At 43.0% G+C, this 144,179-nt stretch overlaps 1 protein-coding gene across 1 annotated transcript; it reads left to right on the top strand.

Moving 5' to 3' along the window:
* Positions 1–27,076: 27,076 nt before the first annotated feature.
* LOC126458366 (uncharacterized) lies at positions 27,077–140,725 on the top strand. Its single transcript, XM_050095746.1, has 5 exons — positions 27,077–27,099; positions 78,029–78,134; positions 86,922–87,074; positions 102,409–103,416; positions 140,633–140,725. Exons 1-5 carry the CDS (start codon positions 27,077–27,079, stop codon positions 140,723–140,725), a joined length of 1,383 nt encoding a protein of 460 aa, XP_049951703.1.
* Positions 140,726–144,179: the final 3,454 nt, after the last annotated feature.

The following is a 144,179-nucleotide window of genomic DNA, read 5'->3' as shown; positions in this document are numbered from 1 at the left end:
AGGAGGAATCCACATTCTGCATAGAAATTCGAGGTGTATTGACGAAAAAACGTCCGCTTTTCAGATTTCTCTTTTTAAACTGAGGAGTCTATGTCATGGCTGTGGCTGCAGTTAGCTCGAGTTGGGCGCATTGTAACATGGCTGTTGGGGGGAGGGGGGAGGGGGGAGGAGGGGGGGAGGGAGTTGTCAGGGCGGTCGAAAGTAAAGTAGTATCAGGGCCTTAGGCGAGTGGCAGCTGCCCAGCTGGCCGCCTCTTTAGCTGGTAGATGGCGCTGGACTAAACTGGAGGTGACCGGAGGTGACCCTGAGCTGTCTGGTTAGTTTTCTTTTCCAGGAGACACCGTCTTCAGGTAAGATAACGGGCACTACATTCATTAAAATTATCGTACAATAAATTTTCCATGTATTTGTTGGTTAAAATGCAGCTTGCGACTCGTAAAAAGTAGAAATATCTCAAATGATGTTGCTACAGGAGTTCTGTATGTAATGCAGGCTGTTAGAATACAGATGCAGAAGAACAGTGGGTCTCTAAAACTATATTTACATATCGTTATGTTTCTTCCACCAGCAGCTGTCCACTTGTAGATTGGCAGGAGCCTACTACCATGCACTTCAGTGATTGCTTGCTGTCCTATTATAATTCCTCATATAGGGCTATTGGCGAGATTGGCTGCAGCAACTCTCCAGTGCTAGACTAATAGCGAAAATACCCACCAGTTGTTGTTGAAACTGGATTGAGCTACTGTTTAGTACTGAATCATTTGAAGCTAACATTGTTTATTTTGTACACAGCGCAGTATACTGTTTAATTAAAGACTTGCATCTGTCCTTCCAGTCCAGCAGCTAGACTCAGATTGAGTCTTTTTCCCACCTTTTTTCCCCAGACTGCCATCTTGTATTAAATCACAGGAGAGGAGATGGGGAGGGGCGACAGCACCCTCTCGTGGCATTGTTGTAAACTAGGTCAGTTGGACACTGGACCTCGTGGGGAATACACTGGATAAAATAGAGTTACGTCCATCTTATCGAGCCGCCCAGCACAGACTGAGTACTTTTCCTGCCAATATGCAGATGGGTGACGAAAGTTAGGTTAGTGGAGGTAGTCCAATTGACCTATTTCCCGAAAAAATAGGAACCGCCGACAATGAAGTCACTGTGACGTTGCCACATCTATGACAGCCATTTTGTACCCACCATCTTGAATAAATTTGGCAACAATGCACAGTCGGGTGGCACCAGCGTTGCTCTACTACTGATGACATCTTCAGTAGCAGTAGGTTCTTGCTGGAGTTTTGATTCCAGCTGCAACTGCTAAACAAGTTAAGTTTTCCAGATATTCTGTTTCGTGTGTGATTTTAAGTGACTGCCTTTTGTAGCTTGCCCTGCCTTGTCATCTAACGTAATGAACCCAAGACTATTTCCATACAGTAGTTTGCGAACACTAACCATACTTCAGTTTCTGAACGTTTAAATTGCATCTGTAATTCACTACTCTTGATAGTCAGCTTGACCTCGCGTGGTTGCGCACTTCTTGTAACTCATTGGAAGATTACTAGACGTAAGGTTGGAAATTTTCCCTCTTTATTGCGTGGGGCGGCGAGTAACGTTTACTCTACTGGTTTTAAGTTTTGATGCCGTCTTTATGGCTGACCACCAAATTAGTTGCCAGGCTCACGTGATTAAAGCTAAGGGAAACATACTGACCTTAGTTTCCGGTCTGCACGACCACATTCCGGTCCAACCCACTGAAAGAAAAATGTCTATTTCCCATTTCTTTGCGAGATCAGCACTACGAATTGTTTTCAAACTTTTACTTAAGTCTTTCTAATCTAACAGCACCTTTAGCAGTTCAGAGGTCACCTCTACGGTAACTTCTTACCAGATTGCTTTTCGCCCTCACTAACATCACTCAATTGAAAGTTCGCAATAAATGTTCAAAAATTAATGCTAGCCATAAAAGTGGAAATAAATTCACCACTTGCCACGCGGAACTGAATTTCTCACGGACGGCACACTGACAGTTATTTTACCGAATTCTAAATGATCCAGGACGGTGTACAGTCCTCGCGAGTTCACTATCCGTTTTCATTGCCAAATACGCGCTTGTCCCAGCTTGCCTGTGACGTCATCCGAGGCACAGCGCGACCAGACGTTTAACTGGGGTGGACCTCACAGTGTCTGAGAGCGAAGTGAAACCTTCCTACTGCTTCATGGGCTGTATTTCTAAGGTTCCGGTGCGGACTGCCGAGAAAACATCTGTTGTCTCTGTCTATTTGCATACGGCGGCAGTCTACAAGCGACCGCTATCTCGGGCATATAATCTTTAATAATATAGTTACCAATTACTACACAAACTTCTTAATTTTTGCTGGTATGCAGGTAAACAGTTTGAAAGCGCGTAGAAAGTATCAGCTTGCTAGAATGAAAACTTTGCTTAATAGAATTTATTTAGTGGAACTAACGGTAGATTGTTACCTCTGAACCATACCTTTGCTAAGACTCATCAGTTGCTATTTATGTTAAAAGTCTTAAACTCTGTGTAGCTCTATTATTTGATATATTCGATCATCTGGTTTAACAAAAATCCTCTAACATTAAAATTTCAAGTACTTATGCTACAACATTTAGGTTAGAAAATTAGTTTATATTTAATTACTCAAAAACTATAAGCGGTAGATTAACGTGGACACTTATTTTTGGCGTGTACTGAAAAACAAAACAAATTTTCAAATTTCTATGTTCATTATTTAGCGCCTCTGATTTTTCCGAAAAACGTAGATTCTGGCGATAATGTTTGTTCTACGATTTGGAAACCAGCATCACTTATTTATAACTTCTAACTGCACCTTATGACCAAATTCTGGCTTCCTAGCGTCATTATTTAGCGCCTCTGATTTTTCTCTTAAAACGGCACTTTTCCGTATACTATTAAGTTAAAAACATCAAGACTTGGTATTTGGAACATTGTTAAATTATAGTTTAGTGTAATAAAGTTTTAAACATTAATTTTGATTTTTAATTTTATACTAAATTGTGGTCCAATACTTGTGCGCTACATTCAGACGCGTTAAGGTGACGTGGCGCTACTAGCAGTGAACTGCGGTAAGTCACGACGCACTCGCTCGCCTCTGTATCTCACACGTGATAGACCGCATGGTTTGCTTCACTTGGACTGATTTTTGTTCTTGGTTGTTGTGTAACTTAAATAAGACCCATTCGAATTAAGTAAAGATTCGTCATTTAAGGGCCTTACGGCTGCTTAAAATGTGTGGTTACTCTAACTTGTCTACTCAGTTTTAACAGTGGTCCCTGCAGGGGTAAGAGTGGCTTAGACCTACTTATTGTGATAAACAGTAATTATATCAGTTATTGTTCCGTTTTTAAATTTGCTTGTATAAGTGAAGGTGGTTGTTGAAACCGATATTTCTCCTGTGTTAAAGACTGTTTATGTAAGAGAAACTTACTGTTCATTATTATATATCAGGTGCAAGAGAAGATTACCAATTTCAATCACCAACATCTGTTCTGATTGTCGAAACATTATTTCGTCGGGAACTTACATCTTTGCTCACGAGCCCTGAATTACATTATTATTAAGGTCATTTCTTCCCGTGTAAGTGGTCCTTTTCCCGCACGCTGTTAATGAGTGGGCCGGTAGAGAAATAGTCCGAAGGTAGTTCGATGAACCCTCCGCCAGGAACGTAAGTCAGGATTGCAAAGAAATCCTGTAGATGTAGTCATGTAGATGTAACAACGGAATTATGCTGTAATTGCGACATGTGAGTGACATTTGATTTGAGTATCAAAGCTGTTTGCTGTGGCTGAAAATAATGAACAAAAAATATACACCTAGGTGCGTCAAATTGATACTGAAATAAAGAGTCATGCATGGACCAATAACAATAAATTCTTAACTACTTGTTATGGCACTGCAGTATGCGCCAGCGTCTTCAGAAGTGGATATCGCATACGACTTTCCTAGGGTGTTTATAAGTGGATATTGCAGACGACATCGAACAAAATTTGAATGTAGCTTCGTAAAAGTTCCGTGATTAAACGATCTCAGTTGCTGGCGAATATAGTTTATCCTCACAAGACAGTGTATACTATCATTATACATGAGGTGAAAAGGGTTTCGCCGGGTGCGGTGGCCGAACGGTTCTTGTCGCTTCAGTCGCTGGTTGGAATCCTACCTCGGGCACCGTGTGTGTGTGATGTCCTTAGGTTATGTAGGTTTAAGTAGTTCTAGGTCTATGGGACTTACGCGAAAGGTCAAAAAATCGCTCTACGAACTATGCGACTTCGGTAGTAAGTTTTCTTTACATAAACGGCCCTATCTTCAGACTACGTTGACATAGTTCACGTTTTTACACCACCAAGGGACCGTATACCGCAAGAAGTGCGATACATTTCCGCTTATTATGTCTACCCATACTCGAGGTAAACGGATTTTAAGAGTTGGGTAGACAGATAGATGGTCAAGAAAGTGAGACTAGTAGGGTTCCATTTGTACCGATTTATGTGACGAAATCCTAACAACGAAAATAGCTACGACTGTTACTGAAGAAATGTTCTAGTTGCAGTCGATACATCAGCATATTAATCGTAGCTACGACTTCCATCCAAATCACGTTTACAGGAATGCAAATAAAATCCATTTGCCTATACCCGTGGTAATTCAGATCCCAGTATTAATGCCACCGAGCATTCTCATTGCTAGATAGCTTAAGGAACACTTCGGCTAATGAACGTTTTCTGGATGTGGCGAGTCTAGCTGGTAAACGTATTCTACAATGTTTAGAATTCTCCATTATTTAGCCGTTTATTTCCTGCGGTTGTGCAGAACTAGCCTACTACATTTACTCGCTAACAACAGTGTTCTGTTATTTCGATAAAGATCCCGAATGATTGTTACATAAGCGATGACATTGAGGTAGGAAATTCATGTTTTTTAGTCCAGAAAGCTCTATGCAATAGAAACTGCAGATCATTTTGCCATTTTCATTGCGAAATTGCCGGCTTTTTCATCTCTAGGGTAATAATAGAGGGCTGTTTGCCTGGGTTGTCAGCAAGCGTGGTGAAAGGTGTTTGCTACTGGAAGGGAGCTCTGGTTTGTTTTCGGTTCTAATCTCGATGGAGGCAGATAGAGGCACGATAATTTCTTAAAATTGCTTTACTGATGGTCTAATACGTTTTATTGCTACATTTGTTCTGTAACGGCGCCCTGTGGATGTCAATATGAAACTCTTGTAGAATTTCATACTTGTTACTGCCTCCTTTTTCCGCTTCTGTAAATAAATGAATCAACTTTAGTATGGCACTGAATGATTTTTAACTGAATTTCGTTGTGAATCTTCACGCATTGCTAAATTTGCACACTTTCATGGTAGGTCAGCAGCGGTAATCCAGTATAACTGGTCTGAACGTTGACACACACACACACCGTTTCGCGGCAGAATGCGCATATTATTTTGCTAATTCGTAACGATCTAGGGTACTTTGTCTTACTAAAACGGTTATGTTATCTCGACAAGCTGAAATTCATTTTTATTAGTACAATTCATTTTAATTCTTCTTTCATTGGTATCTTATATTTACTTGTGTTTAACATTGTGATCAGCATTAATGTAGCCTTACAAATGATTGAAAACAGTTTGACTACGTTCGGAGAGTTTTTCAATTTCACACCTGTGCATAGTATGTTGGTAACACTTCGTCGCCTTGCCTGTTATGCTGTGTAGCAGACTTTAAAGCTGTGTGGATCAGCATAACGAAAAGGCGTGGGGCCTCGCTCGTTTTGTCCACGACTTTACGTTTGGAGCGTCACGCTGATGCATCACAAGTTTGTAATTGTGTTATTCTTTCTGTGGTGTCACCGCAAGACACCACACTTGCTAGGTGGTAGCTTTAAATCGGCCGCGGTCCATTTAGTACATGTCGGACCCGCGGGTCGCCACTGTGTGATCGCAGACCGAGCGCCACCACAAGGCAGGTCTCGAGATACGGACTAGCACTCGCCCCAGTTGTACGACGACTTTGCTAGCGACTACACTGCCGAAGCCTTTCTCTCATTTGCCGAGAGACAGACAGAATAGCCTTCAGCTAAGTCAATGGCTACGACCTAGCAAGGCGCCATTAGCCTTACATAGTTTGATAGTTATCGTATGAAATGTCTCATCAAGAACGATGTATACAACAAGGATTAAAAGTTAAGTAATAGCAGCTACGTACTTTTCTTGCTACCATTCATTATGTATCCTGTTTCAGACCTCTATCTAGCCTAAGTGAGATTACGTGTGCCTTTCGGCTACTTCAGTGTGGCGTAGCTGTCTTGTTACGCTACAAAAGTTCGCAACGAGTCAACGGAAAGGGTTTTGTTCTTTCTAATTGCTTACATTTCCTTGTGTCATGGCTTCGCCAGATGTACTGTGCGACTTTTATCGCTTGCAGAATCAGCAGACGCAGGCGTTATTGGATGCCCTTGGACAGCTCGTCCAGAGTCAACGTGCACTGCAACACGATGCGGCAGCCGCCGCTTCACCGCTACCGCAGCCACAACATGCAGTTGCATCGCCGTTTCGCAGTTTTGATGCAGCGCAAGAGACATGGACTGAGTGGTCACGCCAGTTTGGATTTCATCTCGCCGCCTACGGCATTCAAGGTAACGAGCGGCGGCCTCATTTATTGGCGTGTGTAGGAGTGTCCATCTACCGTGTGATAGTGAAATTATTTCCCCGACGCGATGTAGCGACTCTGTCCTACGAAGAAATTTTGTCTGCTTTAGATGCCTTTTTCAAGGAAACAGTTAATGTAGTTGCAAAACGGTATACTTTCTTTCGTACAAAACGTACGGCTGGTCAAACTAATCGGGATTAGGTTGCAACATTGCAAGGCGATACAATGGTACGTGATGCAATTGCACAGAACGTTTCTGATGTACGCATACGGGAGCAGATTTTGAAATTAGTTAATCCCACCCTTCAACAAGTGATAGACATATTGGATAGACAAGACACACTTGACTTTGCACAGGAATCATTTGCAACTTCGCCAGCCATATGTAACATTAACAGGCCCGCCGGACGCACTGCACGGCCCGGTAAACTGCCCTCGCGCACGTCCGCGCAGCTGCCGCCACGCTCTAAACCAGGTGTGCCGCGCCGGCACGCAAATGCAGTGAAATCATGCCCGCGGCGTGCTACTAGACATTCGCGTGAAAATTGCCCGTCACGCCAAGCTATTTGCTTTTTCTGTAATAAGAAAGGACATGTTCCAAGTGTTTGCCAAAAAAAGCTCAGATCAGACAATCACAATCATTCCAGGCCCTTTGCTTCGCGCCGGAATCGAACCAAGGACACTCAGGCTCGTGGACCTTCACCCATGGACATTCATGTAGTTAATTCCACTTCGTCCAGTGACACTGTCTCTAACAGTGACTGTGTTCGTCCCACAAAAAGTGTGCGTCGACGTCGCCGGAAATCACGTCAAGTCGCAAATGCTTCTGTACCTGTATCAGTTCAAATTGCACGAGACAGTCGCTCTTGTCGTCAGCAGGACAATAAACTTTTTGTAGATTTGGACTTTAATGGCACGGTCATACCATTCCAGCTCGATACCGGAGCTGCAGTTTCTTTGCTCAATAATGACATGTACAAACAACTGGGCAAACCTCCGTTGCGTTCCGCAAATGTTAAGCTAACTACATATTCAGGACAAAATATCCCTGTGTTAGGACAGTGCAGTCTTCTTGCAACATACAAGGGACAAACAAAACTTGTGTCATTTTACGTTCTTCGTTCTTCTACCGCAGTGAACTTGTTTGGTTTAGATTTATTTCAGTTGTTAAACTTGTCTATTGTAAATCAGGTCCTATCAGTGAATCAGACTGTGCCTTCAGACAGTGTTTCTCGTCTGTGTGAAGAATTTGCAGACATTTTTGCACCGGGCCTTGGTTGCGCTAAGAACTATGAAGCACATTTGCAACTGAAAGTAAACGTGCAACCGAAATTTTTCCGAGCGCGCAATGTTCCCCACGCATTGCGTGATGAGGTCGCAAGAACATTAAACGATTTAGAATCACAAGGTGTAATTGAACGTGTGCAAGCTTCTCTCTGGGCCTCACCCTTAGTAATTTTGCCAAAACCTTCCAGAACACTGAGACTTTGTGTGGACTACAAGGCAACAGTGAATCCACAACTCGTGATTGCAACTTTTCCCTTACCCCGTCCGGAAGATCTTTTTGATAAACTGTGCCCGGGTAAATACTTTTCCAAGTTGGACCTAGCAGATGCGTACTTGCAAATCCCAGTGGACGCCGAATCCCAGCGCGTCTTGGTGGTTAACACGCATCTTTGTTCGTACCGCTTCAAAAGACTGCCATTCGGGTGTGCATCCGCCCCTGCATTGTTTCAGCAATATTTACAAACTGTTAGTTCGCAGCAGTAGGGACCGACGCACAATCTGGACGATATTGTGATCTCCGGAAAGACAGCCGACGAGCATTTAGCGCACCTACGAACATTATTTCAGGTATTGCGACAAAATGGTCTTCGCTTGCGGAAGGACAAATGTGTGTTTTTTGCTCGTGACTTACCATACCTGGGACATGTCATCAATGCCCAAGGCATACATCCGACTCCACAGCACCTCCGTGCCATACAAGATTTGCCTTCGCCACAGAATGTGAAGCAGCTACAGAGTGTGTTGGGTAAAATTAACTATTATCATCGCTTTCTGCGCAATGCCTCTTCCATATCAGCTCCGCTTCATAGCTTACGCCGTAAGGGTGTTCCGTTCGTCTGGACGACGGAATGTGAACGCGCCTTTCGCCAGTTGAAATCGGCGTTGCTTTCTAATACTTGCCTTACGCCATTCGATCCCCAGAAACCCCTTTTGTTGATGGTAGATGCATCGGATTTCGGGATCGGTGCTGTGCTTGCGCACAAAGATGGGTCGCATGATCGCCCTATTGCCTTTGCGTCCAAATTGCTCTCGTCTGCGCAGAGAAATTATTCACAGATAGAGAAAGAAGCTTTGGCTCCCGTGTTTGGTGCTACTAAGTTCCATGATTTCTTGTATGGTCGTCACTTTAGCATCCTCACAGACCGCAAACCTTTGACATCGCTTTTTCATCCGAACAAGCCTGTACCTCCACGTACAGCGCAGAAATTCATTCGCTGGTCTATTTTCCTCTCGCAGTACCGCTACGATATCTTATATCGGTCCACTGCTAAGCACGGAAACGCCAATGCGTTGTCCCGTTTGCCTGTTGTTGAGGATAAAGCATTCGATTCTTCCAAACTTGCTTGCATGTTCATTGATTCGGAAACCGATGGAGTGGTCGAATCGTTTCCGATTGATTTTCGTCGTGTAGCTTCAGCCACAGCTGCTGACCCTGTCCTTCCTACCGTTCTGCGTTTTGTTGCTATGCAATGGCCCTTGTCAAAGTCACGGATCGAGGATCTGTTGGTTCGTCGATTTTTTTCTCACAAGGAGAGACTTTTTGTTCAACGTGGTGTTTTGTTGTTGCGTTCTGATAATGACCAGTCCAGAGTCGTGGTCCCACGTTCGTTACAGTCCTCTGTTTTACGGCTTCTTCACCAAGGACATTGGGGTATAGTGCGAACGAAACAACTTGCTCGTCAGCACTGTACTTGGTTCGGAATCGATGCTGCGATTACGAATATGTGTTCTTCTTGCGTGGCGTGTGCCGAACAACAATCCGCACCGCCGCGGAAAGTCTTTGCATGGCCAAAAGCCACTTCCCCTTGGCAACGCTTGCACATAGATTTTGCTGGTTCATTCTGGAATGCTCGATGGTTGGTTCTGGTAGATGCCTTCAGTAGTTTTCTTTTTGTTGTCCGGATGTCTTCCACGACGTCCTCTGCCACCATCCAAGCGTTGTCTGCTATCTTTTGCATTGAAGGTCTTCCCCAGACTATTGTTTCCGACAATGGCCCACAATTCATGTCCGCAGAATTTCAATCATTCTGCCAGGCCAATGGTATTCAACATCTGACATCCGCGCCGTTTTCGCCTCAGTCAAACGGTGCCGCTGAACGATTGGTCAGGACTTTCAAGTCACAGATGTTGAAGTTGAAAGAGTCGCATTCTCGGGAGGACGCGTTGTTGCTCTTTTTGTCATCGTATCGCTCTCAGCCCCGAGATGGTCGCTCGCCGGCTGAGTTGCTCCATGATCGTCCTCATCGAACCTTGATGTCATTGCTCCACCCGCCACATCAGGTTCCTGTGCAGCGGCAGACTCCTGCTTTTGCTCCAGGCGACGTTGTATTCTATCGCAACTATCGCGGTTCACGGCGTTGGCTCGCAGGGCGCATTCTTCTTTGCCTCGGCCGCGCGATATATTTGGTTTTGGGGGCCTCTGGTGAGGTGCGTCGGCATCTCAATCAGCTGCGCCTCTGTCGTCGCACGGGTTCTGCCGCTCCCCGTCTGCTTTCAGCGACGGTGAGTTCCGGTCAGCGCTCTGGGGACCCATCTACTGGCTCGCCTCATCCCCAGGTGTTACCGACGATGCCTTCCATTTTGTCCCATGGCGACGCGCCGCCGCAGCCGCCGCCGCCGCCTGTTCTCCCGCCGGCGCCGCCCGCATTCGACGCTTCGCTGCAGCCGCCAAGCGCCTCCCTGGGTCACGCGCCGCCGATTTCTTCCCGTGACCAGCCGTCCTCCGCCATGGACCTCTTGCCCGCTCCGGCCCACATGGCGTCTTCGCGCGTCGGATACCCCGACGCAATGGAGGTCGACCCTTCGGCCCCTCCTGTCCCTTTACAGGCGCATACACCGCATGTTGATGTGCACCCTGGACTAGGTTTTCAGGCGTTTCCTAGCTCCCCTCGGACCGAATGGCCGGGTGCGGGTGGCACAGCCTCGCCTGTTGTTAGGCTCCCCAACTCATGGCATACGTCAACATGGGGTCCTCCCCACGGCGGGCGGAAGCCTTATAACACGACCGTTCGCCGATTTGCGGGGGAGGAATGTGGTGTCACCGCCAGACACCACACTTGCTAGGTGGTAGCTTTAAATCGGCCGCGGTCCATTTAGTACATGTCGGACCCGCGTGTCGCCACTGTGTGATCGCAGATCGAGCGCCACCACAAGGCAGGTCTCGAGATACGAACTAGCACTCGCCCCAGTTGTACGACGACTTTGCTAGCGACTACACTGACGAAGCCTTTCTCTCATTTGCCAAGAGACAGTTAGAATAGCCTTCAGCTAAGTCACAGGCTACGACCTAGCAAGGCACCATTAGCCTTACATAGTATGAAATGTCTCATCAAGAACGATGTATACAATAAGGATTAAAAGTTAAGTAATAGCAGCTACGTACTTTTCTTGCTACCATTCATTACGTATCCTGTTTCAGACCTCTATCTAGCCTAAGTGAAATTACGCGTGCCTTTCGGCTACTTCTGTGTGGCGAAGCTGTCTTGCTACGCTACAAAACTTTCCTTGCGGTATCCTTTGTCTTGAGGTTTGTAGAGAACGTATTGTGTAGTGTCCTTGTAAATCAGTGCTTCTTGAGTCAACTTAGGGGTCTAATAGATAGAGAACGAGGTACCGACGGGTATTGACTAAAAACTCGAGCGTCTTTATTATTCCCAAGTTCAAGGTTTTAATGAGGTGGGGATACAATATACTGAGCATGTTCACGTGGCTGTTGCTGTCTCATATATGAATATTAGTGAATAGCATAGTGTCTCTAATATTTTGGAAGGCATCAGGCCGGAAGATGGGTTGCGTTTGCAATTCGCTAATAAATCGGTAACCTTTGCCGAGTTTAATCGGGTACTTGCAAGTAGTGAGGGCTTCAGGTTTGCTGACGAGCAGTGCGAGCAGAATAAGAGTTCTCAATCTGCGTCCGTGGTTTCTAGAAGTGATGGTCTTCGTTCATCTCGTGGATTGCCAAGTGAAAGAGTTCTTTTCGTTGTGGAGCCCGAAATCACTTGGTGTGTGGGTGTGTTATTAGGTGGGGGCTAAGGGCCTAGCAGTTGACGCCATGAGGTGCGGGCCGGAATTTCTCTGGGTGAATCTTCTGCCCGCTGTGTCCGTATTTATAGTGTCCGTGACTGTTGGTGTCAGGTAGTTCTGTCTCACTGCTTGATTCCGAGTGGTAGCTCGAGTTCCGCAATTTCTGTGAATCCACCCCCATGAAAGCTACCTCCCAGGGATCTCACGTGGCAAATGGCTAAGAGTTGCCCCTGGTTGGACACATGCATGGGAGTTTGTCAGTCAGCGTTTTTTCTTGGCCGGTTCGATTATTTGTGCTAAGGAATCAGGTTGAAGACTGACTCTTGGGTTGGGTTGTTTGGTGGAGGAGACCAGACAGCGAGGTCATCGGTCTCATCGGATTAGGGAAGGACGGGGAAGGAAGTCGGCCATGTCCTTTGAAAGGAACCATCCCGGCATTTGTCTTGAGCGATATAGGGAAATCATAGAAAACGTAAATCAGGATGGCAGGACGCGGGATTGAACCGTGGTCCTCCCGAATGCGAGTCCAGTGTGCTAACCGCTGCACCACCTCGTTCGGTTCTCACTATTGGGATGTGACTGGTTTAGTGTTACATATTGCCAGCAATACCTTTTATTTTAAAATCCGTTCGTCTTGTTACATAGCACTCTGATGTTCTGAAATTTGCAAGAACAATTCTTTAAGTACAGAACGTCTGATTTTCAGATAAATAATTTTGATGATAAGCAAGCTACCCAATTAAGGACCGGCCGTGGTGGCCAAGCGGTTCTAGGCGCTTCAGTCTGGAACCGCGCGGCTGCTACGGTCGCAGGTTCGAATCCTGCCTCGGGCATGGATGTGTCTGATGTCCTTAGGTTAGTTAGGTAGTTCTAAGTTCTAGGGGACTGATGACCTCAGATGTTAAGTCCCATAGTGCTCAGAGCCATTTGAACCATTTGAACCCAATTAAGGGTATTCTAAGATAAATTTCCTGCTGTGCTAACAGAGCGTTTGGCGCTGACTGGTAAAATCCAATACGAGATTCGTCTCACCGTCACCATTCAGTGCACCATGCCCCTTACCGTCCTTCGCCTCCCAAAATGAAGATATTGAGGCGGAAGGTCGATGATATGTTGCGCTACGAGGTTCTTAGATCGTCCACTTCCCCGTGTGCTTCGCCTATATTTTTAGTGCCTACACGACGGTGTCGTGTCTGTTGTTGACTATAGAGTTCTCAATGAGAAGATAATTGTAGAGGTCAGGCAAGGGCTTCATACAAAACCTGTTTTATTTGGTTTGCCAGCGCCTGTGTTTTATAGGTGCTTGACTCGAATCAAGCGTACTACCAATTACCACTGAGTAATGAATTTAAACAGGTTACTGCCTTTTGCACAGACTGGAACATGTACGAATTTCACCAGGTTCCATTTGGCTTCGCCACTGGCGCTGCTTTCCTTCCACCCCTTCTGAACGATATCCTGGGGGATCTTAAGTTCGTGTGTGTTTACAATTATTTAGATGATGTCAATTATAGTCGCTCTTTTGAGGGCCACGTTTTTTATCTTGAGCAAGTGTTAATTAAGACTTCGTTCACCCGGTTTGACCTTTAAACCATTCAAATGTCATCCTTGCTAGGGAGCAGATTTAGTTCTTAGGTAATCTTGTTTCCTGGGACGCTATTAAGATACCGCCTTTATTTTGGAGGGGGGGGTTTAAGGGCGCTCAACTGCTGAGGTCATCAGCGCTTGTTAGAGCACATAGAATCTAGTAAAACTCAAGGGGGTGGGGGGACACTAGAAAGTTCTTACAGAGATGCAGATAAAATAAGTGAAAGAGTTAGATGTCGTTGGACAAGCCAGTCAGAGTAATGAAACGAAGAACACGAGCAGCTGCTCGAGCGGCATCAGCTAAAATATCCTGCAAAGTAGATGGCAGAGACAGGACAACACGAGATTGACTAAAGCGGGGACACGACAATAAAACATGGCGCACTGTTAATGCATGGCCACAAGGGCACTGCGGGGCTGGGTCACCTGAGAGCAGGTAGCGGTGGCTAAACCGGCAATGCCCAATCCGCAACCTGGTCAGAAGGACCTCTTCTCGCCGAGATGGTCGGGAGGAGGTTGTCTAAGCAGTTGGGAACGGTTTTACTGCCCGGAGCTTGTCACCTTGAAGTGATGACCAAGTATCCCACCTCAACGACACAAGTCTCTTAAAAACAACCCCACTAACGTCAGATGTCGGAACACAATGGGAGGCTGGCCGAGGCAGGAGGACTGCAGCCTTGGCTGCAGCATCAGCAGCCTCATTCCCAGGCACTCCTACATGGCCGGGAACCCACAGAAAGCTGACAGGAGAGCCATCAGCAGCAGAAGAAAGGAGGGACTGCTGGATCCGTTGCACCAAGGGATGGACCGGATATGGAGCTCCAAGGCTCTGAAGAGCACTGAGTGAATCAGAGCAGAGTACATACGATGAATGGCGGTGGCGGCAGGCATACAGAACGGCCTGATGGAGATCAAAAAGCTCGGCCGTAAAGCTGGAACATTGGTCGAGGAGCCGGTATTTAAAGGCGACGGCCCCAACGACAAAGGCACAGCCGACATCATCGTCAGTTTTGGAGCCATCAGTGTAAATAAAGGTGTGACTGGCAAGTTGTGCACGAAGTTTGACAAATCGTGAGCAATACACTGCAGCCGGAGTACCCTCTTTCCGGAGTGAGCTGAGGTCGAGATAAATATGAACCGGACCCTAGAGCCATGGTGGTGTCGGGCTCTCATCCTCTCTGAAGGTGGTAGGGAGGGCAAAATCCAATTGTCAAAGCAGGCGACTAAAGCGGACTCCAGGGGGCAGCAGGGCAGACACATATAACCCTTACTGACGGTCGAGAGAATCAGCAAAGAAGGACTGATAAGAGGGGTGGTCTGGCATTGACAACAGCTGGCAGGCATTCCAACAAAGCAGTATGTCGGGCCGGTAGGTCAATTGTAATTCGGCAGCTTCAGCATAAAGACTCTCGACGGGACTAGTGTAGAATGCTCCGGTCGCAAGACGTAACCCCCAATGGTAGATGGAGTCGAGACGGCATAAGAGGGATGGCCGAGCAGACGAGTAGACGAGGCTCCCATAATCCAGCTTTGATTGGACTATGGACCGATACAAGCGAAGCAGGACAGTGCGAACCGCTCCCCAAGATGAACCACTAAGAACTCTGAGGACATTAAGGGAATGAGTACAACGGGCGGCCAAATAAGAGTCGTGTGGAGACCAACAAAGTTTCCTGTCCAATTTGAGCCCTAGAAACTTAGTTGTTTCCACGAATGGGAGAACAACGGGACCGAGATGTAAGGATGGCGGAAGGAACGCTTTATATCGCCAAAAGTTGATACAAACCGTTTTCTCTTCAGAGAACCGGAAGCCATTTGCCACGCTCCATGAGTATAGGCTGTCTAGACAACGCTGAAGGCAACGCTCCAGGAGGCATATTCTCTGGGCACTGCAGTAGATCGCGAAGTCATCGACAAAAAGAGGGCCCGAGACATTGGGTGGAATACAATCCATAATTGGATTGAACGTGATGGCAAAAAGGGCTACACTCAAGACGGAGCCCTGAGGCACTCCGTTCTCCTGGAGGAAGACGTCAGACAATACGGAACCCACACGTACCCTCCTCTCCAACAGGTATCATAAGCCTTCTCCAAATCGAAGAACACGGCGACCGTTTGGCGCTTCCACAAAAAGTTGTTCATGATGAATGTCGACAAGGTCACAAGGTGGTCAACAGCGGAGCGGCGGTGACGAAAGCCGCATTGAACATTGGTAAGTAGCCGTCGAGATTCAAGAATCCAAACTAACCGAGCGTTAACCATGCGCTCCATCACCTCACAGACACAGCTTGTAAGAGAAATGGGGCGGTAACGAGAAGGAAGGTGTCTATCCTTCCCAGGTTTGGGTATAGGAACAACGACGGCGTCACGCCAACGCATGGGGACTTGACCTTCGGTCCAGACGCAATTGTAGGTACGAAGAAGGAAGCTTTTGCCTGCTGGAGAAAGGTGGGCCAGCATCTGAACGTGAATGGCATCTGAACGTGAAAGGCATCTGGCCCCGGAGCAGAGGACCGGGACAGTGCAAGTGCACATTCGAGTTCCCGCATAGTAAAGGGAGCATTATAATTTTCCAGATTCAGCGAGTGGAAGGAAGGTCGCCGAGCCTCTTCTGCCTCTTTCCTGGGAAGGAAGGCAGGCAGGGTGGTAATGGGCGGAGCTTGAAACCTCCACAAAAAAGCGGGCAAAGGCGTTGGAGACATCCACAGGATCAGCAAGGACCTCATTACCTGAAGTCAGGCCAGGTACTGAGGAGTGGGCCTTAATGCCCGACAGCCGGCACAGGCCACCCCAGACGACAGAAGAGGGAGTAAAACTGTTAAAGGAGCTGGTGAAAGAGGCCCAACAAGCTCTTTGCTGTCTTTGATGACTCTACGGCATTGCGCTCGGAGTCGTTTGTATCCAATACAATTCACCAAGGTGCGTAAAGCACGTCGTCGAGCATGGATAGCGTCTCTACAAACCTCATTCCACCAGGGGACGGAAACACGATGTGAAGAAGAGGTAGTACGAGGAATGGAACGTTCGGCAACATTGATGATAACAGCCGTGAGGTAATCGACCTGACTGTCACAACTGAGAAAATCGTGGTCCAGAAATGTCGCCAGGGAGGAGTAAAATCGCCAGTCAGCTTTAGGTATGTTCCACCTCGAAGGACGTGGGGATGGGGTGTGGTTCAGGAGACGCACGACATAGGGGAAGTGGTCGCTTGAATAGGTGTCAGAAAGGACATACCACTCGAACCGACGGGCAGGAGTGGTAGAACAGATCGAGAGGTCCAAGTGGGAGTAGGTATGAGTAGAGTCCGAGAGGAAAGTCAGGGCGCCAGTATTGAGGCAGACAAGATTGAGATGGTTGAAGACATCCGCCAAGAGGGAGCCTCTCTGACAGGATGCAGCAGATCCCCAAAGGGGATGATGGGCATTGAAGTCGCCAAAGAATAAGAACGGCGAAGGAAGCTGAACAGTCAGGTGCATCATGTCAGCCCAACTTACTGCAGATGACGATGGAGTGTAGATGGTACAAACAGTAAAAGTAAAGGCAGAGAGAGTTATATGGACAGCTATTGCTTGGAGTGGGGTGGTCAATGGGATGGGATGGGATGGTAATGGACATCGTCCTGAACGAGCAACAAGACCCCACCATGAGCTGGAACACCGTCCCCAGGGGTGAGGTCAGACCGCTCCGAGGTATTGTGGGTAAAGGCAATACGGTCAGTTGGGCGCAACTTGGTTTCCTGGAGACCAAGGACGAGTGGACAGTGCAGGTGGAGGAGCAGTTGTAATTCCTCACGATTAGATCGAATACCTCCTATATTCCAACGTAACAAAGCCATTGCTAGTCAGAAAAAAGGGGGAACGAAACAGGTGAAGAGCGGGTCACCTCGACGGCCACAGAGGGCCAGGTTTCGACGGAACGACGCTACAACCGGCGGGAGGCGGATCCTGCTCCATCGAGTCGTCGCCAGCTGCGGCCGCTTTCCCAGGTTGCGTAGGAAGGGCAGCATCATTCGCCGACGAGAGGCCAGCTGAGCGCCTGGCAGCAGAGCGTTCCGGCGAAAATGAGGACTGCCGGGAGCAGCGACTCGCAGATGGACCATCAGACGAAACGCGCTGGGGTGGAGAGGGGGATAAACACTTTTTCTTGGAGGCCTTCTTGGAAGTCCTATGAGGCACGAGGATGGTGGGCTGGACCCGAAGATAGTCCTCATGCGCAGGGGTCCATTTTGGATCGCCGGACCTCGGAAGCTGGGGTCTGGATTGTTTCCCCGATGGACGCCTGAGAAGAGGATAGCTTCTCAGGTGGCGAAGGGGTAGGAGGAGGAAGGGTGGGCCCTGGGGCAGAGGGGGGGGGGATTTGGAAGGGAGGGATTTGGGAAGCGGAGGCATAGACCTCGGATGTTGTGAGGAGGTGGAGGGGGAACAGGATAGGGGTGAGGATTCTGTGGAAGGAGTGGACATGACTGAGGCAAACGAAGTGGTCAACGTCACGGGATGGAGTCAGTCATACTTCTTCCCGGCCTCAGAATAAGAGAGACGATCCCAAGTTTTGAGTTCTTGAATCTTCTTCTCCTTCTGATACGCGGGGCAGTCTAAAGATCTAGGTGAGTGGATGCCAGGACAATTGACGCACCGAGGTGGTAGGGTGCATGAATGTTCCTCACGAAGAGGACGTCCACAATCGCCACAATGGGACTCAGCCTCACACCGTGACGACATGTGCCCAAAGCGCAAACACCGAAAGCAGCGCATAAGAGGCGGGACGTAAGGTAGCACGTCGCACCGGTAGCACATCACCTTTACCTTCTCCGGGAGAACGTCCCCCTTGAAGGCGAGAATAAATGCCCCAGTGTCGATGTGACGGTCTTTGGGGCCACGCTGGACTCGCCGGACGAAATGCACGCCTCGGCGCTCCAGGTTGGCCCTGAGCTCCTCATCAGATTGCAGCAGGAGGTAACGATGAAAAGTAACCTTCTGCATCCTATTCAATGCCAGATGCGGGACAATGGACACTGGGATGTCCCCTAGTCGGTCGCATGCCTGGAGCGCCACCGACTGTGTGGCGGAGGTGGTCTTCATAAGAACGGACCCCAAACGCATTTTATTGAGAGCCTCGATTTCCCCGAAGATGTCCTCGATGTGCTGGACAAAGAACATGGGCTTGGAGGTGGCGAACGTCCCCCCCATCGGTCCGAGAAAAGACTAAATAGCGGGGGAAGTACTTCGCCCCAAGCCGGCGGGCCTGTCTTTCCTCCCAGGGAGTGGCCAAGGGGGAAAGGGCAGGAGAACCAGAGACAGTACCCTTCTTTTCAAAAGACTCGCCCTGCAGAGCGACCTGATAGATGTTGACGTTTCATCTGCAAAACGTCCGCCCCGATACCACCCACTCCGATCAGGGGATCTCCCCACGGGCGCCACCCAGCCGCAGCAAGGGCCACCTGGCAGGATGACCGTTGCCAGGAGTCCTGATGCCCAGTTGTGTGAAGTTAGCACCCCTTTTTCAAGAAATATACATTTTTTTCACAGTTCCTGATAGATGTAGCATAGTTCTAGAGTTCTTTGTGTAAAATTTCATTAGTTCCGCAGAATTTAGCGAAGAAAACAACAATACTCGAAAAATTTTTCGTATCCAATACATTCTTTGTCAATTTTCGCAAAAAGTAAATTCGTACAACAGTTCTGAACAGAACACCAAGAGCTCTATCGAAAATCCTAATAACATCTTTTTGTGGCGATGATAGTTTATATGGTAACTGCTTTGATGTTAGACCCACTTTCTCCACAGAAAAAGTAAATTCGTTCAACAGTTTTGATGAACAGTTCTGGTTAACACCTGAAGACTTCTATCGATAATCATAACAACATTTTTTGTGGTTATAATAGTTTGTATGGTAATTGATTAATTGTGGGGCACACTTACTCAAAAAAAAAAAAATTATGTCTGTTCGTATGCTCTGATGCCAGCTCTGGATAGCATTGTAAGAGTTCTATCGAAAATACTAGTAACATTCTGTTCAGGTAATTGTTTACGTAGTAACTGCCTTTATTAAGGAATGCTTATGAGCATTTCCCCGTGAAGTTTGAACCCCTTTTACGATAAATATAAATTTTTTTCACAGTTCTTGATATATATGCAATAGTTCTAGATTTCCCTGCTCAAAACACGAATAGTTCTACAGAATTTCGGGAAGAAAATCATAACTCGACAAAATTTTGGTATAGTAAATAATTATTTGTCAGTTTGGAAAAAATAAATTTGAGTAACAGTTCTGTTGGCAGTTCTGGATAGCACCGGAAGAGTGGCATTGAAAATGATAAGAACATTTTTGTGGCGATAATAGTTTATACAATAATTGTTTTAATCTGATACTCACTTTATCTAATACAGCAAAATTCGTAGAATACTTCTGATGACAGTTCTGAATATCACCCACAGAGTTCTACCAAAAACTATAATATTATTTGTGACGATGACATATGAGATAATTAATGTGGGGTTCACTTTTGTCATGTAAAAGTAATAAATTCGTACAAAAGATCTGACGGCATTTCTTAATACGACCCTAAGAGTTCTACCGACAACTGTAATAACATTTTTTGTGGGGATAACTGTTTATGAGATAATAGCATTTTCGAGAGACCCACTTGGTCTACATTATAATAAATTGGCACAACCCTTTTGCTGACAGTTCTGGATAGCACCGAAAGAGTTCTTTTAAAAACCCTCATAACATTTTTATGGTGCCAGTAGATTATGAAATAGATTGTGTGTTCACTCTGCAGTGGGTGTGCGCCGATGTGAAACTTACTGGCAGATAAAAACTGTGTGCCGGATCGGGTCTCTAACCCCAGGCTGTGACGAAAGAATATCGTCACAATATCCTTTCGTCCAGGAGTGCTTCTTCTGCAATTTTCGTAGGTCAACTTCTACGAAATTGGGAACGCAGGAGATGGAGAACTGCTGGAAGTACGGCTATGAGTACGATCGTAAATTCTCACTTTTATTTTGGAAAACCGAAAATCGAAAACCCGGATGTATATTCTACTAAATACAAAAAGTCTAAATGTTCAGCACTATACAAATGCCAGTACACCTTCTTAAGACTGACTGTAGTAATTGTAGGTGGAAGCGTGGGTTGTGCACGCTTAGATGATTCGAGGAGAGAAGGCTCGTCAGTGCAAAACAAACAGATGGCTGAGAGAGCAGATACATTCACACGCGCCACTAACCAGATGGTGTCACACCTGTCGAGAATCGCACCAGAGGTACAATGAGCTGTGGTGGAGTGCTGTTGGCGTGGTTACTATGCAACTTACTTGATGGGCATCAATACACCGTTATATTAATGTACAATACTTGAGAAATAATGTCATTCACACACTCCGAGTTCCTTATCACTCAGTACTAGACTAAATTACCGGCCTAGTGATAAGCAGCCTATGTACCTCACCCACTACACATCTTCGTGTTATAAGAGAAAAAGAGAAAAATACCAAGGGACACAAAATATGAATCCGGATAAACCGGAAATCCGGATTACTGAGGACCAAATAAACGAGGTTCTTATTTACAAATTTCGAACTTCTTATTAACTTTGATAGAGGTGTTATAATGTTGAGGAGATACAGTATTAGTCATGTATTGAATTAGGATTTAAACATACTACTTAGTTCGTTTGTACGATATATTCAGTAAATATACTTACATTTCTATTCATTGTTAAGACTTTTGAAACTGCTGTCGTTAATATTGTTGCAAACATTTGTTCTAGTGAGAAAGGAAGTGTGGAAGTTTGATGAGTTACACTACAGCGAGAGTTAAATTTATACGTTACACACAGCACATGCTTTTATGTATCCTAGCGGCTGGTGATGTTGCCACCCATGAGAGCTCAAAACAATTACTGTTTTACGTAATAAAATTCATCTGGTTCTTCCTGATTCTAAAAATATACACTTCATGTGTGCCTTTCATTGTTGTATGATTCAGTATCGACGCTAATGCTCTCTTGATGAGATATGAGCCGATTGCTCGTTTTTATCCACTGTGCCCTTTCGTATTTCATTTCAGCGATTAATTTATTTGTTTATCAACGTAGTAAGTAGTAAGTAGTACAAAGCTAATCCAGAATGTAAACTGCACTTAAATTCTGTTTGAACTGTTTAATAGTCGGTGTCCGCTGTCTGAACGTCAAGTATCAGATTAATACACTGAGCCTGGTTCCGTTATTTTATAGCAATTTTATTGTAGTAAGTGGGAATTACTAGATAATGTTGAAGAATTCCAAAGCATGTTGTTCGAAGACCATAATATTATTCGAAATTTACCTGTACCAATAGGTGCAGCCAAAGCAGCATTTGTGATGCTGTAATTACCTCATAAATAACGATATTTGTCTATTGTAGTTTTGTATTCCAATCAGAATTTTGAGAGCATCAAAGCCTCAATTCAGCGTGAGAGAGGGGTAAAATCAATAGATGATATAGAATTGAAAGCCTTCATCAGTCTCTTGTTTTTAATTGTTGTTAACAAAAGTAACAGATAAAGCCTGGAAGATCTGTGTGGAACTGATGGTGATGGCATTGAGAAATTTCACCTCGCAAATGAACATAAGACGTTTCAAATTTATTCTGGAGAGCCTTAGATTTTACAGTCGCGCTATTCGTGATGAATGGAGACAATTAGTAAATATTTCCCGAATAGCTGTTAGACAAGAAGCTGGAAGGATTCTGTGGAAGGTACAGTTTTCGCCAATATGTATCAATAAAAACAAACGAGTGTGTATTCTTAAGTGTGGATTCTTAATTATTTTACCTGTACAATTTGGAAATATACGCTGTGTTGTAACCAGAAGGATTTACCAACTGAGCAATAAACATTTTGATGTTGTTCTGTGACTGTGTAAACCTATATATCTGTCTGGTCGAAATGTGAAAGGGGACAACTGGTTTACTAGTACTGGAATGATAATAGAGCTATGAAGGGAGAAATTTTCTTTTGTTGGGATGATTAACAAAAACAAGCGTGGTGGTTTCTCTAGAGTTTGCTATCAGTAAAAGAAGGGTTGCCCACATTTCCTTTTTTGGCATCCACAAGACTGAACTCTAGTTTCCTCCGTACCTAAAAAGGGGAAGTGAGTGATCCAGGCATCACGTTTGCATGAAGATAATTCGATAGATGCTGACATTGTAGATAAACGGAAGCCATCCACCGTAAATTTTACAATAGCGTTAAGTGTGGTATTTTCACAGCGGATAAGCCGAATGCTTTGTACAACGCTGCAGGAAATGTGCGCCGCTGGTCAATGGTTGTATTTTTGTAATGATCAGTACAGTTGGAATCTATGCACAAGTTATTTATTGTGGAAACAGTAAGAATTGTATCAGAAGGAAAGGGTTCCTGAATCAGCTATGTTATACAATGTTCTTTTCTTCGCTAAATTCTGCAGAACTATTGAAATTTTGTACAGAGAACTCTATAACTATGACTTATATAAATTTATTTCAGAGTTCTTGATAGATTTCTGAAAAAATGGGTCCCAGCTTCACAGTAGGAGCTCTTATGGGGTTCTTAATTAAGTTGCAATTACCTCTTAAACTATTACCTGCACTAAAAAATTCTACTAGGAATTTCGATAGAACTCTTCACGTGGTGTCCAGAACTGTCGTCAGAACTGTTGTACGAATATATTTATATTTTCTGTAGAGAAAGTGTGTCCCACATTAAATCAATTTATCACAAACTATTATCGCCATAGAAAAATGTTATTAGGATTTTCGATAGAGCTCTTGGGGTTCTGTTCAGAACTGTCCTCGGAACTGTTGTACAAGTTTAATTTTTGCGAAAATTGACAAAAATTATTTTCTATGGAAAATTTTTTCAGAGTATTGTTTTCTTCGATAAATTCTGCAGAACTATTGAAATTTTTTACAAAGAACTCTAGAACTATGGCATACCTGTCAAGAACTGTGAATGAAATATACATTTCTGAAAAAAAGGGTGCCAACTTCACAATAAGTGAAAAGATTTTCTCCTTAAATTGCAATTATCTCGTAAGCTGTTAGCTGCACCAAAAAAATGTTACTGGGATTTTCGATAGAACTCTTGGAGCTCTGTTCAGAACTGTGCTCAGAACTCTTGTACTTATTTACATTTTGCGGAAATTGTCAGAGAATGTTTTCGATACGAAAATTTTATCGAGTATTGTTTTCTTCGTTACATTTTGCAGGACTACTGAAATTTTGTGCAAAGAACTCTAGAACTACGGCACATTTCTCGAAAAAGGGGTGCTATCTTCAGACGACTCTGATGCCCCAAGGAGACGGGCATCTACTCCTTGGCCAACGTGGGGAGGGTGCAGCTCACGTATCGGCAGTACGATCCCTGTGAAGTCAGGGGGCTACAACCTAGAGGGTACATGACGACCCCACCACAACGGGCTGGCTACTGTGCTGGATTTCGGGTGCCATGGAAAGTCCATCATGATCGTAGGTGCAGATGGGGACGCACTAGGGGCGTAACTTGTGCAACCCGTCAGGCGTTTAGGCCCAATTTGAGGAATAGTGGGTGTGGTTACAACGCCGTTACAATGCTGAGTGCCAAGGTCTTAGTGCACTGAGGACCAGTGAGACACCACGTAAGGCGTCCTTCCCCAAAAGGCTCGTACTTCTGTAGAATTTTGAAAAATGGAGGTCAAACCCCAAGGAGGACCATCACATGGAAGGCCGAAACGGTTGAAACTCCTTTTAGTCACCTCTTACGACAGGCAGGAATACCTCAGGCCTATTCTTACTCCGGACCCGCAGGGGGGGGGGGGGGGGGGGGGGGAGTGATAGATATCGCCTTGGCTGTCTAGTTTGCTCTCGATAAATTCAAATTTTGGCTCGAGCACAGGGAGGGTAAATTGGAAACCGACAAACAGGGACTGGACTGAGCCTTTGCGTGCCGCAGGAAAATGGACAGGATAAGCAGGTCGGCTGTTCGCATATCCATGTTCTGGGTGAAAGTCTGCAACAGAGGCACGGACAAATCAGTAGGCCAATGCGCTTAGTCGCTCTTTTGATGAGGGAGATAGGAATTGGCGGCTGATGACTTGTTGGATAGTCTGCCTGCCTGCAGTGTTGCGACTGAGGTACCTCAGCTCTTCACTGAGCTCTGGCTTAAGCAGGATAGAGATCACCGTTTTGGCCCAATTAGGAAGTGATTGTTAGCTGTCGAACAGATTCCCAGTTATATCCTATGAAAGGGTATACTGCGTAATAAAGGCAGTAGGCCTGCTGAGCCTAAAATTTGTTTACCCGTTGAAGTCATTCCCATCATCTTCCAACATTTTCAGAATTCCTTGGTAGGTTGGCACTCGGACATGTTCTGGAATTTTAGTCAAGGATTTTTACATCTCACCTGTTCAACATTGTACAAGGATGTTCGCCGTTTGGTTAATGTGTGTGGGCTTTGCAAGGTGGTTAACGACGCTCTTATTTGTGCAAGGGACTGCTGGAATCCTAAAGGGAGCAGGCTCCCATAGATAAATGATCTATTAATTATGTGGGTACTCTTCCGCATACTAAGGGTGGGAACCATTGTGTTGTAGTTGCTGGCGATGTTTTCCCTCATTTTGTTGGGTAGATTCCTAGCAGCAGAGTGACTGTCTGGCTTACTAAACGCCGTTTATCTGTTATATTTTCTTGGTTTGGATCCCATATGGCCCTTGAGAATGATAATGCTTCAGCACTCCTTTCTAGTGATCTTAAACGTTTCTGTTTTAATAATGCCATCCAGCATATTGCTACTGCCCCGAATTATCCTCAGCCTTCATTTTCTCATCATGTCAGTAGTAACTTAGAGGCCGCTTTTGTCATTTACTGTGCCCAACCTAAAACGGAATGGGCTAAATCCTTACCGTGAGTTAATTTTGCCTTTAACTCAGCCCATCATGGGGCCTCTAACGCAGTGCCAGCGGAATTGATGTTTGCTTACTCTTTTGATTCGTCGCTTGCAGAACTATGGAATATATGTAATCTTCTCCTGAGCATGCCACTCCCGTCATTAAACAGAATTGGCGTCAGGCCACAAATAACATCAAGTTATCTCTCAACGTCAGGAGGAATGCTGCGATCACGGTAGGCTGCCCTTCTGAGGTTCGGTAGGGCATAACGTTTTTGTCTGCAACTTGAATGTAGGTGGCGGTCAGCATAGGGGGATCAGTGGTATGCTAGCTCCAAAATGTGTTAAGACTAAGAAAGCTAACGACTGAACAAGGCTCGTCAACCTACTTGTGTGTGATCTCGCCATTAGGAAAACCTTTAAGGTCCATGTGAACCAAGTTCGACAGGCCAGCTAGTTCTTTATCCCCGTATTTCCACTCAGTGGAAGAGGGGAGTTGGTGCCCCCTGCGGTCCTTCGGTTTGAGTGGGGGAGGTTGAGCTGTGAGAGCGTTATGCTGTCTTTGGATCCTCCGACTGACTGACGCCCCCGTAGGATACGTGATTGCCGCACAGATTGGCACGGTTTCTCGCTGTTTGCGAGTGAGGAACAGGCGGGACCCATGCGGCGGCTGCAAAGTTGGTGTAGGTACAAGGCGGCAGCACGTATAGACTGAGGGGCCGGTCTGTCGACACGGTGGCCACTGCGCCCTCTTTGCGTACTCGCAGCCGTTTGCACAATAGCGTCCATTGCGTCTGATTTCTGGGTTTTGGAGGGAGAGCGCACCAAAATTTACTTCCTGTCCTGTTCTCGCCATGTGCAATTTGGGTGTTAGCTGCAGGTATAGTGCTTTCAATAATGGCATGTGGAGTATCGAAGAATGAAACTTGCCTGTGGAATTTGAAAGCCGATTTTATTTGTGCAGCTATTGTAACCTATTTGACGCATCGAGTGTAACTTGATGATTTTCTTAGTGATTTCTATTTATGTGTGTATAACAGACCATCTGCCCATACATCAGTTCTTAATCTCCTAATTAGACGCGGGTTACACGAATGTTTACTAGTTTTGTTTTTTGAACTGTTCCGCTCAGATACTGACGTTGCTACTTAAATGGAAACACCAGTGCACATTATCGTTCCTTAGCTTTAACCCTTAACTGGTCCGGTGGAAAAAAATTGCATTAAAACTCTAATGGTGTCTAAGAAACCCAAATGATCGAAAATAAGATGTGATCACAAATAATTGCATTTACTTGTGAAGTAAGATACATATTATTAAATTTGAATAGGTAATACATGAACTGTGCGTATATACATAAATTATGTGAGATTACCTAATTAAATTGTGCATGTAAAATAAACCATGTTATTTTGCACTGTCTGGCAAATACATACACTGTTCCAAACAAAGCCACTTATGACACTTCACAGAAGAAAAATTCGCCTTTCTGTCTTTTTCTCGAGGGCACAACTGACAACGCCCCTTTTTGACACGTGGCTTTGGACTCCCCACTCCTTCGTCTCCACCACTATTTTTTTGCAACAATCTGCTGCAGCTTCCTTGGAAGATATCAAACACCATGTGGTATAGACATGAAACCAGGTAAGTGCCATGCCTAATGAAGTCAAAAATTTCCTTCTTGACATCTACTGTGCTATTGAATTAGGCTTGCAGTATGACACAATAGCACTGTTTACACCAGCAATGTCCAATATTGCGAAGAAAATAGCCATAGGTCATCTCCTAGTGCACCTCGAAGTAAAGTATGTACCACACAGCTGGTCAAGGGTATCCGCCCCACCCTTTCCCTCATTGTATCATTTCAGGTTTTCCAGAGTCTGGTCGTGATGCATGCTGGACAATAAAACAACTGCTTTGTTCACATGTTCCGAAGAAGAACAAAGCGTGGGGTCTGCAGTATGTCCAAAGAGAGTAGATCCAACTTGTCTAGGCCGGCTAGTTTTGAATTCTTGTGGAATTTCACGTTTGTTGGCTGTCACTGTTGCCAGGATGGTGAGCTTCTGTGTTTACAATTTCTCAGCAAGTTCAATGGAGGTGAACCAATTGTCAACACTCAACAGACATTACGATTTGTCCCTTTGATGGGTTCAATTATGCGCAGCACTGTTTGCGTTGGCACTGACATATTTCTGCGAACTTCACTTTTTGAACCAATATAAATGAAAGCATTATTGATATAGAAGTCCCTGGAATCTGTAAGACAAAGAACTTTTATTTCACATTTATTAGGTTTTTTAGGCATGTACATTTTAAAAGGGCATCGTCCCCGAAATGGTACCAGCATTTCGTGAACAATCACAAAGCTTCCAACAACAAAATATTGAATACAATTATGGATGAATGCGTCCAAAATCTCAAGAATAGGTGCACGTTTATCTGTTTCCATTCGCTCTTCTCGTGTCTGGTCACAGTCAAACCGCAAGGCTGCGAGAATGAACAGGAATATCTTGACTCATAGTGGCCCGGAAGATCTCTCTACCTGTACCATCTGAAGCAAAAAGGCTAGAAACATCTTCGTTTCCTGATTTCAATACACCTGACATGTATAACAGTCCTAAAACTGCTTTGGTTTCTATCGTAGAGAATACCAAAACCGTCAGCGACGTCTGTTGCCTAGATATAGAGGTACATGTAGAAGAAAAAAAAAAAAAAAGTCCTGGGGTCTGTCAGACCCCACTAGACCAGTTAGTGGTTAAGTAATCTTTATGTGTAGTAAGTTTTGAGCAGTGTTGGATTAAACATCAGAACGTCGAAACATCAAAAGCTAGATTTCAGGTGGGTTTAAATCTTATGGGTCAGCAACGTCAATCTTATCTGTAACTGTTAAGCCTGAAGTCCGTGCCAGGCTTGTGCCAGTTATTCTGCAGTTTCAAAGTAGCATTCGATGTCTGTTGGTAAATCTCTTACTATTTATAACAATTGTCTTATCCTTTTATATTAGCGGTTTTAGTACTGCAGTTAAAATTTCTACGTGTAATTAAAAGATTTAAGCCTTAAGTTAAAAGTTAAGCAATTGCTTAGCAAACGTTTCGTTACTTCGGTCTTAAAAGACATGAAGACCTTGTTGCCGGGGCTCTTGACTTTAGTGGTGTATGTAGACAGCCTCGGCATCTGTAATTCACGCGGCGCTTGCCTGCGTGCACGTACCCGTGTACTTGGGCCTGCGCTTGTACCCGGGCGGCGTCTCCGGTGACCGTTAGCTCTCACTGAAGTTTCGATCCCAGCTGCTGATGCTAAACGAGTTAAGCTTTCCGGATATCCTGCCAGGTGGGAGATTTTACGTTTACCATACTTCAGTTTTCAACGTTTACATTCTATCTGTAACTAACTGCTCTCGATGGTCAGCTTGGCCTAACTTGGTTGAATACTTCTTGAAACTCATTGGAAGATAACCAGAACATAAGGTTGTAAATTTTCTCTCTGCCTCTGAGGATTGATTTTTGTTCTTGGTTGTTGTGTAACTTAAATAAGACCCACACAGGTGTAACAGACGAATTAAGCAAAGGTTCGTAATTTAAGGGCCTTGTCTACTGAGTTCTAAGTGAGGCCCCTGCAGGGGTAAGCGTGGCTTCGGCCTACTTATTGTGATTAACAGTAATCATTTCAATTATTGTTGTTTCTTTTTTTAACTTACACAAGTAAGTGATGGCTGTTGTTTAACTGAAATTTCTCTTTTCTTACGGAATGCTTATGTAGGAGAAAACTTGCTGTTCAATATTATGTATCACGTGCAATAGAAGATCGTGGTTTTAATTATCACTCTGACTGTTGGCATATTCTGAGATAAATTTGTTATTTCTTAAAGAAAAATGATGTGCTCAGCCTGGGTTCGCCGTTCCAAGTCTCCTATCCTTCGTCCATCCTATGTTTGGACATTTCATTACTCTTCAGGAAAAGCTGGTGAGTAATTGTCCATCGTTGTCCTGAGTGCTCATCATATTTTGGGTGAAATATTTTTGTGTGTTTGTGCTTTGGCATAGTTTTATTGTGCCTCCTGACCTGTAAGTGAGGAAAATTTTGTCTTATTCGTGATCTGAAAATACAGTCAAAAATTTGGCCTCACCGTAGTGAAACCTTACTGATAGGAGCTTTGCAACTCTTATGGTTTGTGATGTGCTTAAGATCTGGGTGTGATTACGTTTTTGTGAAGATTTTCGGACACAATAAGTTGTTTTATTACGTATGATTGTCATTTATGTTACGGGAAAGGCAGAAGGATGTCAGTTATTGCACAATGTACACAACATCCTTTACATTCAATTTCATTCAGAATTTGTGAGAAGAGTTTATTTTACTTTCTGAAGAGTGTGCTGGAGTTTGTTGCTGCGCTGAGTAAACAGATTAGAATGTTTCCGCTGCCTGCGACGACGTCACACATTCATCTTCACTGCTATTTATTAGCATTCAGGCACTTCTCCTTGAGTTTCATTTGTCTTCCGGAGATAATCAAGAGGATAGCCGAAAAGGCAGATGAACATTGAGAAAGTTGGACGAATATTTAGGAAAGGCAGAAGAGGGCTACGGTAACATTCAAAAATACAGACGATAGTTTTGAAACGACAGACGAAGGTGTCACAGAACAAGACGAGAAAGAAACTAAGTAATCGGAAGAGATAACGAAATTCATCATTGAAGATCAAATCAGTAATTGCGAAAAGTAAGGTGCGACAGCAGAAGCAGTCAGAAAAATAGTTGTTGGATTAGAGCTGCTAGAAGTTTGACCTGTTTTAGTTAAATACCAGGAAGCTGTTCTTGGGGAAAGTGAACAGTCCAGATTAGTCAAGGCTAACGCTCGGTAACTGGAATTACCGTAAAAGAGACCAGATGATCGAAAGAACAGGAAGCTAACGTTAATAAAAGAGCAGCTGTGGCCTTATCTTCTACTTCACTCTCTGCTCAAGAAGTCGCAATCCAGATTAAAGAGCATACTGAAATGCACGATGCTACATATGATAAAGATGAGGTGGTTTCTGTTCCTGGTGAGCATAAGGTGCGGGTTAACCAGATGACAGAGGATACAGTTAACGAAGCAAAATACGGACCATATTTAACTGTAGGATGTTACTGACGATCTATAGAGGACTGTACGTGCAGAAACAGACAGGCTAGCGAGTAATTAGAAGATGTAGGTCCCTTGGTGTTAGTTAATAACGTGTCAGAAGTAGGACAGCAATGCCAGTTCTAGCACATATAACTCTCTCATCACATGTGGTGACGTGTTACACACCTGGCGTCAGTCACCTACCTGCCCTCCTTGGAGCCCCCACTCCCTCTCCCACAGGAAACCACCGGGAATTGACATAGGTCCCACAGGGGTATTACCCAGGCAATTGTGCTACTTATATTCTAGGATCAAGCTCCTTCTCCTGATCCCCTCCGTCGTCATCCTCCTCACCCCAAACCCCCTCCTGGACCGATGGGGATCATACAGCTCTCTGTTACCCCTCCTTCTCCGCCTCCCCAGTCGTCTTTTATAACTGGAACACTTGGGGGAGGGGGTGTCAGTCTGGAGCTGGGCAGCATAGGGAGATAATGTGTCTGTTTCTTAATACAAATATTTTGCGACACCAGCAGACACCACACTCATTTTGACATATGTGTACAGTTCATGAGAATACGGAAAAATATTTCACACACTTTTCCTGCAGTTATAAAAATGGGACTCCGAAGCATAGGGAGAGGTGGTAGGCTGTTTGTTTATAACAAATTATGTCACATGTCAGAGTTTAGTATTACGTGGCACCAGCGAAGACCACACCCAGGCTGAAACGTAGGCACTCATCCGTCACCCATTTTACGTATTTTTACCGGGTTTTTCACCATTTTACGTATTTCGTACAATTATGCAGCACTGTTCCCGACATCGCGTCGACGTCATGATCCTCGCAGGCCATTACAATGCAATATGTGGCAGAATTAGATTTCACTGATACTGAAACACACCTCCCAACGCCTTCTTTCGTAACTGGGCACCTAAATGGGCAAGACAGGCATACACAATCTGTATCTTAATAACAAATTACGTCACATGAGGACTATTTGTTGATAACCAATTAATATTTCGAGGGCCCAGCAGAAGCCACTACCGATTCTTAACCAAAGATGTTGTGTAAGAAATACCACAGTACGTTGCTATATTGTGTAACGTTATAATAAAATTCTGATCCTCCAGCCGGAGACACAGTATTCGGAGCACAGCGCTACAAAAATACTTCTCTAGAGAGACGTTCAGCATTCGCAACAACCGCATCGTAAATTATGTGGCCAGCAGGGTAGACCGCCCGCCTCAGACTCCGACGTGGGCGTGCGTGGGCGGGAACGCCGATGCTCGCGGACGCAGTGTCCAGGAGTGGTCGATGAAGCTTTGGTCTGGTGGCCGACACTGCTGTTGTATCAGTTCGGAACGAGGGATCTCCCACCCGTGCTAATAACGGCCATCGGATCCTCAGAAGTAGGTGTAAATATCACAGCTTGGTGCAAATATTCAGCGAATACAGGGAGGTGAGTAAGCTGGTACGGGACGGAACTTTTCGTACGATTGTGGCCACCAGGTCACGAACGGGAGTGATCCACATTGCGGCAGATCATCTCCCCAGTAGTGGCCGGCCGCTGTGGCCGAGCGGTTCTAGGTGCTTCAGTCAGGAAGCACCTGGCTGCTACGGTCGCAGGTTCGAATCCTGCCTCGGGCATGGATGTGTGTGCTGTCCTTAGGTTCACGTAATTTAAGTCTAGTCGACTGATCATCTCAGATCTTAAGTCCCATAGTGCTTAGTGCCACTTCAACCCAGTAGTGGCAAAGATATTTGCAAAGTGTATGTGTAATCACCTCCAGTATGGTAGCTGGCACAAACGATACTCAGTCGTTCAGCGGAGGTCATGGCGCTACAGAAGAACCTATCGCAACTCGCGGACGTCTTTGCAGAGAAACGTTGCTGACAGTGTGAGCGCTAAGCAGTCCCCTCCCCTCCCCGCCATTCAGCCCTTTCTCTCTGGACATCCAAGACAACTGTACTAACTCGCAGACACCTATATGCTCAGCAGGGGAAATCCGTGAACGGCTTTGCTAACAATTTAAGGGCAAAGCGCATCTCTAACCACCACACTTTCTTTCATCAGCAGGACTGGTGCAACAGACATGCCCCCCCATCAGACGTGAACCATACCGGGTAAGTCGGGAAAAAGTTACCGACCAAACATAATCGTAGGACCAGATCTGCCAGGTGTAACTGTCGAAACGTTATAGTGCAGCATCACTGTAACTCTCACAAACGGACGCGGAAGCAGTCAGGAGTATGTGTGACGCCGCCACATACAGAAGAATCTGAGATGTGCTCAATGTGAAGCGACCCACTTCGTTTAGCAATGAACATCTAATTTTAGGATAAAAACTGTTTTTAATAGCTTTCACATTGCAAGGTACGGATAAATTGCGGATTATTAGTGACACACGGAAAATGGGTAGGACTATTTAGTGGGAAATTGAATGCAGTTTAATTTTACATCGGGAAACATTTTTCCTTGATGTTGCGGTGTCCGAGTTATTCGAGAAAAACGTAACAAAGTGACGTTCAACAGCCCGGCCCACCCGCACGCTCAAACCCCACCTGTCACTGCTTTCGGCGTGTTGTTCGTGACACACCCTGCTGCCAATACAGCAAATTTCGCGACTACTAGAATTTTGCCTGATCGACCTTACTCGGTATTCCTCGACTGGGCTGTAATGTATATCGGTGTCACCTAGCTGCTCAAATCCCGGCTGGCAGAAATCACTGTTTAAACTTGTAAATAAGTTATATACAACTGCAACCATCACTTTTTTTTAATAATAATGCCTTATTATATGAAGCAGATTTCGAACCTTTTAGGTTCATCTTCAGATGGTTTCTGGAGGATCCGAGAAGTTACATCATTACTGGTAGTAGCATAATGCTGGGTGCTGGTTCTAATGCGGAAATGACCCACTCCCTCCCTCTCCTTACATCATAAACACACCGGTGTCAATGTAATGTACTACCACAGAATATGACCTGTACCACATCTATAAATGTTAAAGCCCTCCATTGCTAACATAAATCAGTACTTTATACATATTGATTCTAGCTGGAACAAACAGAAGCTGCCCTTACCAATATCCCTCATCACTAATATTACAATAAAAATACACTCCTGGAAATGGAAAAAAGAACACATTGACATCGGTGTGTCAGACCCACCATACTTGCTCCGGACACTGCGAGAGGGCTGTACAAGCAATGATCACACGCACGGCACAGCGGACACACCAGGAACCGCGGTGTTGGCCGTCGAATGGCGCTAGCTGCGCAGCATTTGTGCACCGCAGCCGTCAGTGTCAGCCAGTTTGCCGTGGCATACGGAGCTCCATCGCAGTCTTTAACACTGGTAGCATGCCGCGACATCGTGGACGTGAACCGTATGTGCAGTTGACGGACTTTGAGCGAGGGTCTATAGTGGGCATGCGGGAGGCCGGGTGGACGTACCGCCGAATTGCTCAACACGTGGGGCGTGAGATCTCCACAGTACATCGATATTGTCGCCAGTGGTCGGCGGAAGGTGCACGTGCCCGTAGACCTGGGACCGGACCGCAGCGACGCACGGATGCACGCCAAGACCGTAGGATCCTACGCAGTGCCGTAGGGGACCGCACCGCCACTTCCCAGCAAATTAGGGACACTGTTGCTCCTGGGGTATCGGCGAGGACCATTCGCAACCGTCTCCATGAAGCTGGGCTATGGTCCCGCACACCGTTAGGCCGTCTTCCGCTTAGGCCCCAACATCGTGCAGCCCGCCTCCAGTGGTGTCGCGACAGGCGTGAATGGAGGGACGAATGGAGACGTGTCGTCTTCAGCGATGAGAGTCGCTTCTGCCTTGGTGCCAATGATGGTCGTATGCGTGTTTGGCGCCGTGCAGGTGAGCGCCACAATCAGGACTGCATACGACCGGGGCACACAGGGCCAACACCCGGCATCATGGTGTGGGGAGCGATCTCCTACACTGGCCGTACACCACTGGTGATCGTCGAGGGGACACTGAATAGTGCACGGTACATCCAAACCGTCATCGAACCCATCGTTCTACCATTCCTAGACCGGCAAGGGAACTTGCTGTTCCAACAGGACAATGCACGTCCGCATGTATCCCGTGCCACCCAACGTGCTCTAGAAGGTGTAAGTCAACTACCCTGGCCAGCAAGATCTCCGAATCTGTCCCCCATTGAGCATGTTTGGGACTGGATGAAGCGTCGTCACACGCGGTCTGCACGTCCAGCACGAACGCTCGTCCAACTGAGGCGCCAAGTGGAAATGGCATGGCAAGCCGTTCCACAGGACTACATCCAGCATCTCTACGATCGTCTCCATGGGAGAATAGCAGCCTGCATTGCTGCGAAAGGTGGATATACACTGTACTAGTGCCGACATTGTGCATGCTCTGTTGCCTGTGTCTATGTGCCTGTGGTTCTGTCAGTGTGATCATGTGATGTATCTGACCCCAGGAATGTGTCAATAAAGTTTCCCCTTCCTGGGACAATGAATTCACAGTGTTCTTATTTCAATTTCCAGGAGTGTAAGTCAAGAGTTAAAGAATTTTTGTTGACGATTTTTTAAATATTAAATGTACAGCCATAAAGACAGCTTTAATCGATTACAATCACTATAACTCTTATACATATACCTTTAGCTAAAATAAAGAGAATCTGCTCTTGATAATACCCCAGATCATGTTAAAGTAACAACAGAAATAAGCCAAAAGTTCATCTGAAGATTTGTTATTAATTTAAATAAACAGGCCCTAGTCATACAGACAGCTGCACCTCACTGCAGATACAATAAGTCTGGCATTAACATGAATCCCAAGGACTCAATAATACAAACATGATAACTGCAAGTGGAAATAAGATATCAGATCAACTGAAATTTGTTCTTGTAGTAATTTATTTGTTTATTTATTTATTTATTTATTTAATCTTGTGCTCTCATGTTATCGCCATTCTGATTAAAATACTTGCACTTATATCGACTTTAATACATGTAAAGGACAACAGATTACACCTCTGTACAAAGTAGGCCTATGCCATATCTCTCTGTCAACATCTTTGTTATAAGCAACAGTTGTAAAGCGCATGCTGGATGCTGGAAAAGTGTCACACGAACTATATTAATTTGCACTTTGACAGTGAAAGTGTTCTGGACATCAAAATGGAGGTAGACAGATTGACACTAACCGAAAAAGCCGCCTCTACTGTGGCAGTAAATGAAAACTATAAATTTACATCCATATCTACAGGTAAGTTAGTCATGGCGATACATTAAAGTGTGACCCATCTTCATGCCATAGAACCAGCACACAGCATTATGCTACTACCAGTAATGATTTAACTTCCCGGATCCTCCCGAAACCATCTGAAGATGAACCTGAAAAGGTTCCAAAACCGGTTCATGTAATAAAGCATTATTATTATTAAAAAAAAGTGACTTGTTGCAGTTGTGTGTAACTTATTTACATTCAATATGCTGTCACGGTTCTAAAATATCCGTAATGGATAAGCATAAACTGTTTAAACTCTCGCGGATGTTTTAGTCATCTACAAATCTGGTATTCGTATTCTAAACGAAAGTATTCATTGTAATTGCGAAAGAATATATCAGGCTTCAGTTTCACAAAGCGCCGACGTCCACACAGATAATGCGACCCCATTAATAGGAATTTGGTGTACTTTTAATTGTAAGTAAACATGTGGAACGTAACTTACACTTCTGCTAGAATGATTTGCACTTTTTCTCTGGCGCGCCACGGGCTCCCCTCCTGTGCCGACCTCCGCCCCCAGAGCTGCTGCTGCTGCGGCCACCGCCCCCAGTGGCCTCCAGACTCTCCCTCTGCCTCTGTGCGCGGCTTTCAGCCTCTGCACCACTCGAGTCACTCGTCGCTGTCTTACCCCTTCCCCGCCGTCCGGTCCCTACTCCTTGTCAGCATGTTCCACATGTTCCTCTCCACGAGAATTCTGAGGAGAACCTCGTCAGTCCTTATTTTATCACCTCCATCTAATTTTCACCATTTATGTGCACCAGCACATCAAAACGGCTTCGATTCTCCCTGTTCCGGTTTTTCCAGAGTCTGCGGTTAACTTCTCTACAATGTTGTGCTTAATTTGCAGGAGAATTTTTTGAGGACATATGAATGAAGGCCAGCGTTTCCTACTACCAGTCTTCTTTCGGCCAGGAATGGCACATTTGCCACGAACGGCAGTAGGTTCAACGGCGTGCTAGTTTCTGCCTATTAAACATACTGGCCCCAGGACGAGGGCGTGGTGAAAAGTAATGCCTCCACATTTTTTGTGCGAAAACTGTTCAAGCTACTTAAATAAAACAAATTATATTAACATTCTACATATTTGTTCTTCACGTCTACGTATTTGTTTCTCAACATAGTCATCCTGGCGACGCACATACTTCTCCCGACGTGGACCAATTTGTTGATACGGTTACTGTAGAGTGGTTGACTTTGGTAGTGGTGAAGCAGTACAAGCAGACTTGAGGTTGTCAACAAAGTCAAGTTCGCGAAGGTGTTCTCCAAGTTCTGGAAACATACAAAATCGTATGCGGCCAAGACGGGACTATATGGAGGATGGTCGATGACTGTGAGCACTAGACACCGGGCTGTTGCAGATGCAGCAGTGCTTGTGCGTCGTCTGGTATTGTCATGCTCAAGAAGGGGATTTATCAGTGAGTGCAACGTTACTCAGATGAACGTAACTAAAAACTGATGCAGTTGTTGAATGGATGGCAGATAGCCTTTGTTAGGCGAATAAATACTAGTAATCATAATACGTCCATTACTCTGCTCTCTCATACCCACAACCTATCAAATGTCAGGCAATCCACAATTAATGCAAATGAGCCTTTAAATACTTATTATTACGTATGTAGCATTGACAAGCAGTGGCAACTTATAATAAACATTTAATTATGAGGCCCTGTGGCAACGCAAATCTGATAAATCTTACATGGGAGTCGGGAGGAGGGAAGGGGGAGGGGAAATTGAGCATAATTGTGTGAGTATGTAGTGACTATCTTCTGTACAGACCACTTTTACGACAGTTTCTCAAGGTAATACATAGGACTACAGAAGGTAATACGTCAGAGTTTTTCTATATTTTGCAGGCAAATTGTTTGCGGTGTCACACGGCAGATGTTCAGAGTGAGGCTCTGACACCGTAATATTATAAATTACCTCAAAATTCCCTACGCCTCAGACGGCAGCAGCTGTCGGCGACGGAAGTGCTGCGACGTCAGTCGGTGGCGGCATCAGCGGCCCTCGCCTGTGGCTGGCAAGGGGAAGGTCTCAGACACGGCCAACCGATTCGGCTCGGATTTGGCAGCTCGCTTGTGTACAACCTAAAACGAAAGACTAGGATATTTTGGGTCAACACCCCCGCGTTTATGAGAAAATCACCTCTAAAGGCTATGACGAGCAGTCGACTCAAAACTGGAGGGATCGATAGGTAATTGTAAATAGAGCATTTTTCATCATCAGGTATGGGGTCCGAAAACGCATACATTTCCAGAAATCGAGGTAAGAAACATTTACAACTGCCGCATCTGTACCCACATGGTAAACGCTTTTCACCGACAGCACCGATAGCATAGCCAGCACGGTAGCTCAGCGTGTTCGGTCAGAGAGCCGTTTGGCCTATGTAATAAAAAACTAAGTGGCAGGATCAACAAACGAACTCTAACGGGTGTCATGTGACGTCCTCAACGACCAAAAAACTATCATCAACGAACAAATACGCAAAAAAATAAAAAAATATAGCGCAACGGCCAAGGTAACAGGCTGGGAATCGGAGAACACGGGTTCGAATCTTGAAGAAACCTAGCGGATGTTTTTCTTTTCGTTTGTATTTCTCCTTATCTCAATTGATAGGGACTGGAGGGTTAATAAGGTAAGTAAATCAATAAGGAATGATGATAATAATAAGGTACGCAAGTAAATTTCTCAAACCTCTTGGCACTGTAAACAACTAACATGTTACTCCTGGTTACTTTACAATGGCTCTTCCAGTCACTGTTACGTGTCCTCACTTTTCTTCTAACAACTAGATGGATGGCACTTGTCATATAAACATTCGAAACAAATATACTCACGGCACCAATAACATTTAATGAACGCCTGAAAAATCGGTGCTGAAATTTGGTTATGAATTATGCTGTGAATAGTTATTGCATCCATGCGGTTGTGCAATTCCCGCTGGGTTTCCAGAAGCACACAGTTTTTCACCTGGGGATAGAAATAAACATTTCCAGGCTTCAGAATTGCAATCACACGGTTGGCATACAGGTGTGCAGTTTGGCGGTATTACTTAAAATATTAAATTAAAAAAATTTATTTCAGGTACAAGGATAATGCCAACTAGAACTAGCTCAAATTTCCTTCTCTCATCTTTGATATATTGAGTATTACTTGCTCTCTGCCTACATATATGAAATGAATAAATCAAGAGTGCCCCTTTTTAGGGCTATTTTTTGTTATGTCAAATTCATCTCTCTCCCACTCTATTGCCACCCATCAGACTCGGCCAAAACCTGTTATCAGAAACGTATGGTTTTAAAACATTTGTCGATTCTCTTTCCTTGTCAAAGCTATCATACAACAAAGGCAGTATTCGGAAGCATTGATAAGAAAATCCCATGCCGGATTAAACACAAATGCTTCTCTGTTGTTAATGTCATTTGTTCTGCTGTGCAGTGTTCTGTCAGTGAGAGCCACGTTGTCGGTATTGCCACCAATAACGAGTCGCAGTTCGAGCCTTCGTAGCGCGTTTCCCGCTGTGACATGCCTGGATTGTATCATGGCATTGCCGTATTATACGTTGCTGCAAGCATTCCGGTATTACCGAACGATTTCCATGGGGAGTTCTTCGATACGAAAGGTCGTCTATTACTTCAAATTATGGCAAGGTGGCGTATCTTTGACATTGAACGTCCACCTGCTGTGCCTCTTTTAACTCTTCAATTGATACCTCATCTGGTTGAATGACACGCACTTTTCTACTTAACGCATCAGCATTTTGATGCAACCGACCAGGCTTGTGCCGAACTTCAAAATCATATTCTGACAATTTCATGGCCCAGCGCGTAAGTTTGCTGCTAGGGTCTTTAAGATTCAATAACCACTGCAGAGCAGAGTGATCGGTAAGAACTGTAAACTTGCGACCATCAAGGTAACATCTAAAATAGTTAATTCCAAAAAGAAGGGCAAGTAATTCCTTTTCTGTAGTACTGTAATTAGTATCTGCTTTATTCAGTTGTCGAGAGGCATACCCAACAGGTTTTTCCTCACCATCTTGCACTTGGCTTAGGACACATCATACAGCAAAATCAGATGCGTCACAAGATAAAATAAAAGGTTCAGCGAAGTCTGGGTAAACAAGTAGAGGTGATCTAGTTTTCACTGTTTGAAAGGCGGTGGAACATTCATCCGTCCAAACAAAAGTAGTATCCATTTTCAACAATTTAGTAAGTGGTTTGGTAATAGTAGCATAATCTTTAACAAAACGGCGGTAATAATTTGCAAGGCCAAGGAAGGATTGTAATTCCTTTAAATTTGTTGGAATAGGAAAAGTGTCTACTGCTTCAGTTAATCGTGGATCTGGCTTGACTCCGCTGGAACTGATGACATGACCTAAATACTGCAATTGTGATTGAGCAAAAGAACACATTTCTAATTTTAAGCTTAAATTAGCATTTTGCAATCGCAACAGTGCACTGTGTACGCGTTCAGCATGTTCAGCAATAGATTTAGAAAATATAATTATATCATCAAGATACACATAGTAGGTATCAACCCACGTAATAGCAGATCCGCAAATCGCTGAAAGGTTGCTGGCGCGTTGCGAAGCCTGAAAGGCATCCTTAAGAATTCATATAAGCCACCAGGAACTACAAAAGCTGTCTTATCTCGATCTTGAGGAGCAATTGGAATTTGATGATACCCACTGCGCATGTCTAATGATGTAAAGTACTGGCAATTGCCCAGACGATCGAGTGTTTCATCAATCCGGGGTAATGGATAATGATCTGGAGTAGTAACTTTGTTTACTGCTCGCATGTCTACGCAAAGGCAATAGGATTTTTCTCCGTCTATAGATTTCTTTGGAACGACTACAATTGGACTAGACCACGCACTAGAAGAGGGTTGTATTATTCCTGCTTCTAGTTGCTGTTGTATAGTTTCCTCTACCACTGACTGAAGATGGTAGGGAATTCGGTACCTTTTTGCGCTATTGGCCTAGCATTTCCGGTTGGAATCTCATGTTGGATTAGATCTGTTGCTGGTAAATATTTCCTGTCTTCAATCAACCATGAATACTCATTCAATACTTCATTTATTTGCTTTTGTTCATGCAATGGGAGGTGACTAAACTTAGCTTTAAACTTATCTGTCAGATGTGACGTGATTGTCAAAAGGTGTTCAGAGGCGGCAGCAGTCTTTTTCTTTTTCAGAGAAGGGGTTCTCATTGGCAACTCATCTTCTGTGATAACCTGTAAGCAGACCAATACTGTACCATGCGGTATTAAAGCTTGCTTGTGACTAAAATTGTCTAAACACAAGGGTACGCAATTTTCTTTCTGTGCTTGCTGCGCTTTGCACAGGCCTGCATCTGGTCAAGAGTTTCATTCTGCAGAGTGGATCTACCAAGGAATGAACCTCTTCGGATTCACGTATCCCGACAGGCACCCAAAGGATCTTTCCTGTGCCTTCTGGTATCTCCACGGAATTATCGGCTTTTAGCATCGTTACGGGAGACTCCGAAACTTGGTAAACGGATCCTTTTTTCCCAGCTCCGCTCGCCCGCAACGTGCAGTCACGTCCAAAACGGTGTACGTTGTCGCCGAATTGGACGGTATTTAACCTATAGTCAATAACCCCCTGGAAATGACGCAGAAAGTCACCTCCCAGGATGATGTCGTAATCCGTGCGCCTGTTCCGTACAACCTCCATCGTAAAAGCATATTCTTTGGAGTCCAACATGAACTCAACGCAACAGCTGCCATCAGGTTTCACTATGCGGGGACCAATACCACTGATATGGTACTGCGGCGGTTGCAATGTTCTTCTATATCTCATCGATAAAAATGCCAAGCTGATTTGTGCGCCTGTGTCAATTAGCACGCGTAATGGTTTGCGGCCTCTAACACCATCGACAACCACGCTTGCCACCTGCATGATTCGCTTATCAACTAGGGGGGTCACTATTTTTAACGGGGGCCGGGAAGGGTGGCACTTCCTGCCCCGCGGCCGTTTCCGGAATTCTGTGGTTGGTTTGCATTTCGCCTGGAATTTGCAGGCGGTTGTGGCCTACTATTTGGACAATGCACGCTTTGGTGACCCATGTTCCTGCACTGATGACAATATGGCACGCGACATTGCTCTGCCACATGTCCTTGTCTATTACAGCGCCCACACTTAGTATCGTTCGAAAAGACACGTTGGGGCTCGCTTTGCCGCGCGGAGACGGCCACAAATCGGCTCGCCTCTTCTCTCAAGAGTGCTAATCGCACGGCTTCGTGTAAGGTGCGGGGGGAAGCTACCTTGATTTCGCGCCCTATTTGAGGGTTTATGCCACGAATAAACACGTCTATCGCACGACATTCTGATTCTTCCAACAGAACCTCGTTACGAGCAGAACTGGCACTTAGTGCGTACGTGTGGCATGCGACGCTTCTAATCCTGCCGCGAATGCTTCTAAATCTTCACCCGTTTTTTGCTTAAGGGTGGAAAGCAAATCGCGATAGTAACTAGTGCCACGTTTGTCTGTATACCTTTCAATCAACCCTGTTGCAAGGGACTGGAAGGTAGGGGCATTTTTCAAGCTCTCGACCGACTGCACGTAGTTCCGCGCTACGCCGGTGAGTTTCATTTTCATAACGTTTAACAGAAATTTATCTGGCCAACCGCAAAGCTTTCCGATGTCCTGGATATTCTGCACTACCGTTTGAATATCCTCGTGCGGCTTTCCAGTGAACGCCGGAATAAACGGTACTGCTGGGAAGCTCTGCACCAAAGTAGAGGTGGCTACTGCCACAGGTGATTCTGCACTAGTGAGTGGTGGAATCACCTGCTTCGGCTGTTCTTCCACTAGCACTGGCTTAGCAACATTAGATTGCGGAGAAGCCATTTTAAGATCATCTATCTGTTGCTTAAGCTCCGCGTTAGTTAGAATTAATTGATTTAACTGGGACTGCAGCGCCAAGAGGGGATCTTCATCCGCTCCGGCTGCTCCTGCCTCCGATTGCTGCCTGGTGTTACAATAGTGTGGGCATCTACACCACCGTAGCGTCGCTAGCGACTTACATTATTTGGTGGCGTGCAGACGACGGACGGCGGCGGTGACGACGAGCGGCGGCAGGCGCGTTGATGACGCGCGGGCGCAGCAGGCGGCGGGCGACAGCACGGACAGCTGCGACGGCGGGGCGGCGCGAGGGCCGCACCCCGGACCCTGGCGCAGGCGGTGACCCGTGGCAGCTACGGACAGCGGCGGCGGGGGCGTCGGAGGCGGCGGGGGCGTCGGCGGCGGCGGCGAGCGTCACTGCATCGCGGACCCTCCTCGGCTCGCGTCCGGCGGCGAACTGCGTCACGCTTGTGGCGCGCTAGTGCGCAGCCACGCACATTCTGCAACGCAGGCGACCGGCAGGCACGCGCATGGCGCGCTGCAGCCTCGCCACGTTCGGTCTAGTTTCCTTTACTTACTCAGCCTCGGCCCCTTCGTAGTACTCAGACTCAACTGATGAGCTGATTTTACAACCGTAAGGTGGGTCGCATCCCACTTCTGACACCATTTGTTCGTCAGGATAGAAGTCAGGAGCGGAGGGCGTTGTAAAATGACGATTAATTGACTGGAATGGACCCAGTTTATTCTTGTAATGTTGATACAGTGGTGCCTACGTAGGGCTGAGCAGCCCCAAGAGGGGTTGCCGTCTGCTCATCAGAGAGGCAGAGGCTAGAGGAGCGACTACTCGGGGCCGAGGTTTGAAGCTAAGAGAGCGCGGAGCTGTTTCCAAGCCGCCCTCGCCGCTCCGGCCACGTCCCCACGTGATCACACGATTTGTCTCTGATTGGAGGATTGATTCCGCCAAGGCGCCTTGCTAGTAGCGTACCCCCGTCAGCGCAACCAACCCGTGGGACTTGAGTCTGACCGAGGAGCACGTGGCAGGAATGTGCCGACCATGGTCTTCCGGCCAGCATCTTCCACCACAGTATGCCCAAGCCGGCTACGGCCGAACATTATGCATTGAAAATTTATTTAAATAAAATTTTGTCGGCAATGATCCCTCTTGGGGGGTCTCCTCCCTGCACATAACTTTTTTTTCATTTCTATACAGATTTTAATTAGTGTGCTCAAAATTGGCATTGATTTTTAAATTTAGTAGCAAGTGGGTATGGAGCACATTACGTGTAATTTTAATGCACAACCACTTCTTATAAATTGAATTCATTGTATTACATTTATAAATTTTAATACAATCTAATATAATGAATTGGTTTAATTAACATAATCAAGTATAATTAATTTAATTAATTCATAAAAGAAAGCTGGCTAGTGCACTGAATGCACCCACTTGCTACACCTGTTCTTTTATGAATTATGGAATCCCTATAGAAAATCCTTACAACAGCTTCGTCAGTGGCAGCTTTGGCATGATGTAATTTAAGGAATTTAGACCGTAAGTCTACTGTAACTATAATTTAACGTACACCATCTATTCCTCTCGGTAAGCGCCAAAACGTGTCAGTTGAAGAAATGTCAGCGAACTTACTAGGTATAACTGGAAAATGAGTACCAGCCTAGTGCCTACTTGGTTTGTTGGCATAGCTTACATGTACTTAATTTCTTTCTCATCCTTCGATTAATGCTTTTACAATGATATCTCCTTAGGTGAGCTATACATTTCTTAATACCAAAATGACCTTAAGTCCAGTAGATATACCAAATGAGTTCACATCTTTAATCCAAAGAAATACTCTCCATCGTTCTAAACCATATCTGCATGTATTAAACAAGGTAACTTTGTGTAGAACCCACTGGTCTTTCCATCTATTTACATTATCACCGTTACGCAATTTCCTTCTTTACCATTGAACCACATATCGTTCAGTTGTATACTCACCAAATTCCTCCGCAGATGAACTAATTCTCGTTCTCTTTCTAAATTCGTCTGCAGCTACGCACCACAGAAGCCATTCATAATAGGAATAGAACAGGTGAGAGCAAAGTTTTTGGGTAAGGCCCGACACCCACGTCGTGGGAGGAGAGACAATGACACTAACTCTGTCTTATTTTTGTCGTCAGGAGGGAGTTTCCAGGAAGGACTAAGAGACGGCAATGACGAACTGAAATTTTCACTCATTGTGAAAGTGTCTGATGCGGATGAGGAAAGATAAAGGGGACAATAACTCGCGAGAATATGAGGCGCAGGTAGATAAATGAGCTTTCTGAAGCTGCTAGAATAGACACATGCCATTAAAACCTACCGCAGTCATTGATGCTGAATCGACTAGCTAGAAATAACACAAAGTTTAAATTCAGTCGATCAAGAAAGCCAGGACCGTTCTTTAAATTACAAAGAGCGGATCAACAGTTGTTAGCATTCCACATAGACTATAAATCAACTGCACTTAGTTCCAATACGATAAGTGTAGATGCACCATGGGCCAAGACTAATCTGGCTGCAAATCGCGCTCTGAGTAGCATGTGGCGACTAAGCGCGTAAGACCCGTTGTGGTTTAATAACAACATTCAGAAAATCTTCAGGAAGCAGAGATTGTGAGCCTCTCGATTAGAAAAAGAACGCGGAAATATCGACAGGCAAAATTAGCAATTCGTGCATGTAGAAAAAGGTCGAGCCACGAAGCATACAACAATTTCCATCGTCATATAGTAACCACTAAGCGAGTCGACGGCTTCTTTCCAGACCAAAATTTTAATTTTCGTTTAAAAAAATCATTCATTCAGGAGAATCGTGTAGACATACCATCGTTTGAGCGTCACACAGACTCCCGTGTGGGGAATAGTGAAACATACGTCCTGAAAGAGTTGGAAACAAGCCGCCTGTACCGGGTAGAGGCACAATTTATTTTTATAGCAAGGACTGTTCGGCATTTTACATTTGCTTAGCTTGAATTTATTGCGAAACGCTCCCCTATCTGGGATCAAAGCTCGAATGGCTCATGTGTATAATGTGAATAAATGAAATGAGCCGCAAAATTACTGGTCAATACACTTAATATCAGTTTCCTGCAGAATTCTTGAGGATATTCGCAGTTCGAATATAATAAATTTCTTTGAGGCAGAAAAGCTACTTTCCGTAAACCAGCACCGATTTATGAAGCAACGCTCGTGCAGAACACTCTTACTGGTTTCTCACGTGATTTCCTGCAAACCATGGGTGAAGAGAAACACATAGAATCCACATTCCGAGATTTTCGGAAACCATTTGGTACAGTGTCCACTGCAGAATGATATAGTCAGAGCATACGGATTACATTCTCACATACGTGAGAGGCCCAAGGACATCTTTAGTAATAGAACACAGTGAGTTGTCCTCAACGGCAGGTATTCGTCAGAGGGAGGGTGTCGTCAGGAGTGCGTCCTAGAAGTGTGACAGGAGCGCCCTCAGTCTCTATACATGTAAATGATCTGGTGGACAGAGTGGGCAGAGATCTGCGGCTGTTTGCTTGTGACGCTGTGGTGCGCATGAAGGTGCCATCGTTAGGCGACTATAGGAGAATACAAAATGAATTGGACACAACGAGGCAGCATGTTCTAAAAGTTGAAAAATGTAAGTTAATGCGGATGAGAAGGAAAAACAATCCTGTAACGTTCGATTACTGCATGAGTGGTGTGCACGTCGATAAACTATGTAGGGGTGACGTCACAAATCTATTCGAAATGAAACTAGCACGTAAGGGCCGTGGTAGCGAGGGCGAATGGACGACTCCGAGTTACTGGGAGAATTTTAGGAAAATGTAACTCATTTTTCAAGGAATACTTCAGTACTGTTCAACTGTGTGCGATCCCCAACAGGTTCGATCAAAGGAAGAAAAACGGAAGTCCTGACGTGTGCCGCTTAGACTTGTTTTCGAGAGCTGTGATCATCATGCAGGTATTGCGGCGCTGCTTTGGGAACTCAGATGGGAATCGTTTGAGGGAAGATGACTTTCTTTGTCACGAAGCACCACTGAGAAGTTTTAAAGAACCGGAATTTGAAGCTGACTGCTGAACGATTCTACTGCCGCCACATACATTACTATTAGGGTCACAATGGCAAGATAAGAGAAACTAGTGACCCCATGAATACATTAGACAGTCGTTTCTTCCTCGTTCCATTTATGAGTGCGCCATACAGTGACTTGTGGCTGTAGCTGGAGATGTAGACGTACTGTTACAGATGGGAATCCTTTGAGGGAAGATGACTTTCTTTGTCACGAAACACCACTGAGAAGTTTTAAAGAACCGGAATTTGAAGCTGACTGCTGAACGATTCTACTGCCGCCACATACATTACTATTAGGGTCACAATGGCAAGATAAGAGAAACTAGTGACCCCATGAATACATTAGACAGTCGTTTCTTCCTCGTTCCATTTATGAGTGCGCCATACAGTGACTTGTGGCTGTAGCTGGAGATGTAGACGTACTGTTACTAACGCGAATTCTTTACAGACGAATGGAAAAACTAGTAGAAGCGGACCTCGGGGAAGATCAGTTTGGATTCCGTAGAAATGTTGGAACACGTGAGGCAATACTAACCTTACGACTTATCTTAGAAGAAAGATTAAGAAAAGGCAAACCTACGTTTCTAACATTTGTAGACTTAGAGAAAGCTTTTGACAACGTTAACTGGAATACTCTCTTTCAAATTCTGAAGGTGGCAGGGGTAAAATACAGGGAGCGAAAGGGTATTTAGAATTTGTACAGAAACCAGATGGCAGTTATAAGAGTCGAGGGGCATGAAAGGGAAGCAGTGGTTGGAAAAGGAGTGAGACAGGGTTGTAGCCTCTCCCCGATGTTATTCAATCTGTATATTGAGCAAGCAGTAAAGGAAACAAAAGAAAAATTCGGAGTAGGTATTAAAATTCATGGAGAAGAAGTAAAAACTTTGAGGTTCACCGATGACAGTGTAATTCTGTTAGAGACAGGAAAGGACTTGGAAGAGCAGTTGAACGGAATGGACAGTGTCTTGAAAGGAGGATATAAGATGAACATCAACAAAAGCAAAACGAGGATAATGGAATGTAGTCAAATTAAATCGGGTGATGCTGAGGGGATTAGATTAGGAAATGAGACACTTAAAGTAGTTAAGGAGTTTTGCTATTTAGGGAGTAAAATAACTGATGATGGTCGAAGTAGAGAGGATGTAAAATGTAGACTGGCAATGGCAAGGAAAGCGTTTCTGAACAAGAGAAATTTGTTAACATCGAGTATAGACTTAAGTATCAGGAAGTCATTTCTGAAAGTATTTGTATGGAGTGTAGCCATGTATGGAAGTGAAACATGGACGATAACCAGTTTGGACAGGAAGAGAATAGAAGCTTTCGAAACGTGGTGCTACAGAAGAATGCTGAAGATAAGGTGGTTAGATCACGTAACTAATGAGGAGGTATTGAATAGGATTAGGGAGAAGAGAAGTTTGTGGCACAACTTGACTAGAAGAAGGAATCGGTTGGTAGGACATGTTTTGAGGCATCAAGGGATCACAAATTTAGCATTGGAGGGCAGCGTGGAGGGTAAAAATCGTAGAGGGAGACCAAGAGATCAATACACTAAGCAGATTCTGAAGGATGTAGGTTGCAGTAGGTACTGGGAGATGAAGAAGCTTGCACAGGATAGAGTAGCATGGAGAGCTGCATCAAACCCGTCTCAGGACTGAAGACCACAACAACAACAACTACTATCCTGGTTATTTCTGTAGTAAGAATTTCTATTATTGTATGAATAATTTCTGTCTTGATGATACCGATTACTGTTTCCGTATGATTGATCATTCCGGTAGGAATTACCGTTATTATAATTGTCTGTGTAATTTCTGCTAGAACGCTTGTTATTGTCATAAGGCTGGTATCTATTGTCCTGTCTGTTTCGTCTGTCATTCTCAAAATTACCCATATAACGTCCGTTCCGATCACTATCCCTTTTCTCTGAAAATCTATTGTGATTACCGTTACTGAAAAAATTACAAGAAGTCCCGTCGTCGTTGTCATACTCAAGTTCTTGTAGCAAAGTCTTAAAAGTATCAATGTCGTCTTTACATCTTCCGGCTAAAGCAATTTGTCTTATGGATTGTGGCAGCTTAGTTAAACAAATGCGAATTAATACGGCCAGGCTATAAGGGCTGGAAAGGAACTGATTCTTTCGAATCATGTCTTCAAAGTATTCTGCTGGCGTGCGGAAATCAGACTGTTTAAAATTACGCTGCATAATAAAACTGTGTTTGACTCTGTCTTGCGTGTTTTCGGACCAATATGCCGATAGAAATGCATGATAAAAATTATTTAGATTATTACAATCTCTAATAAGGGCGCACATCTGCGTCGCCGGTTCGTTTTCTAAATATCCACACATAAATTCCAGTTTGTGACTTAGTGGCCAATTTGGTGGAAGTGCGTACATAAATTGATCTAACCATGAACATGGATGTATGTCGTTCTTAGAATTGCGAAAGATCTTAAATTTCCGAACAGTTAAGAAGTGTTTATAGTCAAAGTTTTCTCCTCGTGGTGACAAAGACCTTCCGCATCTGTCCCAGTCCGAATGTCGATTATTGTCAACTTCGCGCGCCTGGCGCTCTCTTGTTGCTTCTCGTAAATGAAATAAATTACTTTCTTCAAACCCCTCTGCTATCTGTGATTGTAAATTTTTTCTGCTGTCTTTTCCTATGATTTCGCCTTCAATTTGTTTGACTTGCTTTTGTAATGCCTCAAATTCCCTTTTGACGCGTTCATTAAATTTTCCCTGATTTTCAACATGCTTATTCATGTTCTGGTACTCTTCGGTTTCTGCAAATGGCGATGGAGCTGTATCATCTGAATATCTGTCTCCATTTAAACTAAGACTTGTCAATTTATCTGCAATATCCTCAACTCTTTCCGATAAGTCACCTATTTGTTCTTTCGGTTTATTTACGTCTTTCGTAAGTGTCGCGACTCGGGTTTCAGTATTGACACATTTAGTAGTTAACTGTTCATATTGTTATGTTAGGTTATTTATTCTGTCATTTGGTACGGATTCCTCGATTCTCTCAAATATTTCTTCCTTATCGTGTGCACGTTGTAAATTTAACTCTGAAAATTGTTGTACTGTCACGTGATCTCTTTCTTCCTGTTCTCTATCCTGTTCCTTTTGTCTAATCTCTACTGCAAATAATCTATTATTGTGAGAATTCAAAATCGGTTGTACTTCTTCTCTAATTTCTTTCTTTAATTCATCTTTCATGTTTTTGAAACATGTCCCTATTCGTGAGTCTAACCGTGTTTCCATTGTTCCCATCTCAGTTCTAATTGTTCCTATTTGTGATCCCACTGAGTGTAACCGCGTTTCCATTGTTCCCCTTACCAGTTGTAATTGTTCCTATTTGTGATCCCACTGAATCTAACCGTGTTTCCATTGTTCCCATACCAGTTGTAATTGTTCCTATCTCTGTTTTAATTGTTCCTATTTGTGATCCCAGTGAGTCTAACCGTGATCCCATTGTTCCCATATGTGATCCCAAATTTAATATAGCACCCATCAACGGCTCCATGTAAATTGGTTCGAAAGTCTTTTCACCCCTAACATTTCCCACAAAACCAACTTCTTTCGTCATAGCTGTAAAGCTATCTGTGTTCGATACTATTTCAGAATCTATCGTTAATCTCGTATTCTGTGAATTTTCTGATTGAGAAAAATTTTGAAATGGTTCCGGACTATTTTCCCGACTTATTAAATTGTTTTCCACTTCATTATTCATCATACTGTTCTCCTGTGTCGGCGAGTTCACCATGTTAACAACTTCGACATTCTCACTATTCATCATTTTTGCCTTTTCCATCGATCGCGTAGTCATTTACAAAACATACAAAACTCGTCACTATACGAAAATTACACACAATGACACTTTATCACCAACAATACCATTCATACGAAATGCTTCCCCCAAACACGATTAACGAACAATTGAAATCTTCATAATTGCACAAAATTGTCAGACCCGTATACAAGACAACAAAAATTAAATTCTGCAAAAAAAATACCATTAGAAGAATGACAATTACCAAATCTACACATGCAATATAGACTACAATTACTAAACTAAAAATTACTACAACAATACTACTGTCTGCTATTTTTACAATTAGAAAAATTCCAAGGGACGATCCGAAGCAGCGGTCGCCACGTGCATGGGGGCTTAATGAAATATAATGCATTCAAATACTTTTTAATTTTTTTGTCGCTGTCTGACCGATTACGAAGTCTCGTAACCGGTTGGCCCTGTCTGGTATAGTACGTAATCTGACTGCATAGAACAACAACAACGAATGAAAGAAAACTTCCGTTAACACAATTAATTAATTAAGTCCCCAGAAACTATAAAACCTACGAAGCAACAAAACACAAGTGTAGCTGTTTTGTGTGTGGAAGTGTGATTCAACGTACACATCTGGCACGTTTCTTCCTCAATAAGACCAGATATTTTAAACACCATTTATACTGAAGTAATTAAAAAAAACCAGAAATACTATAATTGCACATAGAAACCATAAATACAGTCTAATACAAGAATACGAGCAAGATGCTTTGTTGACTGAACCTGTGACCAAGAGGCATTATTGTTTAAGACATTTGAAATAAAAATTAAAAAAAGGAATTTTTTTACCTTCATATATATTGACGAAAAGCACATTAGAGCATCCCTAATCCAACAACATCTGGTGTCTAGCCCATCAAAACAATACTACAAGTTCTGAACAAGCACTCTCCATGGGAACTTCTCAACAACGACTCACCACTGCTACTTCTCAACAAGCACTCTCCACCACGACTTCTCGATAAGAACTGCCAGTGGAAGCGGCTGAATAATATTCTTTGGCGCAATCTCTGGCGCTGTTGTAAGGCAAAGATGCTCACTGTCACCGAAGCTATTTAACATATGTGGAGAAAAACTGTTAGATAGGGGCCCGCATCTCGTGGTCGTGCGGTAGCGTTCTCGCTTCCCACGCCCGGGTTCCCGGGTTCGATTCCCGGCGGGGTCAGGGATTTTCTCTGCCTCGTGATGGCTGGGTGTTGTGTGCTGTCCTTAGGTTAGTTAGGTTTAAGTAGTTCTAAGTTCTAGGGGACTGATGACCATAGATGTTAAGTCCCATAGTGCTCAGAGCCATTTGAACCATTTTTGTTAGATAGGGCCGTAGAGGATACAAAAGGCATTGTAATTACAAGAGAAAGGAGAATGACTATAAAATAAGCGGATGGGCCAGCAGTGCTGGCGGAATGAAAAGAGAAGCTACAGAAAATGTTGAAGAGTATTGCAGGAAGGAGCAAAGAGTATAGGATGAAGATAAATACTGTAAAGAGGAAGTGCTGAGAACGGGCATGAAGGAAGCTCCAGTAAACGTATTCTCAGAGAGAAAAAAGAGAGAACGAGTAAGAGTCTTTCTACACGTGAAAGTTTATTTATCATGGAACTGAAGTTGTACGGACGAAATGAGGAGGAAAATATCTATTGGAAAGAGAGCGTTAGGAAAAGTCAAGCAGTTAGTAACATCTAGAGGACTTCCAACGCAGTTGAGGAAAGGATTTGCTCAATTTTGTGTCTGGATTGTAGTGTATACAGCACTCATGGATGGTTAAAAAGAAAGAAAAAATATTAGAAAGTTTCGAAATGTAGCTATGGAGAAGGATTGTGGAACCGACTTTCGAATGAAGAAGTTTTGCAGAAAATAGGTGCTGAAAGAAAATTTATTGAAGGAATCTGAAAAGAATGCATAGCAGTTGCCTGCAACAAAGAATTACGTAGGGAAAAGTGGAAGGAATTAGAGGAAGATGTAGGAAGAGAACAGGAATGACAGATGACATTTGAAGATGACGGACGTAGAAACAGATGATGCTCAGAACAGTACAGATTTGAAATCTGAAACATCACAGGTACTCTAAAGAAATTGAATAAGAAGCAGCACACTAGCTTCCTGCACAAGAAGCCGATCCAGACTAATCGAATTCGCGCGGCAAAGTAACGACCTTGGGCTGGTACACGGATCAGCCTGACGGTGTGTTTTAGGTGGTTTCCACGCTCGTTTAGACGAATGATATGCTGGTACCCAAATTCCCTATCACATGACGTAACACATAAGCTGTTCAAATACGATAACATACAGAACAAAGTTTACGCGATTCTCAGACAAATGGCGCACATTGCTTTCCTCCCTTATGTTACTGTGACAACTGTGGCATCAGGAAGAGCAGTCGTCCACGGAGTTAAATAATTAAAAAAAATAAAAGTCGTCGAATAGGGGACTCCGTAGTGGATGGCAATAAATGCTGGGGAAATAAGAGAAAGAAAGAAGCTGTTCAGTTGTTCTTATAAGCTTACTCTCTATACGCACCCACAGAACGTTAGTCTTCTTTTCCTAATTTAGTCCATAATTATTTCTGCATAATTGTCTACTTTTGTATTACATGTTACTTTAAATGTTTTTACTTTTTGTAACACCCTTTCTTTCCATTTCCCTCAATTCTTTATTTTCCTTTATTGATTTTTAGCTCAGTGTTTCTGTTGCATATCGGCACTATGGCCAACTCAATCTTTGGTAGTTGGGAGATTTTGAACATTTGCTTTCTAGACAATATTTTGTTATGTACGAGTTTTGTTAAGTGGATTACTAAGTCCATCTTCGTTAATCGTATTCTGGTAGCATTCTTTCTCTTCCATTGGTCCGAATACCTTCTCCTATATATCAAAATTTGCTTGTTCTTCATGTACCCATACTAGGTGCTTAGTTTTGATGATGAAATAGTGAATTTTATCATTGTATTATTCAAAGACATTTGTAGACAATCATGCTGCTGATTTAATTACTCTTACTTATTTTAATTTTACCTCTACGATCGTGGAGGTATGTATGGTATATGCAACTAAATGAAGGCAGTTTGTTTATTGCCACACGCATTTCGCTCCTATTATTTGGGAAGCATCATCAGTGGCAGGAAATACATTTTTTGTATACATACAATAAAAATATTATATGATGGATATAATATGCTGCTATATTACATTTTGTCGTGTTTTTCTCTTGCTTTTTAGGCTAGAAATAACTTCTGTAGCATAAGATGCGTATTGTGAATGTATCGTTCGGTGTTACTTACGATTTCCAGCTGTGTTAACACATATGTGTGGTCCTGGAGATGTATTTGTTAGTTTCCGTACTCCAGCTGGCCGATTTCTGGCGTTCCACATTTGTCACATCGCATGTTTCACTTTCAATTTGCATTTGCAGATCAACATATGTGCGGTTTATGGTACGAGTATGTAGCGTTGCCAACTGTTGTTGTGTGTTTGTCTGTCTTTTGTTTCATGTTTTCATTTGTTCTCTCTCTGTCTCTCACTCACTCTCTCTCTCTCTCTCTCTCTCTCTCTCTCTCTCTCTCTCTGTGTGTGTGTGTGTGTGTGTGTGTGTGTGTGTGTGTGTGTGTGCGCCCGGGGGATGGGTAAAATAGATATGAGATTACGTGTGTGTATGTATTTTTCTGTGTGTACTGTAATTTTTTATAGTAAATATATGTGTGTGTGTGTGGTTTGCTGTGTGTAAATGTATTATTATTATTTTTAATAAGTATGAGTTCATGTTTCTGTATGTGTGTGTGTGGGGGGGGGGGAGGGGAGGTGAGGGGAAGGATATTCATTAATTATTTATCCTGAATACATTTCGATTTGTTATTGTTTTGGTGGCTAGTATGATCATAGAGTTATGGTTTATATGGATTTGGTCGTTGAATACCTTCTCTTCCATTGCAATGGCTCATTGTATGTGATAGTTTTCTTGCAATGTCAGGAGCTTTCTGTTGTGATTATTCACTCTGATAGCTGTCATGTCACAGTCCATGTTGTGTAAATGTATTATTATTATTCTTAATAAATATGAGTACATGTTTCTGTATGTGTGTGTGTGTGTGTGTGTGTGTGTGTGTGTGTGTGCGCGCGTGGTGTGGGGTGTAGGAGAGAGAGAGAGAGAGAGAGAGAGAGAGAGAGAGAGAGAGAGGTGAGGGAAGGATATTCATTAATTATGTACCCTGGTTACATCTCTCTTTGTTATAGTTTTGGTGGCTACCATGATGAGAGAGTTATGGTTTATATGGATTTGGTCGCTAAGTACCGTCTCTTCTATTGGAATGGCTCATTTTATGTGATAGTTTTCTTGCAATGTCAGGAGCTTTGCGTTGCAGATATTCACTCTGATAAGTGTCATCTCACATTCCATGTTGGATGGTTGTTGTCCATGTTCTATAAGGTGTTTAGCGAAGGTAGAATGGCTATCTTCATGTTTTAAATTTCTTATGTGTTCTTTCTATCTAGCTTTGAAGTTCCTGCTTGTCATCCCCAGATGTATTGATTTACATTCTTGGCACTATAGCTGGTATATACCTGATCCTTGGTATTTATCTGGTTTGTCTGTTGTTTGTAAATGTTACTGGAGTGTGTTTCTTGTTCTGTAAGCTCTTTGTAATCCCTGTTTCCGTAGTATATTTGCTATCTTGTGTGTTGCTTTTGTGATTGTATGTAAGAGTGTACCATGATTTTTGTTATTAATGTCATGGGTGTCATTGTTTTGTGTTTCTGTGTGTAATGTAGTGTACGTGGGTCTCTGTGCTCTCTGCGTGTCTTGATTTCTCTTTAGCTGTGTTTTAATTTTTTGATAGCGTTATTGTGTTATATGGGTGCTGTAATCACTGTTTGTGGCTATATGTTGTACTGTTTGTAATTCTTTTTCATAGTTTTCTTTGCTGTGTGGGTTGTTATTTAGTCTGTATAACATGTGTCGTAGGGCAGCTAATTTTTGATTCAGCGGGTTGTTGTATGAAGGAGGTATAAATGTCTGTGGCTGTTGGCTTTCTGAAGAAGTCAAATGTGTGTTTATTATTCTCTCTCTTTATTGTTATACCCAAATTCATCTATTGCTACTACGCCTTGGTTGGCGATTGTTGTTTCGGATGGTATTTTTTGGTTGGTTGAATTTTGAAACTGATTCTTCAAAACTGTTGTATATGCACGCAATATTAATTTTAGTTTTTATTATTTTATGCCATTTGTCTGCTGCTTGAGTTTAAGCGGAACGCCAGTTACCTCTCTCTTTGCGAAGCTCTTCGTAGTAGAGGGGTACTTCCACGAAACGTCTTCAATTATCTGTCGTACATATTCCTTGCTCTGTCTTCCCCTACAGTTTTTAACCTCTATAGATCCGTCTAGTGTCAAGAAAACTATTTCCTGGTGTCTCAACACACGTTCTATCAATGTCTCTTCTTATGGCCTCTGTTTTCCACATATTCCTGTCCAGACGCCTTCTGCAGAGAAACTCTTCATCCCAGAATGAAAATTTCACTTTTCAGCGGAGTGTGTGCTGATATGAAACTTCCTGTCAGATTAAAACAGTGTGCCGGACCGAGATTCGAACTCGGGACCTTTGCCTTTCGCGGGAACTTCTTACGATCTTTTTTTTTAATTTCAGATTGACTTGGTATTTTCATGAAAATGAGACAACCATAGTCTAATCATGATTTAATATCAGCTGCAAAAAGCAGATCTACAAATTAGTTCAAGCACAAACAATTATTAAATTCTGAAGGGGAAGACTAGCCCATTATCACACCCTTCTTGTCAGATTTTTATATACACGTGGATAAGAAAAATTGAGAAAACAAAGCTACAAGGGAGGGGACTCAAGCTCAGGGGAGAAACAGGGATCACTGGGGAACTTAACCAACATCCGGACGGTTCAACGCGAGAAAAAGCATATTCGCAAAAAGCGTTCGGAATCGCGGCAACTGCTGTTGTCACATAATGGTGAAAAACGCGGGGATCTGGGTCATTCCCCCCTTCAACGACATTGTGAACATAGTAACCCAAGAGCCAGACGATCGTGTTTGTTTTCGTCTGAGGGAAAGGAAAAAAGGAAATGCCCGGATGTAGGAGAATGTCGTCTGGGAAAGCAGTTTCAGGCCCTCGAGTAAGGGAAAGCCAATTGACGGCGGAAGCAGAGCCAATGATCCCGTCTGCAAACAACAAGCCTGTGAAGTAAGACGTCAGTCTGATGACATTCCTCGCACTGATCAGTCGGACGAAGCCCAATACCAAAAAGACGATCACCAGTAGGTATGAGACTGTGAACGGCCTTATACCATGTTGAAGCCATCTCCATCCGAAATACAGGAAGACTAAGATGAGAGCAGATGTTTTTCCAACACCTTAATGGGGAAGCAAGTAGAACAAAAGAAAGGGAAAATGGTGTACCCCAACAAAGTGACAGCATGCTCGTATTAATATGCGTCATCGAAAGTATGTCAGCACCGATAATTAGAAAATATTCCCGAATGTTACGTAATTTAGTATTAATCCGTCCAACATCAACAGGTCAGACAGACTGGCCGGAGGCGGAAAAGTAAACGAGAGGTAACAGAATGCAGAGCCCCCCGCGTACAGGTTAAAACATTGCGGCAGGCAAACAAGAGGGATGTCTTCATTTTGATATCGGAAAGAGCGAATCCTCCAAGCTTTCGAGGCCTGGCCACTACTTCGTACCGGACACGAAAGATATGGCGGCGCCACAGGAATCGACCAGACACCTGTTTCAGTCTGCGGGCCATCATCGCGGGAAGCGGGAAGATCTGCGCAACTTAATACAGTTTACTGAAGACATAGGTTTCTAAAACCCGTACCTTGTGAAGGAGGCTAAGCGAACGGCATTCACGTTCAACGATCGCCCCATGAACACGACTCGCAACCGCACGCCAATTTAGTGTCGTCATTTTGATCGGATTGCGATCCACTAAGATCCCTAAGGTCTTGGCGATTGACGACTTTCGCCTAAGGAATGACGACATTATTGAAGCCTCTCAACAGTAGGAACGTTCATTTACGATCATTATTGCGAGCACCATCAAGACGACAAAATGAATCCAAGATATCTTTAAGCCTCGGTATGTCCTCAACACGTCGTACTAAAACCATGACGTCATCGGCGTATGCACGGACCGAAAAAGTTCCCCCAATATAGTCCTGCCACGTAATTGCATGTTGAGGCGGCGAAGTAAGGGCTGTAAGAACAAGACAAAAAGGGACATGGATAAGGGGATTCCCTGGGGTAAAGCCCGTCTGATCGATATCCGGGGGGGGGGGGGGGGGAGGGGGCGGTAGGGTGACCATTCACAATCACCGGGACCCTAATACCAGTAAAAAGGCGAGTTAAGACCTGTTGAGGATCATTATTAAAGCCGACAGTGGTGAGCGCTCTCGTTAGAAAAGCATGGCTGACACGATCAAGCGCTTTTGAAACTTCCCCTTAGAACAATTCTACAAGACTGTGCTTAACCTGACATAAAATTTTTTTGTTAGCGCAACGCAATCTGACTTTAAAAAATCTCTACAAAAGAATGGCCCTGACTAACATTAAACTATACCTTTCACAAATCACTTACCTCACAAAAATCTTCGCTGCTCAAGCTACTGCAATACAGCGAGCGCCACTACTGCCAGCTAAATAAAAGATTCAAACTACTGAAGGCACTAACTACTGATAGGGATAGTTAGCAAATGAAAGATATTAATAGAGAACAAACAATGTATTTACCTTAATATCATCACAAGCCATAATATATATATCAGTTCATGACAAATTACAAATCTCCGCCATCTCTCTCCCCACATCCACCACTGCTGGCGGCTCACCTCCAACTGTGCAACGCTACGCGCTGTTCACATCCAGCTGCCGCTGCCCAACACTACAATGGCAGACAACAATGCAAACTAGCCACAGACTGCACACAGCACAGCCAGTGATTTTCATATTGAGCGCTATGTAACGTTGCCAATACCTCCAACTGTGCAACGCTACGCGCTGTTCACATCCAGCTGCCGCTGCCCAACACTACAATGGCAGACAACAATGCAAACTAGCCACAGACTGCACACAGCACAGCCAGTGATTTTCATATTGAGCGCTATGTAACGTTGCCAATAAGAAAACATAAACAGCCTACTTACATAGCCCCCATGCTCCCCACAAAAATTTTTACAAAATATTTTTGGGCAGTGGCCAGTAATGATTTGATAAAATTTTTCATAATTACAATAACAAACATGTCAAATGCACACACTTATTGATACAATGTTGGTCAAAAGCTAAAATTTTCTCACAGTCCATAAAGACAGTCCTAATCGTACATAACAGTAGAATAGCAGTGTTTTTTCTCAAAGTCTGAGCAGTAAAAGAAAATGCACACGGAAGTAGTGGATTTCCATGCAGTCTTGAAGAAGTAGTGTTGTCCTTCCAATGGAAAGACAGTGCTGACTCTTGATATGCATACAGGTAATGGGCCACAACAGAGCAAACCCACAGCAGAGTCAGTCGAAATTTTGAAGAGTATTGGTAGGTAGGTCATCACAGAGCAGACCCACTGTAGTCCTGGTAGAGATAACGGTATTGGTGGGCCACCAGAGGTGCAGACCCACTGCAGTCCTTGTAGAAATGGCCAGCAGCCATCTGTTGCGACTGTGCAGGTCCACAATCACCATCGAAGAGTCTTGCGGACAATATAGCAAGTCCATAAACCACCACTTGTGCACTCACAAAGTTTCTGGAATTGTCCTTAGATCCAGCAATGCTGTTATCCAGTCCCTTGCTGAGTTATTAACACATGTGCAAACACTCACAGTCCCAACTTCTCACATATTATCCATATACTATGACCAATAGAAACGTGTGCAGTGAAATGTAACTAACAAGTTAATAATATCATGAACTGGTGACAATTACAATTTTATAACATAAGAATATAATTACAAAGGTACAAAATACATCATTAAAAACATAACAATATAGATAACATTTGTAGTACAGGCTTTACAAAAGAATAGATATAGACATATACATCAGTGTTACAGGAATTATGACATGAGTACATACATGGAAGATCAGAATAACTTGCGAAACATCAACTTCACACATGAGCATTTAAACAGAATGAATAATGTCTAATATCTTTACAAAGTAAATAACATATTATTAATGCCAATTATATTTGAGGATAACAGTATTCCTCATCATAGTGAATGTAGCTTAATATTAAAAGAAGAAAAAATTCTATGAAACTACACAGAGACAGGAAGAAAACAAATACACAAGGGTACACAAACACATAGTGGGATAACACCAATAGGAAAGGACAGGGTTCGTTTTCAGTGTAACATTTGGTACTGCAGTCCAACCCAAAACTTCATATATCTTTCCTCTTATTTCATCCTTTGTTTCCACCAAAAAAATTCTATCTAAGCATGCTTTCTGTATTTATATGTTCACACATTTCTTACCTCAACATTTATTTCCAAGAAAATCCTACATAAACCTGTTTTCTCAATGCATTTCTTCCAATTAATCGCAACTCATTCTCTTAGAGGCAACCCCCTCTTAAGCTAACTTAAATCTACTGAGCTCAGATGCTAAACTAAGGGACGAGGCAATGCAGCAGCACAAAACAATTAACACAAACATCAATGACAAAAATACAAATGCCAAAGCAATTGCAATATTACAACTAATATAGGGCACTGTGCAGCAAAAAAAATAAATAAATCTGGCTTAGCAGAGTAACACAAATTAAAGTTCAGTAGCACTATGCCTGGCAAACAGCAGCTTATATCGAAACATGACATAGCTCAAGCAGAAAAAATAGTAAACTAAAGATAACAATGCAGATAAGGCAAATGTATAATCACATCTTAATGTCTAAGTAATTAAAGTGGTGCACCACAAGAAGTTATTCTACCAAAAAGTTACCAATTACTTGAAAAGAAAATTATGAATGCAGTTACTAGTTCCTTCTTATTGTTCTTTCCTTTCCAAGTGCTCCTTTTTCAAAGAATGTGGATCATAAAATAATTATTTAATAGATCTGTTGACAGAGAGTGTTCACATTAGCAAATGCATTTCATTTTATAAAAGCAATGCTGCAACACAGCTGGAAAACAGGTATCAAATGAAATAAGCAATTACGCAAACCAAAGCATAAAAACATCATTCAATAGTCATGTGGCATTTCGTAAGTCAGTAGCTCTCAACTGTCATAGAAAGACACTTGTCATAATCAGGTGTGCAGATGTACGAATATTTCCCATCAATTCATAAGCATTTCAGTAATTAGCACAGAGTGCGAGTAATCATATGTTTTCAAGTAACGAGGGTGTCGCATTAGCGATGAAAGGCACACCCTAATGGCTTGTTCTCCAGGTGTTTTCCTGTGCTCTGAAAGGCACGCGCTAATGGCTTTTTCTCCAGGCGTCTGACACAGCTGGGTGCCCACGACGCATTATGTGTAGGTGGTCCGTTAACTTTCTTACGGAAATATTTACGACAGCAGTTTCCGCTACAGAGACAGTCGCATATAAAAATATTTCACAGGTCAAGAATTTGCGTTACAAATCTGTAGAAACAAAATGCTATTGATATAACAGTGTCCAAAAAAAATTTTCGTCTGCATTGTAATACATTCACGAATATACATACACATTTCATAACTCTTAAAGTACGTTTCTTGGTTTCCAACATCCTTTTCATAAATCAGAGTCCCTAAACACTACTCATTATTCCTTACCTCATTATACATATACATATTCGTCGACACTTCTTCAATATTTCATCATGAGAAATACGTAGCATAATAAACATTCCTCAACAACATAATACACATCGTCGTCGTAATAATAACATCATAACACCTCAGTCAAATCTCAAAATCGTCGTAACTTCCTCCAATAATTTCTAAGCCTAAAAAAATTCTCTGCTCATGTCAAAAGTGTCAGCTGCCTCAAACGTACTTTAAAAATCATGATCTCATACCAAATACATCATTCAAAGCTCTCATAGTATCACAATGATTCCGAAAAATGTGAGCATTTCTCAAAGTACAGACAAAATACAATTTCGTAAGTGTGAAGTTGTCCAACTGTGTAATTACGTAAACATCTGTCACTGATGTAGTAAAATAAATGTTTATCTCTCTCAGTTACATGATCAGATAGCTGTGTAAATTGTGTGTTAGAGAAATATGGTACCGATGTGTAAAGTTGTATAAGCAAAATACCATATCAGCTAGGGTTCCTTGTGGTTGCCACAAATATGGTACACAAAGTAAGCGTGTACCCCCCTGAGGATAAATGTAATTATACCCTCAGGTGTTACAGATTACAGCAATGGAATGAAATGTATCACGGAAAACTTTCTTTGTAATTCAAAAATCTTTGAAAATAAGTGTTTTAAGTATAAGATTAATCACTCAAATGCGTGTCCTGTAGCGCTAAATGCGCGTCTTGCTGTAAGATAATTCTGTGGAACTGTCGTAGTTATCGTCCTCTGTAAGCAAAGTTCTGCTAAAGTCAATGTACTTACCTCATGATACACAAAAGTGAAATGCTTTGCGTATAGATATCTTAGTTATTACGCTTATTGCCGTGATGAGGAAAGTACTGTACAGTAACGTATTGTTATGCCACGAAAAAGGCTGGCTCATTGTTGCTATACCAGAAAAGTTACTACTAAAACATGTTTTAATTTCTTGAATAATGCCGAAAAACTGTGCAGATATAAAACAGATATAGCGCAAAAGCAACATTGTAAATTGTCACTCATTAGTAGCGTCGTGATAAAATCGTGTATCTGTCACATAAACTAATCACTCTGTCGTCTGGTATCTCACAGAAAGTACTTTAAACCCAGAATGTATTTTCAAGTAAACCAAAATGTTGCATTAAAATCTCATTAGCAGTACCAGTATGTGTCCTAAGTATGTAAGCCTGATAGTCGTTACGTAATCGTGCAACTAACAAGCAAGAATGTACAAATACAACACTGTGTCGTCTGTTCACTATAACAATGCATTCGTAATTTCTGTTTAAAAATGTTCCCTAGGTTCTAGACTGGATATTTAACTTCAAACATTGTTGCATGTTAACAGTTTCTTAAGTCTGACAAAGCATACTAGAAATGTGAAGTGAAAAGTTTTATGGCAAAGACAAAGGTAAAAAGCAGATTATCTCTCAATAAATGGTTTTACATGTGAAATGTGGTGTAAACCTTTACTCTTCCTAGTACTCAGAATTTCAGCTTCAAAGCAATTATCATGTTGTGTACATCGGTAAAGAATGCTATATCTTTTCTCATGGCTAGCGTCTTTGTTATTTTTCCCTGAGCCAGCGGCCGCACGCAGCTGCCTGCTGTGCGAGACATTGTCTGTCTCTTTGTTGGCGCGCGTCGTTATTGGGATTAGGAGACCTAACTTCTACAAATTCACTCTGACGAGAAGGCCCTGCTCTGTTCGAATCCCGCCAGTTCTGATGCAATTCAGATCTGTCGTTACGATCATATCGTCTGTCGTCATGTCGGTAATTCCAGTAGTTTCTTTCTTGTCGGTCATGTGGTGGAGAATTTCTCCCGGAATCGTAACTGCGCGCTGAACTGTTGCGTCTAAAGTTATTCTGTCTCCCTTGATAGTATTTATTTTGGTTCCCATATTGTCTGTTTCTCTTATTGTCTCTGTGATAGTCATTACCACGGAGAGGTGATCTTTCCCTGTAGTTATTACTACTCTGCCAACGGTTGTCATACGGGTGGTGTCTGTTTTGGTCACGATTTGTGTTGTGAGAATAGTCTTGTCGTGTCAAGTTATTACTTCTGTCATCACGGAATTGTGACGTATGTGACCTGAAGTGATTGTTTTCCTGTTTTCGCATCCGGCGACTGTCTGTGTCAATTTCTAATTCTTGTAAAAGTCCCTGAAATGCTTCAATGTCGTCTTTGCAACGTCCTGCTAAAATAATATGTCGTAAATGTTCAGGTAATTTGAGTAAGCAAATGCGGATGAGTTCTGAGGGGCTGTATGGGTTTGAAAGATATTGATTCTTATGCAACATGTCTTCAAAATATTTGACAAGACTGGAAAATTCAGATTGTTCGAAATGTTTCATCATTATGATGCTACATTTTACCCGGTCTTGTGTAGCTTGAGACCAATATGCTGAGAGGAAGGCATGATAAAAATCTCCTTCACTGTGACAATCGTGAATTACCGATCGCATTCTTACAGCTGGTTCATTCTCCAAGTAGCCACACATAAATTCTAATCTGTGTTCTAACGACCAGTTGGGAGGAAAACAATGCGAGAATTGATGGAGCCATGCTTGTGGATGAATGTCGTTGCCAGAATTCTTAAATGTTTTGAATTTACGTGTAGTAATGAACAGCTTATAGTCAAAATCATCATGTCGGCGAGTCGCATATCGGTCATTGTTACGTCGTGTCGGCGGTTCCATATCGAAATTCGGTGCACATTGCCAGTTTCTTTCATTACTTCCGAAATGCCCTGTGTTATTATTTTGCAGCTTTTCCGTGTTTCTAAGTCCCTCTTCCCGTGTTGGAGCGCGAGTGTCCTCTGAAATACGTAATTCTTGTATTACCTGTGTCAGCTGATCTTGTACTTCCCGGATTTCTCTTTGGTGTTGTGTATTAATTTGATTCTGATTTTGTTTGAATTTTCTTATTTGTTCATACTCTTCTGTGTCAGTGAAGGCTACGGGTCTTGTGTCATTCAGATCATCATCTACCTTTGTAGATAAGTTAGTGAATTGATCCGAAAGTTCGGCTACTTTCTCCGATAGTGTACTTATTTCCTCAGCGTGTTTTTCTGAACCAAGTTTCAGAGTATCTACTTTGTCCTTTAAGTTTTCCTGAGCTTTTGCAAGTTGCGTAACCGAATCGGTAGATGCAACTGAGTCAAATTTAGCCCACAAGGTCTCATGATTTTCATGAACAATGGTTTGCAGCTCTTTTATGGCTGCTTCGTGATTCTGTAATGCATTTTCATGCCGCGAAAAAATAGGTTGAAAATGCTCACAAATTTGTGTTTTTACGTCATTACAGACTTTTTGACATTTCGATTCAATGTTATGTAACTCAGTAGTTAAATCTTCACGCGTTTGTTCAAGAGTTTGTTCCAATGAGTCTAACTTTTGAAGCTGTTGCTGTGTTTGTCTCTGATTTTGTTCCATTGTGTCTAACTTTTTAAGATTTTGTTCCACTGTATCTAACTTTTTAAGATTTTGTCCCATTTGTTTCTGATTTTGTTCAAGTGTTGTGTCTAACTTTTGTAGCTTTTGTCCCATTTGTTGCATTAACTGTAATAACAATGCACTGGTGTCTGAAACATGTTCCTCAGTGCTTTTCGGCAGTGAATTTGCACCGGCAACATTGACATTTTGACATGCAGAAAATGTGTCTTGACTTATTTGAGAAAACGGCGAGAACCCAAAACCTGAGTCTACAGTATTCGCAAAATTGTGTCCTGTCATTCCCGATTCCTGAGGCAAGCTGTTGCCGACCGATCGATCGATAATGCGTCCCTCTTCACTAATTGTTTCACTGTCCACGCCATTGTTTGCCGCCTGCTCCATTTCCCTATGAACAGTTACCAAATTACTACTTTGAACATCAGTTAATTCATTACTCGGTGGCGCTAACACACTGCTTTCATTTTCACTGTCATTTCTCAGTTTACTTTGGAGCCTAGTATTACGTTTTTCACACGCCATTATTGTCACAGTATTTCACACGATAACACAGAAAAGCACAATTTGAAGTGCAAAAATAGGAGAACACATTAACATAGCACTGAAAATAATATCTAGTTAATTGCAAGCGTAGCTGCGAAATACTTGGTGCAAATCTACATGCATGCCACAACTGTTTTACTGTACAACAATGAAAAACTACAACTACAAAAGAAATTCTCTCTATGATTACGCGCTACCAATAAACAATAGCTACACCAATTACACAAACTACAAGAAAAATCAGAAGATTCCAGTGAGGTATCCTCGGCTAAGGGTCGACATATGAAACTTCCCCTTAGAACAATTCTACAAGACTGTGCTTAACCTGACATAAAATTTTTTTGTTAGCGCAACGCAATCTGACTTTAAAAAATCTCTACAAAAGAATGGCCCTGACTAACATTAAACTATACCTTTCACAAATCACTTACCTCACAAAAATCTTCGCTGCTCAAGCTACTGCAATACAGCGAGCGCCACTACTGCCAGCTAAATAAAAGATTCAAACTACTGAAGGCACTAACTACTGATAGGGATAGTTAGCAAATGAAAGATATTAATAGAGAACAAACAATGTATTTACCTTAATATCATCACAAGCCATAATATATATATCAGTTCATGACAAATTACAAATCTCCGCCATCTCTCTCCCCACATCCACCACTGCTGGCGGCTCACCTCCAACTGTGCAACGCTACGCGCTGTTCACATCCAGCTGCCGCTGCCCAACACTACAATGGCAGACAACAATGCAAACTAGCCACAGACTGCACACAGCACAGCCAGTGATTTTCATATTGAGCGCTATGTAACGTTGCCAATAAGAAAACATAAACAGCCTACTTACACTTTTTACAAATTAAGAAAAAGGAAAGCTCATGGGATATTAGCGAGAGCGGCCACCGAAATTACATCGCGACATTCGAGAACAGAAGTCAGTATCGTGCGTCCAGGCACACAGCTTTGGTGGGTGGCAGTAATAGTATCGAGCAGCTTAGAGAGACGGATATTAATTGCTCGAGCGACGATTTTATAATTGGAGTTCAGGAGAGTAATAGGACGGAAGGAATCAAAATCTGTGGTTTTCGGAGGAGCACCAGTTTACCTTCCTGATAAGGAGCAGGAAGTGAGACTCACCGCATCACTTAATTTACCATTGACGTTAAGGTGTCACCAATGAGTGGCCAAAACTCAACATAAAACTGCTTAGGAATACCGCCTAATCCAGGCGACTTGCCGGACTGAGTTCCGGTAACAACATCATATATATGGTCCTTGTGAAAGGGACGCAGAAAGGCGTCATTAAATTGAGGAGTGACGACGCGATGCAGCAAGGATGTAAAGTCATCGAGAGAGTTTTCAGCCGGGACATGGGTCTGGTGGAGATCAGTAAAATAGGTGTAAATAAAGTCGGAAATGTCACGTTGAGAGGTGAACATGCGAACGTCAGCGGTCGTGAGGGAGGCAAGGCACACACGTTTCCTTCGCGCCAGTAAACGCACTAGATGGTATAGTCGCGTCAATTCGTCTTGTAAAAGGGGACGTGGTTGAGACCTCATCCGCAGTCCCTCCATTTGAATGCGTTTGAGCTGCAGAAATTTGGCCTTGATGCACTGTATATCAGTAACCCGTAGAGGAGCATGCGTAGCGCTATCGTACAGTTGACGTAAGACTGAGTAGTAAAACTCTTGCATTCGTCGATCGTCTGCCACCTTCGCAGCTCCTAAACGCATGAGAGCCCTGCGGAGTAGTGGTTTAACATGCAGTCTCCACCATGCCCCAATAGACGAGTACCGGTCCATAGTACGAGAACAACGAACCCCTACGTCCTCCAGGACTACACCAAGAGAGGTATCCTGCAAATAGGCTATACTGAGCAGCCAGTGAGGACGAAACAATTTAACCGGTTGCCGCTCGTAATTAAACGTGACGGCTACGGCTCAGTGATCAGTAAAACAGGCTGGTATCACATTAACACCCAGAAGCTGCCCACACAAGGAGTCGAACAGGTAAAAGCGATCGGTGCGACTGCTAGACGTGGGAGTAAACCCATGTGAGCTACCCAAGCATAACACACGACCCGTCGTCACAGCTTTAATTCCGCCAGTATCTCGTCTCCTACCTTTCAAACTGCGGTCATACTTGGGTAGCTCAGACGGTAGAGCACTTACCCGTGAAATGCAAAGGTCCCGAGTTAGAGTCTCGGTCCGGCACACAGGTATGATCGGCCAGGACGTTTCAACTCTTTATTACTTATCTCAACAGTCCAGGTAATTCTCAGCGCCATTTTGTAACAGCACATGACAAACGCTTCGATAATCATGTTATGCGGTTTCCCCACAATCCTTGACTACTTCCATACAATGCTGTATGCCAGACACATACTCAAAGAAATTTCTTCATTAGTTGTTAAGGCCAATGTGCGATACTACTGGGCTTCTTTTGACCAGGAAGGCCTTCATTCTTCTAATTCATGACCCAATTTTTATTTTGAGCTTATCGGTGCTCTCCTTTCTCCTACCCCTAAATGCTTTCTAATCTCTCTGGTTTACTCTGTAACTACTGTGTGTGCTCTTTAGACTAATGATTCCATTCAACAGGTCTTGCAATTTTACCTAACTTTCAATGAGGGTAGCAATGTCATCAAAAAATCCTCTCATTGATATCTTCCGCTTTAAATTCAAATCCAACTCATGAATATCTCTTGTACACCCCTGATAGTTTCTAAGACGTACAGGCTGAACCATAGGGTCCTGTCTAATTAGAGCTCTCCGATTTTGGTTCTCATTTGCTTCGTTCCCTCTTGCTTCTTGTACATATTTTATATTATCCGTATTTTCCTACAGGCTACACATTTCCTGTAAATTTTGAACGTGTGGTACCATTTTACATTGCCGAACACTTAGTCTGTTGTCTTTTGTCTTAATTTTCCATAAATCTTGCTTCAATTATCAATCACTATGTCAGGACTGCTTGCTCGTGTCCATCTGCATAAAGGGAAATCCAGAAGCAGATCCAGATCATTCTCTCTCATTCTTCTCTGTATTATTCTTGTCACCAATGTGGATGCATCAGCTGTTAAGCTGACTATGCGAGAGTCCTGCATCATACTATAGTAGCATTTCTTTCCTATACGTATGTACTTCAGTCGTGCGTAATAGGTGGAACATTGTGAACCTCTTGGCTACTTGCGTCCGTTGCGCCATAACAAGAGCCAGGTTTGTTGGATAGTTCAACTTTAAACCGGTCCGAACTTAAGCTCCAGAGTTTCGAAGACTGTGACTGACTCCAGTGACGGATAACCAATCTCGTAATCAAAGCACCTCATAACTTTTCATCCATTTAACGGCATTAATTATCTTTATTCTTTGTGGTCAGTCTTTGCGACTTACGATCATCACCTACACTACCTGTGGATAAATACAGGTGTTCGAAAGCAAGTGTCATATATTCCAAACTGACGCAGTATTGTCCAAATCAGCAAGGAAATTTTCCGTAGTCACACATGGAGCTAGACTCTATAAGTAGGGCGGCATGTGATGTTATCGGATCATGACATCCTTCTCTGTTAAGCACACTCTCTTTCAAATACACCTGCCTCTGTCCGGATTGCGTTACATGCGTTGGTCACACGCTCCTGTTACGTTCGCACTTTGTCGATGGACTGGGCATACACCGATGACCTTAAATGCCTCTGCAGCCAGAAATCCGGCACATTCGTCTCCGGTGAATGATGGGGACATGATACCGGACCTATTCGGCGAGTATATCGCCTAAGAAACGGTGCGGTATGGTGCCCCGCTGTACACAGTTCTGCAATAGGACTGGTAATCGGTAATACAAAGCACTTGTTCACCTGTTCGGATAAGTGTCTCGCTCAATGAGTCTGTCACCTGCAACTGCTGGGCATTAACTGATGCTGAAGCAATCATGACCCCACAAAGCCACGTTTGCAGCAGGAATGGCAACAGCCCTCACGACCGTACCGCCGTAATTTACTGTGCTATCACATAAGAATGCGGCCTTATTTGTAAATATACGGAGACTGTGAACTGGGGATATTTAACGATCTTTATCTAAATATGTTCATGTTTCCGAACACGTCATTATTTTCTTCTTTCAGTTTTGAATAATTATACATCCTGCAAGAATATCTGAAACTTTTTAAAATAGCATGCATCAGTTAACACCTACATAGTGAGAAAAATCCCGATGGTATATAATTACAGGTTGAGTCAGCTTGCGAACTATTTGTTAAGTCGGTCAATATCTCTGTCTGCAGAAGACTCTTTTACAGATTTTCTTTCTGCTGAAACGTCCAAATGAGTGAGCATAAAACTTGTTCTAAAGATCTACAACAGACGGACGTTGTCAGTAGCGCCGTATTATCATGTGAATCTGCCCGGTGACTTCTCCTGAAAACTGGATTGACCTGCGCTTCTTTTCCCATCGCTTGGTACCGTCAGTTGCTCCAGCTACCTATTTATTCCAGCGACCTATAATAAACTGGTAATCGAAGGGGTGTAACTTCTTTGAGAGACTCTGTAGAATGTCCCAACTTCTTATCCGACCTTGATGCGTTTCCTCTGGCAAGGGATTTCAGTTGATTTCCTATATCCTGAATACTTGTCTCAAAACTAACACTTCCACGTTTGTGCATTGACTGAAAGTAGCATCCGAATTACGATCTTTTGTGATTTTCGGAAAATCGAATTCAGAAATATGGTCTTCTCTTATCGTCTTGCATTTCTGTGCCAGTATGGCGAACGAAGTGACTGATATTCCGATTATTTAAGCGGATTTGCAATCAACTTACGCATCTTGAGTGGAGTACAACTTGCAGTAGTCATAGTATGAGCTCGTTGAGTTCCACCACACTGCCAATGCGAGGAATGTGTACTGTTTGTGCTATTTCATGTAAAACTGTTTCCACAAGACCACAGTGCAGATACAGTAATCGAGAATGCACGTTGCTAAATTTTAACTCCATCTCATGTGTGTGCACGTTCCTGCAAACAGCATTAAACATACATACCAAGCAAATAAGTCAGTTAAATGTCTCATCCGGAACTCTCCCACCTAACGCCATCGTAGATACGTTCTTCGCCTTACGTCTATCCAAATAGATCGCCTTATGTAGTTAAATAAACAGTTTCCTCTGGATCTACGAACCAACTTGCCTTATTACCATAAGTGATTGGGTTCATTCCACAAGAAGATGGAAAAGAATGCAAATACGTTGTCAGATGCATGTGAGAAGAACGTTAAGAATAAGTAAATTAAAAAAAAAAAACACAATTGTTGCATCATCATCACTATTCGCTGACAGTGTCAGTAGTTTGTTTTCCACTACTTACTACCATACGTAGTGGGAGATAGAAGTGAAATAGTCCGCAGTAAGAACGTTCATACTGGCTGTGATTCTCGGATTGGCGTTATCATTAACGTGAAGCATTTCGGAACGTGTTATAGTGGTTTACAGGTTCAGGAAAATATGTCACATATGTTTTTTTAGGCGTTGGAAGTCAATACCTTGCAACATGCGTAGCCGAACTACATCGTCGTCGGCTCTATGTGATGATCGTCCCCCCTTTCATAGCATTTTAGCACTAACACCCAAACTTCCAGATGTGAAGCAGACCAATACCAAACGTTGTGTGTCGATAGAGTATGAACCTGCTATTCTCTGTGGTATTAATGAGAGAAAAGGAAAATAAATAAACTATGTTCGTTGCACCCCCTACGCTTTCCTTGGTTCCTGGATAACGGTATATAGTGGCCAGCAAAAATAACATTGCTACAAACACCGAAACGTCCTTTTACATGTCAGGAATATGTTATCCCTTATAACAATTTCACGCGTAAACCGTTTTTTAAAAAAAATCGCCCTCATATATTCCAAACTGACTTCGAACTCGGGAAGTTTAACACGAGAAGCTAACGCCTTGCCCACTCACCTACAACAGCTCTCTGTGCCCTTTTATCACATATACGCTTCTCCTATACTCGATTGTGCTGGTGTTCCTTTTGATTATCGTTTATGAATGTTCTACTGGACGACAGCACCCAGCACGAACTAAATCGGTGTTTTGGTTGGTACTCTATTGACACACAACGTTTGGTACCGATCTGAGTGTCTAATATCGGAGGTTTGGGAGTAAGTATGAGCAATAACGACACAATTTAGATTTTCTAACTTCTATTTGCGTGTTGCCGAGTTTACAATCTTCAGTGTGCTATTTTGGATGCAGTGATATATCAATAACAAGAAAGGCGCAACTGAAATATATTTATGTAAACGTGCTTAAGTGTGATGTGCATATAAATTACAGGATCTATGCCCACACAAAAAGACCTGAAGGACCACAGAATTTCCTCATTCTGCGACGGGAGCAAATTGAGAACTGGTGTAACACGGATAAGGACATACAGTAAACGCAACTAGAACTTATTTTTTGAGTCTCAAATATTTGATGACGATGGATTCATAATTGAATTATTCAGTGAAAGAAATTGATTAGGGTTACTGCTGCTAGGGTACGTCTAGTACCTCAGGGAGACATAATGAACTCAGGAAAGTTGGATGGATATCGATGATAACCAGTTTTACCCTATGAGGCATTACCTTTATTCTTTGCTTTTCAACTCTAAATAAAACAGTGAATGTTTTTAGTAGGCTGAACAGAGGAATTAAGATGATGCAAACTTGATTCTATATCCAAGCTATCGATCAAGGATCCAAAAAGTTGCCAACTGATTAAAGGAATTTTTAGAACCGCGCTCAAATTTTATCCTACTTTGTGATTTACTAGATAAGTAGAAACGAAAATTTGCTTTTGACGTCTCGTCGACGTTCGGATCGGACAAAGGTGTACCAATAAACGGATCATAACCTTCTCAGGTGAACCATTCCGGCACCTGCTCGAAGTGGACTGAGAAAATGAATAAAATTCAGGCGAAAACGTTGAATGGGGATCTCAGCACCTCGAGATGTATGAAACTCCAGCGCGTTAACCACTTCGCCAACACGGCCTTCTCTTCTTTCTCAGCCATAGCTCAAAGAATACTTTGTATCTCATTAAGACATCAGATGTAGGCTGCTAGGCGCTGCTAGGCGCTGCTAGGCGTTGCTAGGCATTAGATACATTTGATGCGCCGGTTTCCATTCCCTCCTGGGGTCGTTAATCTATCGACATTCCTGTTAGTCCTCTCATATTAACTCTCAACTCGACTTTAATCAATTGGGGAGCAGAGGAAGTAAAGTATGGAGTTATATGAAGAAGGCATAGGTAGGACAGCGAACACACACACACACACACACACACACACACACACACACACACACACACACACAGCCTTTACTTTGTTGCATTTTTATTAATTTTATTATTACTACATTATTTCGCTTAGGTTTACTGAGCCATACTGCAAACTGCGTGGTCCAAATGTCAACTCATATATGCAGAGAAAACATAGTAAAAATAATGTATACAATGGTTTTAAATTAATTTGCTGTTTCACATATGTTCAATACTTAGAGCTAAGGAATCTTCACATATCAAACGTAGTCATCAAACACGAAGTACTATTCAAGAGAGAATGAAATGCGTACACACAGAGATTACCAATAGTATTCACTTATAAATAACAAACCATATTTCGTACAACCACACTATTATTTCGTGTAAAGCAAATAAGGGCTTTCTTGAATGACACCTAAGGTTGGCTGCCGCATTATAAAATCAATTTCATTCAGTATTTCGGCGATCCAGTTGTTCCCCATCCTTATCAGAACGCCTACTGCTGAGTCCTGTTGAAAACTGATGCCAAGGTTGCAGGTCGTCGTAGTATACAGGCCTCTGAGGAGACTTTCGATTCTGATTACTCCGGGAAAGCCTAAAATTCCAAACAGGAGCTTTATTTATTCTCCTCGGTTCCGAGCTGGGGTTTTGCGAACGAAAATTTTGTATTGGTTGTCAATTAAATGTTCTGGGACCGAATAAGTCTAAAATAACAAATTTTAAAAAAATTCTTACGAATCATAAAAGTATTAGGGCAAGTAGACTCATATATGCTACATCATTCATCAAACTCGTTTTACGTCCTAATAATGACATATTTTCACTGATTATCTTTAGGTATTTTATTTGTAATCTGAAAACTGAAATATATAAACATTTTTACGTAATTACTGCGAAATGTTAGTTAATTATTATGTCATAAAATACTATCAGAAAATTGTTCACTCCAGAGCCTTCAGAAAGAACGTTGCACGTTGTTATGTCACGCCAAGTATATTATATTGATTGCTGCATTAAACTTCAAACAAACACAGATACATGACAATGTTTTGCAACACAGTCATCAAAGCTCTGTAAGCAAGACTCGAAATGTTTTAACAGTCGCTCACTTTCTCGACTATAGAAACCCGTTCCTGGCCACGCAGCCATTGTAGAACAGCTGTGTAAATACTATAATGGTATCTATTCTTTCGGACATGTCCGAAAGAACAGATACCATATTAGTATATATATAGTTAAGGCTCACCGGCCACTTGACCATCTTCTTCTGTGCGAATGCACAAACAGTTCCCGAACTCTTACGGGAATCGCCAACGCGCCGCGAGTAATGAGTATAATGGGCGGGGGCACTACGAATGTAGTGCAGGACAATACGTTGAGAATGTGGGTTTCGCGGGAAGCAGTTTTTATAGTCAGTGGAATCCAAAAGTACAAAAAGTACCCCTATTTCTTAAAACCACGCTAACGCTGCGATAAACATGTTTCTTCAGTCAACCTACTGGGAGCTTGCAGAAACGAAAGTACGTGATGAACAGAAAGCACGTGGTGTGAAGTACAAGACACAATCGAGGACAGCGAATTTACTTACATTTCTGAGCTACAAGAAAATAAAATTAGTATGTATCGTAAACGCATCAGAAGGAGTGGGGAAGATATTTGAGGATCCCTATGATATAACAAAACATGAGCACTTGTTGGAATGGGAATCATCAATTTCAGAAGGTTTTACACTAAAGAATTTTGATGTATTTCCAAGTACTTGTAGGTAAACAGATGGCAACTTGCGTCTCCTTCTTTCTTGTGTGTTCTGACACTCGTAGAAACGGATATCCCTGACACCTACCAAATGTAAGTGGTTGGGATGAACTTATGGTTCATAGGAACAAGTGCCAAGATAGTTTTCAGCTTCCTGCTAGGCTGAAAGTCTCGAAGACAGAAGAACCTTCTAATTACTGGCTGGATCGCAGTGTCGCCCACAGCTGGAAATCTGAGGATGGTTGAACGACGTTCACCGCACATCCAGAATCATTGGAATCCTTCGCCAGCTTTAAGTCTCCTAAGCCAGCCATACATGATCTGAGGCCCATTGGAATGAAATTCTCATGCCTTTTCGTTTATTTCTCAATGCTTATAGTAAAATTTCAAATACCTGAATATTCACCTTACTGTTACACTCTAGTCTGAATAGAATGGAACACACTTCTTGATTGCTAGACTACAGCAGGTTCTGGAGCCTCACATAAATACCTGATGTCAGAGCTTTTCGAATCGCTGCCGCTTCTGCAGTAAAATATTAACAAGGTGGCGGCAGACGGAGTTCTTAGGAATACTTCAGCTTCGGGAGAAGTAATAGGCATCTCTGCTGATGTCTCATGAAATTAAAAGCAATCAATAGAAAAGTGAACGAAGTGCGTCAGTAAAGTTTAAAGTAGGCAATGAAACTGGAACTCATTGTGCCAAAGCAATTTTTCATCGTACTGTAAATAGTGATTACCGAGATTTTACGTCTGATAGCGGAATGGATTTCTAAGTTGGTCTATGGATTTATCTGTTTGAACATAGCCGTAGATACTGTGCACTGAGCCTAATGCTTTCACTGGCAGAGGGCAAACAATCTTCATTTCCAATGCGGACCTTGTGTGTGGAATACACCTTCATTTGTCGCAGGAGCATGATTAATCTGTATTGGGCTGCTGCCCTTTTTGGCTATTAAAATATCTCTCCAAGTACTGACGTCGTCATGCAGCAGGGCTTCGACAACTTCTCCTAGGAAGACATTCTTGTAAGTTGATAGCAGTTCTCCAAGGCCCACAAGCCTGCACTCGAATTCTACAAACAAACTGATGAAGTGCACCATTCGCAACGGTATGGTACAACGATCATTCTAATCGATGATGCAGCGGACGAAGACAGACTTACAGTGGTCAGACTGTCAAGTTCCAGCTGCAGGTCTCAGTGCGTTAATGTTGCTTCTTTTCGTGGTTACATAGTGGGATGATGACAACTGTAGAAAATTTCTTAGTCAAACTGTTAGGTCGTTGGCAGTCATACAGTCATTGAAGGTGTAAATGGCTCTGCTTGACATTAGGCATAGAGATTTGGTCTTTAAGTGTAGAAGAAAAGCGATAAATCATTTGCATACTGGAGAGATTTAACATCTGGTGTAATGATGTCCTTCATATCTCGTGTGTGTATTAAAAACAGAGTAGCGCGCTAATCTGAGCATTTAGGGAGTCCTCTTGAGTTTGTATGAGTAATTTTTTTTATTCTTACACAGTTGGTACCGCGCTGTGGAAAGATACGAACACAAAACAAAATAAGTCTTTGAAGAGCTCTTTCAGTAAACGCCGACAAGCCGACAACGGGATAGGTATATAGGAAGTTGGACTTCCAGGCACCGAGTTAGATTAGGGAACTGGAACCATTATTTGAACTGTTCAGGGAGGTAGCAGACTCTAATTCAGATGTCGAAAGGTTCGTAGAAAAGTCGTGAAGGGACGATTTGTCACGAGAGCAGAGGACAGTGAGCATAACACATTACAAGGACTGAATTCGTAGAGGACTTCCGTATATAATTTATCTCTTTCATCTGAGACGGGGGTCTTAGGAAACGATCATATGCGATGGCTGCTGGAGAGAATTTATCCAGTTAAGGGGTTTTCACAATTTTTAAAACATGTTAGTTCGAGCATTTACATCCAAGTTTCACGGGTAATCTTCCACAGATGAGAAGATTTTAACCTTCTTAAGTTCTAGACGACGTTCGGCAGTCACTGGTGAGTATTCCGTATTCCACCGTACCACGGAGTTCTTTATATGTAATTAAGTTTAATGTCGCTTTTGATACTAGAATTCTTTCGCATTTAATACTCTAAAGAATGTGTAGTAAGATACTTACACTGCGTCGGTATCTGGTAAACTTACTTCAGCAACTCTATTATTAATTTTGAAACAGTACCAGTTTTTGTTATTTATGCTCCGCAGCTTGTGGTCGTGCGGTAGCGTTCTCGCTTCCCGCACCCGGGTTCCCGGGTTCGATTCCCGGCGGGATCAGGGATTTTCTCTGCCTCGTGATGACTGGGTGTTATGTGATGTCCTTCGGTTAGTTAGGTTTAAGTAGTTCTAAGTTCTAGGGGACTGATGACCATAGATGTTAAGTCCCATAGTGCTCAGAGCCATTTGAACCATTTTTTTAATGACTTTTAGGAAAGAATTCCACGTCTCTTGCTGTCGCTTCCATCGTCCAAGTAGCAGGAAAAGTTACCTTATTCTGATTTTTAATGCAATATGCAATATTGACCGAGTACAAATATTCACTTTTGGTGACAAGAAATACGTGAGCCACTATTGTGGCGAGAGACTCCAGGGCAGGAGAGCCGTCGTTGAGGAGTATGTGGTGACTACCTTCCATTACATCAGGTGAGCTCTGTCCTGGGTCTCTTGTACACGAATTTCCCTAGAAAGAAAGTAAATCCTGCCGCAGCAGGACAGCGGCACCCCCTTTAGAGTCGAGTCTGCCTGACCTAGTAACAAAGTACCTTCTACAGGTGATACGCCTATATAGTTTGGATCACGTTTCGGAAATCGAAGCAGCACACACATTTTTTAGATGGATTTCTTGTAGCAGGCTGTCTCTGTTGTCTGCGGCTAACCGAATATGCCACTGAAGGACCATGACTGGAAATAATGCTTAGAGTTAAAATTCTCACGTCTCTCATGTCTAACTCTGCTCGGATAAGGAAATATACCTCACTTGTTAATATGATACTCCAGATATTATCTCGGAGTTAATTGCAGCTGCCATTCGTCGTGGACGTCCTGAACACTGACACTGTGTTACGGCTTGGTAATATGGAATTCCAGTTCGCCTGTGATAAATGAAGCAGGAAGATACTGAGTGAGCCTCCATTGTATCTCATAACTGCTCACTTGATGTAACGTAAAACTAATTCAGAAACACATGCATACCCGCACTGTTCGATATTGCACTTCACCACAGTCCCACTGAACGTGAAGCATTGATCGAAGTATGCAGTTCATTTTTTCTCAACGTTTGGAATAAATACGTCTATTTACGCAGATTTTACAGTTTCAAGACATTATTCCAAGAGGCAAGGGTCAAATCCTTGTCAGTGCACAAAATAACCTCAACTCTCTGATTGCTGTGTAGTCCGCGTTTGAGGCTGCGTCATCGTTGTCTTAATGTATAGGCACTGGTTTACGCGTATAGTGATTTTGTTTTGGCTTCTTAGGTGCTACGCAGCACATTGTGCTGTTCGTGTCTTCCCTGCAGGAAGAAAACGAAGAAAACGAAGGAAGCGACACCTTATGTGGAGCGCTACACAAGTAGAAAAGAGTGGAAGAAAGACCTTGATGCTGGAATAATGGATCTGAACATGGTGAGCAACTCCAAGACGTATCAAAAACGGCACAGCGATGTTATAGCATTATTGAAATGAGTAACAATGCTTACTCTAGTAGCAAACTCTGTTCTTTTAACTTCCCAGTTTTTTTCAATATTCCAACTATTTGTTTTAGTTTTCTGGTTTATATTATATCTTAAATTAGACCTTACAAACATACACTCATTTTCGGTGTCTACGTCTAATTCTGGAGAACTGTTGTTAGACTTTATTTGATATCTTTACGCTTTCAACGTTAATATAAAATCGATGAGATGGCTGTCATTATCACATTGACTTTCCAGGTGCAGTGTTTTATTTTATGCACTTGAAAGGTTATGATTGTTGTATCATGTTATGTTCATCTGAACACTCAAGGAGACGCTCTCCTTTATCGTTAGTGGTTCACTGTCCAAATCTCATTGCCCTCAGCCATCCACGATCACTTCCCATGAAGAGTTTCAGATCTCACCTTAAGATAATTTTACGCCTTTATAAAGCAACTATATTTTCATAGCTAATGAACATATATTTAAATGAGAAGCGTAGTATCATATAGTCGAAATATTTGTCTTATAACAGGACAAATACTAACAATTAAATAAATCCGTATAAATCAAATAGTGGGTGTATTATTAACAATTGCAAATCATACGTTTTATACGGATTTTCTTTTGAATATATTTGGCTTCAGTTGCCCATGAACTTTTCTACATACGGGCTTTACACGTACACTGATCAGACAGAACATATGACGACCCACCTAATAGCCGGTATGTCTACCTTTGGCACGGATAACAGCGCTGTCACGTCGTGGCAAGGAATCAGTGACACCCTGATAGGTCGCTGGAGTAACTTGGCACCACATCTGCACACACGAGTCACCCAATTCCCGTAAATTCTGGGAAGGGGAGCGATAAGCTCTGAAGCCACGTTCGGTCACATCCCACGTGTGTTCGGTAGGGTACAGATCTGGCGGGTTGGGGTGTTCGTGAAACCACTCCACCACACTCCTGGTCTCGTGACATGGTGCATTATCTTGCTGGAGATCCCACAGCTGTCAGGAAACGTAATCGTCATAATGGGATGTACTTGGTCTCCAAACAGTGTACTCCCTGCCGTTAAGGTGCCTTGCAGAAGCTAGACTGGACCCACGGATGCTCACGTGAATGTTCTCCAGAGCATAATGGAGCCGCCGCCATCTTGTCTCCATCCCGCAGTACAGGTGTCAAGGCGTTGTTAACCTTGAAGACGATGGATTGGCGCCCTCCCATCGGCATTATGAAGAATCTGTTGGGATTCATCGGACCGTGAAACGCTCTGCCACTGTGCCAATCCTGTGACGATGCTCACGTGCCCATTTGAGTCGTAGCTGCGGACGTCAGGTGCTAACATGGACACACGGATGCTTCGACGCTTGTGGAGGCCATTCGTTAGGTGTGTTCGGTGCTCTGTGTACTCAGATACACTTGTACTGTGCGCAGCCTTAAAGTTTGATCTTAGTTTCGTCACAGTTCGCCACCTGTCCTGGTTTTGCAGTCTGACTTCTGTAAAGAGATGTTGCTACCCAACCCGACGACGTAAGGACATGGTTTTACCTTGGTCTCGCTGCATCTTGAAGTCATTCATCACACCACTTCTCGAAAAGTCGGTAAGTCGTGCAGTTCCCGGCACGGTCATGCCCAGCCTCTGGGCCATCACAATCTGACCTCATCCCAACGTAGATAGACCGCGCGCCTTCCCCATTCTACAAACGAACAACATTGTCACTGATAGTACATGCACAGGCGTGTGTCAGACTAGCATTCATTCCTTGCCGTGTGACGCCGCTATTGACTGGACGTGTTTATATGTATAGTAGGTCTGTGGTCATAATGTTCTGACTGATCAATGTATGTGACTTCTGCTGTGGTAAGAACTAAATATAAAACCGTCACCTCCGCAATACCATAACTCCATGATATTTTTATGTCATCAGACTCTCTACTTTTTCATATTGCTTCCTTCGGTAATATTCTCATGACTGTGAACCTGTTATACCCATCACAGGTTATTGTCCGCTTATTTTATTGTATTCTTTTCATACTCCCACGCTTGTCCACTCCATATGCCTTTTAAAGATTGAACTACACAATTTTCTTTTGGCAAGAATGGAGTCATACTTACTCATCAAAATTTCTGGTCACTCTGCTCCACGTAAATCTATTACAATCTTTTCTTTCTATGTCCACCCGTTTATCTACTTTCATTGCTCTCTTAGAATTAACTTTTAAAGAACAACATATTTGACCTGTGCGAATTATGATTTGCTTATTTTAGTGCGATATTAGTTTAGTTTTGAGAGCCAGTTGCCGTTTCTTATATATTTATTGGCTGAGTACACAGGGGCGGTGAGTATTTATTTCTCCCAGTTTACTATTAGAAAGGAAGAAATACACACGTTTTCCGTTTCCTCTCTTCCATCAGCTAATTCACACACTCTCCCTCTCCACTTGACCACTACGTCACCATCTCCCTCACGCACACTTCCCAAACGCCCCTTCCCTCTGTCTGCCTACTTCTACCACTTCTCTCTGCCCATTTCCTCTTTCCATCTCTTCTTCCCCCCACTCTCTCCGTCTCCTCTGCCATGTCTCGATGTCCACCTCTTCCTTTCCCTCTCCGACTGTCTCTCTCCTCGTCGCTTCTCTCTCGTATACCGCCTGGGACACATTCTGACACACACAGAAACACAGCAGTGTAACCCATAACACGCGAATAACCATACTCCATGCTTTCAGTATTTGACCTGAGAATGAGAGCACTCAGTGTCTTTCAAATTTATCTCGTTGACAACTCCAGGAAATGAAGAAAGGAAATTAGTTTTCCGTTTCTACATTTTCGCTGTTCGCACAGCATCAAGTTTTAATTTATTACTTCTGTACTACTGTGTACGAGACACCTCTTTGCTGGCTGTATTCACAATACCACAGAGTCTACCATCGTTGCACCACATATAACTGAGGAGACATCATATGAAAGACTAAGAGGCGTGAAATACGGACACATCATGCATGAATTATTAATCTATTGGTTCTTTACTATGAACTGCATTCGCAACACTTGTCACAAACATATCCACAAACCCCGTAGAGCATACTTAGAAAATTATTTATTTGTACGTCATATATAATTCAGGAGATTTTATGTCATAAATAGTGAGCTGTGTGGAAATGAATCTGCAGGACGAACTTCGTTAGAGATACAGGTAAAATATATCTACAAATATACGTTAAATACGGAGTCCGCAAGAAAAATTTATACACGCTTTAAGGAACAAAAAGTATTACTTATGTGTTATTTTATATTTAATAGTTATCACACACGTTTTAGAACCTACAGTTTCGCACATTGTTACTTTAATTGTTCAAAATGTTACCGTTGGCGGCTATACACATAACAGAACGACGAGCGGTCGCCGCAACTAATTCGCTGCACATGTCGCTGTAATGTCCTGGCGAAGTTCCTCCAGCGTGCGTGGCTTACGTCGATAGGCGTTATCTTTCACAGTTCCCCACAAGTCAAAGTCCGTAGGTGTTAGACCTGGTGACCGTGTAGGGAACTCAATGGGCCCTCTTCGTCTAGTCCAATGCCCCGGGAAATTATCATCCAGGAAAGCTCGTGTGCCTAGGTGGTAGTGTGGTGGCGCCCCGTCCTGATGGTAGAAGACCTCTGCATCAGCTCCATAAAGAGCACGTATACCTGCAAAAATTCATGCGTGTAAAATTTCCAGGTGCATTTCTCCAGTGACAGTAGCATCAAAGAAAGAGAGTTCTACTAAGCCCCTGGTTGATAGTCCACACCACAAATGGACCCCTGGTAGATTGAGCGCTTTATCCACATAAAACACGCGGATTTTCCGCTGTCCAGCACACACTGTCATGCAGATTCTCAGTTCCATTAAGTTAAAATTGCGTCTCCTCACTCCACACTACCTTCGTCACAAATTGTTCGTCATCCGTTACCATTTGCTGATACCATTCGCAAAATTGCATTCAGGATCGTCATCGTAAATCGCGTTCAGTAATCGTGGAACGTAAACTTTCAACCTTGCAGCTTTCAGGATTCTTTGTGCATTTGTACTGCTAACCCTCACTTCACGTGCACATTGCGTAGCAGACTTCCGAGTAGAATTTACAAAATAGTTCCCAACACGAGTGCCGACGATACAGGACTTGTAGTAGCTGTATGCTGTTTTCCTGAACTTCCTTTATAAATATCACAAATCGTTCCATGCAATTCAAACATGTCAATGATGCATTTAATTGTTAGGCGGGTTGGCGGTTCCCTTTTAGAGCTCCCGCCTGCCCTGACGTTGCACTTCAACGGCATTATCAAACCTGAAGAATCACTTCACTATACATTTTCGTTGCTAGAATGTCAAGCGTGCTCCGGCCATCTTGTTTTCTCAATTCCAAGATAAAAGTACTAACACCTGTTGAGCCAAAGATCCTACTGCAACACACTAGTAACTCAAATCGAACGACATTATCGATATCTCGATAGAGCCGGACAAAGAGTGTATATATTTTTCTGGAGGACTCTGTATTTTAAGTATATGTGAAACATAGTTGTCATGTCCATACACTGTCAAAAACACTGCAAAAATCTCATCCCATACGTTTAACATATTTGGTACACATATTCGTTACGATCTGGGAAAAACATATTGTGAGATGAGAAAAACAAGCCTCCAGTACTTTTGGGAGTGATAACAGGAACAGACAACGGGACAGGAGTGTGTGGATATACAGTGAGGGAATAGGAGGAGATCGAAACAGATAGTGAGAGGAGGTGACAAACAAGTGGTGGAGGAGGAAATGGACAGAGAGAAGCGAGAGGAGGAGATGGACAGCGAAAGGAAAGAGGAAGAGAATGACTGACAGGGACAGAAGAGAAGGGCGGAGAAAGGGGAGAAGAGAGTGGACAGAGAGAGGGGGAGCCAGAAATGGATTGAACAGGGGAAGAGGAGGAGACGGTCAAACAGAATGGGGGAGGGAATGATGGGAAGAAGGAGTAAGAGGGAGGGGGACGAGGAAGTGGAAGTAGAGGGGGGAGCAGGAGAGCGACATTAGGGAAAGAAGTGCATAGAGGCGGATCACAGAGAAAGGATGAGCAGATGGAAGGAGAGAATGGTTCAAATGGCTCTGAGAACTATGGGACTTCTCATCTGAGGTCATCAGTCCCCTAGAACTTAGAACAACTTAAACCTAACTAACCTAAGGACAACACACATATCCATGCCCGAGGCAGGATTCGAACCCTGCGACCGCAGCAGCCGCGCGGTTCCAGACTGAAGCGCCTAGAACCTCTCGGCCACAGCGGGCGGCGGAAGGAGAGACTACTGAGAAGTAGAAACATGGAGAGAGTGGTGGGAGGAGACGGAGTGAAGAGCACGAGAAGATGGACAGAGAGTTGTGAGTACACAACGCCCAACGAATAATGCGTGCAAGAAAATGACAGCTAGACGAACGTTGCTCGTAAAAGGAAGGAGAATGGTTCTGCGATTCCATATGCTTGGTTACAAGTCCCCTATATTCTTTCTCTCGAAACCGTTATGGAGGATAATTCCGATTACCTTAATAATAATAGCCCAAGTGACCCGTTGAGACAAGTGTGATCCTGTAAGCAAATTGTTTATTTGCACAGATTGTATGAAAACGTAGCGAACATGAACCGTATAGGATAAATCGTGAAAAATATTGCTGCGCTTCATTAGAGAGGACCAGAGGTGGCGAATGTTTCACGGTTCATTTTCTTGTCAAGATATTGTGGGGACCAAGCGGCATCCTACACCTATTACACGTAATCAGAAACTGAATCTAAGTAAAGGCACCATGATATGAACACGTTAGTGTCTGATGGCAAACTGTAACCAGAATTGTGGAATTTTGTTTTTCGACTCACGACACCAGTAAGCTCCTTCGAGGGTGAATTCTTTAATGAACGAATGGGACATTGGGTGAAATACTTTCTGTCACATGTTAAGCCAGACCTCATTGACGACCCTGAAAGCAGCTGAAGGCGTTGCTTGCAGTAGTAGTTATTTTATCACTGTTTGAGCTGAGCTTAACGATAGAAGTGTGATTCAAGAATGGAGACAGACAGGAAATGTTTTAGACCATATGCTCTTTCCTAGCTACACGTATCACATAGTGTGTTGGAAATCTCGACCCACGACGTCTGAAGATGGCGAACCAGTACAATAAAAAGTTTGTCGGCTTATTCCCCTGATGAAAGCCTTACCTGTGTCTCAGACAAGCATTCTGAGTTACCAGTTTCAACATCAAAAGCGTAAACCGTGCAAAAGAGTCACTGTTTCGGAATTGTCATGCTCTACTCAAAGGCAATAGACAGGATATTTCGTCACAAAAAGAACACTGACTTTGTCAGTCAATACGTATCCCCAAATAGTCCTGTACTATAACCATAATATCATCGTCAATGCGTCAGCATAAGTGCTGTTAAGGAGCCGTAGCACGAGTGACAGTTAAGATTACTCCCTTAAAGAATACCATTGGTGCATGGTAGAACACTGATTATTGGAAACCCTGTGGAAATCGAAAGTATTACCGAATGATGACCCCTGGGTCCGATCTAATGGCTAATTGTTCGTCTGGTTTGCATTAGAGCGCTCTTTGAATTTATTAGTAGGGAAAATTTGATTCAAAGCATTGGCGCTTACGAACACTTGCTTGTTTTTCCATTTGATAACAATGCTACATTATTCGTTGGAGAAATACGGACTTTGCTGCATCAAGGCGGAGGTTCTGGATCTATAAACATACAAGAACAATTGACAATGAAACTTAGATGTTACCAATAAACTGGAAACCATTTAGGCCATAGAAAGATATTTTGCAACGGTAGGTCAAGTATGTTTACTTAGGCAGGTACCTAAACGAAACAGTTGCCCTATAATAAAACAATAATTAAAAAGAATAACGATGTACATAGGGAGTAATATTATGGGTGTGAATCATTAAAGAAAAAAAGATATAATAACTTTAGAGCAACTATACAATTTTAGAAACTATTACACCTTGCGATGAATCTGAATTATTGTATGTGGCTAAATTTATTCCATCTAATGACACCTAATTTATATGATATTAACAAGGTATTACATTAATTAATTTAATTCAGCAGATGATTTAGGGTAGTATTATTATCATAACTTTATATTTTCTTTTACAAGTTTCATGTTTATATTTGCATGCAAAATTTACTATGTACTTAGTGTTCACATCTATGCATACACATGTACTGCTGTCATTGGTAAACAAAACATCATCCTAGACGTTATACACACCCTGGGCCAAAGTTAATCAATTATGGTTAGGGAACATGAGTCTCTTGACTGGTTTCATTCTTCTTCATGGGCTAATCTTTTTATATCAGTATGTTTACCACACTGTATTGGCATAATCTGCTTAATATCTTGTACAGTTAGCACCTACACAAAAGTTTTGGTTTCAAGTGGCCGGTCACTAGTTCAGGATTTCTCAGCAGCAATCCCATTAACCTGCGTCCAATACTGTTGAGCATGTTCCATTAAAGGCTTACCTCACCTTTTCACCCTTGTACCTCTCATTTCTCTACTTTATTTGATTTCTTAATTTATAACCTCTCCCTATAACACTATGTAACACATTCTCAGACTTTACACTTACGAACTGCCTCTGTGATATAAAATCCATTCAAGTGTGGTAAGTCGAATCTCTAGAGTATTGCTATGTGTTAGATATATGCAATACTACATGAGTCAGTAATCGCAAAAACAAAACACCCACATTTTATGGAGTACAGACGCTTCAGAGAGAGAAGGGAGCCAGAATATCCGTCCATCTTCGAGATCTTTCCCTGTCAACCGACTCCAGGACCTGCCCCTCGCATCAAGAAAGAAGAGAATAGTAAGGACGATACTCGGAAGGACGGCCGTGCAGAGGTGAGCAAACATCAGTACTACCGGGTATACATCGCAGAATCAGTCACTATCCCAGACAGCTCTCTCATTTTTACACGTGGGACTAGGTAAGGAATTCACTTTGTTATAATCCATTAATACAAAATAGCAGTGGTTACAATATCCTAAAATAAATGTAACATACAACGGAATGATACTGCTGTGGAAAGTAAACTTCCATCGTAAAATTACAAGGACATGGAATATACCACTCGTTTGAAACACAAGCTGAACTGTGGGTTAACAGTCGATTCAGTCTTACATGGTTTCCCATGTGCATTCGACATGCTACCTCAAGTGTCCAGTACAGGATGTACGACCATACGGAGTGTTAGCTTCAATACTTGTTCATGAAACTAAGTGCTGCTATGAACTGCAGTGGTCATATGTTGTCGGTAATAAGAGGCGGACAAAAATCTGGTGTTTATACACTTTGCACACTTTCACATTCTTCCCCTTTCAGGTACGGGGTTCATTATTCCTAGATGACTTATCATTATTCGTGTCAACCAACCTTTATTTTGTTAAGTGTGGCCCATTAAAACATTCTGTACCCTTTCCATTCGCATGCCTCTCACTTCCCTATCTCTATTTGATATATTATTTTTTGACAAACGCCTATAGCATCACATTTCACATTCGTTATTAGACATAATTATGGTCTGCTAACTTAATATACCATCTGTTTAACAATGATAAGTCAGTTGCCTAAAGTTTCCTTCTGTTAGATATATGGCATCCTAGCTAAATAAGCAATAGTAAAACCACACCATCTACAGGGTCATGCTGTTGGGCGCGTCAAGAAGAGAAAGGCAGCCGAAGAAATACCACCGTCTGATGACCGCGAGCGCAAACAAACTGAACAGTGCCGCCGTCGGCGCAAGAGACGTGAGAATAAACTGGTCGCCGCGCCGCAGGAGGGCGCTCCTGGGGTAAGTCAGCGACATTACTGCCGTAGAGAGCAGACAGGGAGAGGCGGACAGACAGGTTGAGAGCTGAGAAACAACAGGTAATTCTTAAACTACACTCATTGCAGAATCAGCCACTCTGCCAGATCATGTCTATCGAGAATTTCTGATGCTCCAGAGATGCCTCCTCGACTATAAATTCCGGAAGGATAGTTTAAGGGATTCAGTTTATTACAGTCAAATGATAGACTGGTTACAATATAATGATGTAAATCTTGGGTCGTACGGATAATTATTGTGGGACAGTAAGGCCCGGTGTAAAATATCCACGGGTTACGATTATAACACTTGTGTGAAACACAGCAGCTTCAAACAGGTTCATGAGCACAAATTATAGATCTGCAGCCGTGCAAGTCACAACTGGCGAATGACTACTGCCAGTCGGAGACACATCCGTCCATCTGTATCGCAGATTTGAGGTAATGGTGTAAGACTAGCGAACGGCATCCAGTGTCGACGAATTCATTATAGATGTAGTTCGGAGTGTGGAATGACGGGGAATAAACCGTTTGACTCATTTTAAACGCAGGTATGCCGATAACCGTTTTATGTAATTTATCTAAACACGGAGAACCGCAATCCGATTGGCCGACGTGAATTTAACTGAGCACAAATACTGGCGCCAGGACCTATCACATCAAAGAGATAACTACCATGTACGTAAAGATACAGGTATGAGTGATATTAGCCCAGACTGTTAACGGAACTGAACACTTCAGTAGGGTACCCTGGTACGAAACCACAAGCTGAATACCAGTACCATCAGTGGCACTTGTGAGACAGTAGGGAACCAATAAAGCATTCGGAATCAGTTACAACAGTTCGGCGATTTATACCTGCAAGAAAGTGATGACTCATCTAACGTACATGGTAGAAGCGAAGTGACTACGTTAACATAGTAGAAAACTTGGTAAGAATTAGTCGAAGTTAATCAGACTTCGAATACATTCCAACTGTATTAATGAAATACTCCGCGACTGACACAAATGGCATACCGAGAACAACTTAAATTTCTTAAAACAGCCCTGACACATGGAGAGCATCAGTGCAGTCTTTTCTGGTTTATTATAATTACATCAACAATTGTTCACGTGATGAGGTAAGCGTTAGTTACAACCACTTAACTTAGCCAGACTATTTGTGTGATATAGTAGTAATAACAGCACACACGACGTAATGGCACAACTCGCAAAAATGAGTTACTGCCTCTGACTGGAGCGAATCAGAGATGGCCCAGGAGCCTTGGTGCAGGTTCTGATAGGATTACTCCGAAGACGAAACCAGATGTATCCCATCTGTATGTCTGCGATCAGCTTAATAACTGAAGTTTTAGCACGTAAAGATATTAATTAAGAGCAAGGACAATGCACACAGATACGAAGGGCTCTAATATGACAGGTGCTGATAAAATTGTGCTGCGTTAATAATCTTACAGCAGATATAGGGGCTCTGATACTATACAGGAACATCGCGAAAATCTATTACGTGTCACTAAATCCTTTCTGTATAACGAGTAATGTTTTATCAGGGCAACTGACATATAGGCAATTGATAACTCCACGTGATTCAGTTTTAATTGAAAGTAAAAATTTTCTTTGGCACAAGATTCTGCATAATAATGTAAAAATAAATTAGATTTTCGTTAGGAAGCTCCCTTTGTGAGGTTACGACGAAGCCATCGACATACCTCTCTGGAAGTCAGAAGTATCTGTATCGGGTGACCTAACCGATTAACAAATTGCTTCCTTTAGGATCACAGGCGTTTAGTTAAAGGTACTGGGCAAGGCCAAAATTAATAAATAGAATTCATTTAACAAATTTTGGTCCCATCGGCGTTATAAAATTATAAATAGGGGGTTTATGATACTACTGAATGAAACAGTGGTCACTATAGGGCTTTATATATTACACTTCGCTACAGACGTCATGTTAAACATAAGCGCACACGGACAGAAAACTATTATGATCATTAAGTACACTACTGTCCATTAAAATTGCTACACCACGAAGATGACGTGCTACAGACGCGAAATTTAACCGACAGGAAGAAGATGCTGTGATATGCAAATGATGAGCTTTTCAGAGCATTCACACAAGGTTGGCGCCTGTGGCGACACCTACAACCTGCTGACATGAGGAAAGTTTCCAACCGATTTTTCATACACAAACAGCAGTTGACCGGCGTTGCCTGGTGAAACGTTATTGTGATGCCTCGTGTAAGGAGGAGAAATGCGTACCATCACGTTTCCGACTTTGATAAAGATCGGATTGTAGTCTATCGCGATTGCGGTTTATCATATCGCGACATTGCTGCTCGCGTTGGTCGAGATCCAATGACCGTTAGCAGAATATGGAATCGGTGGGTTCAGGAGGGTAATACGGAACGCCGTGCTTGATCCCAACGGCCTCGTATCACTAGCAGTCGAGATGACAGGCATCTTATTCGCATGACTGTAACGGATCGTGCAGCCACGTTTCGATCACTGAGTCAACAGATGGGGACGTTTGCAAGACAAAAACCATCTGCACGAACAGTTCGACAACGTTTGCAGCAGCATGGACTATCAGCTCGGAGACCATGGCTGCGGTTACCCTTGACGCTGCATCACAGACTGGAGCGCCTGCGATGGTGTACTCAAAGACGAACCTGGGTGCACGAATGGCCAAACGCCATTTTTGGGATGAATTCATGTTCTGTTTACAGCATCATGATGGTCGCATCCATGTTTGGCGACACCGCGGTGAACGCACATTGGAACCGTGTATTCGTCGTCGCCATACTGGCGTATCACCCAGCGTGATGGTATGGTGTGCCATTGGTTACACGTCTCGGTGACCACTTGTTCGCATTGACGGCACTTTGAACAGTGGACGTTACATTTCAGATGTGTTACGACCCTTGGCTCTACCCTTCATTCGATCCCTGCGAAACCCTACATTTCAGCAGCATAATGCACGACCACATGTTGCAGGTCCTGTACGGGCCTTTCTGGATACAGAAAATGTTCGACTGCTGCCCTGGCCAGCACATTCTCCAGATCTGTCACCAATTGAAAACGTCTGGTCAATGGTGGCCGAGCAACTGGCTCGTCACAATATGCCAATGACTACTCTTAATGAACTGTCGTATCGTCTTGAAGCTGCATGGGCAGCTGTACCTGTACACGCCATTTAAGCTCTGCTTGACTCAGTGCCCAGGCGTATCAAGGTCATTATTACGGCCAGAGGTGGTTGTTCTGGGTACCGATTTCTCAGGATCTATGCACCCAAATTGCGTGAAAATGTAATCACATGTCAGTTCTAGTATAATATATTTGTCCAATGAATACCCGTTTATCATCTGCATTTCTTTTTGGTATAGCAATTTTAATAGCCAGTAGTGTATTAACTTACTTTATACTGAAACTAAAATACCTATACCTTGCAAAGATTGGTTAATTAGTTTGGGAAAACAACCACGTTCGCAATAGTTGCACAGTGCTTCCCGAATATTAATCATATATGAAAGAAGTACAGAAATAGTCGTGCTTGCACCAATTGCCTTGACTGAGTACATGTTGTGTTCGAGACTACCAGTAAACTCAACTGAACGGTGGAAGTCGTAATGTCAGTCGGAAATCGTTACATACACCCTGCAGCTTAGTTAGCGAACGCCGCTGTCGCTCACCATACTTATCGTTACTCGTGTCCGCGGGCGGCTGCCGTAGTGGCTGCAGCACTCTATCATCTGACCTGTACTGAAGACTGCTCTCCCTGAGAGCCGAAACTCTATGTGCCTTTCTCAACTGATGTGTCCGCTGGTGAGTCAACGATGTAAGTTTGCTCTACAGAGCGCTCTCAATAAGTATCAAAGTATCAGAAATTTTATTTACTTTTCGTAGGGTGCGTTCAGCCAATCAGGCGTTCTCCATGTAGACGCATGTGAGTTCCGTTCTTCCACTCCAGAATTTATTTGCATTATCCTATGTCAGTGCTCGCACGTTTCTTAGCAGAATCAAGAAAATTTCAGTTAGCTTTGCAGCAGCCTGTCACCTCAGGGAGCCGTGCTGTTAAGCACATAAGATCCAGATGGTCTTTCGTCGCACTCCAGCCTTACCTTTTCACCGTTGTGGACCTAGCAGTTCCCATAACATGGGGACACAGCTTGTAGCTGCTAACTCACGATATGCCCCCTCTGCGCCAGTGGGCACGCCAAGTTAAAACGTACACATCAGCCTTCCATCGTTTAGGATGCAGACACGGACAGTGTCTCTGCCGTGGAGCTCAGTCCACGTGCTCTGTACTGTGGCCTGACACCGACACACGCTCCCTTCTTCTGGCGGTCTGCCTTCAAGCACGCAGTCTGTACGATTCCCCGCTACTTATTTAAACAATCGCCCAGATTCAGGAAATAATATGGAAATCTCGTGTCAGATACGAAAATCGCTGACGTCAGTTTCAACAAAAACTCTTATTTCTTGCTGGGAATTGATTTAGGTTCGTTGGGTTAGTGAAGTTAACGGAGTTTGACTATGGCACCAGACAGGGTTTACGAAAACCCTGGTTTAAGATACATGCTTACTTTACTGTGTATTTGGCATTCATAAGTTTGTGCTGTAATGTGGTAAGTAGTAAAGAAAAAACCCTCTCGAACGTTACCTACAAAACAGGCCACGAAAAATGTCTCATGTGGTTACATCCATCAGTTAAGAGGCTGGTTTCATTCTTCTGTGTGAGCTAAACTCATTATGTGAAATGGTTCAAATGGCTCTGAGCGCTATGAGACTTATCATCTGAGGTCATCAGTCCCCTAGAACTTAGAACTACTTAAACCTAACTAACCTAAGGACATCACACACATCCATGCCCGAGGAAGGATTCGAACCTGCGACCGTAGCGGTCGCGGGGCTCCAGACTGAAGCGCCTAGAACCGCTCGACTACGGCGGCGGCCTCTTTATGTCTTATCGCACATTATGCACTGCTTCGGTAGTAAATTGTTTCTTATATTCCAATCTAGGCACATCGTCTCAGCTTTTTCTATCAAGTGCCTGCGTAACTATTCATGGATGAGATAGAAATAGTCGTGACAACCTACCACTAATCATCGACCTTTCATTCTTGTATCGCACAGTTCTCTAACTTATTTAGTAACTTAGTTTTTAACTGACGTTTTCTTATAGCCTTCATTTAAGGGCTGCTAATTTAACATATAATCTGTTTAAGAATGCTAAGCGAAGTAGTTAAAGCTTCATGTATGTTTGATATATGCCATCCTAGCTGAGTAAGTAACCATAAGATCAAACGACCCACAGGTCAACGTTATTGGGCCTTCAAAGTGAATATGGTCGTGGAAGATAATCCACCACGTAAGGATCAAGACAGCGACCTGACTACTCAAAGAGAGATTTGCCCCAAGGAACGAGATGTAACACTGGTCGACGCGCCGCAGGAGGGCCCCATAAGTCGACATTGTTTCTAACATTGAGAGTAAGCGTGTGAGAGCGATGAGGAAACAGCTGCGTCTCTGATTGTACACACTGCAGAATTAGCCACTTAGACAGGTGATATCAGTCGAGATAAACTCATGGTTTGCACACATCTCCATCACTTCAAAACGCAGTTGTCCCTCAGTATTAACAGACTGATTCACGATATTAGAATCCAATAATACTGCAACCGTTGTTTCGAAGACCCCAAATGTAAATATTAAGTACTACTCATGGAATGTAAGGTTCCGTTGTAAAACTGTCACGGGTTCGGCAAATATTACTCGTGTTACAGACGCTAGCCTACAGCGATTGTGAGTCCGCCAACTGTAGAACTCCGTCGTGACGGGTCTCAACGGCCCGATGGCTGCTACCAGTCGGAGACACATCCGTTTGGCAGTACTGCACGTACCAGGCAGTGCTGTAAGATCAGCAGCTGAACTTTAGTTTGCGACAAAGTCGTAATCGAGTTAGTGCAACTTATGGAATTTTCTGTGGAATACCATTTATGTTTGGCTTGTCTCTTGCAGAGATGTAAGACTTCGGAAAATATCCTACTGAATCATAGCTGAAAAATTATACGGTTGCTAGTGAGGGTACGAACGTCTGGCTACAGTGCGATTGCTGCGTTGTCGTTCGCTATCAAGGATAGCGGAAGTTCTTTAGATGCTGCTGTGTAATGCAATGCTGTGTAAAGCAAATCTCGACCACAGTAGCATACACTCGTCTGGTCAGTCACACCTTCAACAGTCTCATTAGCGCCAAGAAATATCACAATAAAAAGCAAAACTTCCTATGTACTTATATACTAGGGTGTCCATTTCATTTTCATTGAAAAAGGGGACATTTAAAATAAATTAGAGAAAAACCTGGGACAATGAAGAAAAAGAAACGGAACATAAATATTGTATAGACTAAATTTCATACACATACAAGTTTACCTTTACAACGTGCACTCCGATGATCCCAAATCACTTTTTACAATTATTCTGCCACACTATCACCGCACTTTTCACTTTCATGTACTTTATCAAGAAGTGCAGTTTCGTTTGAAATTGTATCATAAAAGTCAGTACACGATACACCATTAAAGTGTGTTTTGACAATGAGCAAGGCCCTCACTGTTTCAGCTTTCATTCTGTTTTTTTTCATCTGACCACAAAAAGTTCACTAACGAAAACACACGTTCCACAGCTGCATTTGACTCAGGAATTGCCACACAAAACTCCACCAAATGAATTATGTTTTTCATGTTAATGTTTTTACTTTTGAAATAAGCAAATATTTTACACCAGGTTGCACTAACACTTTCTTTGTTTCCTTCTTCACTTTTTATGAAGTTCTGTGCACATGAGAATTCATGGAATAGTTCGTCTTCATCGACAGGAAAATTTGGTACAATACTTTTAACAAAAACACAACAGTCCTGAATATCCTTCCACTGTAGCTGCTCTTTCTCAGTATTAACCCAGTCAAACGCTTTAAAAGGTGTGAGAAATGGTAAACACCATTCTTTAATATACTCAATGCAAGAGTCATAGAAGATGTCAGCATAAATATGAAATAGTTCTACAGTAATTTCACCTTCTTCTTCCAACTTTCTTAGAGTCTCATGTACAAAGGATGTGAGAAATCTTTCAGATTTTCTACATTGTAATTTGCTCAATAATTTGTTTATTTCTTGATAAACTTTCACAATTGTGATTTCTTGTTCTTCAATATATTTAATTGTTGTGGAGAAAGTTTTTAGCTGGCTGACAAGTAAATGTAGAAGAACAATAGACACAGGGTTATCAAAGAATTGTTCAAGGATAACAGGACACTTATCAAGGGAAATGAAATATGATTTCAAAGGAGGAAATATCTCTACAATTCTTTCCAATGCTGGTAGCAGAGATAGCCACCTTGTCTTGCTGTGCCCAAGTACAGTTTTGTATTCAGTTTCAGTAAACTTACGGAATGACTTCAGAGATTCAACTCTTACTGTGTATATGTGGAAATGCTGGTAGATGTTGTTCACAATTAATTGGCAGTCGATGGGTAGGCAATCTGAGCCAGTTTGTAAGGAATTGTGCACCACATGTGCTGGACAGCCAACACCTATTATATTATTCACTGTGTTCTGTTGCAGTTAATACAACAAATTCTTTTTTACTTTCCTCTGCTTACCACCAAAATTGGTGTTAGTGTTGTCTGCAGAAACTGCAATCACCTTTCCCTCAAGATCATATTCCTTTAAAATCTCCAGCACATAATTCTGAAGTAAATCTGAAGTTTCTCCAGCTAAATTAACCAATTCGAGCACTTTCACCGCGATGCCATGTTCAGAGTGGAAATACCTGATAAGGAGAGGAACCTACTTCAAATCCCGATGATTCGATGTATCAATCATTACAGAAATGAATCGAGCACTTTTCAGTTCATTTAAAACCTGCTGAGCTGCATACGGTGCAATAACATTTGAAATGATTGGATTACATTTTGTGTGTCCACATGTGAATTTAGGATTGAAAATTTTTTTAACAGCTGCTGTAGTACAGTCCATTGATTTTAAGCTATGGTTATGCATTGCACTGTGGTATGCAAACGTAGCTTCTTGTGCTGCCAACTGCCTATCCATTTCTGTTACTGATTTTAAGTTTAAATAGTAGTCACCCACGCACTAATTTGCTCTTTTCGTTTGATCACTCATGCGATGTTTCTTCGTCTTAATGTGATTCACAATGTCAGACCTTCCACCACGACCAATAGAAAATTTTGATCTCCACTACCAGTGATAAAACGAAACTCGCTTTTTATATTGCTTTTAAAATTACACTTTCGTTTTGGCATAACAGTGATTGCACAGTGCATAAAATTAACAGTGTGGTGACGAAAGCCAGAGAGCAAGTATCAGTGGTGTAGAGTATCTCTGGACCGGAAGGACGGATTCAGTGGATCGATTTAGAAGAGAAGAATCTTCGTTATTATTCGTAGCCCATAGTGCGTTTAAAATTACTTGCGACTTTTGACAATTCGGTACATGTTTGGGGTATGCTGAAAGTCATCACACACTTCCTAGCTTAAATAATTGCGCAGTTAATAGCAAGTCAAACAACCAGTAGCGTAAAATACTGTAGCCTAGCGGAATCATAATAAAACGGGACTTTTGAGCGTCCCCAAAAAAACTTTTTGGACAGCGGGACATTTTGGTAACAAACGGGACTGTCTCGGGAAAAACGGGACGAATGGACACCCTATTATATACAAATAAGTACAAGTAGGCAATCCTCTTAGTGGAGCAGAGCACTTCTGCGTGCTACGCAAGAGTCAGTGGATATGAAACCAGCAGCTGGGAATACTTGACGCCAGGAATACCACCAAAGAACACGTGAAACGGTAGAGGACGGGTAATGCAGTCATAACAATTACAACACTTCAACGATTGTTGCCCTCAAGAAGGTTATTATATCCCATCTAACACGCATGTTTGAAATGGTATAATTACTACATCTAGTACGTTCGCTTGATAACGGTACTTTGGTATGATCTCTTGAAACAACTGAGTAGGATATATTCGGCCTCATAAACATCCATCTGTGTAAATAAATGATCGTCTCACCTAAAGAACATAGTCATCTCTCTTCCAACACTTCTCACACAATAATAGCACAGTTCGATGCAATTTCGTGGGGATTGCTCTGTTACGACACTTCTTCGAACACTGAAACAAACGTGATCTTGTAAAAGGATTGTCAGTCCATACTATCAATATAACTTGATAAGAAGTGCAATGGCCGATGTTATGAGAAAGTATTACTGTCTCTCATTGAGGCGAATAATAGGTTTCCCATGTATATCCATGCAGGTTCTGCTAGAGATACTATGCCCACATTAGTTTTCAACACCATAATACTTAGTTTTTGGAACCAAAAATATAATTAACAGGGTATTACCACATCCTTAATGGATGTTAGTCTACAAAGTGGACTACTGAGGTCGGTGACATGGAGTGCCTGGCAGTAGGTGGCAGCACAATGCACCTAATATGGAAAATGTATGTTTCTGGGGGTGTCCGGATGCTTCTGACCACACAGTCTAGGTGCATTTCTCTCCTCACATTTAGCACAGGCTAATTACTCAAACATGTACCCATTTCCGAACATTTAAAGCGTCTTGCCACTAACTGTTCCACTTTCAAAACTTATCATGATCTCCTTCTTCTTCTTTGGTCTTTAACTGTCAGGTTGGCTATCAGCAGCTTGCCAAGCATTTCCGTCTCCGGCCTTTGTCTTGAGTGCAGTATAGGTGGAGGAACTTGTGTCGTCCATGATACGGTTGATGTATACTAGACTAGCTTTGTCTTTTGTGTTCTTCCTTTCTGCTGTCCTTTCAGCAACACCTTTAATGAAACCATAATATCTCAGCATATGGCTGACACATGTGGCGTTCAATAAGCTTTAGGAGACATAGCTGCACGTTATCTACCATGCAGTGCTTCAGTTCACTTAATACGTTCTTTTCACAGAAAATCTTGAGACTGCTACGATAGAACCACATCTCGAAGGCAATCAGTGAGGTATGATCAGTATTCAGAGACGCGACAGAAACGGTCATTTGAAGCAAAAGAGACTAGTAAACATGGTTCAAATGGCTCTGAGAACTATGGGACTCAACTGCTGAGGTCATTAGTCCCCTAGAACTTAGAACTAGTTAAACATAACTAATCTAAGGACATCACAAACATCCATGCCCGAGGCAGGATTCGAACCTGCGACCGTAGCGGTCTTGCGGTTCCAGACTGCAGCGCCTTTAACCGCACGGGCACTTCGGCCGGTTAGTAAACATGAACTCTACTCGTAGCTTAAGATCTGTAAGCACATGTTTTGTGGAACAGATGTGTTCCACAACAATGAGTCAGCACAAGAGCCCAAAGTCTGAAAGTGAGCACTTTACAGCCCATATTTACAGGAAATTTATTTCGTGATTAGGGCCATACTTACGCCCCTCAAAATATAGAAGGCCAAGAGATTTTGTTACACTATCGAAGAAGAAGTGCTCATTGCTGCATTTTAGAACCCATGTTTAGTAGACGGTTAAGCTTCGACTGATCGTTCCTGTCATATACCTGAATACTGACAATTCCTCCTACGACACTCTGCTGCATTCTTGGCTCGTGCTTAGTCTTGTCTAAGGTATTAGCCGTAACCCGAGTACTGTTTCCCGTGTGCCTAAAGCTCCTCTAAAGCGAAATTGATATTCCGTATCTTGTACACCTATCCTTTCTTCAGCCCGAGTTACAATGATAGAGGTCAAGATCTGAGTGGTTTAGGTTATTAAATTGAGGGTGCAATATTGTTCACATTTGTTTGCAGATACATTCTTTTGTGTTGGCGCTGTAACTATTCTTCGAAGTCTGTTCGGTGTTCCCTGGTTTCGTATGTAATTTGTATGAAATAGAACAGTTCCTCATGTAGCTGTTGTTAAGTAGCCTTGACGAGTTCTGCTGGTTTATCACCATCTTCAGCGGCTTTCCCATGTTTTAGCTGCTTAACTACGAGATAAAACTGATCACGTGGGGAACAAACTCCCTCCTCTTCCGGACTGCTTGCCTCAGCGTTCTCCAGTTCCTTATCTTCACTATTTCTTGCATACGGCTTTTCAAGGCATTAGTTCCACCATTCTAGTACATCTTTATGATCATAGAACAAGAACCAGATGAGAGCGTAGCAGGTAACTTGAAATATATTAAAGGGTTACGAAAATATAATCCACTTATTGAAACAGATATAACACGTTCACGTAGTGGCAGAGTGAAAATATCCCGATGTTACACCAAACATCGTGCGCAACATAAAACAAAAAATTACAATAGAAGTATTATCAAATGGCATGACAATAACAGTCTAGAATAATCAGTTACAGAAGATTAGAAAAAGAAAGTGTGCTGAATGTTAGAAGGGTAATGAAGCTATTGAATGTGGAGTTATAGGAACTGCTGTTTTATTACTTACAGTGAGTTAATCACTGGTACCAGAATGCACCACGACAGAATTTTTTTCGCGTGAGGGTATATCCATGGAGTCTAGGCCCCTCTTCATCAATGAATAACATCAGTATGGCCGTTTTCCCTTAGTTAGTAAGTTCCTGGCAACTGTTAGAAAATCTTCACGTGGTGGTGTTGTTGGTGATGCGGTCTCCCGTTTGAAGTATGATGAGATGCAGGTTCCCACGGTAGTCTATACTGTGAGAGGCTCTTCGCTTCTCCATAAGTGCAGCAGCCGACATTCATTTCAATCTGCTTACTGTGTTCAAGTCATCCTCTACCTATACAAATCTTACAACCCTTCCACCTCCTCTCCCCAGTCACCCTCTCGCATCACCCTGTTAACAACATAAGATCCTATGTATCCGCACGATGCATACCAGAAACTGATCCCAGCTATCAGCGAATTGTGTGATAAAAGACTTTTTCCTGCATTTCGATTCATTTCCTCCTCGCAAGTTACTCGCTGTACCCAGTTTACCTTCAGTACTCTCCTGGAGAAATATATCAAAACTATATATTTCATTCTTTCTGAACTGTCTATCTTCATGCGTTCCACACATGTACATGGCTACACTACAGACAAATACCTCGAGAAGACTACCTAGATCTGAAATTTATGTTATAGGTTAACTAATTTCTGCTTTTCAGAAACGTCTTTCTTGCTATTGACGTCCTGATGTTTACATGTCCTTTACTTTGCTAATAATCTGTTAGTTTTGCCCAAACAACAAAGCTCAGTTTACTCCTCTCACAGTCATTTGTCAATATTTTTCCATCTTCAACTCCTAATTCAATTCTACCGCATTTTACTATCCTACTTTTACTTTTGCTAGTATTCATTGATAATTTATTTTCAAGACATTACTCATTTTGTTCAACTGATAATCAAAGGAAATTGGTTTGTCTTACAGAACTGTAATGTCATGAACTCAACTTAAAGTTTTACTTTTTCTCCCTGAGCTTCAATCCCCATACCTAATTTTTGACTACTTTCCGTACTGCTTGCTGAATTGCTAGGTTACAAACGTATCTCACTCCCGTCCTAGCTGCTGTATGCCTGCGATATCCTGAAACCTTTATAATTGCATTTTTTTATGCACAAGTTTTGGACCACATCACTCCCCGTATTTTATCCCAGTGACCCTCAAAAATGGAATTCCTACCGATTTACTTTTGCCTTGCAGCAGTCTGTCTTCAGAGTCCTAAGGTCGGAAATGACTTACTCGTCCCCATACTTCCGCGAAACCTCCGCTACCAATGTCTTCATTAATTCGTATTAGGTTTTTCGTGACTATTCCGTTAACTTTGAAACTTGTGAGCTTTTGGTCTGTCATGGTATGGGATTATTACATTTTTTGAAAGTCTGAGTGTATTTCGCCTGCTTAGGATGTTTTACGTATCACGTGGAACACCTTTTTCAGGTTCCCTACCAGTGAACTGAACAATTTTGAAACACTGTAGTGTACGCCAAGAGTCTTTCTTCGAACTGGTTCTTTACTGCTGTGAGAAACTCTTTTTAGTGTACCATATTTTACTGCGAATCTTCATCCACTTCCATTTTTAAGTTGGTTTACTTTGTACGACCAATTCATACGTTATATCCAGCTTTCAGACCTCCGTCCGCTTGCCAGCTAAGCGTTTGATATTTATGCATCTGAATCTCTGTCCTCTAACGGTTTCCATAATTTTCCCATGTATGGTATCTAACTTTCCGATTGTTACACACGCTTCTATTGTTTCACATTTCTTCTGCATCCAGCCTTGTTTACCCGTTTTCAGATTAGTGCAAAACTTATTATTACGTGTGCGTATTCACGTTTCAGGCTTCACTTCCTGTATTTGTTTTTTAATTTTTTTCTTTAAACAGTTAAAAGCAGCAGCTGGTGAATTAGGCAAGAATTATATTGGAAATAATATTTTTGCCCATTTATTTCTCTACTGCCCTCTCTATTTCATGTGTTCAAGTTTTCCATTCGTCTTGTAATGCAATGCTTCCCATTGCTCAGTGGGTTTTGGACTTACCTCGGACCATTTTTCCAGATTTCAATCTTTATGCAGCTTCTTCAATTTCAATTAGCCGTTTATATCCAACAAATTATGGATATAGGCCACAACTGCTCCTGGAAAGAAAAACGAGTTTAGAATCTGCTTTTCAAATCTCTATATTGTTAATGAACAATCTGAGAGGCTTTGAAAAGATAGGGAATAAGAGCAAATGGGGAATTCTGCGTCATTTGCGAATCCCCAAACCACATAACGCTTGTAACTGAGACAGTTCTTCGTCGGGTGGTAGTATCATTTTCTGAGTCTATACTAGCACTACTGAAGTCGAAAAGGCCGACACACATAAAATTTGTATCCCGTACTTCAGTTGACGTATACAGGTCCACTGAAGTACCGGATACTGGTGCTAGCTAGACGAAAACAGCGACATGTGTAACATTGATGTGATTTACCCATATTGGTCAGCTGAAGTACAGAATACACATGTTATAATTGTCGTTATTTCCCATTCGCTAATACTAATTAGTATCATATTCTTCAGTTGACCTATATAGCTCAACTGAAGAATGGGATACAATTTTGACTGCTATTGGTTTTCTTGACGTCGATAGCAAAACTGTGATAAATTTCAGTCGATGCTATTAGTATCGAAACCAAAAAAAATTGTATACCATACTTCATCTGACCTACATCGGTCAACAGGTAGCCAATTTTCCGTACGTAGATTTCCCCTATATAGATCAACTGAAGAATGGGATGCAAGTATCATGTATGCTTCGATAGTAATACTATCTACGCAAGAACATAATGTTAGTAGTAGCGGAGACGAAAGAAACAACACCTTTAAAATTTGTATTCCGTACTTCACTTGACCTACACAATTCAACTGAAGAATAGGATACCAATGCTAACGAAAACGAAGAAATCGACGTTCGTTAAATTCGTATCCCATACTGAAATTAACCTATACATATCGACTGAATTTCGAGATACAACTCATATATATGTCAACTACTTCAATTCTTTTTTTTCCTTTATTTTTTACAGAAGTACCCGGACTCAAACAAGCGATATTCTTAACATTATGGTCGAAATATTACTCGACGTTATATATGTCTACCACCTGTTTCTCTCTACTGCATTCCTCAGTTTATGAACACTTGTCTCAGCTGTTACATCTGGTAGTATATCATCTCTGCAAATTTCTGACGTCATTGGTCAGAGTGGACGGGTTGCATCCCGTTCTCCAGTTGGCCTGAGACTTTTTAGTTACAGACATGCTGCCAGTATGAGAATCTTAGCGCTACATTATTGTGAAGTCGGTGATAATGGAAGACCCTCTTTCCCATACCATACATAAGTTATCAGCTTCTAATGCCTGTACAGTAATAATATTCCAATATCTTACTTACTACCTGTTAAACATTATCACTACTATTCAAATTCTGAATTTCTTTTGACTCTGAAGTAAAACACTGATGCTCCATACAAACCGCAATTTCTGAAAACTCTTACCAATTACTATTATTACATAATGTAAGTGCTAGTGTATAATGTTGTTTCTCGTTTAACCAAGCACCTAACACTATCTTGGTTGCCTAGATGGACGGTGCCAAGATGGATCAAAAGGAGGAGAGAGTAGCTGAGTGTCTCGTGGATGCTGTCAAGATGGAACAAAGATGGATTTAGAGCAGGAGGAACATGAGAGTGTCATGGGTGCTGCCAAGATGGGTGAAGCTTGTGGAGAGATTGAGGAAGGGGCAGATGAGGGTCTCGGGTATGCTGCTGTGATTGGCGCAGCATGTGGAGGAGGAAGAGGCATCTAAGGGCCTCGTAAATGCTGTCATGATGGAACAAGCCTGTAGAGATTTAGAGGAGGAGTCAGCCGAGGGTCTCATGGGTGCTGACAAGATGGGCGAAGCATGTAGTGACACTGAGGAAAGGGCAAATGAGGGTGTCGTAGACGTTTCTGATATTGACCCAGCATGTGGAGATGAGGAGGAAGAGGAAGCTAAGGGCCTCGTGAATGCTGCTAGGATGGAAGAAGCGCTTCAAGATTTAGAGGAGGAGGCAGCTGAAAGTCTCATGGGTGCTGCCAAGATGTGTGAAGCATTTGCAGAGACTGAGGAAGGCGCAGATGAGGGTGTCGTGGACATTTCTGATATTGACCCAGGATGTGGAGATGAGGAGGAAGAGGAAATTAAGGGTCTCGTGAATGCTGCCAGGATGGAACAAGCCCATCAAGACTTAGAGGAGGAGGCAACTGTAAGTCTCATGGGAGCTCCCAAGATGTGTGAAGCATGTGGTGACACTGAGGAAGGGGCAAATGAGGATGTCGTGGACGTTTCTGATATTGACCCGGCATGTGGAGATGAGGAGAAAGGGGCAGCTGAGAGTGTAGTGAATGCTACTAGGATGGAAGAAGCCCATCAAGATTTAGAGCAGGAGGCAGCAGAAAGTCTCATGAGTATTGCCAAGGTGGGTCAAGCGTGTGGTGAAATTGAGGAATGGGCAGATGAGGGTGTCATGGATACTATTGAGATTGCCCCAGCATGTGGAGATGTGGAGGGAAGGGCAGCTAAGGGTCCCGTGAATGCTGCCAGGATGGAACAAGCCCATCAAGGCTTAGAGGAGGAGGCAGCTGCGAGTCTCATGGGTGCTGCCCAGATGGATGCAAACTGTGAAGATGAGGAGGAGGGGTCAGCTGAGACTCTCGTGAATGTTGCTAAGACGGAACAAGCCCCTAGAGATCTAGAGGAGAATGCAGCCGAGAGTGTCATGGGTGATGCCAAGATGGAGGAAGTCCATGTAGTGGTGGAGGGGGCAGCTGAGAGACCCTGTAACCAACCCTTGAGTGCCGCTTGCACCCACCGAAAAAATGTTCGTTTGTTCCTTTAAGTTCTTGTTTGTGTTCAGATTTTGTTCTGTTTGTTTTTGGTTTCGTTTGTCGTTCTGAGTTTAGCTTTTTGCTGTGTTCATTTAATGTTGGTTGTGTTTATTCATTTTTCAATTTTCATTAACAATCCTTGGTTTACTTAAAACAAAAAAATTAATTTTACGTATTTGACCAACTGTTGTCTTGTTTTTTAGTGTACATCTGCAACAATAATAGTTGCCGAACTGAAAGTACGTTTCATTTTCAGTTTATTCTGTAGGTCACTCTCTCTCTGTCGTTTCAATGAAATCAACAATAGACTAAACCAAGGATTTAGGCTAAGGCATTTATGAAGCTCATTTCAGTGACACTGAAAGGTCTGTGATATATACACGATAACAGTCATCAGTAAGAGCTACATTCACTTCTGTATTGCAAACATCACATAATGCCGATTTACGTAGTATGATTTTATAGTTGTTGCAGATGGTTAGGTAACCAGCCGTAATATCGTTTGTCCGATGTCTCTAATGACTCTGGGTAGGATCATGGCCTGGACAATTCTCCGCACTTGTGACCAATTTCTGTGAGTGTATTTCATGGCTGCAACACGTGTGGGAGAATACTGCAGAGATTTCTGTAATCTGTTCTCCCCTATGTAGCTAACTTATTTTTCGTAGAAGCGTATATCCTTCAATCTGAGAGTTGACAGATTTGCAACATTTTGTTTGTGATCCTCCCTGCTTCTCCACTGAGTTTCTTTTTAGCTTGTTTAAAAATACTGTCATGACATGCCGGAATATACAAACTGTAGTCGAGCTGCCATAGTCTCATTATTTTCTGGTATGATTATGCGCTAATGATACATGCGCAATAAATTGGGTTGTTTCAGTTTTCCTCTCGTTTTAACTCGGGGAAATCCCTGGAGAGGAGAAATAGAGTAGGAGTCGTGCTGTGAGGACAAGTCCAAATTAGAGCACGTGTCCTTCTCTGACCAGCTTCTCCTCTGCGTAGCACGGTAATATGATACGCTATAACGTGAAATAAATGTATCGTATGCCACTCAACTTAATTATGCCACTTATTCCTAACCTCAATGACTATTCTTGCTCTATGTGCTAATCAGTAGTATGTCAAAGGACCCAATTACTTACGGCTAATGGGCTATGAAAGTGTGTGAGAAGCAGAGATTTTTTCCGTATGCTACACCAACGTGTATTATTTGAAAGCAAGTGTGTGATGGGAAAACAAAGCATACAACTTTGTAAGTACACACAGTAGGTGCAGGCCGTGGTGTACCATCTCAGTATGCTAAATAGTCTCATTATTATTTAGTTTAGTGCAATGGATATGGAAGGGAAGTGTCCTCAGTAACTAATTGGTCGGGTATATAGCTGGGCCGTAATACAACCACTTTAAAAGTCTTAAGAAATCAATTGGGGTAGCATAAGCAAACCAGAAATTGTGGGCAATCAGAACGGAAGACTGAATATGCGGGACGCTTGCAAAGCTTAGCCGGCGAGAAGCAAAAATTACAGATATCACAGGCTAGGCTTGAAGACAATGTCCAAACTTTAACCACCCGGGTGGATAATGTGGAGATAGATGCACGGAGAAGCATTGATGCATATTTGGAAGTGCAAGCTCAAAAAGTCGAAAAAGAATTTAATGAATGGCTAGAACTAAAGGATCGCGAGATATCTGCGAAGATTGAAAGCGACGTAAAAACAGCTGTAGAACAAGCGACTGCGGCCGCGAGTGTAAATACTAACGCTAGCGCTGCCGCACTACACGCCGAATTAACACAGATCAAAGCCCGTGTGACAGCGGAGTTGCCGAATTGGCAACAGGAAGTCGCGCGGAGACTGTCTGCGTTGGAAAGCAATGTAAACAGTGGCGGACAGATAATGAAGTAAGCCTTATGAATGAGGGTAGACGTGTAATTTTGCCATTATTGAGGACACGGGAAATGCAGGGTAAATGTTGCCGGAGCTTTCAGTCTAGATTCGAAGGAATACAGGTAATGAATTTATATTCTGACTTAAGTACAAGGCAAGCATATTATAAAGAGTTTATTACTGAAGACAGAGAGGAAAAAAGGAAACTGATAGCCATGAAAGTCATGGATTCAGAACATTTGACTGAAGCACAACAAAACGAATCGACTCAGCTACTTAAAGATTGTGAGAATGTGTTTTCGGAAAATCCCCGGTGTTATCGAGGGCTACACCTACAACATCGAAGTGGTACCTCACGATACATTCTGTCACGCAAACTACACCATCCCGTGGTCACAGAAGGAGGCAGTTAGGAAGGAAATAAGAAAAATGCTTGATTGGGGGATAATTGAACCATCTCTGTCCCCGTACAGCAGTCCGCTCGTGGCAGCAGCGAAAGCGGACGGCAGTATACGTCTTGTGCTTGATGCGCGCGATATTAACAAAATAATTGTACCTGTCAGAACGCGACCAGAAAACCTGGATGAACAGATACAGAAGTTTTATGGAGTTCAATATCTGACCTCTGTCGATATGGGTTCGTCGTATTGGCAAATCCCACTAACTGAATCATCAGGAAAGTACACTGCTTTGTGTTTGGTGGCAGAAGTTACCAATTAAAAGTTTTACCATTTGGATTAAATGTTAGTGCAGGTGTCTTCATTGCAGCGCTCGATACAGTATTAGGACCAGATTTGTTGGACCGAGTAACGTCGTATGTCGCTGACTTATTAATAGCTACTCCCGAGTGGGAAAGCCACATGGACACGCTGAGATGCGTACTAAAAAGATTTTCTGATGCGGGCGTTGTTGTGGATTGGCAGGAGAGCCAACCCATAAAGTTTAGAGGAAGCCGAAAGGCACGCGTGTAAGCTCACGCAGGCTGGCGTGAGTTCTGGAACAGGACAAAGAAATTAGAACTTAGAAAAACGGACGCAGATGGTGGAATACTTAACTTTAATCCATTAATGTTGAACGTAGCTCTTGTCTGTACATTATTTACAATATCAATAGTAACTGAACATGGCGCCTTGCTAGGTCGTAGCAAATGACGTAGCTGAAGGCTATGCTAACTATCGTCTCGGAAAATGAGAGCGTATTTTGTCAGTGAACCATCGCTAGCAAAGTCGGTTGTACAACTGGAGCGAGTGCTGGGAAGTGTCTCTAGACCTGCCGTGTGGCGGCGCTCGGTCTGCAATCACTGATAGTGGCGACACGCGAGTCCGACGTATACTAACGGACTGCGGCCGATTTAAAGGCTACCACCTAGCAAGTGTGGTGTCTGGCGGTGACACCACAGGCGTAACCGCAAACCTCGCAAAATCCAAATTTGGCAGGGAGAGAATAAAATTTCTTGGTCATGTAATATCACCTACAGGTATTATGTCCGATCCGAAGAAACTGGCAGCAATTGAGAACTTCCCCCCTCCTAGAACCAAGAAGCAGTTAAAGGCATTTCTGGGTCTAGTGTCTTTTTCAAACGATTCGTACTTGACCAGATTTTAAATGATGATACCCTGTTACACTTGTTGAGAAAGAATACTCGCTGGATATGGAACGAACTGTGCCAGCAGTCATTTAAGCAAATACGACAAGCCCTTCTAAATGCCAATCCAGTGTCACATCCTGACATGTCATAAGAATTTTGCCTTGCTACAGACGCATCCACTGTTAGACTAGGCCCTTGTTTATTCCAAATCGATGAAGGAGGTGGAAACAAGAACGTAAGAATAATCGGTTTCGCAAGCCGAGTGTTGTCAAGTTGTGAACGATCATATACAGTCACAGAACTCGAAACACTAGCAGTAGTATGGGCCATGAAGAAGTTCAGATATTATGTGTACGGAAAAAAATGTAAAAATTTTCTGTGATCATCAGGCCTTAAGTTTTTTGCTGACATGCAAGTTAATGCACGACAGGTTGACTAGGTGGGAATATCAATTTCAAATAATGTATATAAGAGGTTGTGACAACATAGTACCAGATTCTTTGTCACGGTTGCCGCAAGCTCTGCCTGAGCTAACAACAATACTAGAACAGGCAACAGAGTACAAAATTTTAGTCATGATAGACACTACTTCTCGCAAAAAGTTCCTGCAGGCGTGGAAGCAACTGCCTAGTTTACCGGACGAAGATCTCGCCTTGGGAAAAGTCAAACAAGAACTCCTAGCTTCGGGTGGAAATCAGATAGGTAGCCATTATTCTGTGCAAAATGGGGTATTATATTACCGGAAGGATGTTAACAAGGACTTGTGGTGCATCTGTGTACCGGAAGTATGTATCAGTGATTTAATCTGGCACGTGCACCTTTCCTGGGGACAAATGGGCATTGAAAAATGTAGAGCACTTCTCGCAAGACAATGTCATTTTAAGAACATGAAAAGAATAATTCAGAATGTTGTAAGGACTTGTGTAGTTTGTAAAAGAACGAAACCTACAAATCTGCCCACTGTAAGTGAATTGCACCCTGTTGTTCCTAACAAACCATTACGACTAGTTTCTGTTGACATTCTAGGGCCACTACCCACTGGCAGAGGAGGTGTGAAATATATATTTGCTGTATATGATGCCTTTTCCAAATTTCTAAAATTGTATCCTGTAAAAGCTTCAACGGCTACACCCCTCATTCTGAATTTACGAACAGATTATTTTGTTAATGTTGGCAAACCACGGATCATTGTTGTCGTTGTGGTCTTCAGTCCTGAGACTGGTTTGATGCAGCTCTCCATGCTACTCTATCCTGTGCAAGCTTCTTCATCTCCCAGTACCTACTGCAACCTACATCCTTCTGAATCTGCTTAGTGTATTCATCTCTTGGTCTCCCTCTACGATTTTTACCCTCCACGGTGCCCTCCAATGCTAAATTAGTGATCCCTTGATGCCTCAGAACATGTCCTACCAACCGATCCCTTCTTCTAGTCAAGTTGTGCCACAAACTTCTCTTCTCCCCAATCCTATTCAATACCTCCTCATTAGTTACGTGATCTACCCACCCTATCTTCAGCATTCTTCTGTAGCAACACATTTCGAAAGCTTCTATTCTCTTCTTGTCCAAACTAGTTATCGTCCATGTTTCACTTCCATACATGGCTACAGTCTATACAAATACTTTCAGAAATGACTTCCTGACACTTAAGTCTATACTCGATGTTAACAAATTTCTCTTGTTCAGAAACGCTTTCCTTGCCATTGCCAGTCTACATTTTATATCCTCTCTACTTCGACCATCATCAGTTATTTTACTCCCTAAATAGCAAAACTCCTTTACTACTTTAAGTGTCTCATTTCCTAATCTAATTCCCTCAGCATCACCCGACTTAATTTGACTACATTCCATTATCCTCGTTTTGCTTTTGTTGATGTTCATCTTATATCCTCCTTTCAAGACACTGTCCATTCCGTTCAACTGCTCTTCCAAGTCCTTTGCTGTCTCTGACGGAATTACAATGTCATCGGCGAACCTCAAAGTTTTTATTTCTTCTCCATGAATTTTAATATCTACTCCGAATTTTTCTTTTGTTTCCTTCACTGCTTGCTCAATATACAGATTGAATAACATCGGGGAGAGGCTACGACCCTGTCTCAATCCTTTCCCAACCACTGCTTCCCTTTCATGCCCCTCGACTCTTATAACTGCCACCTGGTTTCTGTACAAATTGTAGATAGCCTTTCGCTCCCTGTATTTTACCCCTGCCACCTTCAGAATTTAAAAGAGAGTATTCCAGTTAACATTGTCAAAAGTTTTCTCTAAGTCTACAAATGCTAGAAACGTAGGTTTGCCTTTTCTTAACCTTTCTTCTAAGATAAGTCGTAAGGTTAGTATTGCCTCACGTGTTCCAACATTTCTACGGAATCCAAACTGATATTCCCCGAGGTCCGCTTCTACCAGTTTTTCCATTCGTCTGTAAAGAATTCGCGTTAGTATTTTGCAGCTGTGACTTATTAAACTGATAGTTTGGTAATTTTCACATCTGTCAACACCTGCTTTCTTTAGGATTGGAATTATTATATTCTTCTTGAAGTCTGAGGGTATTTCGCCTGTCTCATACATCTTGCTCACCATATGGTAGAGTTTTCTCGTGACTGGCTCTCCCAAGGCCATCAGAAGTTCTAATGGAATGTTGTCTACTCCTGGGGCCTTGTTTCGACTCAGGTCTTTCAGTGCTCTGTCACACTCTTCAGGCAGTATAATATCTCCCATTTCGTCTTCATCTACATCCTCTTCAATTTCCATAGTATTGTCCTCAAGTACATCGCCCTAGTATAAACCCTCTATATACTCCTTCCACCTTTCTGCCTTCCCTTCTTTGCTTAGAACTGGGTTGCCATCTGAGCTCTTGATATTCATACAAGTGGTTCTCTTCTCTCCAAAGGTCTCTTTAATTTTCCTGTAGGCAGTATCTATCTTACCCCTAGTGAGACAAGCCTCTACATCCTTACATTTGTCCTCTAGCCATCCCTGCTTAGCCATTTTGCACTTCCTGTCAATCTCATTTTTGAGACGTTTGTATTCCTTTTTGCCTGCTTCATTTACTGCATTTTTATATTTTCTCCTTTCGTCAATTAAATTCAATATTTCTTCTGTTACCCAAGGATTTCTACTAGCCATCGTCGTTTTACCTACTTGATCGTCTGCTGCCTTCACTACTTCATCCCTCAGAGCTACCCATTCTTCTTCTACTGTATTTCTTTCCCCCATTCCATTTAATTGTTCCCTTATGCTCTCCCTGAAACTCTGTACAACCTCTGGTTCTTTCAGTTTATCCAGGTCCCATCTCCTTAAATTCCCACCTTTTTGCAGTTTCTTCAGCTTCAATCTGCAGTTCATAACCAATACATTGTGGTCAGAATCCACATCTGCCCCTGGAAATGTCTTACAATTTAAAATCTGATTCCTAAATCTCTGTCATACCATTATATAATCTATCTGATACCTTTTAGTATCTCCAGGATTCTTCCAGGTATACAACCTTCTTTTATGATTCTTGAACCAAGTGCTAGCTATGATTATGTTATGCTCTGTGCAAAATTCTACAAGGCGGCTTCCTCTTTCATTTCTTCCCCCCAATCCATATTCACCTACTATGTTTCCTTCACTCCCTTTTCCTACTGACGAATTCCAGTCACCTATGACTATTAAATTTTCGTCTCCCTTCACTACCTGTGTAATTTCTTTTATCTCGTCATACATTTCATCAATTTCTTCATCATCTGCAGAGCTAGTTGGGATATAAACTTGTACTACGGTAGTAGGCATGGGCTTTGTGTCTCTCTTGGCCACTATAATGCGTTCACTATGCTATTTGTAGTAGCTAACCAGCACTCCTATTTTTTTATTCATTATTAAACGTACTCCTGCATTACCCCTATTTGATTTTGTATTTATAACCCTGTAATCACCTGACCAAAAGTCTTGTCCCTCCTGCCACCGAATTTCACTAATTCCCACTATATCTAACTTTAACCTATCCATTTCCCTTTTTAAACTTTCTAACCTACCTGCCCGATTAAGGGATCTGACATTCCACGCTTCGATCCGTAGAACGCCAGTTTTCTTTCTCCTGATAACGACGTCCTCTTGAGTAGTCCCCGGCCGGAGATCCGAATGGGGGCTATTTTACCTCCGGAATATTTTACCCAAGAGGACGCCATCATCATTTAATCATACAGTAAAGCTGCATGTCCTCGGGAAAAATTACGGCTGTAGTTTCCCTTTGCTTTCAGCCGTTCGCAGTACCGGCACAGCAAGGCCGTTTTGGTTAATGTTACAAGGCCAGATCAGTCAATCATCCAGACTGTTGCCCCTGCAACTACTGAAAAGGCTGCTGCCCCTCTTCAGGAACCACATGTTTGTCTGGCCTCTCAACAGATACCCCTCCGTTGTGGTTGCACGTACGGTACGGCCATATGTATCCTTGAGGCACGCAAGCCTCCCCACCAACGGCAAGGTCCTTGGTTCATGGGATCATATTATCCGATAATGCCACCTATTTTACTGGTCTCAAATGGAAAACGTTTCTACAAGAGCAAGGTATTAAACACATTTTTGTAGCTCGATTTCACCCTGAGGGCAGTCTTGTAGAGCGTGCCTTTAAAGAGTTGAACAGGTTTATGAGAACTTACATCCCGAATCGCCACACCAAGTTGGCAAAATACGTTTTGACTTTTGAGGAACTCCACAAGAGATTGCCACATTCAGCCACCGGTTATACTCCACTGGAAGTCATGTTGGGAAAGAATGAAACCGACAGCTTGCTGTCACCATTACCGACTGTACCACGACAAGTTTTACCTCACGAACAGATTATTGCTGAGACTTTAAATAATTTAACGAGGTGCGCGGAGCGCCGAAAGGAGAAGCATGACAAGAAGATAAAGAAGGTAACAGTGTATCAACCAGGTGACTTGGTGCTAATAATGACTCATCCCTAGTCATCTCTGTTAGCGAAAAAGAATAAGAAATGGCAACCGGTGTATGCCGGGCCCTACAAAATCATAGACATACCACATGGATGTAGCTATTGGTTGGGTGACGTAGAATCGGAAGAGATCAGAGGACTCTATCCATACAAAGGCTTAAAGAAGTTCGCTCAGTAGAGCAACGTTTATATATGTGAGTAGTAGGTTAAGTTTAGAGTGCATTTTTATCTGTGTCTAAATGTTCAGATTTTAGTGTCACATTTAAAGACAATGAGGCACACAAGATTAGTGTGATTCAATATTGTGGATGTTAAGGAATAACAGTATTTTTAAGTAATTGCATTTTGAAAGAAAAATGAACATAGAATACTTTACAAATTTCATTTTTAAAAATGCTTTAAAAATATTAAAAAAAGAGAAATTCAACAGCATGTAATGATGAAAGAATTTTTCATTAGTGTGTCATGAATATTTTTGAACTGTAGCAATAATGAAACTTATGAAAATTCAATATTATAGTGTATATGTTGTTCCATGTATTTATGTCTATACCGATCCTGAAGTATGCTCAATCATAATTTACTTAACAATATGAGTGCAGCGTGTACTTCACCCAAGGTACCTCATGTGTTGTGGACAAGGTACAAAAGCAAATCAGTAAACGCGACTACCGCTAAGCACTGTTAAAATATACTGCCATCTGCTGAGGCAGAGATTTGCACGAATTTATCGTTTAAACAAAAGTCTCAAATCTAATACTAATCTAGGAACTTGCACTCTAGGCCTAGATTACAAAATGAGTAAAATAATGCGAGAGGCAAAGTTTTGTAAAGTAGAGCCTGGCTCTGGAGGGCAAGTACGAAATGAGTAGGCAGACATGACATGGGGACTTATCTCAGATGAGACGGAAATACAATAGTATAGTCAAAAGTCTGAAGGCAAGTACGACTCTGTAAGTGGAAAATGGAAAGAGGTAATTAACGCGAGAGACTGGCAAAATACAGCACAACCCAAAACCCAGTTCAGACTGAATGGTTCGAATGGCTCCGAGCACTATGCGACTTAACTTCTGAGGTCATCAGTCACCTAGAACTCAGAACTAATTAAACCTAACTAACATAAGGACATCACACACATCCATGCCCGAGGCAGGATTCGAACCTGCGACCGTAGCGGTCGCTCGGTTCCAGACTGTAGCTCCCAGAACCGCACGGCCACTCCGGCCGGCTCAGACTGAATGAAATAATTAGTGTTTGTGAACTAATCGAAACAGTTACTTTAAGCAGTGTGAAAAACTGTGAAGGTGAAACTGTGATAAGGACAGTGAAGTCCTGTATTGAGCGTTCAACAGCGGTGAAGACGCCAAACGCCAATATTACCCACGAAAAACTGTGAATTTGTTTATAAATGTGAACTGTTAACGTGAAGTGAACCCACAGTCAATATTTTTGTGACAGACTGTAATTTCAGTGAGTACAATAATGGGAGATTGGAATGCGATGCGTGGACTGTTGCAAAACAGCGACAGCAGAAATGGCGAATGTTTATGCTAAGCTCGTATTGGGACACTCACCAGTGCCTGCGAGTGCGGCGAAAACATAAATAATTTTATCAAGACAAAAACTGACGTGTTATGGGAACAGTATCGCATCAAAACTGCATTCACGTGAGAAGATCCATGTCATGTATTCTGCAGGATAATGCTGGCTTGACACTCGGAAACTGGCGAAAACGTAACAACTGCCGCACTAATAAATGCTTCTTTACCACTAGCGTAACCATCTGCAGCGGGAGGGAATTATTACGTTGGTTGCGTGTGTTTCCTGCACTACGTCGGAGATGCGTAGCAGAGCTGACTCCTGCCAAGAAGCGCGGGGAGCGGATATCATCCCACTCCGCCACGCCCGGGCGAGACAGAAGCGCATCGCCAACCGTGCAGCCGATCAGCTGATTCTTACGTTCCGCGGCGGCGAGAGACACGCTGGCGTCGAGCGGGCGCTGTCCTCTCCGCAGCCGCCGCGAACTCCGAGCACCGAACACACCAACCGGCGCCGTCGCGAGCTAAACGTCGCGGCGTAGATCATCAACGACACCGCAATCAATAACGACGATGTATAAATTGTTATAACGACCTCATTTCTGTGCATAGTGCAACGAAAATTGTTCGTAACGTATGCACATCCTGTACTACAATGACATTCCAGAAACAAATAATTGAAAGTAACAGAAGCAGTTAGTCTGTCGCTCCGCCGAAATTTTCCCCAGGGTTTCCCTAGGGACGCGCCAAATGGGTCGCGAACAGTTGACACCCCTGGGACTGCTAAAATTACAGACTAAATCGTGATTGTATACCTTTGAACACTGCAGAAGCTGCAACCCCAAAAAAAATCAGACAAAATGAATGTACCAACATAACTATCAAACTAATTGTATTCTATGTCCTTTTCTTTTGTACATGACTGTATACGTAACCAAATGTGTATTATATTGTTATGTAAATAACTTCGTCTGTATTACTTTGTGTGCAAGAAACATCATTAAGAACAATGACTAAAATATACGATGTGACACATGTAGACTGTGAAAGAAAAATCTGCGTGTGGACACTGTGGACATGAAACAGGAAATATTTATTTAAAAAAACACGAACATTTTTTTGTGACATAAACATTTCGGGGGGCAATATAGCGTCCCCAGTGCTATATTAGGAAAAGACTTAAAAACGGTATTTATAAAGAAGAGACATTTAAAAATTGAATTATATATATATATATATATATATATATATATATATATATATATATATATATATATATATATATTATAATGTACCCGTAAAATAATAATTTCTGTGTGTAAGATTCAAGTGCAAAGAAATGTAACAAAATGATCTAAAGAGACGACAAAATACGCTCTTTTGTTAATTTTTTTAGTCGTCTTCACTTCTTCTCTTGTCTTGGTTGTGTGTAGACGGACATCTTGCGTGTGCTCGCAAATGTAAGCATATTTGTAATAATTAAGCATATAATATATTCATTTAATATTATTGTGCACTTTTAATTTGTAAGAGGTGATCCAGATTTCATGTCCGCCTTCCGTGAATTAACCTGCATTCAAGTAATTTACAGTTCAGCAATCGCAGCGGCCGATGCAGACAACGGCGACATTAAGTGGCGATATTAACTTATAAAAAATTAGTGGAAGCGAAAACTCGACCGCTATTAACATAATATTCATTTTTCTCCACAGCCGCACGAAGTTGCAGAAAATACGTAGCTTTAAGATTCTTATTTTCAGTACCATAGCCGAGAGCCAGAGCCAGGACTCCGACTACAATACAATGGTTAACGGAGGTAAGAAAAAATACTCTCGCGCCTGTGTGGGCCGTAATTGTAATTAATAACTAAAGATCTATTGTTTTAATGTGAGCTGATTAGCCGAGGAAATCAATATGAAAAGTTTATTACATTGTTCAGCTTATATGCTCATGTTATAAGATTCAGCGAGTCTAACGTTCATTAACGTAACAAATAATTTAAGATTAATATTGTTAAAAAGGAGAACTTCACAAAAGCATTTAATCGTAAATCAAAATTGAATGAAATATAATTTTTATTAAGGCCCACCACGCAAGTCGGCAACAATCAATAATAGTAATAATAATAATATATTAAATTACGACGGCCGACGGACGCGAGATACACTAGTGCACTCTAACAGTAACTTGGATCAGTAGTTGTGTCATGTGTGTTTATGATGCTATAGAACAATTTTCTACATACTTCGACAAATAATACAAACACTCCTTGACTTCTTCAATACATGGTACAAAGTTCGAACTAAGATAATTCGTTAACATGTAACTCATATCAGCAGTGCCAAATGCAAGTCATGTATACGCCACAGCTGCCAGAAGAGGCCCGACTTGGTTGCCTCCTTCTCAATACGGCTTCAGACACTGCTGTCCCACCTACACACGCGCAGTGCCCTGCCAGCCCAGCAGTCAGTGGGTTTACTTCTGGGGACTGTGACGGAGGATGCCGTGGTTACTCGTGAGGCCAGCCTGTCGCATCTGGTGCGCCGCATTCTGCCTCTGTCTTTGTATCGTGCACTTGTTCACGTTTATTATTTCTAAGAACTGCGAAGTGGCAGATTCATTGGTTTCAATCACATCTGAATCTATACCATTTATTAAACCTCCAATATAATTAGTGATGACTAAAGCTTGGGAGTTCGTTTTGCGGTGGGGGGCAGGCAAGAGTGGCCGAGCGGTTCTAGGCGCTACTGTGTGGAGCCGCGCGACCGCTACCGTGGCAGGTTCGAATCCTGCCTCGGGCATGGATGTGTGTGATGTCCTTAGGTTACTTAGGTTTAAGTAGTTCTACGTTCTAGGGGACTGATGACCTCAGAAGTTAAGTACCATAGTGTTCAGGGCCTTTTGAACCAAAATCAAGTTACGATCTTTCCTTACACTGAAACCCAAGACAAGAAACATAATCAATAAAGGTCGGCATCTACCTCCTTAAAGTGTCAAAAACTGTTTGAATATAGCAAACGGTAAACGGATACGGGTCCCTGAAAGATGTTAGAGGAACTTTACATGAAGATGTCAGGTACTAGCCGCTTCAAATATTAAACTAATTTCAATTAAAGGAGATAAAACTGGTGCTATCCCCATTTAATGAGTAAAAACAATGAATACAGAAAAATCAGCAAATAGATGCCGGTATCTAGCCCCTTCAAGTATTAATGTAATTTCAATATGCGGAATGTAAAGTGGCAACTAGACTTTTCAGTGACAAAAAGAGTTTAATCAAGAAAAACCGGCAAGCTTGTGTCGCGAGCTAGACCTGTCAAATATTAAACAGATTACACTGTAGGAGAGATAAATTGGTCGCTAGCCGTCATTTGATCTGACGTGATTTTAAAACAATTAACGGGTCTAAAAGTATCACTGGTAATAAAACAGCCAGAGAGCCATCAGAAACTTATATCAGCTCACCTTACCAACACAGTGCCACAAGTGCCGGAATTACTCAGCGAGTTAACAGCCGTCCAAAACACAAGGGTGGTGCCTGGCATTGGAACGTCGCTACTGCCCACAGCAAAATGACAGAGAGGTGAACAGCCCATAGGAAAACAGCGTAAGTCATATTAGGATAATTTTTTCAGGACAGCAATTTTAAACTTTGAAGATTAGTAAAAATACACAATTAAAATGTCAAATTTAATCATGGTAGAGGATGTACAGTCGTGCTCAAAAGTATCCGAATGAACTGAATTGCATATCGCCTGATTAGCATGCAACCCGCATAACGCAGATGTCTAGCAGGTCCTCTAATCGCTCCTCGGGATAGTCGTTGGACTATTGAAAATGGTTCCAACAAGTCACCACTAGAAAACACTGCTCTGTATCGCAATAACTCAAGATGAAAAGTAATACCACGATACTACAAATATCAGGGAACACCTTATCACAGATAAAACTGTCCTTAAGGCTTGTAAGCTCACATTTGTTACAATAAATGACATACCTGAAATGTTACCACTCTCATTATTACGTCAGATAGGTAATGCACGTAGTAAGATCGTCGTAGTCATGATTTCTTCTTCAGAGAAACATACCGTTCTTATTATTAAACAGAAAATGATATTAAAAATTTAAGTTATTCACGAGCAGCTAGTTGGGAATATGGATGAAGTTCAAATGACACGACGAACCGTCTCGGTCTGCATATGGATTCAAACTCAGGTCATGCAGACTAAGCAAAGATTTCGTGACTGACGGAAATTAACAGTCGTTCCTGACTGGGCACACAGAGAGTGATATACCTCGATTTTAGATAGTATCAGTTATGAGATATCAAGTTTAAATTACAAAACTAAATCATTTTTAACGTACTCGAATTCTACCCAGAAACTATTGTTTGTGTTAACGAATTACGAGAGATGTTAAATATTACTTCTTCACAAGTGACTTACTTAAAATGCCGTGAGGTAAAGCTTTCTGTTGGACAGGGATTCGAACCCAGAACCTATTCGGATTGTTATCGAAGCATAACCAACTGTGACATATCAGATTTTCACGGCAGTAGCTAGATGTTTTAACTGAAATGACGAGATCAAACATTAATTTTTACGTTCCGAGGACTCCAACCCGGCACCTATCGCTGTTATATTCTAGAGAAAACGAACGTTAAATACGGGTTTGTTACACCAGCAGTGACATATGAGCATGTTTGAACTAGAAATAATATGACGAAGAGATCAGTGCTGACTGGTAATCGATCCCCACACATATCGTTGTTGATTACACACAAACAGACGTCAGCTACCGAATTTTTCTCCACCAGCAGCTCGGAATCACATCCTTGAACTTACAGTGATCTCGCAAATAGTTATGTGTCTCACTGGGAGTCAAAAACGTCAGATATCGTTAGTGTTGTCAACGAATGAAAATACATTAAAAGCCAAAATTATTATCCAACAGCAGATAGGTGTTCTCATTTTAGAGCTTGATAATACATAATGAAAACTTTAATGCCGGGCCAGGATTCAAACTCATTCACGCGCAACATGTGGAGATGCTGAAGGATCTACAGTTTTGAACAAACAATAAATTGTAGTCGTGCTGTATTGTCACGAAGAAGTCAAATTCCGCGTTGAGGGCGGTCTGAGTTGCAGTTCATGTAACTGCCACCCACACAGAACTGTCAACACTGTAGGATGCAGAAATTTAAACGGGAAGTGTTCCTTTCCACTTGAGCTACTCTATTACGCTAGTGTCGCGAGTTCGAATACATTCACTGCTGCATTTCTTAAAACGCAATTCTGATGTCTGCTGAGGTTATCAATCTAATGGAACTTTGAACATAATTCCCTTCACTTCTAAACCCAAAATAGCCGCATGTGGATAAAGGGCTAACTTCTGCAACATTTTGTTCTTTTCAGGTTTAATAGACGGCCAGGCAGCAGATGCAACTCCAAACTTTTGTATTAAGTATGGGGAGAGCGCATCGTGCCAAAATACGTCAGAAAAATATTTCCTACATTAGCTCTGGTGTGATAGTGGCATTTTATTCTTCTTAAAACCTTGTTTGATAGCCATAACTCACAGCAAGTTTTCTACATGCATGTAATCAATAAACTGCATGTGTATAGTCAGACAGTTATAGATAACATAAGAGAATTCACATATATCGTTGAAGATTAACTTGTCTCTCATGTTTACTATTGTTTTAACAACACTGAAAGAAACCTTACGAAAACTGCGCACTGTGGCATTTTATAAACAAAGTTATGTAATCCTGGATACCCAAAATTTGCTTCTCAGTAGCGGAATGAGGCGTTACCTGTTGTGCAGCATTGTATGTTTTTCACAATTGCACTATGAGCCGAAAGTATTTTCTTACGATTTCCTTATCGATATTTGATCTGACTGCTTGTAGATCTTTCACAGGAGGGATAAAAACTTCACAGTCAGTGTTACTACAATCGGAAGCATAACAGATGGTTTTTCACAAGTCAGTACATTACCACAGAGCTAGAGAAGAAATATGTGCCTTCATTTCCTCTTACGAGGCCAATAGGAGCTAGAACTCCTAAACTGCTATTTGAAGGACGAGATTAGTTGCGGTTTCAGAGTACTATGACTTTCGTGGACTGAAAACCGTAAATTTAAAATGTTTTGTTACACCTCAAGCAATAATAACTCAAATTATTCAATGGAAATCACTGGAAAACAGTGAACTTTGAGGTTTAATTCCGTGCGCGCCAGCAAGTAACTCGTCGATCACAGAGTTGCCAAACATACCTAGCCTTGTTGCCAAATCTCAGTTACAGTACCAACAGGAAGAGGACGAACAGATGTGTGCCTACAGTGGGCTGGGAAGTGACCATAGCTGGCATCTCAAAGATGCTGCTGCTACGGGCTGGAATACGTAATGCGTCTGATTCGCATTTCTGTAACTAGTTTTAGCGACTGGAGTAGAGTTACTAATAATACTCAGAACTGACTGCAAACTAAGCATCATAAATCTGTAACTCTCATAGTTGTTTTTATATTTCTTTCATAAGTTACTCAAAACTAAGAGATTCATTCATGATCATTTTCGTGCCTGGCCGATAGTCGAGCACAACAAGCAAATAAAATTAAAAAAAGAATGTGTGTGTGTGTGTGTGTGTGTGTGTGTGTGTGTGTGTGTGTGTGTGTGACAAGTGTGAGAGAGACATAAATATAAAAAAGAATGAGAGAGAGAATAAAAAGTAGTTGTAAAGAAATTGAAACATGGTATGTAAAGAAACCTTTCATTAAAATGACACGTTCCACATTATTACGAAGTGTCGCATTCATGATCTGTGGAACAAGTACTAATGTAATCGGATCTAATCTAATTTAATCATATTATGTTGCTGACTAGCCGTGAAGAGTCAGGAATTACCGAAATTTTCGCCAATATTAGTAACCAAATCTAAGCTTGAAAATAAAAGACGACAGCTTTTGTAATAAACCAGGACTCCAATCAAGACTCTTTCGTCCTTGTTAACTAACCACGAAAGATGTCTAATATACTCCCATTCAGATGCAACAAAGTGTGCATGCTTTTTAAGATAAAGTGCATGATGAGAAGTTCTGTGATGGAGATACGAATCCAACTCACACTCGGATTGTTAATGAAGTAAAATGAAATGTTACGTATCGGTTTTTCTTACCAGCAGGTGTTTGAATCTAAAATAAGGATACAAATTTTTGTGCCTGGGCGACAATCGAACCGCATACCTACCGTCCTTCTGTATCATCCACGAATATAGCTTAAGTATCAATTGCTTAGTCATCAACAGTAAGATGTGTGCGTGTCTGACCAGAAATAACGACGCCTATAGTGATTGTTGACAACACATGAACAGGCATTAAAAATGCACATTAATTTTCACTAGCAGGCTGGTTTGGACGTGAAAATGAAATTATGAATATTTTTGTACTGAATCAGGATTCGGAGCCACATACTTACCTTTGGAAGAGACCTAGGGAAGAGTGCAGTCTTGAGAAAAGGAACGAAATCATTGAAATATACTGTTCCGAGAGATTCAGATCCTCAAAAGAGGAGATACGAATTCGAATCACAGTCCAGCACCAAATGTTTCAACGTCTCTAGTTCAATCAAGTACAAATAAAGTAAGAGCCCTGTTCCTTTAAATGGCTATCGGTTCATCAAATAAAATAAAATTTTCTAATGTAAGTAAGTTTAGTGGCGACAGTATTTCTGTTTACCATGACTTCCGCCTATGTCATCATCCAAAATAAACTGGCTCTGCCCAGTTGGTAATGAAGGAACTTGATGTTTAATGCGGATTCTGGATTATAATGTCTTTCTCTTGAGGTTGCCAGAGGTAAAGTAAATCTGTTTGTGCGTCTCAAAAGTAAAAGCCTGAACCCACGCGTTGCACCTGTGATAGTTCGATCCACCAGACCACTGTGGCCACATTTCCCAGCCCCAGGAGTGTGCTGTAACGGATGATGTGCTTAGCTTACAAAATTAGTCACGGTGGAATAAATGGTTCAGCAGAAGAAAACTTCTGACGCGGATATTATGCTATTCTTATGTCAGCAGGATGTAAAGAATCTTCTAGGCATCATAGCCTCGATGTGAAGCCATTTTGAAATTTTCACTAATGCAACAAATTTTTTAGTTCGAGAAAATCCCCTGAAAGTGTGAAGTTACCGGATAATTCGATTATTACCGTCATTATTACTATCATTTTCTTCACACCGCTGCTGGAACACATGTGCTTGAATATAACTTAAAGCCTTTTGGTGATTATAGAACAGGTGCCCAAGAACAGGTTCTTTCCCTGTCTACAGAATCCTTTTCATGTTAATATCAAACATGAGCAATTACTCGTAGATTACATTAAAACTAAAGTAATTGATGATGTCGTTGCTTGATAACAAAAACGCACTGCCCTTCTTTATTTACTTGCACCTAGAAATGGCTGTCGAATACTGCCAAACCAAAAGCCAAGGGATCTAACTGCCTTCCGATGTATGTCGCTGTGAGTTCTTCCATATGATTTGGTCGATGTGACCTGTTTCAAGTTGTGTATGACAGAGAATGTTTTAGAAAATCAATTGTTTTCCTTTGCAATAAACAGAAAGATTTTCATTCAAAGCTATGCAAGTTCAAACTTTTCGCAATATTAGTTCAAATTTAATATTCGCTTGTATAATGTAGGGAAGAATTTCACAGTTGCAAGACCCACATCCGACTCACTGACCTTACACTTAGTCGCTGACCATAAATTCTAGCTCAGAGTGACGCCAGTTTAAGTAACCTAATGTAGCAAAGACTGTTTGGAATCGCCCTTTCTCACCGGAAAATAGGCCGTTCACTCATTGGGCTCCATAAGTACACTGTAACACTGTGTGTATGCAATGCATACGGATTGTAGAATTTAGAAGTGCTCTCTCTTCTACTTCTGTATACAATATGCCTGAGCTAAACGGACCGTTTCTCATTACAGGCCCTGGGCAGTGCATCATCATACTGACAACAGTAATGTGCTTATACTGACAACCTGACTGTTCGGTTTACCTGATTTTGTAATCATTTAAATAAAACAACATGACCTTCCAGTGGGAGACGTTTCGTACCCCTTTTCCTTCTGTGAAATTTGTCAGTAAGCTTTTTTCCTTCCAAACAGCGAAATGCGGCAGAGTACGGCCGGTAAACGATTCACAAACCACGATTTAGTGCCGTTAAGACGATTTCATTAAACATTGTCGTAGGTGAAGGAATTAAATTTCTTCTAAAATCGCCTTATGCAGCAACGTTCACACACATCTCAAATAGGAAAAGATCTTTATCCCGGTACGAAGGTTGTAAAACAAACTTCTCACAGTTTGTGTCAGGTTGATGTTTTCGTCTGATAGCACTGCTTTAGTATTTTGTCCAAGAGGTATCACAAGTAGTGTTCCTATAGCTGTGGGAATCATTGGTTGAAATCGATTTTAACACCAATGGGTACAGTACTGCTAAATATCCAAAATGATAATCAACCTTAGGCTGAGTTCATCCACAAACTGAGGCGTATTTATAATATTGAAGCTAGACTGTGTATCCTTGTCTTCCTTGAGTGGGCATTGGAAGGCGTTTACACACACACGTATACAATACTATGAATACTTGGAACGCTATAATTAATATTGCTGTCATAAACTGATATTTTGTAAATTCTTCTGGGTCTTGGGTTTGCAATATGTGTTGTAGATACAGTCTTAGACAAAAACATTGACCACTGAGTCGTTCACGTAAGGTGGACAATACAGTCGTGCTCCCCTCAGAATTCTATGTCCAGCAATATACTCGATCTGGCAACATTGTAGACTGAGGCACTTCGCGGAGGAATTCTTGACAGAAGTCTGAGTACATCACCCTTGACTACGACCATATTCTTGAGGTAAAACGCGGGACTAGCTAATACGACGTCTGGCAGCTGGAAGCACACGTCGACAAAGTTTTTATCGCATCTTTCTTCTCGGTGCTGAAGCTATGCGTGTAATTCAAGCGAATGTACAATATATTTCGCTTTCTGTCACATCGGTAATAACAGTTATGTTCTACAATACTTTAGCGAGAGATTTCTTGGCTGACCATCGGCCTCTGTACACTGCATGCGTCTCAGTTCTCTGGGACCCGTTTGCTGCCTACCGGCGGTGGCTGAAGCACTGCGCTGTCTCGCCTTCTCCGACAACGTCTGCTCCACTCCTCACTCTCGACGGTGTAACATGCACTAATGTTGTTGAGTGGTGACCCATAAAATCTGACTACGATTTGTGTGTCACACTCGATAGCAACGGAAGCACAGAACCGTTTTTATTTGATGAGTATTTTATTACACTAGTATGCAATACATCAATGTGGCACAGAATTAATTTCATTGTTCCTGATCCAGTGTGCTACAATTAAAGCGTCACATCCTGTTATTCTTCCTTTCACAGGAGATTCTTCAAATAATTTATTTTTGTCTTGGATTCATATGTGTTAGTCAATGCACAGAGAGTAAATGCAGTGTAACGTGTTTGGTTTCTTTCTTTGATTCCCTATGGTAAATGAATGCAAAACATTGTGTCAATACCTTTCAGAACCTGTTGTATAGCTACTCAGGCAAATTGCTTGTTTTCAGGTTCATACATTAATTAATGGAGAAGTGAACGTTCTTCAAAAGTGTTATTTAAAATATTCAATTGGATTTAAGGCGACAAAATTGCACATATTTGAAGCTACCCAGAGAAAAAGTAAGTTGCTAGAATCTCTATTAGCAAATGTCTGCAGAGAGTTCCTAATTGCTTCTGTGGAAATTTAGTATACAGGCCCTGTAGTAATCAAGAGGTTCATTTCCTTCATACTTATCATCCTGGCATGTGAGTCCTAAGTGAAGAACAACAATGTAATTCGTACCGTTGATGGTCGATTCGAATTTCTTCAGAGACGCTTGTATTGTGAAGCGGCTTGGCAGTCATAAAGCAGAGATCTATGACCATTAACACAACTTACTGGGTCGAGCTGATAAGAGGACTTGATGTGTGAGGGTTTTCTTTCGATTTCGTTAAGGAATTTTTTCTGGGAATTCGCAGCTCCATTAAATAAATCAGAAAAGGAAGTTCGCACATGCTGGCCCCACCACGGTTAGAACTGACGAGTAATTGAACTGATGTGACACGAGAAACGGGCGGTACCATGCGGCTACGGACACACTGCTGCCAGCATGCCACTCTCGTAATGATATTGGTCGCTCAGCCTCATAACGCATCGTGAAAGATAATAAAATTTGTCACCTACGTAAAGAATACCATTTCTTTAGCCAAAAAATTGAATTTTCATTCTCAGCGTCTTAGTTTACGTGAGGATTATATAACACGAATCATTCAAATGGAAAGGGAATATCAAGTGAATTTAGCAAGTCAGTTCAGTACCATACACGGAAGAGATTGCACTGTCACAGTGTTGCCAAATGTTTGTGACGATGTTGCCAATTCTCAGCTGCGCTAGGACCAGCACATAGAGGCATTCGACTGAAACATGGCCATGACCAAGATTGCAACTAGGGTCGACAGCATCGTCGTCTACCACCTTGACAAATCGAACGGTGACAGTGCTCGGACAGTTACTTACGTTTACTGGTATCAAACCTTCAGCGTGAAAACACAGAAATGTTAATAACCCAGAGATTATTAAATTTGGAACTCATAGTAAAGTAAAGCAGTCATCAGTCGGAAGATTGGTTTGGACGCCACAGTGCTTTAATAGGCACGATCTTGTTGGAGGCCATATGCCATTGCTTTCCTCCGACGTTTGAGTGGTCTTACCTAGCCAGTTAATAGGGAAACCTACTGTTTAACGAGCCTTTCAGACCACAGTGCAGCTCGGAATTTTTCACATATTCAAACACTGCCCGAGGGGAGGAATGTGTAAAATGGCACATAAAAATTGTGGTGTTGACCAGGCATCGAACCTGAGAACTTCGTATTCCTAGTCTTGCTCTTTACCACTTTTTTTAGTTTTTTTCTTTTTAAAATTTTTTTTTCAATGCCTACCTTATTTATCTATTTATTTTTAAAAAAAATGAAAAAGGATTTTGGAAGGTTTGTTTTTCTGCTTTGTTTTATTTTCATTTTACTTTATTTTTATACAAATGGATAAAAGGAAAGCCGCTCCTCTTCGGCTACATAAACAGAATAATAGGAAGTCGTCCCGTTACGATAAAGGATGCTCCGTACTTTAGCCCACTGCGAATTTTTCGATGACTGTCGTCTCGTTGCGGTGTTGTTTCCGTTGTTTGTTCAATCTCATAAAAAAGGAACTGGGAAGAAGTACTATGGTTCTCATTTCATCAATAATCCAGCTGTGAGGCGGATTATGGAATGCGCTCCAAAGAAAATTAGAAAAATATTGCCTATATTTAGGGTTTTTGACGTTCGCAAAATGTCGTTCGTTGAGGTAATACCAAAAATCGGGTACTGTCCTTTCGCCATTACCGAACATGTAGTGAACAGCGTGGCCGCTAACCCACGTCATAGAGTTCGTTTTTGCTCTATGGAAATACATCTCATCGGGCAAAAGAAGTGACCGGGCAGTTATCCTGTCGGGAGTATTGCGTGTGAGAAAAGCCAACATCTGACGCACCAAATATTAAACGTCCTTCGCCGACCCGCATTCGAAACGATGTTCATACGGGTCAATCACTTGGCATGTGGCGCACAAGGGTGAATCGGCGAGGTGGATGTGATGTAGGCGGGTCTGGCACAACTGTTTCCCATTAACAGTTACGTACCATGCAGACTGCATGTCGGTATCAAGGGTGGTGGCATTCACTGCGTGCCACACAGTGGCACAGTCAATCACATTCGGCGTCCTGTTCATTTGCATGGAAGCATATATCGCCCTCGTCATCATCAAGCGTGTGGGTAGTAGTGCGGTGCGGATGTAGTTTATGTCAAGGAAGAATTGGCTAATGTAGAAGAAAGGTGCTAGGATGTCCGATGCCAGCACAGGCGGTGCGAGTGAGATTGGTCGTAAGGTCTCCAGTAAGAGACTTGTGAGGCACGTCGGACTTCGTCGCCACAGTTGCAGGTGACACCTGCTGTGTTCTGAACATGACAAAGGCCTTCGCTGTGTTCTGAACATGACAAAGGCCTAAACCCCCTCTGCTCCTCGGGAAGGTTAGGGACTTGTAACGAATGTTAAATAACATGCCCGTAATAACAAAGGATCCGAAAACCGCCAACATGCGGTGAGCCAGAGTAGGTGGTATCGGGAGTATCTGTGCAAAATGGGGGATACTTGACGCCAAATAGACGTTAGCATGTCGTGTCCGTTGCAGGAGGTCTAGATGTCTCAGACGGTGGTCACTTATTCCAGCTCTCATCTGATTCAATAAACGCCTGTAGTTAAGGGCTGTTTAACGCTTCATGTCAGATGTGAATTCAATGCCAATACAGCGGATTGTGTCACTAATTCGTAGCGTCGGGTAGAAAATAGACAGGGCGTGCGATTTGTGGAGATTGAGATTGCTCCCCTATGCCGCGCCGTAGGTCTCCACCCACGCCAGTACTGCACAAACATCGTTATTACTGCGAAGAAGGAGTACCATATCATCCCCATAGGCAGTGCAGCAAAAAGTGTGTCCACCAAGGTACATCCCAGTCACGCGTTGCCGGAGGCCTCAGAGGAGTGGTTCCAAGACGAGGGTGTACAATATCGCCGAAAGAGGGCAGCCTTGTCGCACCGATCGCTAGATCTGTATCGGCGGCTTGAGACGGCCATTATATAACACCTTGGAGGTCGCGCCGCGTAGGAGATGCATCAGTACCTTAACTGTGATGTCCGGATACCCAATGTGTCGCAGTACCTCCATCAAAAATGTGTGGTCGACTCTGTCAAAGGCCTGGCTATAATCGAGTGAGGCCAAAACTCCTGCCAGTTGGCGAGCTTTGGCTAGCGCGATGATATCTCGATATCGGCACAGTGCAGTGCGAATATTATGGTCCTGCGACGCAATACATTGTATCAATCGCTTTAGGCGTGCCGCCAGAAGCCGGATGAAAATCTTCAAATCACTGTTGAGTAAAGCCAAGGGGCGATAATCACTGATCCTGGATCCGCCTCGTGGTTTGTGTATGGGCACAATCAGTCCTTCTAGGAAAGCCCCAGGGATCTGCGTCATGGGAGACGGAAGATCGCGGCAAATATCAGTCCATGCTGGTGCCAGCCATTGTTGATATGTCCGGTATAATTCCAGGTCCCGGAGACCTGTATTGCTTGAATGATTTCCTCCTCCGTTACATCTGCAGTCAAATCCGCTGCTGCTGTCGGAGAGATCGTGGCATAAGTGAGTTCAGAAAATTCGGCGATCACCTCTGGGGGATGTCGATGTTCCGAGTGCAGCCTAGTGTAGCGAGCATGAAGGGCGTTTCCTATATCGCGCTGGGTATCAAGGCGTCGTCCGTCTTCCGTCGTGATAGCTTGGATCAGGGTCCTGCGTCGGCGCCGTCGTTCTGCAATGTCGTGACACGTGGACTGTTCCTCCTGGCCCACTCTGTCTTGAGTGCACGCACTGACGTTCGCACCCTCAAGGTGGCAACGTGTTAATCTGATGATCTGTGCTTTGGCACGGTCCACTGTCACCTGCCATGCACGTGAGTACGGCAATGTTGTACACTACATTAAGATGCTGTAGTAAAAGTCCATTGTATGTCTCTTCCATGCTGCAACATCTCGGCTGTAGCCTATCAAGATCTTCCGGAGGGCCGGTTTGGTGCAGAGTAACCACCACGACAGTGTAGACCGGTAGGTTCCACGCCGGCGGCTACGGGAATCTCACATGTTCTCTATAAGGCGGCGGCATTCCTTAGAGGCTAGGTGAGTGACGTTCAACTTCCAAGGCCCACAACTGTGCCATACCTTCTGACGGCCGAGGGTAATGGCGCAGATGTAGGCCTCGTGGTCAGAAAACGCTGTGGGCCAAACTTCGGCAGCTCTCGCCCACACAGCTATGGAGCGCGAGATGTAAATTCGGTCGATACGGCTGGAGGAATGGCTGGTGTAGTGAGTAAATCCAGACCGATCGCCACCAACATGTTCCCACGAGTCCACCAATTGAAGATTATTTATAATTGTCGCAAGTTATTTGCAGGGAGAATGATGTGGTAACTGATCCGTAGGTGCTTGGCTACAGCTGAAGTCTATCCGAATATCAAGGCGTCCTGACGGCCCATGAAGAGGGGCGTGATTGTATGAGCGAGAAAGGTGGATCGTTCGCGACGCCGACCAGATCCAGACGGTGCGTAGATGTTAATAAGTTTGACTCGTTGGATAGTAAGAGCCATGCCCCTGGCGTCAGGGAGATACTCGACATCTTCTGCGGATACAGCTTCGCGGAGGAGGATCGCCACACCACTGCCATTGTCCGACGCATGTGAGACCCAAGTCTTGTAGCCATAGGGTTCCTTGAAGTCTGCGACATACACCTATACACCTCTTGAAGGAGCGCAATGTCGATGTCTGCTGCGTTGAGCAGAACCTGTAGCATCGCTAGTTTATGTCGGGCACGTATGTTGTTGATGTTAATCGTTGCTAGACGATATGTCTGGTCAGCCAGGTCGGCAACTGGGTTATTTAGGAGGCCAGGTGTGGGCGGCCCACAGAGGCTGACGATACAGCCGTAGTCACTGTGGTTGGTCGGTGCTGGGTACAGCCGAGGGAGCATCTCTGCCCTCGGAATCCTCCTGGTGCTGTGGCTCATCCTCGACGTCATCTGCCCAAGAATCAGATGCAGAAATTGGTAACTGTTGACTAGTGCTGTCAGTAGAGCGCTCATGCGCATGTTCAGTAGCAGAAGTGGTGTTGTCAGACCGAGGCTCAGGAACTGTATTCGCCGTAGAATCGTGACGAGAAGGGTGAGCTGTGGTGGTAGAGTCCTGAGTGTCGCCCGACGCCGGATATTCGTCCGGGTCACACATCCGAAGCAGGCAATCATCGGATGGCGTATGGCGCCGTTTCTTGCGTTTTCGAGGGGTCCGTTGTTTTCGGACATGTTGTTCTGTGTCAGAGTGCGGGTGACAATCATCTGATGCGGTCTCCTTTGGAAGGAAGGCAGGGGTCGGGTCAATTTCCGTTTCTGCTTCCACCTTCTCTTTAGGCTCGTCTCGGTGGCACAATTGATCACCGTCTTGAGGCAGGTCTGCCGATGACGTCGTAGAGGGGGATATGTTGTCCGCCACACTGTCATCGACCACTGACTGCAATACGGTGTTACGATCCTGGGCAGGAACAGCTGTTGCGGTTGCAGCCGCTGCATACGTGATGGGGAGTGAAGTAGGCGTCGCCGGGGATGGAACTTCACCAACCGGTGTCTGGGTCAGTCGGCGTTGAATGCAGACCGATCGGACATGTCCTTCCTGGCCACAGCCGGCGCAAGCCCGGTTGTCCGTTGTTCGTCAGTTCAATCTTAATTTGTCGCACTCCGTTTAAGACGAGGTATGTCTCAAACGTATGCCATTTTTCAGCCAGGTGGCTTAGCACATTGCCGTACAGTTTTAGAGTTGTCATCACAACATCTGGTGGGACTTCGAATGGCAGCTCGAAGATCCTCAGAGTGCGAAGGCCTAATCCAGCGTGGTCGATCGTGACAGTTCCTATGTGGCCATGAGTGTGTCGGCGCACAACATCAGTGCACGCCTTTTCATTGATCACTTTGTGTTATGGAAAAGTGGATCCCAATGATGTCTTGAGGTGCAATTGAAGTTCTTCCCGGATGAAACATTCAATGTCAAGTGCTCGAGGTCCTGCGTAGTCGGCTTGAAATGTGATCTTAATTGTGGACTTGCGGTACGAGTGCGCCGTGGCATTACCGAGACACGGACGCGTGACACTCGCCGCACCGGAAGGTAAACAAGTAAACACAGGGGGACACAGGCACGACGACCTTGCCCCACCGCTGACTGCTCTTTACCACTTTGCCACCACGTAGCCACCACTGTGGGTTTTGCTCGGCCTTAACATTAAGAATCTCTCGTTTGTGCCTTGGCACTTGCGTGTCCCTGCACCAAAGTAAATAGAACTGAATTGAATGTAGTACCTCCAAGTTGGCATAAACAGAAATGGAGAAAAATTAAACAACATAAACGGTCTCTCTTTGATGCCTTAATCTTCATTGCCAATATGCGTCTTATGAGAAAAAACGTACTCTTCATCGAAATAAACACCTGCGTCTTGTTATGCAAATATTTGCGATTTATTTTACATTAAGGTTTTACTAAGAAAATTAAAATAGGATACGTTTTCCTTTTGTTCACAGCATCTTAATCACTGAAGAGAAGTTGAGCTGAAATTAAACAATATGTGCTTTAAACAAAGTCTTCTTCCTGTTAACACAGTAGGGTCAGTACCGCGTCCAGACCCGTCCTCTTCTACAAATGCATTTAATCGCCAGGGAACAGAGGCAACAAGCTTTTCTGATGCATCTGTCACTCTGTTACATCTCTTCCCACGCAGCGTGAACTGCTTCCGACAACGCTGCCTTGGATGTTGATGCAGGTCTTTTCCTCCTAATAATTTTTTCCATCTCTGCCCACACGTGCTCTAAGGGATTGAGGTCAGCAGCTTTTGGAGGCCAGTCTAACAGCTCAACGTCTCCTTTCATCTGAAACCAGTGTCTTACTCGATTGGCTGTATGAATTGGGGAATGGTCATGTTGGAAAATGATTCTACCTCCAGGAAATCGCTGGCGAACAAAAGGAAGTATGATTTCTTCCAGTATTTCGCACTAATAAGCACTACAAAGCGGACGCTCAAGTTCCCACAGCACGCCGCAACCATTTGCTGATATCCAGCCCCAAAGTGTGACAGACGTCCGGTCACGCCTTTGCCTCTGTTGGACATATTTACGGTCGTATCTCGTTAAACTTGGTCGATACACATGGACAGAGCTATTTGGAGCAGTTGAAAATACCTTCTCGTCGGTAAACATAACTCTGTCCCAGTACGAAAGCGGCTTCCTTCTACAGGCCAGCGTGAAATTTAACCTGGCAGCCCTATGTTGCTCTTTCAGCATTTCCTTAACCGCCGTTTTCCGTTCATATCATCCATCCTCGTTGAGCCGATGACGTATCGTCGACCTGCTCACTGTTAGCTGTAGGATGTTTTTAATTTCTCTGCCACTCCTGAAAGGGTCCTCAACACTGCAGCGGAGTATACTCCTGTCTTCATTCTCTGTGGTGCTCCGTGGGCGTCCAGAGTGACGACGAAGGTTTACGTGGCCTTCATGTTCCATCCTCTTCACCCAGAGATGAATAGTGGATTTACTGTATCCCAGAACACGGGAAATGGCACTGATACAGTACCCGTCTTCATAAAGCGCAACGATACGACCTTTATCAAACTCACTGAGCTGTGACATGTCGCCCTGACAGAAGTAAGAACCGACTCACAAGGCAACAGGAAACGAAGTGGCACACAGGACGCAGAGCACTCGCACGAGCGCCGACGTCAAATTTGTTCCCGATTTCATGCTTTCAATACTGTGACACGCGGATTATATTCACGATTTCACTGGAACGTTTATAGCAATATCATTAAATCAATGCTATTGCAGACGATCCAGTTACAACTGATAGGTGTGTTGGGTTTATGGGTATATCAGCCAAAATCACTAGTCTCAAATTTTTATGAGCTGTGTTAGATGACAATTCATACCTGTCCAACAAAATTCAGGTAAACAGAAATATGTTTTAGTCGTAACTATTATTTCGAAGGAACGAAGATGTTTTAGTACGGAAGACTAAAGTAAACTGTGGCGTTCAGTGCATTCGAGGTATTGCATACATTGCTGTATGTCACTTAGAACGCTCGTTGTGGAGATCAGGGGGAAACAGTCTCCACAAATATCCGATTTGCAAATAAGTTTCACAAGGAGAGGGTCTGACAAGTGCGCTACCGATTTTTGTCAAATATTGCATGGATGTTCTAGCTTTGTGCTATACACTCCCTAGCATCTGAAAAAATCGAGGACAAAGTTGAGGACGGACAATCGTATTTTGATTGCTGTACACCGAAAGAGCGTCTACAAATAAAACATTTCATTAGTACGTTAGAGCTTCCAGCCGTTACATGGTGGCGAAGTGGTAAAGAGCAAGACTAAGACTACAATGGTCTCGGGTGAACCTTGATCAGTACCACGATTTTCATGTGCCACTGTACACTTATTTCACCTCGTGCAGTGTTTGTTGATGTGGAAAATGCCGAGTTGCACTGTGGTCCGAAAGCCTCGTTAAACTGTAGGTTCCACTATTAACTAGTAAGGTAAGTCAACTCAAAGGTCGGAGGATAACAACGGCATACCACCTCCAACAAGAAAGCACCGTGGCGTCCAAACCAATCTTCCGACTGATGACTGCTATACTTTACTATGGGTTCCAAAGTTAATAATCTCTGGGATATTAACATTTTTGTGTTTTCGTGTAGTAATTTTGATACCAGTAAACGTAAGTAACCGGCCGAGCACTATCACCGTTCGACTTGTCAAGGTGGTAGACGACGATGCTGTCGAACCCAGTTACGATTCTTGGTCATGGCTATGTTTCAGTCGAATGCCTCTATGTGCTGGTCCTACCACAGCAGAGAATTGGCAACATCGTCACAAACATTTGGAAACACTGTGACAGTGCAATCACTTCCGTGTATGGTACTGAACTGACTTGCTAAATTCACTTGATAATCCCTTTCCATTTGAATGATTCGTGCTATATAATCCTCACGTAAACTAAGACGCTGAGAATGAAAATTCAATTTTTTTGGCTGAATAAATTCTATTCTTTACGTAAGTGACAAATTTTATTATCTTTCACGATGCGTTATGAGGCTGAGCGACCAATACCATGATGAGTGAAGGGTGTTGGCAGTTGTGTGTCCGTAGCTCCATGGTACCGCCCGTGTCTCGTGTCACAGTTATAACTGTTGTAGGGGTCAGCATGTGCAAGCTCTTTTTCTGATTTATTTAATGGAGCTGCTAATTTACAGAAAAAATTCTGTTAGGTTGATAACCATTTTGAATATTTAGCAGTACTGTACCCACTGGTCTTAAACTCGTTTTCAACCAATGATACCTACGGCTACAGGAACACTACTTGCATACCTCTTAGACAAAATACTAAAGCAGTGCTATCAGACGAAAAGATCAACCTGACACAAACTGTGAGAAGTTTGTTTTACAACCTTCGTACTGGGATAAAGAGCTTTTCCTATTTGAGATGTCTGTGAACGTTGCTGCATAAGGCGATTTAAGAAGAAATTTAATTCCTTCAGCTACGACAATGTTTAAACAAATCGTCTTAACGGAGCTAAATCATGGTTTGTGAATCGTCTACCGGGCGTCCTCTGCCGCATTTCGCTGGTTGGAAGGCAAAAAGCTCACTGACAAATTACACAGAAGGAAAAGGGGGACGAAACGTCTCCCACTGGAAGGTATTGTTGTTTTATTTAAATGATTACAAAATCAGGTAAAACGAACAGTGAGGTTGTCAGTATAAGCACATTACTGTTGTCAGTATGATGTTGCGCTGCCCAGGGCCTGTAATGAGAAATGGCACGTTTACGTCAGGCATATTGTATACACAAGTAGAAGACAGAGCACCACTAAAGTCTACAATCCGTATGCATTGCATACACCCAGAAATTACTGTTACAGTGTACTTATGGAACCCAAGGAGTGAACTGCCTATTTTCCGGTGAGAAAGAGCAATGGCAAACAGTAGTCGCTACATTATGTTACTTAAAGTGACGTCACTCTGAACTAGAATTTATGGTCAGCGACTAAGTGTAAGGTCAATGAGTCAGATGCGGGTTTTGCAACTGTGAAAAACTTTCCTACATTATAGAAGCGAATATTAAATTTGAACTAATATTGCGAAAAGTTTGAACTTGCATAGCTTATGTAAATCTTTCTGTTTATTGCAAAGGAAAACAATTGATTTTCTAAAACATTATCTGTCATACACAACTTGAAACAGGTCACGTCTACCAAATCATATGGAAAAACTGACAGCGACGTATATCGGAAGGCAGTAAGTTCCCTTGGCTTTTTGTTTGGCAGTATTCGACAGCCATTTCTAGGCGCAAGTAAATGAAGAAAGACAGCGCGTTTATGTTATCAAGTAGCGTCTTCATCAGTTACTTTAGTTTTAATGTAATCTACTAGTAATTGCTGATGTTTGATATTAACGTGAAAAGGATTCCGTAGACAGGGAAAGAACCTGTTCTTGGGCAACTGCTTCTATAATCACCAAACGGCATTAAATGATCTTCAAGCAAATGTGTTCCATCAGCGGTATGAAGAAAATGATAGTAATTATGACGGTAATAATCGAATTTTCCTGTAATTCCACACATCACAGTTGATTTTCTCGAAGTAAGAAACTTGCTGAATTAATGAAAATTTCAAATTGGCTTCACATCGAGGCTATGATACATAGAAGAGTCTTTACATCCTACTGACATGAGACTAGCATAATATCCGCGTCAGAAGCTTGCTTCTACCTAACCATTTAATAGACTCGCATTTTTTCCACCGTGACTAATTTTGTAAGCTAAGCACATATTCCTTTACAGCACACTCCTTGGGCTGGGAAATGTGGCCACAATGGCCTGGTGGAACGAACTATGACAGGTGCAACGCGTGGGTTCAGGCCTTTACTTTTGAGACGCACAAACAGATTTACTTTACCTATGGTAACCTCAAGAGAAAGACGATATAATCCAGAATCCGCATAAAACATCACGTTCCATCATTACCAACTGGGCAGATGCTGTTTACGTTGGGAAATGACATAGGTGTATGTCATGATAAACAGAAATACTGTCGCCACTAAACTTACTTACATAGAAAATTTTATTTTGTTTCATGAACCGATAGCCATTTAAAGGAACAGGGCTCTTATTTTATTTGTACTTGATTGAACTAGAGACGTTGAAAAATTTGGTGCTGTTCTGTGATTCGAATTCGTATCTCCTCTTCTGAGGATCTGAATATCTCGGAACAGTATAGTTGAATAATTTCGTTCCTTTTCCCAAAACTGCAGTCTTCTCTAGGTCTCCTCCAAAGGTAAGTATGTGGGTCCGAATCCTGATACAGTACAAAAAATTCATAATTTCTTTTTCACGTGGAAACCAGCATGCTAGCGAAAATTAATGTGCATTTTCAATGTCTGTTCATGTGTTGTCAACAATCGCAATAGGCGTCGTTATTTCTCGTCAAACACGGACACATCTTACTGTTGATGCCTAAGCAATTAATACTTAAGCTATATTCGTGGATGATAAAGAAGGATGGTAGGTGTGCGGTTCGATTGTCGCTCAGGCACAAAAATTTGTATCCTTATTTTAGATTCAAACACCTAGCAGCTTGTAAAAAATACCGATACGTAACATTTCATTTTACTTAATTAACAATCCGATTATGAGCTGGATTCGTATCTCCATCACAGAACTTCTCATCATGCACTTCATCTTAAAAAACATGCACACTTTGTTACTTCTGAATGGAAGTATATTAGACATCTTGCGTGGAGTCCCGGTTTATTACAAAAACTGTCGTTTTTTAATTTCGAGCTTAGATTTGATTACAGATATTGGCGAAAATTTCGGTAATTCCTGACTCTTCATGGCTAGTCAGCAATATGATATGATTAAATTAGATTGGATCTGATTAGATTAATACTTGTACCATGGATCATGAATATGACATTTCGTAATGATGTGGAACGTGTCATTATAATGAAAGGTTTCTTTACATACCATGTTCAATTTTGTTTACAACTACTTTTTACTCTCTCTCTCTCATTCTTTTTTATATCTATGTCTCTCTCTCTCTCTCTTGTCACACACACACACACACACACACATTATTTTTTAAATTTTATATGTTTGTTGTGCTCGACTATCAGCCAGGCACAAAATGACCATGAATGAATTTCTTAGTTTTGAGTACACCTATGAAAGGGATATAAAAACAATTATGAGAGTTACTGATTATGATGCTTAGTTTGCAGTCAGTTCTGAGTATTATCTACATCTACATCTACATTGATACTCCGCAAGCCACCCAACGGTGTGTGGCGGAGGGCAGTTTACGTGCCACTGTCATTACCTCCCTTTCCTGTTCCAGTCGCGTATGGTTCGCGGGAAGAACGACTGTCTGAAAGCCTCCGTGCGCGCTCTAATCTCTCTAATTTTACATTCGTGATCTCCTCGGGAAGTATAAGTAGGGGGAAGCAATATATTCGATACCTCATCCAGAAACGCACCCTCTCGAAACCTGGCGAGCAAGCTACACCGCGATGCAGAGCGCCTCTCTTGCAGAGTCTGCCACTTGAGTTTATTAAACATCTCCGTAACGCTATCACGGTTACCAAATAACCCAGTGACGAAACGCGCCGCTCTTCTTTGGATCTTCTCTATCTCCTCCGTCAACCCGACCTGGTACGGATCCCACACTGATGAGCAATACTCAAGTACAGGTCGAACGAGTGTTTTGTAAGCCACCTCTTTTGTTGATGGACTACATTTTCTAAGCACTCTCCCAATGAATCTCAACCTGGTACCCGCCTTACCAACAATTAATTTTATATGATCATTCCACTTCAAATCGTTCCGTACGCATACTCCCAGATATTTTACAGAAGTAACTGCTACCAGTGTTTGTTCCGCTATCATATAATCATACAATAAAGGATCCTTCTTTCTATGTATTCGCAATACATTACATTTGTCTATGTTAAGGGTCAGTTGCCACTCCCTGCACCAAGTGCCTATCCGCTGCAGATCTTCCTGTATTTCGCTACAATTTTCTAATGCAGCAACTTCTCTGTATACTACAGCATCATCCGCGAAAAGCCGCATGGAACTTCCGACACTATCTACTAAGTCATTTATATATATTGTGAAAAGCAATGGTCCCATAACACTCCCCTGTGGCACGCCAGAGGTTACTTTAACGTCTGTAGACGTCTCTCCATTGATAACAACATGCTGTGTTCTGTTTGCTAAAAACTCTTCAATCCAGCCACACAGCTGGTCTGATATTCCGTAGGCTCTTACTTTGTTTATCAGGCGACAGTGCGGAACTGTATCGAACGCCTTCCGGAAGTCAAGAAAAATAGCATCTACCTGGGAGCCTGTATCTAATATTTTCTGGGTCTCATGAACAAATAAAGCGAGTTGGGTCTCACACGATCGCTGTTTCCGGAATCCATATTGATTCCTACATAGTAGATTCTGGGTTTCCAGAAATGACATGATACGCGAGCAAAAAACATGTACTAAAATTCTACAAAATTATTAGTAACTCTACTCCAGTCCCTGAAACTAGTTACAGATATGCGAATGAGATGCATTACGTATTCCAGACCGTGGCAGCCGCATCTTTGAGACGCCAGCTATGGTCACTTCCCAGCCCGTTGTAGGCACACATCTGTTCGTCCTCTTCCTGTTGGTATCATAACTGAGATTTGTCAACAAGGCTAGGTATGTTTGGCAATTCTGTGATCGACGAGTTACTTCCTGGTGTGCACGGAATTAAGCCTGAAAGTTCACTTGAATTTTCCAGTCATTTCCATTGAATAAACTGAGTTATTATTGCTTGAAGTGTAACAAAACATTATAAATTTACGGTTTTCAGTCCACAAAAGTCATAGTACTCTGAAATCGCCACTAATCTCGTCCTTTAAATTGAAGTTTGCGAGTTCTAGCCACTATTGGCCTCGTAAGAGGAAGTGAAGGAACATATTTCTTCGCTAGCTCTGTGCTAATGTACTGACTTGTGGAAAACCATCTGTTATGCTTCCCAGTTCTAGTCACACTGACTGTGAAGTTTTTATCCCTCCTGTGAAAGATCTACTAGCAGCCAGCTCAAACATCGATAAGGAAATCTTATGAAAATACTTTCGGCTCATAGTGCAATGGTGAAAAACGTACAATGCTGCACAACAGGTAACGCCTCATTCCGCTACTGAGAAGCAAATTTTTGGTTTCCAGGATTACATAACTTTGTTTATGAAATGCCACCGTGCGCAGTTTTGGTAAGGTTTCTTTTAGTGTTGTTAAAACAATAGTAAACATGAGAGACAAATTAATCATCAACGATATATGCGAATTCTCTGATGTTATCTATAACTGTCTGACAATACACACGCAGTTTATTGATTTCATGCATGTAGAAAACTTGTTCTGAGTTAAGGTTGTCAAACAAGGTTTGAAGAACAATAAAATGCTACTACCACACGACAGCTAATGCAGGAAATACTTTTCTGACGTATTTTGGCACGTTGCGCTCGCCCCACACTTAATACAAAAGTTTGGAGTTGCATCTGCTGCCTGGCCGTCTATTAAACCTGAAAAGAACAAAATGTCGCAGAAGTTAGCCCTTTATCCACATGCGGTTATTTTCGGTTTAGAAGTGAAGGGAATTATGTTCAAAGTTCCATTAGATTGATCATTTCAGCAGACATCAGAATTGCGTTTTAAGAAATGCGGCAGTGAATATATTTGAACTCGCGACACTTACCATGACGCTACCAGCTGACACATAGCTACAGCAGCTCCCGAAGTCAACAACAATTCCTCCAGAACTTCTGCAGTCCTCAGTGCTCTGAGATAATGCATATGGACGGATCTAGACTTCTGAGAGACAGACAGTTACACCTTTTCTCTTGCACTGCACGACGTTATCGACAAACAAATAGCGTAATAGAGTAGCTCGAGTGGAAAGGAACACTTCCCATTTAAATTCCTGCATTCTACAGTGTTGGCAGTTCTGTGTAGGTGGCAGTTACATGATTTTATTTCGGCGATCACAAGATAGAGTAGAATGTATGCACTGGGTAGCCGTGGCAGCTGGTTCATGGCGATTTGGTCAACGAAGTAAATGAATGTACTGAACATGCTGCAAACCACTACAGGAAGCCTGTGTGTCAGAATTCTAATCCAGTGTGGCGCAACGGCGTTACGATAGAAAAATGAGTCACCGAGAAGAGGATTTCGTGGTCTGTTGGATTGATGATAGGTTGATAAACTTATGGTCTGGGATTGATGCCAAGTTCCGCCGATGATTTTGGACAGGCTACGCTAAGTGGTGAAGGTATAATGGCATTGTGGTCTGAAATTCACATAAAACATGATATTCCTTCTCTACCAAGTAGACGTTAGGTTCAAAATGGTTCAAATAGCTCTGAGCACTATAGGACTTAACATCTATGGTCATCAGTCCCCTAGAACTTAGAACTACTTAAACCTAAGTAACCTAAGGACATCACGCAACACCCAGCCATCACGAGGCAGAGAAAATCCCTGACCCCGCCGGGAATCGAACCCGGGAACCCGGGTAGACGTTATGTTGAACCACAATAGAGCCAGGAGTGGTGACATGTAGAAACTCACGTCAGCCTCGCCGAGATGAGGGAATACGGTGTGGTCGTAAGGCCCCAGTACTATCGCGCCATGCCGTTGTGTGGCGCGAAGGAGGCGTCGGCCACTGGCGTTGGTAATGCGGGAGTTCCATTGCGTGTGTTTGGCGTTAAGGTCACCCGGAATTAAAATCTTCCCCTCGCAACGCCAATAGAGCATCGAAGTCAGCCTCCTGGAGCAGTCCCCTCGGCGGCCTGTAGGCCGCAACGAAGGTGATGACCCCTGCCGTAGTGGTAACAGCCACCGCAGTGGCTTCCACAGCGGCGAGGGGCGGAAGCTGCACTTCGTGGTGTTTCAGGGAAGCCTCGATGTAAGCGACAGTCCCTCCGCCATGGGTCAACCTGGCCACCTTGACGTGTATCCCAGCCTTGAGGAAGGTCTCGCACACGAGGCAAATATCGATTGCCCCCTTGCTATGGGAACAAGCTATTCGCGTTAAAAGTGCAGACGGTGAGGCCACGGATATGATGATTATCCACGATGGGGTTGAGGAACGACGCCTACCTGGAGGGCCGCCGTGACCGCGGTGACGAGCACCGGGAGTTGCTCCAGAAGCTGGCTGAACGACCGCAGAAGTGATCGGAGCTCAGCTGCTTCTGAAGCAGTGGAGGCGGCGGGGGCCACTGCGGCGGCCTCCGCCACAGGGGCGGCTGACGGGGGCCACTCTGTAGGTGTCGACTGCCGTGGAGCGACAGATTCGGGCCGCAACTGCGGTGCAGCGCGAGCTGCTTGCCGCTGCCGCGGCGGACTGTCGGTGGCAGTCTGTTGCGCAGCGGCGAGGGTGGCACGCCCCGGGCGGCGGCTACGCCTGAGCAGGCGGGCAACCCGCGCGTCAGGCGCGGCCGCGGGGATAGCCGCCCTCTCGGGCGAAGCCGTGGACGGCGCAGTCTGCTGCTCTCTCTCTCTCTCTCTCTCTCTCTCTCTATCTCTCTCTCTTTCTCTCTCTCTCCCACGGGTTGGTCAGAGCGCTTGGAGGGGGCAGGTAACCCGATCTCGGTGCCGGCAGCGAAGCTGGTGGAAGAGTGGACCTTACGAGAAGGAGCACCCTTGTCTCGCTGCTAGTTCCGCCCCCTCTCGAAAGCCGAACAGCATCTATAACAGGGAACATGCGGTCCGCCGCAGTTGCAGCAAGTCGGCTTGTCCCCGCGGGCAAGGCCGCAAGATTTGCTCTCGTGCTGCCCCGTGCACTTGGCGCAGCGGAGAGGCCTGTAGCAGTATCTGGAGACGTGGTCCAGCCGCTGGCAGGAGAAACACTGAGTCCTTTTGCCTTTGGCCCGGAGTGATCGACCTCAATCTTGACGCGGCCGACCGACTGCAGCTGGAAAGTCTTCTGACTTTCCAGGTTGTCGACTAGGACAACCTTGTACAGCGGCATGTCGTGGTGGGTACGAGGGGACTTCATGAAGGCTGTGGACCTGACGCCGAAGCCCGTATCGTCCAGTTCCTCACGGAGGCAGTCCGCGCCAAACTTGAGGGGAAGGTGGCGGAATACCACCTTCAGAAGTTTGAGCGGCTCGGAGGGGTGGGTGTAGCAACGGAGGCCGTCCTTGCAGATGGCGTCCATCATCGCCCGGTACTCCTCGCGTGTCGCGACCGTGACCTTGTATAGGTCACGGCCGCCATTCTCGATAGTAGTGGACGTGGCCACCCTCTCGAGCTTCTGTTGCAGGTCCTTATACACGCCGTCCCATTGGACGACGATAGGCGGCGGGGGCAGCGGGGGCGGCACCAGAGGCGCCTCGCCGTCCTCCGTCTCGTCGGCGTTTGCCCCTGTAAACGTGCTAGTTGTCGGCAGCGGCTGCGGTGGCTGCAGTACGGCAGCCCTGGCGGTGTGCCGCCGAGGTGGGGCGACAAAGCCGTCCTCATCAGGCTGCCGGGAGACAGCAGTGGGCCGCTGCGGCCTCTTCGAAGGTCGCGCCCTGGCGGCACTCTGGGAAGAGCCCGCTACAGTCCTCCCAGCGGAAGCCTCTGGGTGCCTTCTTCCGCGGCCTCGCGGAGTCGGAGGTCGAGGCGTGAGTATCCGAATCGTTACTAGTCATAGCCCGGCGCTTCCTGGGCGCTCGGGCTTCGCCAGAGTCGGTATCGCGGCACTCTGCCTCAGCAAGATTCGTGTCTGGGAGGGCAATGGCCTCCATGACGGTGGCCTCTGGAACTGTCTTTGCGCCCGCCCAAACCGCAGGGATGCCCCCAGCGCAGGACAGCGCGTCGACTAGCGAAGCAACGGGTTCTTCTCGTGTCAACGGGGCCAGTGGAGCAACCGGGGGAACATCGACCTCTCGAGTGGTCGAGTCCAGTGGCGCAATTCCCTTCGAGGCCGCCGTCGCCAGGACCGCAAAATCTTGCAGCGCGACTGGCGAGGCTCTCGGTGGCACACCCGACTCTTGCTGCCCCGAGCTCGGTAGTGCAGCAGCCTTCAGGATATTGCAGAAGGTCAGTATGGCCGCCTCGTCGTCATCTCGACCGGGGTAATAGCCCCCGTGAACGAGCTTTTTCATAATAATGAACGCTCGGTTACAAGAGCGCGTGTCATCAGTGGAAGAGCAAACCTGGTCTTAGTCAGTGGTCGGAAGCTGGTTCGTCATAGGTGGGGGGCCGGACGCGGCCGCCGACGGGTTCAACTGAGTCGCCTGAGCTGGCCCCACCCGCCACAGCCTTCGCGTGGAGACACTCCCCTCCCCCTCGCAACGGCACCACGGCCACGAGCGGCCGAGCCTGGCAGGAGCGGCGCTTGCATTCTCCTCCTGTAGAGGCCGCCGCTGTCGTGGTGCGCTCCTAATTAGCGCACCATTGGTCGACGTCGTGTCACCGCCTTCTCTTGCGTTCTTCAGCTCCGTTCTGGCGCTTGCTGTTACGCCAGAACAACATTGTGCAGAAGGAAACACGGAACTTCGAAAATGTTCACGTTACGTGCCGAAAGCTCGGCCAGCAGAATACTCATTTATCAAAATTTTGACGATATCAGTACTTTTTTAAGCAATGGGCATGTTTTAACCTAGACGAATCTAATTAAGGCTAGATGAAACAATTCCTGGTCTCAGCACAGCGTAGAAATACAAGTTCTTTCACAAAGGTTTGAAAAGAATAGAAAATCCAGTGCCTATGTGGTGAATGAAATACCAACTTGCTTAACGTGATGGCCAATTCAACGCAGTTTATAAACGGAAACTGCAAAACTGAACTGTAATCGCAGAAAGGGACTCTCCCGTGGCATTTAGTGTCTGACCTACATATACGTCGACAACCCAACACTTCTCGTCAAATGCTTAGTAAAGAAAAATTGGACATCTCTGATGCAGAATTGTCGTATAGGAGGATCTTTAATATCACGCAAGGACTTCACACACACACAAACCCAACGCTGCTTTCATATATTGCTTACTCTGTGGTTTGATTGCGTGTTTACAATTTCAGCAAGATTAAAATAAATCTAGTTATTCATTACTAATGTAACATGAGGTTTTATTTAATAACTGCTTTTCCTGGCTAGCGATCGTTATTTTCTTAAAGAAATCTCTTCTTGGGAACGTGTAGCAATGTTGTCTGTCAAGCAGTGTAAATGGAAGTAAGTTCACGCACAAAAGTAATCATATACATACCAGCAAACAAGCTATATGTATGATATATAAGCTGAACTAAACAAGAGTATCGATTTTTACTATTTTCAGTGGTATTGCATAAGTCTCTTTACTAGTTGCAGATCGTTTATGGAATTTAACGCTGCTGGTATTCGAGGTGGCAACACTTTTCTTTAAGCAAAATGAACAGTTTTGTCACACAATACAACACAACACTAATGTATTTTTTCGTGTCATAAACGTCTTTACGAAATACCCGGTCTTCATACGGCAGCATATAAGAATTTGTATTACGTAAGGTGCTGTTTCCTTTCATAGAAATTCACAATATTTAGAGATTATTCACAGTGTAACTGGAATTTGTTACCTCAGATTGAGTTCTGAGCCCCCAACACACAATTATTATCGCTATTATGATCAACAACATTTATGTCTGTATAGGAAGTCAATTTAAAACTACCGCTGCAATATTTCACTAATATGGCGGCCAATGTAAGACAATCACTTATTGATTCTGCTCCAACCCTTGGTTTGCTACTAACAAATAATATATATTAAATCTTTTTGTACCTTCTCTATATGCATTAACATTTGAAAATATTTCTTACTGTTAATCGCATATTATTCAGCATTTGCCAATATACTGCGCAGTAGATCAATAGCGCTAATGCCTCCGCTCCTTTGTAGCTGA

Source organism: Schistocerca serialis, chromosome 1 (genome assembly GCF_023864345.2).
Source record: "Schistocerca serialis cubense isolate TAMUIC-IGC-003099 chromosome 1, iqSchSeri2.2, whole genome shotgun sequence".
Taxonomy (NCBI): domain Eukaryota; kingdom Metazoa; phylum Arthropoda; class Insecta; order Orthoptera; family Acrididae; genus Schistocerca; species Schistocerca serialis.
Note: the sequence above shows the minus strand (reverse complement) of the source record. Positions and strands in the feature narration are given on the sequence as shown.

Bases quoted from the DNA above. Each gene is read 5' to 3' on its own strand.
- LOC126458366 (XM_050095746.1), top strand. From the start codon at position 27,077: ATGTGGTATAGACATGAAACCAG. The intron at 78,135-86,921 runs GTGAGCAACTCC...CACCATCTACAG, and splicing joins GAATAATGGATCTGAACATG to GGTCATGCTGTTGGGCGCGT. The intron at 87,075-102,408 runs GTAAGTCAGCGA...TGATTGGCGCAG, and splicing joins CGCAGGAGGGCGCTCCTGGG to CATGTGGAGGAGGAAGAGGC.